Source organism: Rhipicephalus sanguineus, chromosome 6, assembly GCF_013339695.2.
Source record: "Rhipicephalus sanguineus isolate Rsan-2018 chromosome 6, BIME_Rsan_1.4, whole genome shotgun sequence".
In the NCBI taxonomy this organism is placed as follows: domain Eukaryota; kingdom Metazoa; phylum Arthropoda; class Arachnida; order Ixodida; family Ixodidae; genus Rhipicephalus; species Rhipicephalus sanguineus.
Window position 1 is genome coordinate 164,054,690 of NC_051181.1, and position 143,089 is coordinate 164,197,778.

The 143,089-nt window shown below is 45.1% G+C and overlaps 7 protein-coding genes and 1 long non-coding RNA gene across 13 annotated transcripts in view; 5 read left to right on the forward strand and 3 right to left on the reverse strand.

Annotated features, from left to right (window-relative positions):
- The first annotated feature begins 3,967 nt into the window (after positions 1 to 3,967).
- Positions 3,968 to 6,662, forward strand: LOC119396968 (uncharacterized). 4 transcript variants are annotated; one of them, XR_007416664.1, is made up of 8 exons: positions 3,968 to 4,224; positions 4,756 to 4,895; positions 4,972 to 5,102; positions 5,163 to 5,349; positions 5,586 to 5,678; positions 5,838 to 6,101; positions 6,161 to 6,383; positions 6,462 to 6,662. XR_007416664.1 is itself a non-coding variant. In XM_049417293.1 (5 exons), exons 1-4 carry the CDS (start codon positions 5,594 to 5,596, stop codon positions 6,263 to 6,265), a joined length of 372 nt encoding a protein of 123 aa, XP_049273250.1. In that variant the 5' UTR covers positions 5,356 to 5,593; the 3' UTR covers positions 6,266 to 6,383; positions 6,462 to 6,662. The 4 variants fall into 4 exon arrangements, 1 of the variants encoding a protein (XP_049273250.1); XR_007416663.1 differs by having other exon boundaries at positions 4,972 to 5,088; XR_007416662.1 differs by having other exon boundaries at positions 4,972 to 5,349.
- A 2,876-nt stretch (positions 6,663 to 9,538) lies between these two features.
- LOC119396971 (ubiquitin-like protein 4A) lies at positions 9,539 to 22,209 on the forward strand. Of its 2 annotated transcripts, none has more exons than XM_037664370.2 (4): positions 9,539 to 9,777; positions 10,085 to 10,190; positions 10,608 to 10,774; positions 20,248 to 22,209. In XM_037664370.2, exons 1-4 carry the CDS (start codon positions 9,721 to 9,723, stop codon positions 20,422 to 20,424), a joined length of 507 nt encoding a protein of 168 aa, XP_037520298.1. In that variant the 5' UTR covers positions 9,539 to 9,720; the 3' UTR covers positions 20,425 to 22,209. The 2 variants fall into 2 exon arrangements, with proteins under 2 accessions (XP_037520298.1, XP_037520299.1); XM_037664371.2 differs by having other exon boundaries at positions 9,539 to 9,768.
- A 2,471-nt stretch (positions 22,210 to 24,680) lies between these two features.
- LOC119396972 (zinc finger BED domain-containing protein 4) lies at positions 24,681 to 29,762 on the reverse strand. Its single transcript, XM_037664372.2, has 2 exons — positions 29,531 to 29,762; positions 24,681 to 28,950 (listed from the first exon to the last, which is right to left on the reverse strand). Exon 2 carries the CDS (start codon positions 28,932 to 28,934, stop codon positions 26,256 to 26,258), a length of 2,679 nt encoding a protein of 892 aa, XP_037520300.1. The 5' UTR covers positions 28,935 to 28,950; positions 29,531 to 29,762; the 3' UTR covers positions 24,681 to 26,255.
- A 379-nt stretch (positions 29,763 to 30,141) lies between these two features.
- LOC119396974 (S-adenosylmethionine mitochondrial carrier protein-like) lies at positions 30,142 to 45,020 on the forward strand. The gene is given in 10 exon segments (XM_037664376.2): positions 30,142 to 30,395; positions 30,496 to 30,652; positions 32,277 to 32,350; positions 32,352 to 32,387; positions 34,428 to 34,532; positions 37,881 to 37,973; positions 40,812 to 40,875; positions 41,825 to 41,889; positions 43,925 to 43,998; positions 44,569 to 45,020. Coding segments are annotated over 10 exon segments (915 nt in total). The 5' UTR covers positions 30,142 to 30,353; the 3' UTR covers positions 44,774 to 45,020.
- A 1,676-nt stretch (positions 45,021 to 46,696) lies between these two features.
- On the reverse strand, positions 46,697 to 69,923 carry LOC119396973 (cytochrome P450 2J4). The gene is made up of 9 exons (XM_037664374.2): positions 69,819 to 69,923; positions 64,734 to 65,019; positions 62,217 to 62,344; positions 60,746 to 60,852; positions 58,402 to 58,703; positions 56,470 to 56,576; positions 53,966 to 54,227; positions 51,141 to 51,328; positions 46,697 to 48,108 (listed from the first exon to the last, which is right to left on the reverse strand). The coding sequence occupies exons 2-9, from the start codon at positions 64,946 to 64,948 to the stop codon at positions 47,918 to 47,920; spliced, it is 1,500 nt and encodes a 499-aa protein (XP_037520302.1). The 5' UTR covers positions 64,949 to 65,019; positions 69,819 to 69,923; the 3' UTR covers positions 46,697 to 47,917.
- Positions 69,924 to 74,656: 4,733 nt separating this feature from the next.
- The window catches only part of LOC119396976 (cytochrome P450 2J4), a 68,565-nt gene continuing 132 nt past the window's right edge, over positions 74,657 to 143,089 (reverse strand). Inside the window, exons 2-9 of the mRNA XM_037664377.2 lie at positions 97,064 to 97,310; positions 95,012 to 95,139; positions 86,279 to 86,385; positions 85,094 to 85,395; positions 83,989 to 84,101; positions 82,247 to 82,508; positions 77,184 to 77,371; positions 74,657 to 76,485 (exon numbers count right to left, since the gene is read on the reverse strand). Of these exons, the coding sequence (XP_037520305.1) occupies positions 76,295 to 76,485; positions 77,184 to 77,371; positions 82,247 to 82,508; positions 83,989 to 84,101; positions 85,094 to 85,395; positions 86,279 to 86,385; positions 95,012 to 95,139; positions 97,064 to 97,281 (1,509 nt within the window). The 5' untranslated portion in view covers positions 97,282 to 97,310 and the 3' untranslated portion in view covers positions 74,657 to 76,294. The remainder of the gene's footprint in view (positions 76,486 to 77,183; positions 77,372 to 82,246; positions 82,509 to 83,988; positions 84,102 to 85,093; positions 85,396 to 86,278; positions 86,386 to 95,011; positions 95,140 to 97,063; positions 97,311 to 143,089) is intronic.
- On the forward strand, positions 109,642 to 113,239 carry LOC125758896 (uncharacterized). The gene is made up of 4 exons (XM_049416662.1): positions 109,642 to 109,864; positions 112,318 to 112,428; positions 112,875 to 112,939; positions 113,041 to 113,239. Exons 1-4 carry the CDS (start codon positions 109,736 to 109,738, stop codon positions 113,237 to 113,239), a joined length of 504 nt encoding a protein of 167 aa, XP_049272619.1. The 5' UTR covers positions 109,642 to 109,735.
- Positions 113,231 to 129,461, forward strand: LOC119396977 (uncharacterized). Of its 2 annotated transcripts, XR_005184516.1 has the most exons (5): positions 113,231 to 113,248; positions 117,958 to 118,045; positions 122,725 to 122,884; positions 124,004 to 124,210; positions 127,791 to 129,461. It is a non-coding gene; the product is annotated as an uncharacterized LOC119396977 (long non-coding RNA). The 2 variants fall into 2 exon arrangements; XR_005184515.2 differs by lacking the exon at positions 113,231 to 113,248 and having other exon boundaries at positions 117,392 to 118,045.

A 143,089-nucleotide genomic window follows, 5' to 3' on the forward strand; every position in this document is an offset into this window, starting at 1 on the left:
GAAGCTATGTGACGGCGTGCGCGCTTTGAAAGACGGCGGCCGGCCGGCCGGCCGGCTGTCGAATGAGGGAGTCATGACGTCACGGCTTCCAACTCGCGTTGGCAGAGTGGCTTGGTGCACGCTCACAAAAAAAAAAAAAAATAAAAGAAATATCACCCGCTGAAAACTTCGGTAAGTGACGACTTCTTTTCGATGTATAATCGCACACTGAGAATTCATTTTCAGCATTATTGTAAAATGTTCACATTTTACTTCAGTAATCTCGATAAGCTGTCATGGTTTTGCACGATATCATGGTTTTACACCATGTACGAATGCCATAGCGCCCGCTTTATATTTTACCTTCACAGCGAAATCAATTTTCTCGCAACATACTATGAGCCCCAAAAGTTTAGCAATACCCATTAGCCGCAAGAATTTATTGCGAATTTCGATATAGAGAGCACTGCACGGGCCGTGATTCTCAGCCCGGGCGCGGCCCGGTGACTCAAAGCGAGACCCGGGCCCGGCCCGAACCCGAGAAAACGTTTCACCTATCCTGCCCGACCCGAATAGATTGGGCCCGACAGGGACCCGAGCCAGTAATCTAGGTCCTGTTGCCCGAACATGGAAACGACAGCAAGGTGTTTTAAGTAGCAAATATCTATGTTTTGTTGGCGCATGCTACGTTAGCAAGTATGGTTTATTCTACGGTAATTCCTCGTCCAAAGGAGACTCGCTGTGGTAACAGTTGACCGGACATACTGGGCACAATGAACGATCATTCGGCAGTGGTATACTGTGCCTATTGTTTCCGCGAATACAATGGGAATCATCAAGAGCGTTTGGTAGCAGACATTGTAGCACGAAAAGTCATTCGCAGCATGAGTTCAGTTTCGACAGGGAGCGCAATAAGAACAGAAAAGACAGGGAACAGAACGCTCTCGTCACCAGTTAAGCAATTTAAGCTGGCCGTAAAATGTCGACCCTGCCGCAAAACTATCATCATCATAAACGGGTCTGTGCCGCAGAATTTGGGCAAATCCCACTGCTCACCGCTACGGCGGTGTCTGTGACAGCCCTGATGGGCGAGAGAGCGAGTGCAGAGAGAGAGAGAGAGAAACAAACAGAGAGACGGAAAGGAAGATATAAAGAAAGAGAAAAACATTCTTCGCGAGGCGGGATTCGAACCCGCTTACCTTCGATCCGAAGGCGAGCGTCCTAACCACTCGGCTATCCAGGCATGCTAGAAGGGGAGAGCATATATGGTGGAAACGGGAAGTGCGCGTGAGGAGGAGCGATGTGACGGTGAGGATGGTGAAGCAAGCAAGTCACGTCCACCGACGGAGACATCGCGCGCAACCTCCGCTCTATATATCGCATAGCCTGGCTGCGCCCGATCGCGTCCAAAGAGTCATAGGGCGTCCTGAGAAAGTGCGTACTCCCGAGGAGGAAGCGGACATCTCGAAGCCAGACGTGTCGGTCGACGGGGAGTACGAGCGGCGACGGGCCCGCGCTGTGCCAAGCTTTGCGCGACTTAGTGCAAACATTAAATTTTTTGCGCTCTCTATTGAAATTTAAAGAATGATTTACCAACAAACCCAATCGTGTACCCTTCTGGAAATGCAGCACCTCTCTTCAGCATATATTGCCACAGCAAGAGAAATATGCAGGGGAAAAGCCAAATTAATTACCTTTGTTGTAAATACGCTAACCTAGATAGAAATTGTAACGAACTCCGTGCACCACGTGTACTTTTCGAAATACGTATAAACAGCCGAAAGGAAGAAATTAACTGTTTGTGATAGCATTATTTTCGTATATCACGACACTGCTAGTTGATACAGTCTATAGGTGTTTTGTGACATAGTTTACAGTTCATTTCTTCACATGTTATTGTGCGAAAAGTCAAATTATCAAGACATTTTGGTTCTAAGCACGCCATGCCCCAGGTGAAAATTTGAAGTGGGATTTCAAGTGGTTCCACTTGCTGCCAAGTGGTCTCTAAAGTGGTACCACTTGCAGCCAAGTGGTCCCTTAAGTGGTCCCACTTGCTGCCAAGTGGTCTCTCAAGTGGTACCACTTGCTGCCAAGTGGTCCCTTAAGTGGTCCCACTTGCTGCCAAGTGGTCTCTCAAGTGGTACCACTTGCAGCCAAGTGGTCCCTTAAGTGGTCCCACTTGCTGCCAAGTGGTCTCTCAAGTGGTCCCACTTGCTTTCAAGAGGGACCACTTCAGAGCAAGTGGAACCCATTAATAGGTCCCATTTGCTGCCAAGTGGTCCCACTAAAGGTTCCACTTGCCACAAAGTGGTCCCACTTGCTTTCAAGTGGGACCACTTCAGCGCAAGTGGAACCTATTACAGGTTCCACTTGCCACAAGGTGGTTAAATTTCTGCCCCACTTGTTACGGAACTGTTCCACTTGCAGTTTCTGAAGTGGTCCTACTTGCTTTCAAGTGGATATTAAGACGGTACCGCTTAGACCATAACAGGTTCCATTTGCTGCCAAGCGGTTTGGTATTTTGTGCTTCTGTAATCATGCTTTACAGAACGAGTTAAACATGCTCAAGTTTTGCTATATCAAATGCATGCCACATGCACTTGCAGTAACTATTGACACTTTCCTGTACTTCAAAAAATTTATTTATTCGGCACAAAAAGGCACAGACAGATATTTACACGATTTACACAAGTAACAGCATAAGTAAATGTGAAAAACGGAACTTATAAAGCTTTTAGTTTCATATACACTCACCCAAGCAAAATAATCAACAGTAGAGCTTATGTATATGCGTAATTGAGTACCATTAAAGGTGGATGCATATAGAAAATCTGCAACATATTATGACAAATTTTCCAAACAAGAGGTTTCTCAGAAATTGATACAGTCACTTTAGCTAAGCAAGAGGTAGGGCCACGATAGAATTTGAAAACGTGTAGTCCTTTCCACAGCACATGCCAGACACAATGTTGCGCTCTTAATTAAGCTGCCACCCGTCTTGGCCAGCAGCCGATTACAAAACGGGCAGTAAAAGTAGAACTTCATGTCTTCTGGTGAGGTTGCACAGAACTTTCGGAAAAGGTACTTGCTGTCTGGAAGCACACTTGAGCCTAAAATATTATTACACAATCTCAGGAGATCTTCTACAGCGGTCCATGACAGCTAGACCATGCTTTATGGCGAAGTCCAAAACAAGTACAAGTGCATCCCCAACAGACAAGGAGTTTGTGTTGCCAAGCGGGCGCGCAAACTCCAATCGGAAGAAGTCCGAGTTTGGGAGTCCATCACACGGCTGCGTCGCATTAGACAGATTATCTTCGGCGGGTGCGAACTCATCGTCAGTAGTGTCGCAGTCACTAGCCGACTCATCTCCCACAAATGAACTCACGTAGTTTTGTCGTCCAATATCCTCGGCTGACTCACCAGCTTCATTATCGTCCGAGGATTCAGAAGCGCTTGAGACCGTACGTTCTCCCGAAAAAACGTCCGTAGAAGGCTGTGCAGGAGCATTCTTCCTTACTTTGTGTTGCGTCGATTTTGGCAAGCGGTCATTCCACGCTTCAGGCTCCAGATATCGCTTGCGGGTTTTTTGACTCGTGTTCATCACGCCTACCACAGATTGTCTATTTTTGCTGATGAGCACGCTGCAGCGGTCTAAAGACGTCCAAGTCAACAATGAATAATAAAAAAGTCAACGGTAATCGAACATCAATAGCCATGTACGCACGCGTGCAAAGACGGTGGCAAAGATTACCGACGTTGCTTGACACGGCTTGGCCTTGGCTTGACCGTAGATGCACAGAACACTTATGTAGATACGTGGACTATTTTTTAGTGCTAGACAAATTATTATTAGGCCCCTGCAAGTAGTACTTTATATTATATATTCTGTTCATTTCATTAAATCAATAGCAATTTATATTTTGACGTTATGACTTGTTTTAACAGTAATCTCTAGCCAAGCCAAAGACGAAGCGCCATGTTTTGGCTTTGTCGACGGTCGGACACTTTTGTCTCGTGGTGCACGGCGTGTGAGCAGTGTGAGCGTCAGGATGTTCGCGTTAGTGCGATTCTTGAACAGTTTTGATAAGAAAGAGTATATAATACCTGCCAATAACATTAAGGACTTTTACCCAGAAAGCAAGGAGGACTTCATTAAAAGTAAAGTCTACAGGACAGAGTGGGTTGATCATGAAGACCCGGAAAACACAGGATCGTACACGTGTAGAATTCTGCTGCTGGCAGGTAAGTAAATGAAGCTAGATATTTATTGCGATTCGACACATGCTATATATATAGGTAGCGTCATTGCATGCCAAACGCATCACCCATCATATCGGGCTCTGGCCACAACCTGTGCCCGCGCTGACGCGATAGCGCGTGGGCGATCGAGAGGCTGGCATATGATTCCACGTGCGTACAGTCATGTGATCTACAACTAACGCTATTCGTTATTCGTATATGCTTGCAGGATTAATATAGGAGTCATCATCTAAATTATGTTGCTTGCTGAACAGTGCCGGCCGCGTTGAATTAACCAGCATTACTCTTGTTGGGAAAAATTCGGACATTTTTATTGTATCGCAGGGTATGTCCTTTCAGTAATGTCGATATATTATGGCTTGTTGCCTTTTTTATCTTAAATTTAATACCTATGCTGAATTGCGTTGCGCTTTTCACTGGCGCAAAACTGCTAAACACACACAGTGTTTATACGTATAGCAGCTTTTCCAGACTAATATTGGCGCATTTTGACTTCATACGTGTGCCTAACAGACTCGGAACAAGAGCTACATAAACAAAGGGGCAGCAAGCGCCTTCCACGGCCTCTGATACACCAGTCAGATATTGACCAAGAGGAAGAGCTCATTGACCTGCAGCTGTCAGCAGTAAACACCAAGCAGACTGCAAAACAGGTACTACCCTAATTGCGCTAAACTTTTGCCACGTTTCTGTCGAAAATTGCTTATTGGTCTTCATTTCTTTTTGCAGGCACACAAAAAAATGAAACAGGATCAGGCTGCATCAAGAAGTGCTGTTTATGAGGAAATTTTGAGCAAGCATGCCTCTCGTGCCCTTGAAAAAAATAAAGCCGCCCGAGCTTTGCAAGTAGGCATTAAAATGTACACTTCTCAGTTTTATTCAGCACTTTTCAACTCCTTACTCTCTTTTCTTGTGCACAGACACCCTCAAACAGGCGTGTGGAGTTCAATGAAGACACCACGAACAAAGAACGCAAGCACAAGCAAATGAGGAAAGAGACTTGACAGGAACCTTATGAGAGTGTGCTGAAAGAGCGCAATGAATTTCGACAAGCGGTTGCCAAAATCAACGAAAGAATTGATCGAATAGACGTGAAGCTTTCAGTGAGTAAGTATACTGCCATTTCTTATATTGCTATATCTTTGTTGTCAAAGGCTGCTTTGGTAGAACCTCTAAAAAAGTGTCAATGGTCTGGACAGCGTGCACTATACCATTTCTAATGCTTGCGGCTGTTCGTGCTTTATTTGACACCGATAGCATAACATCTTATTCTATGTGCTCTTTAGATTTATTTATAGTGTTACCGGCATATATTTCTTAAGTGTTCTTTTCTATACCTGCAGTTGTAGAAATGCTACTGGCGAGAAGTGCCCCTCAGCCTCAAAAGGCACAAAAAAGTGCCCCGCTTCTCGAGCAAGCACAACAGTCCCCTACAGGTAAAGTCTGCAAAACTGCATGAACATTAATGTTTCTAAACTTTTTTTGCTGGTCAAAAAGCTGAACCCTAAGCTTTTTGACTAGATATTGAGAATTAGAGTTGTATCTTGATAACAGCCACTGTAAATTGTTTGTACACTTCTCTACTGTGGGTGCAGATCTGTGGGAGGATGGCCAAGACCTTAATGGTTTGGATTACGAAGTTGAACCGTCACACACAGCCCCCACACCACCACCAGCAGCACACATGGACACTACATCCAAGCCTGCTGCAGACGCACTCCCCACACGTAGAAGCCCAAACGCTTTAAATGCCATTATGTTGCTATTATTTTGCTGTAAACATCAACTTCACTCCTTATTTCTCATCAGCTGCAGACCCAAAAGCCCACACTCCTTTTACTGACATTGGTGATGGCAAGGTAAGTGCACGACTGTGTTCCCTTCATTTCTTTTTTAAAGATTTTGTTCTCATTTACAGTATCACGTGAAAGACGGCCTCATGATTGGAAGCAAGCAGGCGGAAAAAATCCTGGGCCATAAAAAACCTCCACTCGTTGTAAAGGATATGGCCCAAGCCATATGAGGTCGCGAAGGATTGGCGGAGCGAAGTTATGGAGGCAAATTAGCCCCCAAGGACTACAAGAACCCCAACGCAGTCGTGCGGAAGCAACTGAGTCTACACAAGGTTGCTTTGATTATTGGTAAGATTGTGGTCAATTTAATTGTGCTGTACATAATTATGTATCCCACGGCTGTTTTAATTTCTGCCTCCTTTGCAGACACCGTGACACATTGGGGGTCGAGGAGCGGAGTCCCAGTTAAGGAAACGCTGGACAATTTGTCTACCATTTTTTAAAAAAAATTCAAGACGTCAAGAGGACAAAGAGAAAGGAAGATTGAATGCTTCCAAAATCTTTTCTTTTGACTTCACATTATTTCCTTTTTTTAAGTGCCATTCACTTATCAATAAATTATTGTAAAAACAAGTATTTGTTTCTGATATTTATTGAAGTGCACCAGTGGTTCCTAAGACCACTTGGCAAGAGGATACGTTAGGCAGGCGGTCCCACTTGCGAAGTGAGACCACTTGGCAAGTGGAACCACTTGAAGTGGATTATTGAACCTGGATTTGAAGTGGAACCACTTGGCAAGTGGTTCCACTTTGCAAGTGGGACCACTTGCCAAGTGGGACCACTTCAAATCCAGGTTCAATAATCCACTTCAAGTGGTTCCACTTGGAGAAAATTTTCGCCTGGGGCGCTGTTGCATCAGATATCCTGCAGCACTAAAGCCCCTTGAACTGCCTGCGCAAGCCGCAGGGGCGCACAAAATCTGCCTTGTGAATTGTGAAGACGTCAGCAGTTGTTCTCAGACTTCCACCACTGGAGCAAATTTCGGACATCTCTGCAGACCTCTGCAGAATAAACATATCTGTCCGGCTCATCCCTTCATTTTTCTTCTTCCCGAACGTCGTGCCACTCTTCAATATGATCATTAAAACTCCTCTTTCAGAGCTTCCCCTCGCAGGTTTAAGCAGTGCATGTTATGCACAGTTTGTACTGTGCTCTTTTTTTTTTTTTTCATATTATAATGGTGTATGCCTTGCTAACGATGTTGTACGGTAGAAGATGGCGATTGGACTACGCGGAGGACTGGCAGGAGGTGGACAATTTGGATCTATTTTGGGGGTTCGTTCCAGTTTGATAATAAAGGTGCGAATAAGCTTCCCGATGATTACTCATTAGGTGTATATGGTTCGAGGTAAGGGGACATCTCCCGCCACGGAATTGGCAACTGTTTTTTTTTTTTTTTCAAGCCCATCGACCTCATCATTAAGGAATGCCGCCGCGTAGTCTTTTAATGGACCTATGCTATTCCTGCACATTCTAACGTTGTTGCGGCAGTATCATATAGCTCTCGCGCCATATAGTGGAACAAAACGAAAGCTCAGACGTTAACAATGTGGCCACATAAAGCAGGCTGTTGTACATGTGCACGTCGCGTCGCATGACCACTGGGAGCCGTGAGGAGCCACGGAAAAATAATGTGCCGTTATAGTGATTCTGTGTAACGAGACTCCACGCAGGCCATTCGTTTTAGTGGACTGCTGGAACTTTCAAGAACGTTGCCGCGCTTTGTAGCTCTGTGATCGCTCTTCTGATAATAAGTTATACATATGAATTTATTATATAGTACATTTACTACTGCGATAACAAAATAACATTTGGAATATAATATAATAGCGAATGCAATTAATTAAGCACAAAACAGTGAGATGTTAACTATATAAGCGTCTGGTCTGTTCACTTATAGTCCGCCTGTTTCAGATAAATCAAGTAAGCAAAAGTTCAGTACTTGTCCCTCATAAAACTTCTCCAAATAGCGTGCCCAACATAAATAAAGCGTTTTTTCGAGATAAAATATGTGTGTGTATATATTACAGTAAAACCTCGGTGATACGAATCTCGTGGAGTCACCAAAAATATACGTATCATCCGAAATTCGTATCACCAGAAAACATGGAAAATTATTATGCGACAAAAGAAAGCTGGCGCATGTTTTCATTTATGATTTCTCAGGGACGCAGCAACGTCATAAACCATTCTGAATGATTGCTTTTAGATGTGAACGATCATACTTGTACTCGAAAATATGCGGCGCGTGCTCGTGTGTAATTAATTAACCAGGTGTGCTGTGACCCGTGACAGCTAGTAGCCCCTTCCAAATCTTGGCACGCTTTTTTCGCATGACATCAGAGTGCTGCGGCTAAAATGACTTATGGAGCGCTTTGCACACGACTGAATGTAATTGAATGCCACAAAAATTTAGGACCGCTGTCCTTTGCTGTTATTACTTTCTTATCGCGGCAGTGTTTTGGATGTTTTTCGGGAGATTTACTGCCCTGCCCGCACAATCAGGAGGTTCGCTCAAAATTCTGGAATCTCCTGTGGAAATCGGAGACACGTTAAAAGAGAGAGAGAGAGAGAGCTACGTTAGCGTTATCTGTAATCTAAACACGAAGGTGGATGAAGACGCATTGAGACCTCCAAGATTCGCGCGCACAGTCTTCGATGTCTCGGAGGTTACGACGCGCCGCTGATGGCCTGTTCTGACAAACTGGCGGCGCGGCGCGCATGACCGCGCGTGATTGACTGGTCTTCCGCGACAGCACGGGCAGCACCTGTTCGTACCTGCGTGGTAGCATACGTTTGTATCAAATGTCACCGGATGAAAATCGGTTCGTAACAACCGTATTCCATTACATTGCACGCTAATGGGCCTTGGCCGGGACCACAGATAAATTCGTATCACTCCGAAATTCGTACGAGCCGTGATCGTATCACCGAGGTTATGCACAACGTATGTGGAACAATCTTAAGAACTGGGCAAAGTCTAAGCCAGGCCCGACCCTAAGCCCGGAGCTTCAGGACCGAACCCGTGCAGCATAGAGTTACCGTGCAGTGCTCCAATGCAATCATGCTTGAAGCATGGCTTGAAGCCACACAAACTGTTTCGGTTTTGGTTCCGTGAGAAATTGTAATCATGTAAATTGTTACAGATAATCTATTATAAAATAAGCCCTTTTAAGGAAACTGAGCGAGAAGTTAAGGTTGCGGCAAATCGCACAATTCTATAAATGTTTTCGCTAGAGGGCCACACAGCTGGTAGAGCCTTAGCACGTCTAAAACAGTGTAACGTGAAAGAAAATAGTTCAAATACTGCAACCATACGCGAGATTTAAAAGAAACGTTGAGTTTAAAAGAAAATAATAACACCCTAATTCAATACTTACTCTTAGTGTTCTGGTTATACGTATAAAATTGTTAAATAAAAAGTTTTGCCGCATCTCTTGTATCCCTCCGCGTTCACTTGAGTTAGGCCTATGCTTCGTTTGCTCTGTGTTTGTGGACCGGAGGGGTTCGAGTCGAACTTTACCCCAAAATTTTCACCTGTGACTCTCGGACTAGTGACGCGGTCATGATAGAGCAGTAGGACACACTTATCACGTCACAAGAACGCACAAGTAGTAGAGGCAATATGTTTATATCTGTGAAAATCCTTCAGGGTGAAGAATGCACAATAGAGGTAAGTGGGGTACGTAATAACCTTGATTCGTTTTACCATTCTAGCTGCGTCCACTCCCGGCGCTCTTATAACGCGCATCGTTGTGTTTTATTACCTCCGGTTAGACTGGTAAATTCGATGTGCAACCACGCAGCTGCGCCAGCGACAGCCGTACTGCGGCTGGGTTCCTGGTAGCGTCATCAGCTGCTGCTTTGCACTTGATTTGTTCTTTCTACTCCCTTGAAACTATTATTGCTGCCTCACGAGCAAGTGCTAGGGCGGCACCATTTATCGACGCGTAGAGTTCGCCTTCCCTAAAAAGAGCACTTTTTCGCAGGTATCTGCGAGTTCTTCCATCAGCGCAGTCAAACATCTCGTTGCCCAACAACTGCAAATTCCTGTAGACCAGCAGCGCCTAGTGTTCAGAGGCAAGACACTCTCAGGTATGTGTGATGTGTATCTCTGAGTATGCATAGATTTGTTTAATTATTCAGTTTTTCATTTCTCAGTGGCCTAAGCTAAGACGCTCGCCGGGCTTCGAAAGATTGAAGTGTTTCGATAAAAAAAATATAACCAAGGAATCGTTAGTGTTGATCCGTGCGGCCGGCGGGTCTGCGATACTTTCTCGTTCGTTTTCGTGATGTGCCTTTGCCAGTTTTGCTTTTGTCATGTCCGGATCATTGCATTTTGTAGTGGCTTTTTCTTTAGTAACAAGCGATTCAGTGGAGCTGATACACTAGCATGTCCCTATATGCCTCAGGAATGCCAGATTGAGTAATCATTTTCTCGATGCTTACATTGGTAAAGCTATACTGAAATTTATGAATCTGATACGGCATGTTGTTATTGACTTTCTGCAGATAGCCTATCTCTGGGGGACTACAACATTGTAGAAGGGAACAGGCTGCACCTATTTGTTCTTAAGGCAGCTGACAATGCTACAGTCGTGTGGGACCAAATGCGCAAATTCCTGCTGTCCCAATTCTCCCATGAGGATGCTGAGAAAGTGTTAGAAGAATATAAAAAGGTATGTTCGTCTTTTACCGTCACTTGCCTTGCATGTGTTAAGTGTGCAGCTGCATTAACCATTTTCTGAATGCTTCATTTATTTATAACAAGTTGTTTAAAGTTATTGGATGTGTAATAGAAACACAGAGAAAAAAAATGTAGGTTATGCAGCACGTTGCATTCATCATAGTCGGTTACAACCTAAGAAAAAATGCCGGCTCCACCCACAGCCATATCGCTGACCCTCCCACACAGAATTTGCATAAATGCTCCATCCAATAGCACTTGTGCCGCCCAAGTGCTTCTGTAGTGTTTCAGATAGTTTACTTTCCCATGCAGACACATGCTTGTGTTGCTGGTTTTAGGTTGGAAACTTGAACGTCCTGGCAAATCTTGTCAGGGTTTCTGACATCGCTGTTCAGCCAAACATAATGTTTTAAATACTTATGACAAACCTTTAACTCCTAATATGCATGCTGTTTACATTAGCCAAGATAAAAGTACTTACGGTTCAAGCAGAAACCAGCTAGCACGACTCTTTCATAGGTGAAGGGAAGTTGCACCGTGATTCTGTGGGCAGACTTGCCATTTTTTCTTAGGTTGTCACCGAGTGTACACTCTCTTTCATCGTGGGCTTCATACAGGTAGTGATGCTAAGCTTATGTGCCTGTGTTGTTTCACTAAGGTTGGTCCTCACTAATGAGCGACCAAAAAATTCTGAGCTGCTCATGGGCAAAGTGCCCATTTCAGGATGAAAAATGCTGGGCGCAGTGCACTGCAGCTGAAAGTGGCTATGCACGTCAAGCGAGAACCACCGCCTAAGCTTCCATATAAATGGCATCACTGTGTCCACCACAGAATCTGCAACAACGAGGTGGCAGATTGTATTGTCCTTGGTTGACCTACCTCACTGGAGCACACCTAAATATATTTCGTTTTCTGGTGCCCTTGGTGCTCTTGCTATTTAATCGACATCACTGCTGCCTGTGCCAGGGCCACCAGTGACAATTGCTAGCACATCTATCGCAGAGATCTCTGTGTAATCGGCAGTCCACTGTACCGTGTTGGCAGCTCATATGCTGAATACACGTTTTGGTAAATTGACGATTACAAGTTCGTTTGCATTGGGCAACTTTCCAGTTGCAGCAGTGCGATTACTGAAACCTGAATAAGCAGATCATTCATATTTTCAACTATTATAATGTGAAGCATTTCATCAGAATCTCCAAAACTCACAGGGTTCCTTATGCATTCATCTAAGACGACCCTATAGCTAGACGGCGATAGCTATTTGGTGTGTCTATTTTATCATCATCATATGAGTTCAAGGTCGTGGGAGTAGTTGCACACTTTCTTGACGCTGTGACTGATGGTGATGATGAATTATAGCTTGGCCCTTTGTGATGTGTTGGCAGCTCTCAACCAGCCACTTGTTACGCACTTCAAATGATGTGATGCCTGGTGCAATTCAATGCTTCTGCCACACGTTATTGTATCTCCTTGCCTGAAATGGCGACATTACAGGGCCTTTTTCCTAAGTAGATTCAAGCACTGGCGTGGCTATCAGTGGTAGAATACCTCGGTTCAATTCTCGCTTGAACCCTGATCTTTATCTGTTTTTTATTGAGGTCATGTGGGGTTTTGTATTGTATGGCGTGTTTTTTTATCTGATGAGAAGGCACTTAAGGCTTTCACCTTAACTCTTTCCGTACCACGCCCATAGGGCATCAATAGCCCGCTATCAATGATTTGAATTGCTGTTTTTGAACCATTCTGCGCCAATCACGGACACGCTGCGCCATCCGTCATAAAGGCAAAGAACTGCAGTTTTCTTCTTTATGTAGTATGTTTTTCTTCCTACGTGGCCTTGATTTTTTAACGCACCCCAAAGTTGCACGATGGTCTAAGTGGAAAGCGAGAATGGCCGTTGCCGGATGCGGCATGCTCATGCGCTTTGAAAGACCGCAGATATCAGCATCCTGGAGTGTTTGTGGCTAATTGTATTGATTTAACAAGCAGCAGCGAGTCTGAGGATGCTGCTTTTTGGTCGGACTTTGAGTTTGAGAGCAATGATGATGCAAACCTGCCCGGAACATTGGTCAGCTTCGCTTTCTGCTTTGGACCGTCTTAGTTTGCGTTTCAGCACCAGCCTGCCAGTATGGAAACTTATAGCAACTGTAAAAAATTTAAGTGCGACTAGAAAACCAAGCAGAAAACAAGAGTTTACTGCAAGACATGTCACGTTAACACTATGCTTTACATCCAACTGCTTTGCAACATGACACGCCCAATTGTAGTGCTTACAGTAAGGTTTTTGTCAGGAGAGTCCTGCTTAATGAAAAAGTTTTAATTTTGGGGGGATGGTGCCTATTAGGTGACATTACGTTTTGTATATCTCATAATTCCTGTTATGTGTTTCTTTTAGAAGATGGAAGCATGTCTACAAACTCTGTTCAATGTTGTCCTATAATCTTGAATTTGGCAGTTTATATCGCTCGCATAACATAAATCTTGGTAATGAATCTTGTATGAGTGATAAGTTCATTCATTGCACTTTTCGTTGATGTATTACATAAAATGTTAGGTGCAGTAGTTCCTTCTGCAAAAAAGATCTAGTGTAACCTACAAAAACCCATCTATTTTCTCGGCAGTATGGAAAGACTTAAAGGGCCCCTAAAGCACCTTCAATGTTCTTTTAACATTTCAAGCAAACATGCGTATTGAGTTCAGAATGCGATTATGACCAACATTGCTAAATGTGGCAGCGCTTCATGCCACGAGCATGCCACAAAAGCAAAACACCATCCCGTGCTCCTCTCTCGGCCTTTCAGTTTCCCCAGCATTGGTTGTGATATCAGCACCTGCATCTGGTCATGTCAGCAGCACCTAAAACCTGTTCTTCTGCACAATATATACGCCCGCTCCCTGCTCTTCCTCCTCGCCCGCCGAGGAGGCGAGATGAGCCGACTAACGGAGCCTAGCGAGTGAAAGAGGGAAACGAGCGAGGGCCTCATTTCGATCATCAAACGCCTGTAACTAACCACTAGACCACCACGGCAAACCGTGGGCGTGGCCATATTGAAAGCAAGCGGCCATTTTGAAAGTTTTAGCACCTGACGTCATCACAACTAGGCAAACCGCTGCGTGAAGTTACCAGAATTAGTACTGTAGCCTGACGTCAAGCTAGTGTCGATGTCGGTAGGTGCGCCATGGTGAAATTGACTTTAATGTCAAAATGAAATATCTTTTCAGCGTTTGCTGAGCTTCAAACCCGTCTCTGTATACAGGAGATCTTTATGGCAGAGTGAACTTACCTTCGAAAAATGGTGTCAGGACCCCTTTAAAAATAATATTGTGCATTGATATAGCCTTGCACAAGTGTCATATGCATGGCATGTTAATGTCATATAATGGCAACAAGCAGCAAGCTTGATGATAGTATGCACTGGCTGATGTGAACATTGTCTGCTACAATGTTTGGTTGCATACCTTACCAGAATTTTCCGTGCAGGCCTATTTGGAAGAAAAAGTGTGTGCTAATAGGTGTGGGTTAACCCTTTGAGGGTCAAAGACATACACGTACAGTCGCCGACCGTTTATTCGGACTTGGCGGGAACAGCCAAAAAGTCCAAATAATCGAGAGTCTAAAAAAAAAAGGATTCACCAGGAAAAAAAAAAGCACCTTTACTGGCCAAGTGGCCGGAAAAACTTTGCAATTCACGTCTGCACACAAGCATGCTTACAGACAGGCAAGTCTGCTTTTATTTCAGCCAGTGTTTGGCCATCACTGTAGGTTGTCAAAAGCGCTGTTATGGCCTGCGCTAAATCCGCATTTTAAAACGTGTCACATGCACATCGTCAGAGTCACCGTCCACCTGCGCTGGTTCGAGGACCTGACAGACGATCTCATCATCGTCCAACTTGGTGAAAACTCCCGAGCAACGTCGGATTTAGGTTAGCTGCCTTCGACCTGGCGAATAATCACGGCTTTTTTTGCCATTGTCAGTGTCTTGTAGTAGCCGCGTTTTTTTCATTAGTATCGACGGCGCAGATGGAACGGGTAGTGTCAGAGCCATTTCAGCAGATCAGGCCTTGCATGTCAAGCATCAAACAAGAGAGCGAGACACAAAGCGCGAGACGCGGATCAGCCTTAGCCGCATAAACAGCTGACAACGCAAACCCTAAAACGCCAAAACGGAACGACGCCGGGCTAGTTTGGGCTGCAGTGCTCGTGGTGTACTTCTCTCTTTGTCCGTGTCGTAAGTGTGGTCGTTCTCACATGCCGCACCGAGCTACTACGAGCGTGGCTTGGCTTGGCTTGCGGTTTGGCCATGGTAGCCATTATATGGATACTCGGCTGGCTAAAGCCGGAAGGTGACCAGTACATGTAGCAAAGAAACATAGCCTTAGAGATTGGCAATTGTACTTTCGGCATGAATTTTTACAATGGCACGATCTCCAGCCATAGCCAGTGCAACCTTTCAGTGCTGGCAACCTAGCAAAAATGTTGTAAACATTGCGGACAGCTTGTCATGACGTTCATCGTCGCACTTAATCAGCCAGCCGGAGTCCGAAAAATCGAATGGCGCATTGTGGGGCATCTGAATTTTCGGTCGTGAATTTACATTACTTCAATGGGGACAAGTGGCGGTGCCACAAAGTTGTTTGAATAAACGAGCATGTCCGAATTTTCAGCGTCCAAATAAATGGTCGGCAACTGTACGTCATTCGCAACAGCCACAAGACTCAAAAGATGTACGTGTATGTCATTGCCTGTATGTTTAAAACGCGCACCCTTTTCAATCATTGCTCTTGCTTGGCATGTGCTGCCTCACTGCGGGAATATGCGGAAATTTTTTCCTTGCGCCGATGTCTCTCCGTTTTTTTTAATGCTTTACTACAGCGGTGCGCCGGCTAGTTTCAGTTCTGTTCTTCGGCCAGTTCCCGCTTGTTGTGCTTGCAAAACTGATGGCTTTCCAGTTGAGAATCTTTCAAAAGGTGACCGAATTGTTATTCTCTCGTTTATTGCTCCCCAACACGCGATTACGCCTGTTTTTGTGCAGGCACTGACTGACACAAACGACATCGCTGTGGTTGCGTTTCCTCTTTCGGGGACTCACAAAAACCGCTTCAGTCTCGTTGGCGATAAGATGAAGGATTATTATAGGTTTCGGACTTGTTTTCACTTTCTGGATGCGCTCACAACTATGCAGTTTTCATCAGTGCGCTCATCCATGCAGTTTGCTTTCACTATGGAAGTGCGTGCCGATTTTTCTGCCGCAAGTGAGTCTAGTGGCGATTCCTCCGAATCTCCGCTCGACTGCTGAATCAAAATCCAATCCAGTAAATGTCAGCCCATCATACAAGAAGTTACTTACGAGTTGAGACTCATGTTGATGAGTGAGCTACATCTCAAAAGCGTGCGCAGCTAGACGATGCTGGTTGGATCAAAAGTGGCTTTTCTCCCCCCTTGTTTCCACTTAACGCCTCTTTATGCACTTATTTTTGTACATCTGAACTACACAGATGTTTCTTTCAATGCATAATTTTTTAATATTCGTATAGGTTTCTTTTTTAGAATTCATCTTGCTGTGACTTGCGAATAAACCATGTGTATGTAACCACACAAATTACATTTTTTTGTCACTTAATGGTCACCCAAAAAATTTTAGATTATTTTCTTAAATAAATTGATCTGAAGAATTTAATTTAGCAATAAAAAATACACATTTCTGGGATGCATTCCGCAAAAAATATCGACCCTCAAAGGGTTAAAGGACCCTCGACACCAAAATTTCAAACGCTAAATGTAAGTGTTCTGCTCTGCATACATAAGGTACCTCTGACTGCATATTATTGACACACCTAGCCTTGAACATATTTTAAAGAGACACCTAAAGTGAGACATTGAATCAGTTTTAACGTGATAGCGTTAAAAAGCTAGTTTTGCAGAAATTTTGGTGTTTGTGTCGTCGGTGTCTTTAGTTGTGAATGAAAGATGAGCGTTGTCCGTGAGTAATAATTCAAGGTAGATGCAAATAAAGAAATAATAAAAAATCTTTGGTTCGAGTGGGAGCGAGGATTCGAACCTGCGACCCTTCGCTTCGTGGCGCGATGCATTTAGCTGCTCGGCCACCACGCATACATCCTCTAGCATACTAACGGCAAGCTATTTATTTATATACATCATTTAGCGTTGGGAGTACGTACATCTCGGATGTTCTTCAGCGGCTTGACAGAAATCCTGCGAGGTGGCGCAAAGGACCTACAGACACGCTTTCCTTGTTTTGTTGCACCACGTGCATAGATCCAGGAGCCGGCATACGTCCATGCTTTGGCTTTTCTTGCAGCACGGTTTAGGTGTCAACCGAGATGCGAAGCCAGGCTAGCGATTTGGAAGGCAGTACGAACATGGTCCAATTACGCTGTTGTGTTCTACTTTTGAAGGCAAAGCTCAAGCGTCCTCCATGTTTTACAGCGAAAGCTGTTATGAGATCACAACAAGGGCCGTTTTTGGTGCCGTACTTGTCTGCTGCCACCGCCGGTGTCCGTAACCACTGTCACGCGAAATAAAAAAATTTCCAGAATGGAACGAGGTTCGAACCTGGGCCCTCTGAGTGGGAGCCCAGTGTTCTACCTCAGAGCCATACCGGTGCTTGAAACTGCTTTGCAAAAAGACCCTATAGAGGCTTCATGTTGGGAAGGAACCACATTAACATATATAATATAGCGTGGTAGAAGAGTAAAATAAAAACGCCAGGCCTGCGCGGAAAGCGCAGCACAGTCACAGCGAAAGCTGGAAGAGCGGCTTTTCTAGAGCCCGTTATAAACTCTCCTGTGGCTACTAATACAGGTATATAAATAATAACCAGGCATCACACAATGCCACTTGCGCAATGAGTGGGTTGTTGAATGCTTCCAACCCATTACAAAGGGCTCAGCCATATTTCGTCATCAGCTGTCGCATCAACAAAGTGCACATAATGCCTCACAGATGCTACTTCGCTTTTCTGCAGAATGACGAATGATGTCGTGATGGGTGCTTCCCAACTTCACAAAAACTATGATTTGTGCCGTAGTGGGTACGTTGCTAGTGTACTTTTATTAGTAGCCACAAGAGAGTTTATGATGGGCTCTAGAAATGTCGCTCTTCCAGCTTTCGCTGTGTCTGTGCTGCGCTTTCCGTGCAGGTCTGGTGTTTTTTGACTGATAAATTATACTCTGAAAACTCCACTGTTTTTTTCACCACCAATTGTGTTGTCTGTGTGCCATGTATTGGCACAGCAAACCATCAGTGAAGCAACAAAATCTGCTGGAGACACTTAGCTGCGTGTCAGCCTGATTATTATTCTCTTTTTTGCTGATGACAGCGTTGTGCTTGTCTTGTGGCTGAGGAATTTCATTATAGCAAAGTTCAGCTGTAGTATTTGGTTACCAAAGGTCACCATCTATGGTGGCTTTGTGCATCTCAGCACAGTGTCACACGTTCACATCCTTGCTCTAATGGCTGCATTTCGGAGTGGGTGTAATTAAGAATGCTTGCATACTTCAGTTTAGGTACACGATCAGCTATGGCCATAACTGATCCGGAGTCCTCCGCTACAGTGTGCCTCTTAATGTATACACAGAGGATAAAAAAACCAGCGGAAAACACAGGACACAGCAAAAAGAAGTCGACGGGACAAGCTGTGCTTCTGAAGGCACGAGGCACACAGGTGGCCTCTTTTCGCTGTGTCCGGTGTTTTCCGCTGGTTTTTTATCCTTTGTGACTATGTGCCAACTAGCCAAGTCCAATGCCTTAATGTATAGTTTTGGCAGTTGAAATATTGGAAATAAAATTTTTAAATTTTATACCAAGCATTGTACATTAGGACACACTTGTTTATGCTTTCACTCGATTTAAGGTACAGCGCTTTGCAGAACTTTTGCCGTCTTTATAGTCATTGTTACTGTTGTATTTTCTGTTTGTGTATGTAGGAAGATGTGCAAATTACCTATCCTGGTGGGGAAGCCTGCCTGAGTACGCTCACCTAGTCTGCATGTATTGAAAGCGGCATGATGGGCCACTGTTTCAAGTTCTTAAGGCAAATGCTGAAAATTCCTTGCGAGAAGGGTCACTTGGCGGAAAGCTGGCATGTTGTACAAGAAGTCACATGACCATCTGCGCACCTCGTGGCTCCGGGTGTGCGAGCTGCACATTCAGTTCATCTTTACAGCGTTTGTGTTAAAGGGACCGACAACTGATCTTTTTTGACCCATTTTTTTAAGGCGCGACAGAAGCTGACCCTTCGCAGTGTTTGTAGCTGCAGTAGTTAATCCCAAAAGCACGTAGTTATTTTACAAGCAGTACGTATTTTTCGATCTGAAAGGCTCTAAACACGCGCGCACCTTTCCTCCAGCAACGCTGAGAATTGATAGCGATGTCACCAGCCCTTCTCGCGATTTGTGAAAGCTATCGCTCTGCTTTTGCAGGAGTTCCTGTAACTATGCTTAACCACCTCTATTTATAGCTTTTCAACTATTTTTGAAAATAACAAGCTGTTACAATGAAATGATGTGCCATTATACACCTTCCCTGTATCTGTATCACGTTGTGTGCGCATGCGTCCAAGGTTGCCTGCGCCTGTGTCATGGGTGGCTTGTCTCGGCGTCGTTACTCTCTCGATGCACGAGCCAAGCCAAGTCATCGAAAACATCACTACGCGTATGAGAGGCCGTGCCGAGTAGCAGCGTGCGTCATTTCAGAGACAAGGTAGCAAAACTATGTCGCTCCAAAATCTTAGCAACCTGGAAACTGCGTGCACGGTCTTTGAGCACACTGAAAAGTTGCTCAAGGCGCGCTGATGATCATGGGATCGTTATGTCACGCGAAGGCAGTGCCACTTTAATACATACTACTAACGCAGGCCTATATGTACATTTTTATGGAGTAATACTTTTTAATATAAAGAAACGAACAATATTTCAATACTAACAAAAAAAATCGTCGACTGCGTACAGCAATCAAAGGTCACGTGGCCGGGTTCATCGGATCGTTCATGTTTTTGCCGCCAGAGGTGGCACAGGTCATTTTTCGCGACTTTCACTTCAATAAAAATATAAATCCATCTCTCGCGAAACAAGCAGGGTTGGTTTGAGTCACTGAGACGGACAACCTTTCCATCAGTGGAGTCATCTCATTTCATGTTCTGGGCAGTTGTCGGTCCCTTTAAAACAGTGTTTGCGTGACTCAGCCTAAAGTCACATGACCACCTGTGTGCCTCGTGCCTTCAGAAGCACAAGTTGTGTATTGTTGCAGTGGTGTTTGCTTGAGTAAAAACCAGGAAGCAGCATTCGCATGACATAAAATGCACGGTAAAATAGTCATACCGGGTGGCTTACAACTACGAGTCATCCTAGGCAAATGCATAGGAGTCCCTGTGAGTTTTTTGTAAGTGATTGCGATTGGTCATCGAGTGTGTCTTGAACCTGGAACACCGATCATCTCTGCAGGACTTCTCCCAATCCGTTGCCAGCCTGAGCCTCGATGACATTGAAAGATTGGCTAGCAGCAGTCTGGGAACAACCTCCACAACTACTTCCACCTCGGGCGACGCAGCGTCCAGACCTCCGCCAGGTCGAGGCAGTGGTAGCTCGCTGTTGGTTCTCAGCAACGATGAAGCCTCCTAACAATGCTACAAGACCTCCTCTCTCGCCCCCTTTCTGCCCCTTCTCTCTCTTCCTTTTGTGTGGCACTCGCGGGCTCATTTCATCTGTGTAAACCCGAGAGACACACGTTGCAGATGGTCCAGCCACATCAAATGATGAGCTCCTCCTGTTATCTGGCACTTCAATGGCCAGGAGCACAAACAACATGAAGGAAGCACATTGCTGCAATTTTGTGTGTCCAGTGTGGGTGATGCCATTTGCCATCTCTTCGTTTTGATGCCTCAGGTGGTCTGCCACTGGCAGCAGCTGCAACAAATCGGTATTTGAAATAAAAAGTGCCACAAGCACTTGTGGTGATATGCTTTGGTTTCACAACGTGCAACAGCACTGATGGACATTTTTCTTCTGTGTTAGCGCCAGTTTGCTTCCCAGCGCTGTTTTGCCTTTTTTTGTATTTTCCCCCAATACATTTGTCTGTCACATTGTGTTTTCTGGCATCAGAGAGGAATGTACAATCAAGGTTGTTGCTGCATTGGCCCACCACCTCTTTGCTTATGTATGTGTTGGATGCTGCTAGCACTCTTAGTATGGAATGCAGTGAGACTGAACCGAGGGCCTACTGGCTCGTTTGTCGTTATTCCACATACTCTTTGCCATCACAACATGCGCATGTGTGAGAATTGATGAGACCCTGTGTTTTGTCCATTTACTACTCTTCATTATGCTGTATGTGTACCTCGGCTTGTGGAGAAAAGACAGTGTGTGGAGTGGCCATTGGAAGCTACGTAGAGAATTGGTGAAGAATGCAGTGTTTGTGTGTGTAAATGTGGAAAGACGAGGTGGTTTGTTTTTTGAGGTGGGACATGGCAATGTGGCTTTGGACACTGAAAGCTGTGCTTGGGGCCCCGAGGAGAGCAGGGAGTGAAACAAGTGCTTGTTTCTGCGCTACCAAGGAGACAATTTGCCGGAGCACACAGGAGTGTCTATGTGTGTGGTACCAAGATTCGTGCGAGGTAGTGGTCTGTGTCTTGCAGTGAGAGCCGAGTGAAGTCCACAATTTGCCGGTGGCACACTACTCTGTATTTAAGAACCACTTATCTTTCTTTTGTTACACCCTTGTCCAAGATGAGCAACACACTTCTCTTTTGTACATACAGTTGTCTTGAAATGAACACGTCTGACCCAATGCCCACTTGTATTTTGTAATGGTCTAACGTGCAGGTATGATTTGTTGGGTGGCTTTTTAAGAATGGTTGCTCTCACACATGTAGTTGTCTCCAAACAGTCGTGACACTTTCATCATTGTTTCTTCATTAAGTTAAGCTGCCTACGTATCTACTTTTAAAATAGACGCAACAGGAGGGTTTTCCTTGTTGCATATTCTCAAGGGAGCTGGGAAAGGTCCTTCTGTTTATTTTTCAATAGCCTGTGAAATTCAGTGCCACTATTCTGGCGCTCATTACTGCAAACTTTTGTCAGTCCTGTTGACAAAAGCCGTTTATTATTTACGAAGACTGGTTCAGCCTCACCAGATCACGGGGAAACATACTTGCGAAATGTTCTACCTGGCAGAATATAAGCTCAAGTCAGCTGGGCAGTAGTATGCTGACAGGACATTGTGTTGACCATTGTTTTTAGCACCTCCTGTCTTTATTGCGCAATTGCATCAGTCATTTTTTTTATATGGTACATTTTCTGTTCATGCAGCAATTCCCATTATGCAAAAGAATTCTGCCCTGCTGCCTTGACTTCCACACAAGTACTCTTGTAATGAGGTTCCCACATAGCCAATAAAGTTCACTTTTTGTGCTATAATTTGTGTCGCCGAAGGAGCCATTTGACTCCATGAAGCTGGATGACCAGCGAAGCTGTAGCACATCGCACAGGATTAGACGAGGGTACATGTATTTATTAAAAGAGTACTGACATGAATTTTAAATATTTTGGGTTGCTCTAAATGAAAACACGGGTGTCAAGAACCCTAAAAAGAGTGTTGTACTGCTTGGGAATGCATTGAATATATTTTTAATATCGCTGCCTTATAACAGCAATTTCGGTTTCGGTATCGAGGGGGTGGCTTTGCAGTGACGTGTCAACACAAATCTGACATCACGGGAAGACTGCAATTCTCGACATACTAGCAACAGCTGTCGGTTTGCTGTCAGTCGCACGTGGTTCACATAAACAACGACGAGTGAATTGTCTTCCAGAAACTCGGAGCAATTTCTGCGATTTAGGCTGCATGCAGGACGCAGATTTCGCAAACACAGCGCACTGTATTGACCAGTCGTGATAATGTCCATTGCGGTGGGGCTGGCTTGCAGATGCTGGGCAGCGAAAACTAAAATCAAAGTAGAATATTTATATGTGTTTGGCTCCGGTGTGTGAAGAGCGTTGATAGTGTGCATGCTGGAAATGAAAATTGTCCCTTTTGGGGTGCCTCAAAATCTTGTCTGTACTCCTTTAAGCAAAAGCCTTGTATGTTGCATGAGTTGAGAGATTTTGCGAAACCTGCTGAGGCACTGCGAGACTTCGCAAGACCTGGGGCAAAATGTCGCACGACGTCATCAATGATGTTACAAAATGGCGTCATCATGACGTCACAGATCATTGAAATTTGCGACGTCATCACATGGCATCATCGCTTCATCAAAGGTGGGCCGATCTCGGAGGTAGTGCAACAAGGGGTGAGGTTCAGAAAGCTTCAGGATAGCTGGTAGATGTGTGAATGCGATTGGGAACATCCAAGTCAATGAGTGTCTTGTAAGAGCATATGCCTTCGCTGTTCTCTCCTTAGCGTTTGCTATTGGAACTGTCATTTTTTTTCATTTGGTGGTAGTGGTAATGGTAGTCAAGGGTATGTGGTTGTACACAGATGGCAACGCCTTCTATTCTGATGTAAGGCGTTGCCATATATGCAATGGACAAAATCTCAAAGGTAGTGCCTTCGAGATTTTTCAGTGCGCCAGCCTGAAAGGTGTTGCTTCCGGCAAACAGTAATGGATTTTTCTTCAGTTATGGTATCAAACAGTGCTATTTTTGCTAGCTTTTCATGACACTTCCATTTGTAACTCAAGCGCAAGATTTTGCACTGACATGCATCTGTACCTACACAGTCTTGAACTAGGCTTTTTACGCAGTCCCAAGTTTCTTTTGCAGTTGGTCCTTGCCAGTAACTTTTGAAAAAAGTTGCACTGAACAATTAAAATGAGCACTGCAGATAGGTGTCTGCATGACCAACTGGAGACTGATATTTTTCCTCGGACTCGTGGTCTTTAGATGCATCCTCCGCTTTAGCACGGTCCCGCTTTCGCCATCTGTATTCACATTGCTGCTGTTGATATCTGTCGATGGTGAGCACGCTGCGCCATCTCACCTCCTCCGGTTTCTCGTAGCATTTGTCATACTACAGCAACACCACGACACAATGCCAAGGCAAGCACCGCCACCACACACTTTCCCCTTCTTTCCTCCAGCATGAGTGCGCCGCCTTTCCATCTCCATTTTTGTCTACATATGGATGCGAGCCGCCCAGAGTACCAGCCTGGGAACACACAGGCTAGAGGTACACAGCTTTGCTGTAAACTTCTTAAAACTAGTGCTGCACAATAGAGGTTACCGCAGTCCACGGGCACCATACCAACTGTGGTGCACAAGACTGCCAATATTTTGTTTGCCGCAAGGACTGTACAAAAAAGCAATTTCATCTGTATCTCTACACGTGGAACATGGCTTCTGAGCGTTGCCATGAATATTGCATTGAAACTACAGAATGGTGCAGATAGCCTTTTTGGTGGGGAACAGGCTGTGCTACTGCATTCAAGGAGGCATGACACACCTTGCACTCCATGTGGAAAAAAAAAAAGAGAAGCACGATTATTGTGGTGAAAAACATGCCTCGTCATGAGTAAAACTTTGGCGTCAACACAAACAATGCAAAAAGTCGTGATCAGAGATGACATCACAGGGTGATGTCATGACAGTTATAGATGATCGCCAGAATTTGACAGTGTCTTGGTCAGGGGTGTCCAGGGGGAAGTGCAACGCCACATGAGGTGCAGAAAGCTTTGCGGGGGGATCAATACAATCAACTGAGAAGATGGCTTTTGCCTTCGTGTCGTCTTAGGGGAAGGGACAGTGCGACTCTTCATCTGGCGATATATACCGAGGCAAATTAGTTGGTGGTACAACGTTGTGCATAAGGGGCACGGACAAAAGAAAAAACGATGCAACACACAAGGTGCAGGTATGCACGTGCAGTCGTACCGCTCTTTATTTTTATTATTTCTTTTAATTGGTCTTACTCTTTTGTTAGTTTTTTTCATTTGCTTATTTTCTGCTTTGGCATTGCGACTGCACTTACATATGCTTTATTTTTATTCTTTTATTGCTTTTATATTTTGCCTACTTTTTGGTGCTTATATTTTTTTTTTTCTCTTTCGGGGGCGAAGGCTTCAGAGCCAAACTCTGCGAAAGAAGAGCATTGCACGGCTTGAGGCACGTGAGGCAGGCGGATACAGCGAGGGCCAACAAAGGACGATGCTCAATGCAGGAACGGGCACCTAGGAACTGCGCTCTAAGAAAAATTCAGTAAATATAGCACAATATTTTTTTTTTCACGGTCATGGAATGGTTAATAAAGCCAGTGATACAAAGCAAAAGGCAGGATAGAAAAGAGAAGGCAGCAGCTGTGTCCCTAAACTCTATCAACAAAGGGAAATGAAATGAACCTTCACCACTAGGAAGCATCATAGTATACACGAGCACAGTTCTAAGTGGCAGACCTCTTTCAAAGGGGTACTCGCGCCAATTTTCGAAGCTGGATTTGTCATACAAATCTCCTGTATACAGTGCGAAGCTTAGGAAATGCTGATACTTTTGTTTCAACATTAAACTCTATTCTCGCATGGTACACCTACTGACCTCGACACTAGAGTGACGTCGGGCTGCAGTATCAATTTTGGCGACTTCACGCGTTAGTACGGTTAGTTGTAATGACAACAGGTAACAAAACATACAAAACAGCTGCTTGCACGTCGCCAACAGAGCCATGGAGCGGAGTGGCCGTGGAAACGTTAGAATATCCAGCGTAAGCAAGTAATGAGAAGCTCATACCATGTTGTGGCATCGGAGTATAGCAGGAACCAAAACTGGTTTAAATTAAGACGTGTTCAACTTTCTAGGGTGCACTCACGCTCACCAGTTCATTTTCTAGGCTCTTGAGGGCCTGGCTTTTCATTTGATACAAAAAAACAAAATTTTCGTGCATCAGTATCCCTTTAATGCTTGTAGCTTGTGACCCTGTCAATAATGACAGGAATGTATCAAAAGCAGTGCTGCAGGCCAGTAACACTTTATCTTGTGTGCCGCAATCCATGCAAACCTAAAGGGATATATGTACTGCACATTTGAAAGAGAAAAAAAAAAAACGGCTGACATGTATGGCGTGCACACCAAATGCTACAACAAAATACTTCGCTTTACGTTATGTAAGCATCACAACTTTTAACTTCTTGTGCCATGATGGCATTAACATGTGCAGGTGGTGCCCATTCTACAAATTGGGAACGACCACACAACTCTTTCACAAAACTCCTGTCTTATACCTGGGTAATCGGGGGCGATTCAACACGCAGAAGGGCCACATGAGTGGCTAAATGTAAACATCTGAAAATGAATATGGAAGCAGTAAATTTTTTAGTTTCAATCATGTATTTCACAGTAGCTGTTTGAAAGACTCAGCACATATCAGTAAAGAGGATGCAAGCTGGCAAATGGAGAAGGCAACACTGGGCACTGCTATGACTTCTGCCTGAACAGTGGATACCTTTGTAATTCTTTACGTGATAACGTCAGTCTTGAAAAATAACTCTCTTCAGCAGCACTTCGCTATCTGCATCTACAAACTGAGTGTTAGTATATTGATCAGTGTTGCCTTTGTCCATGGCATTGCGTAACGAGTCTATCACATCGGCTGGTGCATCTGAAATGTCCTTTGGCACCCAGTTGTGATTCATTCGTATGAAACAGAATAAGCTCAGAGTATCGGCACAGATACCCTGCCTACCTTCAGAAGCAACAGCACCATATTTTTCAAACATTCTTTCTGAGTACGTGTTGGTCGGGGGGCATGCCAGGTATGTAACTGCTACAGTGTATAAAGATGGCCAAATCATCCGCTTTGTCTGCCAATACAATGCCGGATCACTCATGGGTGCCGAGAAATCGGCAATGCTGTCTTGCATGTAGGCCTCGAGTTCAAACTTGGCAGCTGCTGCTCCCTCTATGTCTGTGCTGTCTGAAGAAACTTCAGCCTTTGACCTGGTGAGCCCCATCTGCTCGGCATTTGTAAGCCACAGCGAAAAGTCCTCGTCGAGTGATGGGGCAGTTTCATCTTGATATGGCAACTTGTCAGTATTAGCTACATATAATGACTTTGTTGTGTGCATGTAAGTTTCGCGTATTTTCACGATAAGGTGCTTCTTTACCTTGTTAAGCTTTTGCTCTGCCGTCACTTCATCACCACCAATGTAACTGCAGAAGGTGTCCCTGAAACGAGGGTCCAAGAAGCTTGCAGTCCAGTATGTGAGGTCTGCTTTTACAGCAGTAACATGGCTACTTGAGCTAAGCTTCGAAAGGAGGTGGGCCGAAAGCCAATGTGCAGGACTGCCTCTTTCTGATCTCTCCAACGTACTCTGTAGCATTTTCTCAGCAAAACAGAGCAGCGGAAGGACCTGTCCCAGCATGGCTGAATCCATGCTCAGGAGGCGAACAACTTCTTCCACAGGCTGCAGCACACTAGCTGCATCTCTGAGCACTAACCATTGCTCTGGGCTGATAGATATTCCGCCTGTCACTTTCAGATACTCATTTACTGCCAGCTTCTGCTCACAGAAGTGCTTTAACATGCGCAGAGTACTTTTCCAGTTAGTAGGAGAATCCGGCACGAGTGGCCGCTGCTTAAGGTTGTGGTGTGACTGAATTACTTTCAATTTGGCTCTAGCTGCCTCACTGCGGCACAACTGGCTGCAAATAGAGCGGGCCACCTCAAAAGAGTCACCTAGCTTACTATGAAACGTGAAGAGCAGATTTTCTACTTCAAAGTTGAGACAGTGGGCCATGCAAGTGACATGCTTCAGCTGCATTTCAGCGAAACACAGTGCTTCACTGGGTAAACGCTCAGTAATTACATGCCCTACCCTAAGCTCTGCAGGCAGTAGCCAATCTTTAATAGCCGTCTCCAAGGCTTGATTGACATTTTCAACAGTACATGACTCTCCAAGGTTGACAACATCCAAGACAGCCTTGCATCTTACAAGATTCTGTTCAGGCTCTTGAGTCTTCACCCAGAATGCTGTAACAGACACTAGGTCAAACATGTGGGGGCCCTGCCACGTTTCAGTGCCTAAGTGCACTGTACCCCCAACACAAGTTTTCAGGTCCTTTCTCACTGCTTCTTTAATCATGGTTGCAAGCGCAGGAACTCCGCAGTCAGCAAAATAACTCTTCTTGGGAACTTTCCACTGTGGCACACAACAGTGCATGAACTCAAGAAAAGCTGGTTCTTCTGCGAATGAGAACGGCTGGATACTGTTAGCTATGTACATTGCCAAGCAGTGGTTTAGAGCCACTGAGTTAAGGTGATGTGGTCCACAGGAATCGCTCTTGGCTTCAGGTGTTTTATGGTGTACAGCAGCAACTGTAGGTGGCACTGGTGACCTCTTGGTCATGTTGCAGGACACTTCCTGGCTTCTCCTGCTGCGACTCTGTTCTCTCGTTCCGAGGGCAGGGTTTTTCTGAAGTAAGAATTTGTGATGAATGGTGACATGCTTGTGCATTGCAGTTGTTCCCACTCTGTTGCAGCCACCATCCTTTCCCAAACGCACTTGCATTCTACAGATTTTGCACACTACCAAGAATCTGTCACTACTATTATAATCGAAGTGCTGCCAAACTGACGATGAAAACTGCCGCTTGCTTTTCCTATCCAAGCTCTTGTTCTTACTGCCACTAGTTCTTGCAATGTCACTTGCACTATCCGCAGCTCGTGATTTTTTGGTGCGCACAACACTTGCTCGTGGCGAAACACCAGGCAAGAGTTGTGCATGGTGGATTTGAAGGTGGCGACGCATAGCTGTGGTGCCTAGTTTGCTGCAACCACCTTCTTTTCCAAGACGCACGCTCTTATTGCAGTGTTTGCACACCTGGCTGCACTTGTCCAACGTGTGGCGTTCAAAGTGTTCCCAAACGAATGAATGCTTTTTCTTCATTTTTACGTGATTTGCAGTTTGCTCTGTCGTGCTGCATTCAGAAAGGCTGCCTGATGCCGAGAGCCATTCTTCCGTGGTCACAGTACCAGAAGGCTCAGGCGAATCGGTCACCACATAAACAGCGTCGTCGCCTGGTATATCGGAGGTGTGCCTAGTCTCTTGTGTCCCGATTTCTGGTTGAAACAGGACATAGTGGGTGACGGGGTCGTTAAGAATGCCTCCTTGATCAGTGCCACACTGAAGAATGGTGCCTCTCTTCATTGCGAGTTCGGAATACCTGAAAAAAAAAAAGTAAAGTTCCACATTTAATTTTTGTTCATGAGTTAGAGCAAGTGTTGGCTTACGCAAGATAGGATAAATAGTTTTCGTCATTAATTACTTCACTGAATATGATGACGCTTGTTGCATTTAAAAAGTTTAAATCACGAGACTCTGAAAAGCAAGCTATAAATGTGAAGCATTTCTTGGCAAATCAAAGTCACTTTGACCACATCTGTCCATCCGTCCATCTGTCTCAGCGCCTTTGTCTTGGTACTCTCATCTATGCCTTGCCAACTTGGTATGCACCAAAATTGGCATAGCATGATATGAATGTATGACAAACATGAATATCATGATTTGCATATTACGCATATCATGTTACACATGACAACATGGAAACTCCTCAGTCTCGTGTTCTCCTACGAGCCAGAAAGGCGCTCGTAACCACAGTTACCATTACTATTGTAAAAAATGCCACAACACGCAGACACTGCCTCGTGCAAAAGCTTCCTTTTAAAAGTATATGAAATGGCTCAGACGAGATGCACGCAACAGGTGTTTGGCGAGGAGACACCGTCTAAGCACATTGCGCTTACCTGTATAGAGTTGTGCATGGAAGCGAATGAGCTTTACGGCTGCAGGGATAGTCACGCCAAAAGAAACGATGGAATCAAACGATCAAAACACTTCTCAAACGACGGCACAACCAGCGCCTGGTAACTGGTACAACAGAACATCCCCAACCCCATGAACAAACTCTGGTGCAGCCCGGCAGAACATCGTACAAGTGGATAATGGTGGATTAATACTGTGACTTGCTGTGACTTAAAACGACTTGAACGTTAATATCGAAACCACCACAAGCAATTTTTTTTAATGAAACCCTATGAATTCACAACCGCCTAACTTCACATGTTTCACCGCGGAGTAACATTGGTTCTCGTGTAATTTTATTTGGCATATTATTATGCTTTTGTTTTACGTATCTGTATCCAATTTTGAATATTATGAACCAACTAGCCCAGCAACGTATTTTGTTAGGGTGCCTCGATGTGCGTTTTGTCCAATGCACACATCGAGGCACACTATATTTTGTTGACATGTAGCGACACAACGGTAATGACGGTAACTATTCCTTGCGCCAGAACCAGCCGCGACTTCCGGAGTTTTTCCCTCTTTCTCCACAGATGGAGAGGAGGCACAGCAGCCCAGCCAGATGTGTATGGGTGTTCTCTGGCCCAGCTGTCTTTGCCATGTGCGATGTACCGGTACCTGCCGTTGCGTTGTTGTGGTTTTGTAAGTTTTGTAGGGAGGCAGGCCGGCCTTGCTGAGATTTGAACGATGAGTGCGGCTCGCGGTGATGTTGATAAATTGTCTCTGGAGTCTCTGTGAACTGAAGCAGAAACTTTAGCGGGCAAAATGGGAAGTGTTGACAATCCGTCCTTTCTCGTCTCGCTTGTGGTAAGTACGTGCCTTGTGTTGTAAATTCTCGAAGAGCACAGCTGCAATGCGGCAGACTACTTAAAGACATCGCTTCCCTTTACCTTTCTCTCATTTATAGGCTGGTGCCATTGCTGGTACTACAGTGGACGTCGTTCTTTTCCCGCTAGACACGCTTAAAACACGCTTGCAAAGCCAGCAGGGTTTTCTGAAAGCAGGAGGCTTTAAGAAGATCTACTCCGGCATCGCGTCTGCTGCGCTTGGATCAGCCCCAACATGTAAGTTTCGTATTTCTTGAATTTGAAATATCAAGCTCGAAATTACTTGCATTTCTTCACGCTGTGGGAAGCAGAGTATCGTCGGATCCAGGGTCACAGCCGCGCCAGCTAGACAATCGCTGCCTGTGTGCATGATGTCTATTGCAGTCCAGAAATAAGCGCCTTTTTCTTCCTCAGAACCACTACCACCACTAACCACTACCAGCCTGTGGCGAACCGATGACTGCTTGTGACCACGCCGCAGCTAGGGTGACCACCTTCCCACGAGCGGGACACGTTGTCCGGCGGTTTGAGGGGCTGACACAGCGCGATGAGAAATTAACCACAATAAGTTAAAAGTGCATAGGCCTGGGCATGTTGGTAATTCACTTCAACGTTTAGAGCGCATCAAAGGAACAGGACACAGTGCAGTGTCCGCGTCTTCCCTGTGTGTCCTGTACTTTTGGTGCGCTATAAACGTTGAAATACAATTAGTTGTTTAACTTGTGGCGAGAAATTTCCTTTTGCAATATTTTGTCATTTCGTAAACAGGGTAAATAGAGTAACTCATACAAATTGAAGTTCATTTGCATATCTGTGTAACCAAAACTATGTTATACATTACTGTGAAATGCTCCAACAAAAAACAGTGTTATTAATATCAATATGGAAATTCGGCGACTCATAAGATAGCCACTCGCAAAACAGCTGTGGCTTAGTTTGCACACGTTACTGATTAGGAGCCTGCGAAGTACTCGACACCACTTGCTTCACCCGAGTTGCATCAGGTGCGTACCCTCATTCGCCCTCACAGAAAAAAAGTTCAGCTTCCTACAAGAGTGCATGCGGGAGGCATAGCCTGGCATGTGTAGCTTTTCACACAATGATGATGCTGCAATCAAATCGCATGTTGTGTTTTTCAGGATCTTATCACTTCATGTCATGTTTCCAAAGTAAAATCTCGGTTGGTTCATCTTTCTTTGTCCCTCTTTTGTTCTCACTGGTGAAATGTAGTTGACTTTTTTTGGAAGCTTGTAGTCTGAGTGCTTGCACATCCTCAGTCATGTTGGCCAGATGCAGCTGAACTCAAGGCACCGCTGAACAATCATAATAAAGTGTGAAATGCGGGACATTTTTGAAGACTTGCATCTTGCTGGACGGACGCGGGACAGTAGCACTCAGTGTGGGACGGGGGGTCACCCTTGCCGCGGCAATGAGGAAAATGTGGTCGTGGAAGCTTTTCCTTTACCCTGACCTGAAAATAAACTTGCCTAAACGTCATGCAAGGCACACTTGTCAGCTTGAGGAAAGCAGTATTCAGTCTTCAAGTAATGATGTTCAAGTTGACCCAAACGAAATTCTCTTTTAGCATGTACCGTGTAAAGGTTATGAGGCCATTGAATTTAACTAAAACATGTTACAACTGCTGGCAACGGTCTGGGCAGAGCGCTGAAGTTTCGGCTATTTTTTACAAACTCGCGTTCCATAGTGATGTGCATTGCACTTGGCAAAACCTCTTGCCATTGGTGAAGTTCTTTTTCAACTCGGTGCAGACTGCACACTGGAATTCTGCACTGTATACGATCACAAAAATTTGTGTGCTGTTTGAGAAGCAAATTGTGTTATTAGTTTTCTTACTTTACAGCTGCACTGTTTTTCTGCACCTATGAAGGAGTGAAGCATGTCATTGGTCCAGTTTTGCCAAGCTTTGATGGCTCCTTTGGTGTACAGTATTGCAGCTGCATGTGGAGAAGTGGTACGCACATTTTTGTAGTGGAAGTATAATATTTATAATGGCCTTAGAAGCATTATGAAAGATCTATGAGCCAACTGTACAAAGCTAGAGATGACGAGGTTGCCTCAAAGTCCTTTTTTTTTTACCCTGTCGACATAGGACGCTTGATAAGGCTGCAGAAAGGCAAAATGTAAGCGCCTGGTGGTGATGCCAGCATCAAAAGGATTCTGGAATGGTTTCGATAGTTTTGTACAACTGGCTGAGATAAATTAGTGCAAAGAACAGAACGACAAGCGACACAGAAAAGGTGGCAAGGCAAGTGTTGCTCAAAACTTGCTTAATAACAGGTATGGGTTAAATATATATGTCCTTTTATCACGCATGTGAATGTAGACAGAAATAAAGACAGGTGTATATCAGAGGTGGTGGCTCAAGGATTCAAACTCGGGGTCAAGTAATGCAATAGATAGTTCACTTATGCAACAATCTATGTTCTTTTTTTATAAGAAAAGCTTCTACAGCAAAACTGAACGTGGCTTACATTGGGCTCATAAGGAAGTGTCCACTTGTGGGCAGATGACCGTACCAGTTGAATCCAAACATTACGCTCAGCCAGCTTGTTTGAACAGCAATGTAGCCTGCATTACATTTGTCTCTGATGCTGTCTTCTCCAAGCTGTCCATTTTTCCATGCATAAAAACTCAAATGAGCTTTGGGGACCCTTCAAGCGAGCAACATCATGGATTTTGATCGCATACACAGCTCAAGCTAATTTTTTACTTTTAATGTTGGCTGAACATTACACTATCTTATTGTAATTCTGGGCTCATATTTAAAAAATGTGAATTTTGACTTTTTTTTCTTTTTTAGTAATACTAGTCTTGTAAACTAATGAAAATATTCGTTTTCCTTTATCGGTCTTAACTGATCTAGGGCTAACATTTATTGCCCTATTAAAGAGGACAGGTCCATCGACCAAAATGCCGTGAAATGCTGTGAGATTGAAGAATAACTATGCGCATGTGCTTTGTTCATCCAAAGTGCTTTGAAAATGGCAATTACTGTGGGTCAAGTGAGCCTTGGACAACCTCAAGCTTGTCCAAAGAAATGTTTACCAGTCACGTGTTGATTATCTAGGCTCGTCCAAAGTGCTTAATGAGTTGATGATATGCAGTCTATATATGAATATGCAGAAAGCCTGAAACTCCATTCATTATATTTTCCGGATCTGCTTACTCAAGTGGCATAGTAATTCGTACGTGGAAAATATTTGTGCAGTCACTTATGGGGTAATTTTTTTTCGACATAAGGCTCTGTGCAGAATAATAGCAGTGCACTTTTAACCCTTTCTGTGCTGCTGACGTGATGAGAACTATTGTTGTTGCCAGAATTCATACTAATGTAGCCATTCATACGTTTTGGCCACCAGGATGTACGGTGGTGTCTTTGGCCAGTGATACCTAATTGATGTATTTGGGACAACACGGTGCAATCCTCATAGTTTTGCGGCCGTTGCTTAATCTAAACATCTTGTGAGCATCGTCCTAGACATTTCTGGAAGGCTATAAAGCAATGGGTGTTGTTTACTTCCAAGTTACTCGTCCTGGGCGAACAAAGCAGAGAATGTTTCATAGATGATCTCCACAAAACAAAATGCATAGCCATTTTGTGTATCTGCATTACAATTTGATCCACCGAACCAGAATTTTGTGCAGAATTAGCATTTGCAATGACGATGTAAAATGTGGAATTAATTCATATTCATATGTGGAAATCTTATTGTATGCTGTCTGTGCAAGCGAAGCCAATGATGAGCTATTGCAGTGATATGGATTTGCTGCGACTGTGTACTCGGTATGGGATGTTTCCGTTTTGCTGTGGCCAGAGCGGGCCTTAATTATTTTTCTGTTTTGTTAAATAAACCTTTATCTTCAGAATTTCCTGTAAAAGGATACTGTTCAGCCTTTCAAGTGTCACGCATAAAAAAGTTCATTTTGATGAAAAATTGAAATCTCTGCATAGATAGGCATTTTACTTATTGCCAACTTACTTTATTTGCAGGCTGCCTGCTCTGTAAGAGTTCCCGTAGAAGTCGTAAAGCAACGTACTCAAGCAAACCACGACACGAGTAGCTGGAGGACATTTAGAAGTGTGTTGAATGTTGAGGTATGTAGTTCTTTTTCAATGGAGGCGAAAATGTTTGAGGCCTGTGTACTTAGATTTAGGTGCACGTTAAAGAACCCCAGGTGGTCGAAATTTCCAGAGCCCTCCACTACGGCGTCTCTCATAATCATATCGTGGTTTTGGGACGTTATACCCCAGATATTATTATTATTATTAGTATTTAGTTCTTAGCTGTGCTGGCCGGTTTCATTGTGTACTTTGATGTGAAAAAAAAAACTCCACACGTAATCTCCTCTGGCAGTTGTCTAAGCAGTGTGTGTAAGCGTTTGCTACTAAGCACATGCTGTTTCGTCGCTGTATGCCACTGTGTTCCGGCGAGTAGCGCGCTCCTTGTTCCCGATAGTGTTCATTATTTTACTTCCTGCACTTGCTCTGCATTGCGGCCTTCCCTGCAACGTGAATAGCGCGGCATCTGTTATCTCCTCATTAACGTTCGGCAGCATCTGTAATGGCCAAACAGAAGGCACATACCACAACCACTGGAACACATTAGCTATGTGACAAATATGCATTCACAATTCTTTTTATGTGTACAACACTGCATGTCAACTTTGCATGTTGTTCTATGGAGGACTCTCATTCCACCACTGCGAAATATTTCAACTAAGCCTTCATAGGAAGTGTTATACAGTAGAACCCCGCTGTTACGTTCCTCAGTGCTGCGTTTTCCCGGCTGTTACGTCGTTTTCCGCCGGTCCCAGCATAGCTCCCGTAGGATACAATGTATTGGGAACCCCGCTGTTACGTCGTAACTGTCGGACCGTTCCCGTATGATACGTCGCGAAGTGCGCTCGGAGCCGACCGAGTGACTACCGAAGAGAGCGGTCATTGGTTCATTTTCACGCAGCTTGGCCTGGTTTGACCGTAACATTAGCCGAGAGGTGCAAACAACAAGATCTTTCGATTGATGCAAGCAAATGCATCGCCTTCGAGATTCGCACTGCAAAGATGGCGTCCATGACGTAATTGCTCGCGAAAGCAAGGCCTTCTAGATTGGCATTTACTATTGACTAAAGCATAGCCTTTGAGATTTGTATTTCACAAACATGGCGTCTATGACGTAATTGCTTGCGAAAGCAAGGCCTTCGAAATTGGCATTCACTTCTGCCATCGCGTTGGCGTAGACTCATCATCATCGTTATTTGTCGGAGGATGGGAGGAGTTCGAGCTGGTTGGAGCTCGCATGGTCGTGCGCGCGGTTCGCGGTCGGACTCGCCGTGCTGGTCGTGATTGCGTGTGCTTCGTTCTTTCATGCCTACAGCTGTTGGTGTTAAAAAAATCACATACGTTGATTACATTTCTGTGGATGAGGCCGACCCCAGCTCCGCGTTTCTATCCGTCGACTAGATCGTTGCTGAGCGCGCCAATTTTCGTGCTGCTCGTAAGCATTGAAATAAAATTCTGTACCACTAAATATTTTGTCGTTTTTCCTGTTTTTCGGCTCTTGCGTTTCCCGTCTCTTACGTTTATTTTCTACGGTCCCTTCAAAAACGTATCAGCGGGGTTTTACTGTATTACATTTGTTTTGTACTGCCGGTACTATGCACTCTTATACATAGTTAAGATATATTCACGTCTTGGAAGGTTGGGCATTTAACCATTGTGTAAGACGCTCTGCTTCTGTGTGTGGGATTGTAGGCTCAAAACCCAGCACCACCAACAAAATTTATTTTGTTTTATAAACCTATTTCGTCGCAGCAATTCGTCTTACGTGGCAGAGGCACTGACGGACATGTATGTTTCTCATTGAGTTGGCATAGAAATGGTTTTATGTTTTAAGCAGTTGCTTGTTTAAATCTGCCCTTTTGATGATGCTATACATCAATCAATCAATCAATTTGTTTCCTTTCAATAGGAGGAATACAGGATTAAAAGCTCGAGAGCTTGACGACGTCCCGACCCCGTTACAAGTTGGCAATGCAGCAGGATGGCGGACAATCATGCATGCAAAATACAGAATAGACTTTACAAGTTTAACATGGTGTCAAATAATACAACAATTATGATACAAAGCACTGAAAATAGAGAGAATAGTTCCTATGTATAGTCATAAAGTGGCATGAACATGAAAATCAACAATCAATAATAAGAATGGCCAAAATTCCAAGAGATATATTATTCCGAAAAATGAATACGATGGGCGAAGCGTTTAATGTGACAGCTTTGATTAGACGAAGGATCAAAATCTTCGTGCTTTAAGAAGTTTAGTAGGGAAGGCAGCCTGTAGGACAATGACTGTTCATCATAAACAGTTCTAGGGGTGGGTACAGTCCACATTTCTTTGTGCCTGGTCAGTCGAACACTTGGGTTTACGTTTAGCTTAGCAAGATTAATTATGGTATTGGTACCACGCTCAATAAACTCCTTATAACACAACATCAGCCGGTAATTATACAAAGAGAACACTGGAAGAATTTCATATTTTGGAAAAAGTGTTCTCAAACATGTTATCAAAGTTGCAGTTTGTGTCAATAAATTCACTATGAATGTACTGCAATGAATTGTGTGGTTACTGATTGGCTTTTTGTTGTAGTCAACCTAAAAGTGATTGAGGGATATTCTTAGATATGTGGACAGACTCTTTGATGACCAAATAAGTTGATTGTTTAGTGTGTTAGATGTCAAAATAAATACGCACATATACATTTATTTTCTCTTCGTGAATTCTCAGTAATGTTTATGGTATCGCATGTATGATTAACTACATTTACAGGCAGTACATGTTCAGTTTTTTATGTAAATCTTAACACGGTTTATAAGACAAATATTGTGAAGGTAATTTGTAGGTATCTAGATCTAGATATTGAGAATGCAAGTTTGTAGCATGGTGCTGCCATCTTCCACATTGCTACCAGTGTCCGGACAAAATGCACACCAGTTTATGCATGTCATCATTGAGCAATGTTGCTGCTATACTACTACATTTTTGTGTAACAATATGATACGCGTTTTACACACTCCTTGTTTAATCTTAGTGTGCCTTGTTGGTGTCAAATCCGCCAGAGCAAAAAATAATAATAATAAAACAGCACTTCACTCGTGTTGCACAAAGTTCTCCAAGTTTATTTTGTTTAGTTTGGTTAATGAATGTGGTGCAGATCCTCCTTTCAGAATCCATTTTATTGGAAGCCTGATGAGGGCATAAAGATTTTGTTTTTAGCATCGTGCTAATCTCAGGTTGGTTACAGTTTTTTTCCCTTTTTTTCCTTCTAGAGCTTGTAGCATCAGGCATGCAGAGCTTGGAATGTAGCCTAAACTTTTTTTGTGTTGGTGTTTTAGTAACATTCTGTCATTGAGTTTCATGACGGGACTATTGAACATCTTGTGCAGGGCATCCGTGGTTTCTACCGTGGCTACTTCACAACGGTAGCAAGGGAGATTCCCTTTTCATTTATACAGTTCCCCCTCTGGGAGTTTCTTAAGGTATGTTCTTCTTTGAGTATCATCTAAATGTCTTTAAATTTATGCTCTTACAACACTTGCCTTAGAGGAGTAGAAGTGCACGTTAGCATTTGATATATATTGTTTTTCTTGTGCTGCTTTGTTTGACACTGGCTGCAGTAGCCTAGTGGCCGTTGTATTCCTAGCTGCCTGCACTACGTTCTTGGGCAGTTGGGGTGCGGAAATGCTTGTAAGCCAATTTTCTTCAGCTTTTAACTATTTGCTGCATAATAAGGCCTTTCTTATGTGATTCTTGCTTACATACTTTTTTTTCTAAAAGCATATAAGTGAAACTTAATAAATATGCCTTTCAGTGCTGTAACTTTGTGCACTCCTTATAAGTAATTAGTAATTTAATATTTATGTCTTCAAATAGAGAGCTTTTCAAGAATTGTTCCAGGCCAGACAGATGTCCGTCATAAGACCAAAAAAAAAAAAAAGAAAGCCAATATTTGATTATCTGTATAAACCATTGGGTAAAACAGTTCTTTGAAGTGGTGAAGCATTGGTATACGTAGCATTTTTAAAATTTTTGCAGCTCTAACTGTTAAGGGCTCACTCCCCTCGTTGTTTTGATGTCTGTCATTGATGTTCTTGATTGAATTTGGGAGCGTGGGATTTTTTCACAAAAGAATAATAATTCTAAAAAAATAGGCCGTGCAAACACGGACACAAGAAAGAAGTCAGGACACCACAAACGCCGACTAACAACTGAAGAGATGCACAACGGCAGAAAAGAAAGAAGGCACGAAACGTTACCTGCGCATGCCCATGCAATAGGCGAACCTATCAATCCAGCACGCGTGGGGATCTACGTGGAAGGTAACTGTTAAGGCATTTGATTTCGTGTTTATGCAAGTTAATCGACGGTTGACTCACGCATGCGCTACCACTATTCTCGATATGCCATGCCTCAATCATCAGGCGCGTTTCATCATTTCTGTGCCTGTACAACACTGCACATTCATCGAATTTTGGCGTGCACTTACAATCTTGACATGTAAAGATAGATTAGAAGGCGAGCCTCCTGTTAGCGATCTCTTATGTTCCAATAATCTCTGGTTAATGCAGTGGCCCGTCTGTCCTACGTAGAAGCGACAGCAGCTGAAGGGACCTTATACACCACACTTGTATGGCAATCAGTGAATTTGTTGGTGTGTTTTACGAAACAAATATCGGTCCGCTTCTTGTCTTTTACTCACTCATTCTTCCTCTGCACAGCGGCACAAATCTTACCTAGCTTATTGGCAGCCGTGAAAGCAACTTTAATGCCATATCTACTTCCTACTTTCTTCAGCCTGTGAGATATGCAATGAATGTATGGTATACCTACGACACGTTTCTTCTTATCTCTTTTTCTATCGCGTTCTGCAACCATGCTCAGACTTAACATAATGGACTTCTTTAAACATTCAGTGACATTGACCACTGCATCACGTGGATACCCTACATCTAAAAGACGCGTAACCTGTGCGTTAAAGCTATCACTCATTTTGTGCTCACATGACTTGGTGAGGGCTGACTTAAGGCAAGACATGGCGATGCCGTTTTTTACAACCTTAGAGTACTTCGACGAAAAATTTAACAGCGGTTCCGAAGATATAGGAGAGTACTGCCAGCACACTTGGTTCTTCTGAAACATTAAGGAAATGTCTAGAAATTGTATTCCATTATTCTGAGGCACCTCTTTAGTAAAGCACAGCCCTCCTCCATTTACTTCAAATTTTTCGCTCACAGAGGTTACCACTGTTTCAGAGTACTCACCACTACAAAAAATCAACCTTCTAATCTATCTTTACATTGTCAAGATTGTAAGTGCACGCCAAAATTTGATGAATGCGCAGTGTTGTACAAGCATAGAAATAATGAAACGCGCCTGATGATTGAAGCATGGCATATTGAGAATAGTGGTAGCGCATGCGTGAGCCAGCCGTCGATTAACTTGCATAAAGATGAAATCAAATGCCTTAACAGTTATCTTCCACGTAGACCCACACGTGTGCCGGATTGATAGGTTCGCCTATTGCATGGGCATGCGCACATAATTTTTCGCGCTTTCTTTCTTTTCTGCCATTGTGCGTCTCTTCAGTTGTTAGTCGGCGTTTGTGGTGTCCTGACTTTTTTCTTGCGTCCGTGTTTGCACGCCCTATCTTTTTAGAATGAATACTTACCAACTAGCTCAGCTCTCTGTTATTCTAAGAATAATAAGACATGAAACTTGTGCTACCTCATAATATTGCGGCCCCTTTCCCTGTGGAGCTTTCTCTCGTGAGCAGGTTCCAAGAAAATTCCGACTTGGAGAAAATTGAATTCCTAACCTGCCTTTCCACTATCGCGGGATGGGCCATTCGTTTGTTGCTCTTCTGCAGACGGACGAATGCTGGAAAGAACATGAGACACCATGCCAATTCATCCCGAAAACAGCGTTCCGGGGACAGCCACTACCGATAATAAAAGTGAACGCTCGCATTAGCATTGCACAGTACAAAAGAAAGAAAAGCAGTGTGTCAGGCATGCCCATGCCAAGCTTTGCTTTCCCCGATTGGGGAAGGGCTCCTTAATTTTTTATTAGGCTCTCAGTGACAGTCACAGAGCTCTTCAGCATATCAGTTCCACTTGGCTCAAGTTTGTAGGTTAGCTATGAAATAAAGTATATGGGGTGTTATTCAGTGAAGTACACTTAATAGCTTACCTATCGGTCAGAGTCCACTTGTGTGTACTCACACCTTTCAACACATGTGAATAGTGCTCTGTTGCACTGCTCCTTTGTTTTCGCAAATGTTCTGCGACTTGTGCGTCTCTTTCCTTATTTATGTTTAGAACATGTTTGCTAAACCGGATTCCTTACTGACCTGGCAAGCAGCAGTTTGTGGAGCTATATCAGGTGCGTTACAACAGTTTCTGTGAAAGCATGCTTAGCTTGAAAAATTTACTGGGCCAGTGTAAAAAAAACATTTAACTTAAGGACTTTCTTGGTCCTGCTGTTTTCCCACTTGCATTGCTCATTTCTGTGCTTTTTTTTTTTTTAATCTGCACAATAAAACAAATTGTTTGGCTTATAATTGGTCCCGATTCATTAAAAATTAGTGATACATGAACCATTGAAGGTGATAAGACTATTATAAAATATGTGTATGTCTGAAAAAAAAACCCTGTATACAATACACTTACAAAATGTAAAAATTTGGGGGTGCAGTTTAACTGCCAAGCCGCTTCCTGGTTATGCCATTGGATAGACGGTGTGGCAGTGTGATGACCATGGCTTCACACCTGCACTTCTTGTTTTGCCTGTTTATTCCAGATAGACTTCCAAACATATGGTTTAAAACCATGCTTAGTGGGAGTCAGTCCAAGTCAAGACGTAATGAGGCAAAAGATGAAAGGGCCAGTGGCACCTAGACATCTATGATAGCCAAAGAAAGCTATTAGCTTTTTATATTAACTTGCAGTCATGTCCTGGACATACTAGGTGCTGAAGGGAAATGGACTGATTTCACCATGGCCGTGGCATTCTCTTACGGAGTATAAGGCCAGAGGTTCACCTGCAAGATACGTGAACGCACTAGTTGGGGGTGGAATGTAAACACACTCGTAAAAAACTGTGGGGGCAGCCTATAGAACTCTATATGGCAAGGCTTATCTGGAAACTTTCATCACGACATTTCTTATAGTAGCTCCATTATTTTCTTCTTTGGGAAAGTAAAGAAGCACTACCTGTTGCTTACAGGGCCAGAGGAAGCATCGATACATTAAACATAATGCAGCCATTAATTTTTATGATGCTATATGATATCATGGCTATGAGGTAGAATAGTCTCAAACTACTCTTACAGGTGGCATTGCAGGAGGACTAACCACTCCTCTTGATGTTGCTAAGACGAGAATCATATTGGCCGAGGTAGGTTGATTATATTCTTTTTATTTGGGCTGCTTGCCGCAGTGCACATATACTAGCAGAAATTCACCATGTATGACGCTCCGTGTGGCGCAGTAGCGATGAGTTCGCACATTTCTCTGTTATCCAATGTGCAAGATCCAACAATCCAACTTAAGCTACATCCCTCTGAGCATTTTGTGCCTGATACCTCAAGTGCCTGGACAACAGTTACAGAAAGGGGACGAAAATTCACTGTACAGGTGCCACACACTTCAGGCATGTTGCAGAGTTGTCACTTGTGCTGCCTTTATTTTTATTATTTATTTAATATTTTTTTAGTATGACCTCCTCACATACCTGCCAAGTCTCCTGGATTACCCGGGAGACTCCCGGATTTTGAACGTTTCTCCCGGTTGTACGGGTCATAGGAAAATCTCCCGGAAATCCAATTTTGCCCCGCGCGTCCAGTGCTTTGTCTGGCCACATGAGCAAAGTTGTCTGGCCACGGAGTAGAAAGGATTCTTCTTCTTTTTTTTTAACGATGGTAGAAAGGTTCAACTCAGTTTCATTGTGCATGAAGTAGCTGTGCACTTTGTGCCGCAGTGCTGCCAACGCAAACGTGTCATAGCGCTACAGCCGCGTCTTGCCTGTGATGCGTACATAAAAATACATAAAAAAGGTGCGGTCTGTTTTCGCTAGGAGAGAGCGCTCGCAAGAATTATGGCGCCAACACAAGTTCGTGATGCAGGTGGCTGTTTGATGTGACGCGAGGTGGGACGTTTCGCGTACAGATGCGCTACACGCAATTTAAAAATTGATGCTAAATGTGTTATAGGTTATATCAGCTGTTAATATTTCGTAGATGATGCGTTTGTGTACACACAAATCTATCCCACAAGTTATCTCGCCTTCGAAATTTTGTGTTAAAGCCCAGCACTTAAAAGGGTAGCCGTTACCGATGTCTGTTGAGATAGCGCGTTCGCCAGCGCTCGCGACCGTCCCCATCTCAACGGCGCCCCTTATGGTCCCTTGCCCGACGAAATAACTGGTAAGCAAGAGACGACAGGCCTTGCACGCGGAGCGATGTTATCGCATGTGCCCTTCGCGCGACGGCGACGGCCGGGTCGTTTCATCTCTGCTTCAACTGCGTTCGTCCCTAGCGCTACCGCGCTTTTACTCGCACGTGAAACAGACGATGCGTAGGCGATGTTAACGGTTTGGACTCTGTACAGGTCAACGGTGACCGCAAAATCCCGCTGACAGTGTCCATATAATTGCTATTGCAGTACCCCCCCCCCCCCCACGTTCTACATATTTTATACCCCCCCCCCCCCCATTGAGTAAATCTCCCGGATTCCGTTTCTCCAAACTTGGCAGGTATGTCCTCATGATGTGGCAACCTTTTAATAGTATTTCCTTCAGCTAGCAGTTAACTGTGTGTTAAAAATTAATTTTAATGCAAAAAAATGAAGCCTGCATGTCCATTGTTTAGGGGACAACAATACAAATGTTTCCATCTCCTTTTGGTACTGGCCCATCACATATTTGTACGGTCCCAGCTAGGCCACACTTATGTATGCTAAAAAATACACCGAAACATTCTTTGTACTTTATCACATACAAAAGGAATTCTGCCTTTAAATATTTTCTTTTGAAAACAGTTGCAGCACATCGCTAGCTGTGTTGCGCAACGGTTTGTAAAGGTTGCATGAGGTGAGACTTTCGGCATAATTCTATAAGAGGCACGCGGGGATTGGGAGCAACCAGTGACATCACTGGGAGAATTTCAAATGCAAATGTTTTCTTTCATCATCTGCTCATGTTGTGAACCTTGAAGACTTCAGTCCCATGTGCCAACTTTTATTATTCTTTTCGCGATCGTCTCAGTATTCGATATCTACACACACTCCAGTGCTACAGAAGACAGAAAAAAAAAAAAATTTCATGGCCCTTTAAGGTAAATGAGTTGCTGTTATGCATTTCGAACTTGTTTTACATTGTCAGAACTGCTTATATATTTGATAAATATTTAGTCATTGCTCATGTCTCTCTCCAGCGAACAAGCCACCTAGCTTCTGGGAGCATGCATTCTGCACTCAAGACTGTGTGGCACGAGAAAGGGCTACCAGGGTAATCAACATTTCCTGCTTCTCTAATGAGGAATTTATTTTTGATGGAGTATTTTCTGAGCTGCCACGGTGGTCTAGTGGTTGCGGTGCTCGGCTGCTGACCCGAAAGACACTGGCTCGACCCTGGCTATGGCTATTGCACTATAATGGAGGTGAAATGCTAGAGGCCAGTGTGCTAAGATTAAGGTGCACGTTAAAGAACTTCAGGTGGTCGAAATTTCCGGAACCCTCCACAGTGGCACCCCTCGTAATCATACAGTGGTTTTGGTGCGTAAAACCCCAGAGATTATTATGAAGTATTTTCTGTGCTTGTTGGCACGGAGCACCAAAATTAAAGGGTGCTTAAACCAATCTCAACTCAGTTTTCACATTGAGCGCTTTGCATAACGTAATTCAAAATTTAAATCCAGACTGGTGCATCTTGATTTGCTAAGGTTATTTTTTGAAGTGGGATTAGTTACCCAATTAAGCCTAACTTTGTGAAAAAAAAAAGAAAGTTTGTATTCTGTGGATAGGCCTTCTATCTCAAATTATGAAGGGATTTTTGTTTGTTTGTTTGTTTCCTTTACAGGCTTTTTAGCGGTGCCACACCCAGAGTGGTCTCCCTTTCAGTGGGGGGCTTCATCTTCCTCGGCGCCTATGAGCAAGCCAAACAGCTCTTCTACTCTTTCTTCCCACCTCCTTCTTTGACGTATACATCTGCTATGATGACAAGCGGAGAGCATAACTCAACAGTCCTGTCAGAACAACCCTCCTTGTCTAAGACAGCAACATAGCTGAGCTTGATGTGTGCCAAGTCGTTTGCTTACTAGTCACCTGTGCCTCGTATATACGAAGTTGAAATCTGTTCTTTAGTTCTGTGTTGATAGTCACTATAAAAAGTGCATTTACAAAAAACTGGTGAATGTGAGTGGCATCCTAAAACATGACCATTTGAAGCATTTATGCATATCACAACAGAGGAAAGCAGTTGTTCCAATCCTTCTTCTTATATAGAAGAAAGCTCAGGCCACTAAACACACTTGCACAGAGTTTCGTGCAGTCCTTTGCGCACATTCAAATCACCACAGTGTTTACTAACATAACCTCCTGCAAATCCTCTTAGGTGGGAAGTTGAGCTTACCTAAACGCTGTGGTGTTGTAGTGGTTAGGGCGCTTGACTGCATAACTGACTGTTGCAGACTCAACTGCTCGGCTTGACTGCTGACCTGCAGGTTGCAGGATAGAATCCCTGCCACGGTAGCTGCATTTCGATGGAGGTGAAGTGCTAGAGGTCCATGTGCCAGATTTAGGTGCACATTGAAAAACCCTAGGTGGTCAAAACTTCCATACCCCTTCCACTATGGTGTCTCTCATAATCAGGTCATGCTTTTGGGACGTAAAACCCCAACATTTATATATATTATTAAGTTGTGCTTACTGGTAGTTCATGACTTCAGCTATAATGCATGGAATATAAGACTGACAGTGCACCTGTCTCTCTTGTTTTCCTCGTGCTGTAATTAGATGTGCTACAAGTATTTCTTTTACCTTTGCAGCTTCAAAACTAAAATGGCGGTAAATTAAGCTAGTTGGTTGTTCATGGCCATAAAATAACAGCGCAAGAAATGACAGACGAAAAAAATTTTTGTCTCGGTGTGTTAGTCGTTTTTTGCGCTGTTATTTTACGTTCAAAATTTAAGCCACCCATCTCTATTGCTTACTTATAGTCAGTGTCAGTGCATTGTTAAGTTTTGTTGAACAGTTTGTGGCTGTTCAGTACTCGCATGCTCAAAAGTGGTCTTTCCATTCCGTTTTTTATGAAAGTTGCTGGAGTCCATGTTTATGTGGTTCTAATGGCTTGTTTTCAAAAGGAACATTTCACTATGGCGGCAGTGTAAATCGCAATGTTAAATCTCGACCGAGACTTTTTCTGTAAATTTATTTTGAGACAAACTGAAAGCAACGTACTCTGGTTTTGTGCACACTGTAGGCGATATTACAGTGTAGGCACACTGTAACACAATATTGTTATGTGAAAGCATCTGACGCATTGTACTCCCTATACCCTTTTCTTATAGTACTAGTGTGAGATTTCACTTTTATTGCCTTTCCGGATATGCACCTGTAGATTGGCTGCTCTATGTATAGCTCCGCACATCACTCGGAAACTCACCACAAATGAACTTCGTGGGCCAAATGTGATAGGTGAGCTGCTTATGCTCTCTACTCTTAAGTTGGGGGTGTGCAAATAGCCGTTTTTGAAACACGATTGAATACTGCCAATATTGAACGTTTTATGAGTAGTATGTGAATAATGTACACCTTTCTCGCCATTATTCTCAACCGATTTTCACATCTTGATGCACCATTCAGTTTTATTGCACTGCACATTACAATGCGCATTTCGTTAAATTGCTAACTACCTAAAGCTCTTTCTTTGCAAATTCCAGCACTTGTAAATAAGCGGTCATGTAATAGTTAAAAAAAACTATTGCTAGCATTGCCCATTTAATATTGCTATATACCTCCTCAACCAAATGAGAAATGTCTGCTGTCTGTGGTTACAGCAAGGGAAAAAAAAAAAAGGCATCTTACTGGAATGGTCACAGAAGGTGGGTGGTGCCACTGATGTATAAAGTTTGTTTCAGCTAGACAATTTTGTATATCGTCCGATCAAAGTAGACGAAGAATTCATGGCAACTGCACTTGAGCACAGGCTATTAATAGATGTTTATTTGAAAAAACACACACACATCTACAATGTTATGAGCAAGGGTAGTGCTGAAAATTCTACTCTTGCTTCACACACACACAAAAAAGACTTTACAGTGGTGAAATAACGCAGCAGCGCAGAAGCCACTTGTGTGGATAAATAGACAAATAATCCATTTAAAAGTGCATCTCATAGCGACAGAGATTATTTCTTAAGCACTGCTAAGGCTTCCTATGAATCCATCATGAAAGTGCAGATTTTTCACTAATGAGCAGATTTCTGTGTTACCATACGGTTGGTGCAGTTGCATGCTTGCTTCCTTTTTCTGTTTCTGCCTATGCTGCTGTGACATAGGTTTTACAATATAGGTGGCTCTATCTGACACTCCGTTTGCATCTGCTCACATAAAGCCAGGCTATGTTGCCCTAGCTGCACACCTTTTTGTTGTTTGTGTATAGTACACTCAAGAGTTCAACTGCAAGAAGTAGGCTTTCATGAAAAGGTTTATTTGGGACAACTGCTTTTCTTTGCAGTCCTTTGATAATAGCTGCTGCTGAGGTGGTATGCCGTTTTTGCTGTGAATGTTCTGTGTCATTACAGATGGGCTTGTTTAGGAACATGAACATCTTGAACTGCATCTTGCAGTAAAAGGTCTCACCAAAGAAACAGGCTTGCAAGCGAACATAGTATGCACATTATATATATAGTATTAAGGGGACACTAAAATGAAACACTAAGTTAATCGTGGAAATGAGTAAAGCATGCAAACACAGACAAGAAAAGAAAAAAGAAAAATAGCACAACAGAACAAGGCAAGAACTAAACTACACAAATGTTTAGGTCTGGCCCCTTTATAAACACAATGTAATTATAGTTTCTGTCATTGAAAAGTTATATAGGCTCATGCAAATACCTTCACAATCTGTCATGGCAAGTCTGTGCAGGAACCTCAAGGCGACGTTGCCACCTGTATTTTCCTTTTACACACTTTCCCACTGCAAGAGTGATATTTTTGGTATTGTAAAAACGGTAGTGCACTAACGCATGAAAAATTTTTCTTCTGAGTGTCCTTTTAAAGCATTGTTAGACCCTGGGTGTGTGCCTTTAAAAACAACGCTGGGTACATTGCTAATATGATGATACGAAGAGCCTTTACACTGCGACCATAGCATCGTGTGTCACAACTGCTTTTGAGCAGGTTTGACTCGTGGTTCGTTCTGTGTGCTCAAATGTTTACTAATCGTGGCCGAAAGACCAGTTCCTGCGGCTTGGGCCGGAGAGAGAGGCCGGGGATTTCATCAAAGACGAGGGGTGGGCTATCGGGTGGTGCCTCGATTGCGAAGTGCTGCAGTATGGTGGTGAAGTAGATGAACTCCTCCATGTTGGCGATCACTTCACCAGGGCATGAGCGCTTGCCTACGAATGGTGAAAGCACTACTGTTGAGGCGTGTAGTTATGCACCATTTCATAACTCGCTTGTGAAACGCATATATACATTAGCGCTAGCTGTTGGGCCAGTTTGTACATTATGAACTTGTAAATGGGGTACCAGCGAAAACACAGAAAATACGTACACAAGAAGAAGGCGTTACACGCGGACGAACGCTGGACTTTCAACTGTGCTTTATTGGAAATTGCATTGCCGCACAAGGCTTCTCATGCATGCGCATTGCCGTCACTTCCCACGACACGTGACACTTCAAACTTATTTTTACGCCAAGTAGGCACGCTCTTTCGACGTCAGAGACAAGGACGTATCGCTGACACAATTATCTTTATGATTCACAATATGAAATGCTTCTAAAATCTCCCGCGAATATCTTGTCATTCCCCTACCCAAAATGGTTGTGCGATCGAACATCGGCTTACTGGATTTGCATTTCATGCAACTGCGGCAATGAACAGCCAGATTGCTTCCCAAGTCCCCGCTCAAGAATAAGCGGTTGCAAGAACATAATACATCCTTGCGTGCTTCAGATAGCAGAGTTTCCCATCCAGACCCACGTTTGTGTCGCTAATCTTCGGTCAAACTTGAACGTCCTGGTAAATTTCATCAGGGATTCTGACATCGCTGCTCAGCCAAAAGTAATTTTTTACGTAGTAACGACGAACCTTTAATAACTCTTTATATGAGTAGTATTTACATTAGCCACGAAAAAAAAAACTGGGGCAGCTACAAACTAGTCGTGCGAGGATTGAGGAAACAGCGGAGCTGGTGGCCTTCTCCTCCTCCTTTCCATGCTTTTCACCTTCACTTCCCTTTCCCGCCCCTTGCTATGGCTATGCTAGGCCTTACCCTATCCCCTCCTCCTAGCGTGCACATCACCTCTCACCCTTACTTCCATTTTCCACCCCCTTGCTATACTATACCATACAAGTCTATGTCACATTCTACCCTCCTTTATTTCCTCCTCACTACCCTGTCCCACCCTCTTAGTATACTATACTATGTCTTGCTATGCCAGGAGCTGCTGGGCACATCTCTTTCCCATCCCTTGTTATGCTATACTGTGCATAGTTATGCTATGGATTACCCTCTCACCTCCTTTTCCTCGGCACCTTATCATCGGTGCTCCTCATCCATACTTCCCTTTCTCATCCCCTTGTTAAACTACACAAGGCTATGCAATGCATTACCCTCTCCCCTCTTCCTTCCTCCTCACTTCCCTTCCACCCCTTTGCTATACTGTACTATTGGTACTATGCACGGTTATGCTATGCTAGGAGCTGCTTGGCACATACCCGCTTTATGTGGCGCATACCCGCCCAGTTTTGTGCGGAAGATCCCGGAATTTTGCCAAGCTTGGACAGCTCCGCTGTTAAAAGTAGATAAATGTAGCTAGCACGAATGTATTTCTCAGGCGGACAGGCGCAGCGCGTTTCTGTGGATGGAGCTGGCATTTTTTCTTAGGTAATTATGATGAATTTTGGCGTCAGTTGAAAACCGCCGCCGTAAATGACAAACTGGCGTCCCACCGCCGTGGAGCGCCATGAGTTACGTGAGCTCGAACTTTGGCGACGTTAAGAGCGCGCTTTCTGAACGGGGGGCCCGCGTGCGGGAAGTAATGAAGCGACGGAGCTGCAGTATCAGCCAGGCTGTGGCAGGCACGTTCTCCCGTCTCTCGGCTACCCAGCACACGCATCGTAATAAGAGTGCCGCCCTCACAAAAATAAAGAAAAGGCAGCTTGCTACCCGAAAGAATCTGCTCGTCTCCACGACGGCAGAAGGAAGAAAAAGGAAAAATAATCCGGGATCTCGGCGACAACGGCTACACAAAGGCGTTCATTCGCAAGGCCCTGCGCAGGAATAAGGGCGGTGGGGGTAGAGAGCCAGCGGCGCCGCCTCAGCGACGCCGTGTGCCGATTCCCTACATCGCGGGAACCAGCGAAACATTAGAGAGTTTTAGCAAGCTACGGAAATACGGTACGCAAATACGCTACCGTAGGACGGTACCGCTCCTCCTTTCCAGGTCGTCGACCTTTTGCCGGGAAGGCACCCCAACACCACAAAAGCTTTTTCAAAATTTACTGTGGGGTTGTCACGGCGTATTGTTGCTCGCCAGCCCACGCATTGTTAACGAGACACCTGTCGTTTGGGGTACGCATTGTCACTGGAACGGGGAGCGGCAAAAGCACAACCAGCGGGAAAGGAGGAACGCTACCGTACTGCCTTACCGTATTTGCGTACCGTATTTCCGTAACTTGCTAATGGGAAGGGCGGGGGTCGGCGTGGCACACAAGCCAACCTCCACCATCGGCCGTTTCTTCCCCCTTCCCAAAGACCGCGCACCTGCGGAGAAAGCGCAGGGCGTCGTGTATAGGATCTCGTGTTCAGACTGCCCCGCCGCGTACGTCGGGGAAACAAAGAACTTCCGCGAAAGGATGCGGCAACATAAGAACGATCTGCGTCAGCTGAACAGCGAAAGGAGTGCAGTAGCGGAACACTGCGAAAAATGTGACCACCGCATTAGTCCTGACGATGCGGTGATCCTGGAACAGGAAAGCTGTTGGCGCCGGCGGCTTCTCCTCGAGTCGTGGCATATACAGAATACAGCGGAAAACATCAACCGCACCACGGGAACCTTGCCCCCCCTATATTGTCAAGGCTTGCGGCAACTGTCGGCAAGAAAGCGCATATAAGCGCCGTGCACCTCGGGCCATCTCACCCCTGAAGAAGAAGCCGGTCAGGCTTCGAAACGTCGGGTTTTTTAAAATAAACCTTCTGGTTGGAGATTTCTCTTTTTGCCTTTAGTCTACTGATAACGGCACTGCCAGAACCACATGGAGCGCAGCCCTACAACAGTGTGAGGGAGGCGAGAGAAGTTTATGTGCGCTCCGCAAACTCGTCTCCGATGTCGAGAATATCGCGGAATGGGCTAAACGTCAGACGGAGACAGGGCAGCCACTAAACACGTATTGATGACGATGCGTGTCTGATGAAATATTACCATAGGAGAAGGGGATGAATTGCTCCGGTTTCAACGGCCTCGTCTCGCCGTCGACAAGGAAGCGCTCAGGTCGGAAGACTTCCGGATCTCCCCAGAAAGACTTGTCGTGGAAGATGGACCATATGGAGGCGATCACAATGCTGCCGCGTGGGATGACGTAGCCTCCCGCTTTGACGTCTGCATCGGCGCTGCGTCATGAAACAGTGAGCCAAGCAATGACTGCAGCTCGCATACCTTTTATGCTATGCATGAAGTATATATATATATATATATATATATATATATATATATATATATATATATATATAAGGTGGGCAATGCAAAGGTGATCAGCTAGATTGCTGTTTTGTTGCCGTTTATACATGGGAAAAAAAAAAAGGGGTGAGCAAATGGACAAAGTAAGAATCACGCACTACCACAAGAGGGTGCCACGAGCGTACGTCCCTGTACATACACCCGCGCTGAGAGAACTGAAATTCACTGGAAATGTTTTCAGTTTTTACAGTGACTGCATTGCACCGAGTGTGTATGTGTACAATCAACGAGATGAGCGATTTCGCCCCTGTCATACAACACAAAGCAAGAGGTCGCAGAAATGACGGCAGGGTTCCCTTTCCTTGAGCCGCGGGAGCGTATGGGACAGGGTTACGTCACGCCACGTCATCCGTTACAGAGAAGCGTCGCAGCTACGTTCGCTCGGAGCCTCGCCGCTGCGGTATCACGTGACTAGAAGGTAAACCAGGGGGATGAAACTTCGCGGTTTTTCTGTCCCGTGACCGCAGCGATCCTAATGTTTGGGGGCTGTACTACATACGAACATAAATGAGCGTTGTTGTTCCATTTTATATTACCAGGTTACTTATTAACTCCGGAGTTTTTAATATGCAAGTGAACCTAAAGGTTGCAGTTCGAGGTTGCGAAAATACGAGCGCCACCCGGAGTGTAAAACGGGAACTGCGCCGTCCTATCTCTCACGGCGAAAAAGGGGCGTTTCTTAACGCGCGCCCATGTGTGCTACGGCCTACGGTGTCCCAAAGGCCGCTTTTACCACCGTAAGGTTTGTTTCGAGGATACTGGTGAAACCCTTGCAAGCCTCAGCGAAACAGACGCATGAATGGATTCGCGCCGTTATCACAAACCGTGCTTTGCTGAGGGTGTCGAAATTCTTCACGACACACCGGCATAAAATTCTTTAAGATCCCGGCGGATGAAAGGTATGATCTGCATGCTGCTCTCTGTTTTTCTACGCTTGGACGCATATCAGGATGCGGTTACAGCAGTAGCGTAAAATATTCAAGTTGTGTTTTTACTGTATGAATGGTATGTTTAGGCAATAAACCATTCAAACAAACTCTGCTCTTTATTCTTGTCTAATTTATGTGTACACGTAAACAAAAACAAAGTCTTACTTAGAATAAGTGGTGCAAAAATAGGTGGATGGGCAAACGTTCATCCATCAGAACACAGCGATTGCCGTTTTGATCATGTGGCGGGTTGCGCAACAGGAAGAAGGTCGCTCGCTCGCCATCTGCATACCTTATCCCAATTAAATTTGGTGCTAAATCGCCCCCCAACTACTCGGATCCTCAGTCCTCATCAAGATGGCGTCCTTCAGTGCGTGTCTGCAATGTGCCGCCAGGTTTCAGTACCGCCCCCAAACACCAGGTGTTCTTCCGGCGCTGCGAGCGAATATCGCGTTCCATGGATGGTATAGGAAGTTTCACCTCCCTGGGTAAACCACCAACAGACGCTCGCGTGCACCTCTTCGTGCCTTTCCGCAGTGGCCTTCGTGACGTTACCTTTACAATTAGGTGACGTCACGAGTTATATACGTTGTCGAGCGAGCGAACAGAAACCGGTTTATGTGCTAGCAGGTGCGCGCGCTCCCTGCTCGTTCTCCTCGCACGGCGAGAAGGAGCACACGAAGAGGTGTTGAGACGAGCCGACGTAGTGAAGGAAAGAGCGAAATGAGAAATCTAAAGTTTGAGGGCAACCCGTGTTGCCGGGGAAATGTATAATGTAAATGCGAAAAGATGCACCAGCCAAAAAGATCAAATTGTTTACTGACGTTTCGGCTTGCTCAAAGTATTGATTGGGATTGTGAACAAGGCTCCCGTATGGGGAGCCGAAACATCAGTAAACAATTTGTTCTTTTTGGTCGGCATATTTTTTCGCGTTTACAGTGCAGAACTTTATTATTGTAAGAAACTATTGTTGTGGCTTTCCCTGAGGCGTTTTTGTCGGGCGGCATCGGTACGGCAACCTTAACCTTTCTATTAAAAAAAAAAAAAGCGTTATAGCGTTCATCAGCGCTTGGAACGGCCCACTTTGGAAGGCGCAGCCCGTGACCACCGAAACGCCTGTTTGACATAAAATTTTCGCAAAGTCGGAATTTTCCTGATATGTACAATCCTCCATGTCGGCTTTACATCTTGTCCTAGAGACGGCTTTTATTCCACCACCAAGGCATTTTTCAACAGAGCCTTCAAATGTGTTCTCACTTCACAATAGTTTCGATACGCCGGTACAATGCATTTGCATGGTTAAAGTATATTCGCAGTCTGCAAGCGTATACGTGTGCAGCCCAGTCGGTAAGACATTCGCCTTCTCAGCTCGGTTCCCTAGTTTCTGGACCCAGAACCACCAAGAAAACTTATCTTCTTTTATACATTTATTTCTTCATAGCGATTCGTCTTACGTGACGGAGCGACAGACGTACCCGCAATTTTGCCGTTGCGTTTACATATAAATGCTTACGCATTTAAAAAACGAAAAAAGTTAAGCAATGTAACTTGAGACGGAGAGAAGTATAGGCAGATACTCACTAGCGCATTATGTTCAGTGGAACGACCGGCTTGTATCGCATCGTCTCCCAAATGAACGCTTGCGTGTACGGCATCCGGTTTCGGTCACTCCACAAGATGTGCGAGCTCTGGTTACGCTGAAGAACTGCGTCGATTTCGGCGTGGATGCGGTGTTGCAACTCTGGCTTGACGGCACACATGAGCAGCAACCACTCGATGGAGGAGCGAACCGTCTCGCTGCCGGCACCGAAGAAGGTCGACACGTTCCCCTTGAGAAGGTTGCCTGCGTAAGGCAAACAGTTCGCGGCCAGTGCAGAGCTGCTCTACCAACACGTCATATGGTGCGAATAGCACGTACTTGTGTATTGGACACTTTCAAGCTCCCTGCGCATTATGAATCTGCACCAGTGGACGACCGTCCCTACCCAGTTTGTGTTTTGCCTCGTTCCCACATCAAACATTGTTCGTACGCGTAGAATAAAGAAGCCAACCAGCGAAGTGGAACACAGATCCGCACCATTATCTTCCAGATGCGCCTTCAGTCATATATCTCAATAACACATCCTAGGGACTGAATTCGCCCCTGCCGTAAATGCCCTGTGGTAGACTAATAATAACTGTTGGGGTTAACGTCCCAAAACAACGAGATGATTATTAAGGACGCCGTAGTAGAGGGTTCTGGAAATTTCGACCATAGGCGTGCGCAGGGTTCCCCATCAGGGGAGGCGAAGGTTCATCGCAGCGCCTCCCCCCCCTATTAAGTCAATGTACGCGGCAGATTTTGCGACCCCCCCCCCCCTCTTAGGTGACTACGGGGCCTCAATGTAAGGGGCAGATTTCGCCCCCCCCCCCCTCTTAGGTGATTAGGGGGGGCGACCACCCTCCCCCCACTGTCCCCCCTGCGCGCACGCCTATGATTTCGACCACCTGGGGTTCTTTAGCGTGCACCTAAATCTAAGTACACGGGCTTCAAGCATTTTCGCCTCCATCGAAAATGCGACCGCCGCAGCCGGGCTAAGTGTGGTAGACTAAACTCGACAGACAGGGCAATTTCACTGCCAACTGAAGCTTGCAGAATCGATCAAGTGTCGCTGAAGATCAACGAACTTTTGGGGGGTTTTGTTAAGAAAGACCCGTCTTTTCCCAACTAAAATGTATAATTCTCGTGCTGATTTATTTCCCAAGGCTTTGGGGCCGTTTTCGATAGTTCTGAGATGTGGCAATCCAGTCATGGTAACATAAAACTCGCTACCGCCCGCGTTTTTTCTTTCAAAATTATTGTGTGTGCACGCGTGTGTGTGTGTGTGTGTGTGTGTGTGTGTGTGTGTGTGTGTGTGTGTGTGTGTGTGTGTGTGTGTGCGCGCGCGCGCGCGCGCGCGCATTAAGGTTTTTTTTTTTTTTTTTTTTACAGCGATCACCGAAGCGTGGTTACACTCCAAACGTGGTAACCGATAAACGGGATTTTGTGCACCTATACACAGAAAATTAGGTGGGTAGATGAGATTAAGAAGTTTGTAGGTATTACGTGGCAGCAGAAAGCACAGGACCGGGTTGATTGGCGGAACATGAGAGAAGCCTTTGCCCTGCCGTGGGCGTAGACAGGCTGATGATGATGATGATGAAAGTAAGGGTTACATTAGCTTTGAGTGCATAAATTCTAAACTTGGTAACCCTTACCATCGGTACACAAAATCACATTTATCGGTTACCACGTTTAGAGTGTAGAACGCAAGGTTAAGCAGCGCGCGGGTATACCGGAGGCTTAATTCCGAGAGTGAGCACGACTTAGCGTGGCGGCGATGCCCCGCGCGTCATCCGGTACGGCAACGTTTCCTTGAGAGCCAGTAGAGCTACAGGCTAGGCTAGCTGGTGTACGTTCATCGTTAAAGTTGCGCTAAGCAGACACTACACAGACTAAGAAATATGTTTGCAATGTGTCGTGTCTTGTGTTTCTTTGCGTGATGTCTACTTAGCGCCACCTTACTAGTGAGCAAGGGGTAGCCAGGAACTTTTTTGAAGGAGCAAGAAGTTGACCCCCCCCCTCCCCTGCTACACTAATGTCGGTGAGCGTTTTGTTTCCCCGCTTTGCTCTGTCGAGGCGCGCACGTGATGTGATGTCACATCCAACGGGAATTCGCTGGGACAGACGCCTGCTTTATTGCTCAATGAGCCAGTTCACGTTTCTGCGTCACAAAGCTAGATATTGTCATGCTGAAATGGCGAAAGCGAAATTCAGAGGAAGACAAGAACTCATACTTTAGGTAGTTCCAAAGCGTAGACATTTTAGCGACCGCTCCGTAATAATGTTGGTCCCGGGTGTTCAAGTAATTTTTGTGGAGCTATGAAGCTTGCTTTCTGAGCAAGGGGTTCCTCTGTGGCTTTATATGCTACGTTCCTTTGGATGGCAACCTTTCTTTTACTGACTTGGAGCGCGCGCCAAGGTAGGTTATGGCAGTTGAAATCGAGGTCAATCCTGGCCGGGATCGAATGAAAAGAAACAGCACCCTTATCGAAGACGCACTCACGAGTGAAGCATTCGTTATGCTGCTCCTTCATCTCGCTGAGGAATCCGTCTATGTAGTCTCGGACCAGGCCTTCCTTGTATGTGTCCTCATGCTCGTTAATCTTGGAGCTGCACGTAAAACGGTTTCACGTTAGTAGTCTTAATGAAGTATGAGGCACTCGATATTACGCAGTTGGTCGTTCGAACTTTGTTATTCGTCCCCGACTGGGCAGTGCTAAGGGAAATTGTTTGATGTGGAAGACGCACCACTGAGTTCTATGCCTGTCACAGTTGAACGTCACATACGAGAAATTAAAAACCACTCATTTTTTTTTGCAAATCAGATATCTTTATTTAATATACCATCATCTTGTATATTAGTGCTTCCATGCATTCTTCGGCCATATTTATGTGGTTATTTATTTATTTGCTTGAATATACTGCTAGCCTCACCTTTGGGGCTGTTGTAGGAAAGGGGGCAGCGTACATATTCAAAACAACACAGTTCAAGTAGGCGCGCACATGAGTTGAACAAGGCAGTACATATATGCACTTTACATTCATCACACAGGCGCTAAAAAAGATGAGAAAAACTGTAGTAAACGACATGTTAGTAGTATAGCGCGCGAAATAAGCACAAGAACGGAAAATTTAGATAAATTGGGTATTCATTACACAAGAGATAAGACACGGCAAGTATTGACGAAATCATGAGGCGTAATATAAAGGCAGAAAAGCAAGAAACTGAGAAGTGAATCAGAATGTCATTGAACAAAGCTGCGCGGCTGCGTCTCTATCATAACTACAAAGCATATTTTGATATCTTGGCGATAAAAGCTTCGAGTGATGGGCAGTTGACGTCACTGTCAGGCAAACTGCCCCATTCTCGGATTTCTTGTGTAAAAAAGGAGTACCTGCAGATGTCGTTATGAAACCTGTGTTCAGTAAAAAAAACGGCAGGAAGTGGAAGATGGAAAATTGCGATGAAAAAATCCGTGAACAGGGGGTGGTTGCTCGAGCCGACGTTTCGACAATTAAGTGGACTTGTTTTCTTCAAGGCTGGAACCCAGGTGTTCAGTCAAGTGATACGTGTGTCTAGTTCGGGAACCACTTGTATATGAGTGTCGTAAGTAATTACTCGCGTTGACTTTCATGCTGCCATTAAGAACAAGGAAAATAAACTCGAGACAAAGTCTCAATTTTGTATAATGGGTAAGTCGACTGGCTTTACATAGTTTTGTAGGAGGGTCATGACAGCGATACTTATTAAAGATAAATCTATGCGCTTTCCTTTGCAAGCTCTCCAATTTCGCTATGTACTATCTACGGTAGGGAAACCAATGTACTGTTAACGCATAATCCGGTACAGTGCGAACGAGTGACATGTTTGCGAGGCGTTTATCTACTGATGCGGATCTAAGCGAGCGCTCTAATGAATACAAAACTGCCGTTGCTTTATTAACATGTTACCTGCTTGTCCCATTTGAGATCTGATGAAGCTGTGACGCCTAAACATTTATAAACACTTCCACTTTCCTTAACATCTGTCCTAGAAAGTTCATGGGTGCTCTTTTATTTTTCACTGTCGTACAAACGGTTTTTTTTCTGCGTTAATCGCCATCTTCCACGTTTGACACAATTGTGTTATATTTTCAAGTGCACTGTTTAAGATTATCTGGTCTTCACGGTAGGTTACTTCCTTGTAGATAATGCAGTCATCTGGAAACGCTCTTACTGTTGCTTTAGTGTTGATGTGCAAATCATCTATAAAATGAAGAAAAAAGGATAGCAGCTAAAACGGCATCTTGTGGGATGTCAGACAGCACATCACCGCAATCCGAAGAGTGGTCTTTGTGGTATACATATTGATGTCGTCCTGCAAGATAGCCTTTTATCAGTTTGGTGATATATATCGCATCATTCCGCACATATTAAACAAACACCTGTCGCTCACTCAGCAAAATCTTCTCGGCGGGCCAGTGCGTCCCTCAGCCTCTCGCATGCGCCCACGCGGAAGAAGACGAACAGCTTGCGAAGCCAGGGAAAGAAGTTGATGGCCGCCGCCTGTGCAGCCAGGGCCGGAATGACCTCGATCAATTGGTCAAGGTAACTGCGCTCGGGGTCGTCGTATTCAAACCGCCGGCCGAACACCAGTGCTGAGATGATGTTGGATGTGCTGGGCGTCAGCAAGGTTGTGGGTACCACGGGCTTTCTTTCCAGGGATTGAAGCTCCCGGATTAGGTACGACAGTTCCTCCTGAAATTGAAGTAAATTGAGTCATAATTGTTCTTCTTCTTCTTCTTCTTCTTCTTCTTATTATTATTATTATTATTATTATTATTATTATTATTATTATTATTATTATTATTATTATTATTATTATTATTATTATTATTTATTTACTTATGTATTTATTTTGCTCTAGGCTTCAAAATTACAGATGCCTTGAAACTTCGGAGTCTTCTGTAGCTCCCGAACCTGTTCATTCAGCGTTGGTATTATTGCTGCATTTAGGAGACAAAATTTCTGTCAACCAATACTGGTTACCGACAAATACCACTGGTAATTCTCGCAAGCTTTCGTATGTAACGTGTGCTGTTAAACATTCCCAGTGGTGCTGCCTGCCATAACGTGTCCATGGTCTGTCATATATTTATGCATCATTAGTGGGAGGGTGATATTGACAACGCTAAAATTAACTCGGAAAAACCTACATACCAGTTTGGGCGTGTCAAAGCAGCGCGCGGACTGTGAGACTTCGTGAGGAAATGCCAGCAGCACCAAAGAAAGCAGAAGAAACAGCCAAGAAAAAAAGAGACAGGGACAGGTAGGATGCTGGACTAACAACTGACTTTAATTCGATGAAGACGCGAACAAGAAACCGATATGAGCATGCGCAGCAACAACCATGAATCACTGAAAGGCAACCTATCACCTATCACTGTCAAGAAACCGGACCTCCTTGTCATTCAAAAACACAGATGGCGCACTCACACACTTATCAGGACCAAGTTTGTGAATCTGAAACGCTTCAATAATTTCACGTTCTTTCTGTGTTTTAGCCCTCCCAGTCACCGAAACGTTGCTGAAAAGAGGGGCGCAACCGCACACTTTGCAGTGAATCGGTAGATTTCCACCCGTGCCCGTAGGAAGTAAATTAGCGTGCTCGCGCAATCTATCGTTCACACACCTACCCGATTGCCCAATATATTCTTTGCCACAGGTCAGGGGAATACTGTAGACAATGCATGTATCGCACCTGCTGAATCTGTTGACATGCGCCGTATTACACCTGGACTACTATCCCCATACCGCGCAACGCGCTTACATATGCTAGCCAAAATGCAGGGCGCAGAAAACACGAGCTTGACGGCGTTTCTCACTGCCACCTTCTTAAGATTGTGCGATACGCCATGTAAGTATGGCATAACAACTACTTGCTTCTTCTCTTCACATTCCTTACGCTGTCTGGAAGGCTGTTTCTTTTTCATGTGCAGAGATTCCGCTACCGCCTCAATCATAACCTGAGAGTATCCTGCATTCACCAGCCTCTCAACCTGCTGATGAAAACCGGTTTGCATTTGATGCGTACAACTTTTTTTCAATGCATTGGAAATGCAAAGGTTGGCAATTGCTCGCTTTACGAGCTTCGAATGGGAAGACTCATACGGAAGGAGCATCTTTTTAGTCCTCGGACTGTACATCCAGCAGATATGATGATGGGACAAAAAAAATTAGTGACAAATCTAAAAACCTAATAGAATTATCAAGTGGTTCTTCATGAGTGAAACATAGATTAGTGGAGCAGGACTGAAACACCTGCAAGATGTCACGGATGGCACTAGTGAGGCAGTCACTTGGTCCAATTTTTAAAAGAATAAGGAAGTCATCTACGTATCTGAATATATGGGAGACTCGTCCATCATTTAAAATTGTACACACAGAGTTGTCAAATTTTGCAAGGTATATGTTGCATAAAATAGGCGCCACGCAGGAACCAATGCACACTCCATTTTTCTGCAAAAATAGCTTGCCTTCGAAATCCACAAAAGTAGCGCGAAGATAAAACATTAAAAGTTCCATGAAGTTGTTCGTCGACAGGCCGCAACTACTTTGAAAGGCCGTCTCCCCATTACATTCAATAAGTTCCTGTGAGACAGCGGGAGGTACTGAGATTTTGACATCCAAGTATTCTTGGGCATAAATGTATAAACGAGTCCTTTTGCAATCCGCCTCCATCAAAATGTCATTGCCATGGCTTAGAAACATAAATGTTCTAACGAACCATAAGGACTTACACGTATGTGTGTCTCCATGGCGGGTGTGGTAACGCCCAAATTCTTGAAGACTTTCAGCGAAAAGCGACGCTGCAGTCTCCACAGGGGCCCATTTATTAAAATAAGACCTGCGCTTAGAGAGAGCCGACGGGAGATAGTCAATCGCACCGCGCTGGTCACTGAGGCACCTCGAACATCGCAGACGCCTCTGTGAGTGTGCCAAACTATCCGTCACCACAATTCACACATTACAGGAAGAAAAACAGCAACCGAATGCAATGACAATTACTTCAGTCAGAAATGGGATAATACTAGTTACCATTACTGCCTCACGAAAGAAACAAATGATCAACTAAGAATGCTGTCGATTACTTTTACTAGAGTGTACTATATAGATAGGTGCACTGTACCACTATATAGTACACTCTACGTTTACGTTACTTCCCTTCTAGTATTTAGAGACACACTTGTGTGCCTACTCATACCAGAAAAGTCGTTTATGGTATCAGTTCGCCTCAAGTGAAACGACATCCCTTTAACAATGCTGCGTAACGGTCCAGGGACGTCGCGCCCAAAAGCCGACACTCTTATTTATTAGCCTACTTGGGTAGGTATTTAATTTCAGCCATATGCATGAAGAGATGAAAAATCCTTGATCAGGGGATGCACGTTGCTATAGGGCCAACGTTTCGGCAAGTGGTCTTGTCCTCTTCAAGGCAGCAACTGATTTCCATAAGCTGTGTGTATCAGTAGGCTTTGCTCACTCGACTGCCATCGGAAAAGAGGTTTGCCTGTCGTAACATGCGCATGCATGACGCTGCCGTATGGCACGGCTGCGGGCATACAAATGCTAACCGCAGCATCGCCTGTTACAGCTTGTTTTGCTAATAAAGTAATTCTTACATGTACATTACTTTGTTTCTGTGAGCGATTGCAGAAACGAAGTAATTTTATTATACGGACCCTTACTGAGTAAGAAAAGTAGTAGATCAGTTGTGAAAATGCTGGAAAATGTAATTACTTAAAAGTAATTAATTACATTTAATCTATTACGTACAGATGCTACTAATTAACCGCGACTCTAGTCGTGTGCCACAAGTTCACTAAATTTCGATGAGTGTGACGAGTCTAAACTATGTACATAGTGCAAATTATTCACTTTTGGAAACAAATAATAAGAAGCTGTGGGCACCAAGCCAAGGTGAAAACACGCAGAGACGTTTCGGGAGCCTTACCGATTTCTCGATCACCCTATAGCGTAAGAGCCGTAAGTGATTTAATGTGATGAAGGAAGCCGTACTGGTCCCGTTACGTATATGCGTGTTTTCAGCTGGACTTGGTGACCGCAGCTACTTCTTCATCAAATGACTATACTGTTAAAGCGTGTGTTTCCATTAGGCGGTGCGCCCTATATAGCAATGTGCTTGATTGGGCTGGTTGGTTCTGCATGGTAGACGTTTCTATTCGTCGTCTGCCCTATATAGCGTTATACCTTGTGACTGCTCGTGGACCTTAAAGGGAAATTCTTCTGGCCTGTTGAGAAGAGCGTCCTGCAAAAAAGCTTCTTTCACGGAGCCGAAGTCGCACAGAAAAACCACGTATCGGCTGCCCAGGTGAAGCCTGCACACAGAGATTGTCAGTTGCGAAAATTACGCTTCAGTAAACGGACTCAAGAGAGAGGGAACAGTAGACTGTTGGGCGAGTTGGCAATTCATGATGAATGAGAATAGCGCGAAAAAACGTAGCACGAGACGAAGAGCAAAAGCGCATGAGAGGGAACGACTCATTTTTGGCGCGCAGATGTAAGCATGCCAGGAAACACAGGGCAACAACGTAAGCTACTTTACGTGCCACAATAAGGTCGATAGCAAATTTTAGGATTAACTGATTCAACAGGTTTGACGTCGCAAAGCAGCACGCGGGTGGCGCCGAATAATTTTCCTGCAATGGGCGTAGCCAGAAACGTTTCGCCGGGGGGGGGGGGGGGGGGAGGGAGGGGGGGTAGAACTTACCCTTCCCCCCCTCATGGCTACGCGACTGCCCTGCAACGGGAGTTTTAGCACATGCGCACCAAAATTCATTTGGACAACAGTCTGCGTTCTTTCGCCATCGGAATGCAGCTGCTACGGCAACTTTTTAACGATATCAGCGCAAACGACAAGAGTGGACAGAAGAGAGGACGCAGAGCACTGAAGATATCATGGTTAGCATTGCTGACTTGTAGCAAGAGCAGATAGAAATAATCTCATCTCATATGCTATGAACGCTGTGCAAATCAATGTCAAAATGCAGGGCAGGCCAGGACAGGCAGGCATCACTATAAACTTTAAATCATTTCTGTCACTTAAGAAAAGACAAAAATAATAATGACACTAGTGCTGTCAAAACAGTTCTGGTTGACGACGGCTGGGAACAGGGTTTAGGAATTCTGTTAGGGGACGGTTGTCACACCTGTCGAGTCTCGCGTTAAGAACATTAAGCTGAAGGTACGGGAATGGCAAAAGAGCGTGCGAAATGTACTCTTTACAGTTACACCCACACTTCACAATATCGGCTTCTGGTCGTTCCGATGACGTCGGGGTTGGCTTAGTAAACGCCCTTGACGACAAATGAGAATTTCCTCCCTCCATGGTAAATTGTGCGGAAGGCAGAGATTTAACCAGGGAAAGAAGGCATTGGTCTATGAAGTCCGCCAAGTACCATTGGGCGAACGTGTCAGCTCATGTGCAATGGTTAGAAGCTTTAGCGCTGCATTTGACCTGGACACAGAATAACCGAGAGCTGAGCTAGTTGGTAGGTATCCATGTTAAATGACGGCGTGCAAACACGGAAACAAGAGAGAAATCGAAGCGTTTGTGTTGCCTTGACTTCTTTCTTGCGTCCTTGTTTGCACGCCCAGTCCTTTTAACACAAATACCTTGACGCAGGTGCACCTAAATACGTAGCAGTAAAGCAAAACAAACAAAGGATCTGGAAGTGTTGCAGTTGTCTTCATTAGTATTGTGTTTATAGTTCTTTATACGATTATTCCACCAGTTTGCTAGCGATATATTATATAGGCTCTAAACGTGACCTGTATATCTGTTTGCCTTTCGCTTATTTGTTGCTAAAGAATTTGTGACAACCAAAAATGGCTACAAGCAAAGTGCTCCACGGTCATTCTGTTTTATATGTTGCATTAAAGAAAAAGTATTAAGGTTTGGTCCATGCATCTTTATCACGAAATGAGTTTTTTTACTGCGCTAGAAACACGGACAAACGAAGACGAGAAAGCAGGACGTGCGCAGATCCACTTATTTCTTTATTTATTTTTCATATTTTATCAAGTGTCAAAATTTCCTATCAAATTTATAATTTTTCTATTCTGTAACCTCCCCTCTAAAGAATTATAACATTTATAAAACCACTCAAGTCTTGGCCAATCCCCCACAGTGGGTGTGAGCCAAAGTTGCAGGTGAACAAGAACAAGAACAAGATCCACAACAGAATTTCATTAAATGAAAGATGACATTTACACAGTGAACAAAAGTGACATCAGCTCATTGGCCATCCAAAGTCATAGGAGCGCTGTCGTCACAACCTTGCGTTTAGATATTGCACCTCACAATCTGGAAGTACAACCGACGGGTCGCTAACACATCCACGTGTCTTCTTTATCGCACAAGTCTCGAACAGCTCCCGTGTGTTGCGGCCCTTATGTTGTCCGTGTATCTAGCACAGTAAAAAAAAACTTTTTCAAGATTAACGTCCACCAACTCGCCCAACTTGGTGCTCTAGCACACATCTTTGTTGCCGTGGAAGCACTTTACCTGGGAGACTCATGGAAACTCATGAACAGATGGCGCAGAGCCAAGCTCGTAAGTGCTGCCACATTATAGACAGAAAAGAAGAAAAAAAGAACTAAATGAACGACAGCTTGCATAGCGTGCATTTGCACTGTACTTTCGTTACGAGCCCGCGTTTAAACTCCGCGTAGAGTCCCTTGAGCAGCGAGTGCCTACATACGCACCCGAATACGTTGCCGTATTTCTGTCTGAAAACCTCTACGCCGCGATGGTCCTTGGGCATGAAGAGCAGGCAGCCGAGCAGAGGCAAGCCGAAGGGTCCTGGCGGCAGGTCCTTCCGCAACCATCTCTTGAGCACAGCCCACAGGTACTGCAGGAGGAGTGCACCGAAACCCGCTACCAGGCCTGTGGAGAGGCACTTCCATAGGACTCCCTGCATGGCTTTACCACGATGTGGGCGGCTGCAGTAACTCAGTGTTTTCTACGTTGACCCATCCACAGTGGCTGACGCTGAAAGATGGATTGCGTACGCACAGTCATCGAACCCGCGACCTTCGGGTCAGCAGCCGAGCACCGTATAACCACTGTACCACCGAGACTGACTCGCGCGTTAGCTGAACGCGCGAAATTATCGAACCGCAATTCATACATTAGCTGGGTGACGTGTGTAAGCGCACCTTCTATGGCGCTCTCGAAAAATGAATTTGATTACCTTGCCGGGCCTTAGGGCAAATGTGATTGCATATTTCATGCGTGTTTCAAGATTTGCTAATCATGTTGCCACAATTTATTTTTCTGTTTCGCTCTCTTTCCCTCGACGTTTTTGTATACAACCTTAACAGCCAAGCTGTTTAGTGAATTGTTCCTTGTGAGTCGATCCAGAAAACTATCATCATCATAAACGGGTATGTGCCACAGATTAATCAAAACTCCCAAAAGAGGGGACCGACCCAGAGATCGGTTACGCTGCTTAGAGGAGGTCAGCGGGAATCCCTTGGGACGCCGCGGCCTCCAATGCGCGTGAGATTGCCCGGCGTTGCTCTGCCGAGTCGGTGGTACGCAGAAGGGGCTCCCACGTATCTACTGTGTGTGAAGCGTCAGCGTACTGTGGGCACGTCCACGCCGTGTGTATGAGGGTGGCTGACTGTGAGCAGTATCTGCAGTGTGGTGTCACGAGGTGTACTTTGCTATAAAGCCAGGGGTTGGGAAAGACACCCGTCTGAAGCTTGCGCCACAGGACGTCGGGGGAAGTCTTTATGAGCTGGAGGATAGTGGAGACGGCCTAGTCTGTAGAATGTCTGTGTAAGTAACCAAAGGAGTTAGTTTTTCGCAGGCCTGGGAGGGCGAAGAATGGGAAGTGTGAGGCGTAAGGAACGCCGCCCGCCAGTTGAGATCTCGGGCGAGAGTGCGTGCCTGCAAATTTCCACTAAGAGATTAATGGGCCCAGATAAGAAGGCGACTCTCGGCACCCACATCGATGAACAATGGTGGCTGTCGCCCTGGCCCCACACCGCGGTTGGAGCACGGCATGCAGTGTAATTCACTCCGCCGATAAAACAGTTGCTGAAGAGGTTGCCATTGCTTTGGCAATGACCGACCCAACAATCAATGTGATCGTAAGTGATTCCCAACTCGCCATCCGAAATTTCGACGCAGGCCGTATCTCTGCACAGGCATACTCAGACATAAAGGATCACACCCCGCCTACCTCAACTCGCCTTCTTGTGCCACAAAAATTCGGTAAATCCCACTACTCACCACTGGTTCACTAAAAATGAAGAAGGCAACAGTTAGCCCAACAAATGGCTGCGAAGCCACGGCGGCGAGCCGAAGACCCCGAGTACGTATAACGAGAGAATACTAGGGAGCGGGAAAGGCAACAACGGCTGCGAGAAGATCCCAAAGCGATGGAATGCCTACGCCAACGACGACGGGCCCGTAGATCTATGAGAGGTGCGAACGCTTGGTTTCAGCGCGAGTTTCTGTCTCTGGGTTTGGACAACCGTGTCGTGTCTGTCTGTGGTATATGTCGAACCTCTCTGCGCTCAGAATAAACGTAGAAACAACCTAGCATCACCTAGCTAAAGCTTGGCAACAACCTAGAAGCGACCTAGAACCTGCACCACCTAGCTAAGGCCTAGAAACAACCTAGAAGCAACCAGATTCGTTTTCAGAATCGTCCAGTTTCGCTGTTTCAAGCCTTGCGCGGCTTAGTGCAAGCTTCGCGCAATTTTTTTCAGTTAAATAAAACTAGTCGGAAGTGAGCGCTCTATCCCCCACTTGTCCTCTCCCGTCATTGTTTAATATGCAGAGGTATGGCCATGCAGGTTTTTGACAGTAATGACGGCCGAACACCCCTGATGTTACGTTCGAAGCAATGGCTTACTTCCCGCCTTTACTCGCGCAAAGCTGCGAAACAAAGGCAGGCCGTTGTGAGCAGCACGTCATTGCGTCATTTTCATTATTGCATCCATTGTTGCAAAGCCTGTTGGACTCGTCCAATGAGTGGGGGGGGGGGGGGGGAGGCGGCGGTGACACTTGACACCTCCTAATGAATATGCGATTCTGATGCAGTCGCACTAAAGCGAGGGTCGAAAACCGGTTTTGCGAGCTCGTTAACCTACAGTCCACGTCTCATATTGAAACCGGTAAGCCCACCAAGACAAGGAAAACGAGCACACAGAGCTCTGCAGAGTAGCGCTTTGTGTGTTCGTTTTCCTTGTTCCCATAGTTGTCTTGGTGCGCTTACCGGTTTCAGTACGTCACTTTACAAAGAAAATCGGACCCAGACTCTAGTTCACTACTCCATGTGGGCTACGGAGCCTTCAGCTACTTCTTGCCTCATAATCTCATGATTATTTTTGCACTTGAATCCCTGGAGTGAACAAAGCAACGTTGTCTTTTTACTCTCTGGTACGGTATAGTCATGAACACGCGGATCGCGGACGTCTGTCCGGCCTGCACATGACTGTCTTCGTCCCATATATTTTTGTTTCTCCGAATAAACAAGTCAGCTCTCCAGTCGAGGATGACACATGAACATCTGCGATCGAGCTTCGCCTCCGCACAAGAAGTTCATGTGGACGTTTCGTCTCCCGTCGCATCTAATCGTTGCCAGGTGTCAAAGCCAACGTGTTTGCAACTTGAGCGGTTCTTTTGTGCTTCACAAGGTGTTTCGTGAATTTGCTAAATGGTACTCGCATAATTTTGTTGCGATTATTAACGCTTCGTTTCGGAAAGCTACACAGACGTGACTGGTCTCTAGCATTATTTTCGTGAAGCACGTCCCATGCATTCACTATGTGTTGAAACATAACCGTGGAGTAAGAGCTATTTTTCTTAATCGGCGTCCAGATTATAGCAATTTTGGAGATAGGTATCGGCCTGACGCCAAGTCTCTTTAAAAAATGACCCACCCATATATGAGATATAAGAAAGGCCTTTTTTAAATGGAAACGCGAGCTGACATTTGCCCCCCCCCCCCCCCCCCCCCACTGCAACTTTCTTCATTGTCCCGGTCCTTGCGGGGTTAAATGTCATGACTGCAGCCAGCTAGCTGAAGTGACTTTGAGACCCCTGATATAAGAATGCGCATCGGGGTGAATATACATTGAGGGAAGGATAAATAGGTGATTGGCGCGTGGCGTTGCGAAAGAGCGGTCGAAACAGGGGGCGTGTGTTAACCACAAATGTATGCTGAAGCTATTGATGATAACGGTGAAAACTTGCGTTTCGAAGGCATGGGCCACGCATGAAATCCGTTGAGTTTATACCCTTGTCTGCACATGTGTCTACAGCGCTGAACCTGTTCGCTTAGCTGCAAGGAAACTAACATATGTGCGTTGCTTCTTGGTTGCCAACTGACGAAGCATTCAGTCCCGCAGTGCGTCGAACGTAAAAAGGAGTTGCCTTGCTAGCGTTGTTTCTTCACTCGTGCAGCCCTCGCCTGAGTGCCCTAGACAGTATAGCGTGGACGAATAAGTTAAGGCTACGTGAAAACTGAACATAAAGGCATCGTAAGTGAAGTGGTTCGTCGACCATCTGCAATAGCTGTTATTTCGACCGAACGTACAGGAAGGTCGGCGGTGGTGCGAAAACTGCGGGGCAGTGGTTGCTGAACTTGGTGGCAAATTCATTCGAAGGACCTGCATCTGCGACTCTCAAGGTGTATTGACGATGCGTTCACATGATCCCAGGTAAGGTTATCGTTCTGCTACGTAAATGTGCTACTGCAGTAAATAATTCCTTTTCTGAAAAAAAGAAAGAAACGCCTTAAATCAAGGCTTCGTGAGCATTAAAACAAAAAAAAAAACAAAGAAATTAACTGCAGCTGTATTCATGCATGGTTCACAATCTTCAAACAAGATTGCGATAAGTCGTGAAGAAGCTTATTATAAGCATCCATTCCGTTCGTTTTCAAACCGTCTGTCTTTATTGCTGCTGTATTGCGCTGCAGCTGAAGAATGCATTCTTTAAAACCGTGTAGGCCTACTGCGGCGACGCGACAACGGTCATTGATCCTTCGTAATGCACACTTTGCACCAACAGCAGCGTTCACATTAGTTTAGGGCCGAGTGAAGTGGTTTCCTAAGTACGACGTCGTAGGGGCACAGGAGTTACGAAGCATTGTGACAGCAAGGCTAATGCGTAAACGACGATCAAGGACAATAATACATGTCCTGCAGGAGGTACTTCGTCGATATGGCTGTTTTCCTCTCGAGAGGCGATTTGAAAGTGTAGTCGCGGACAGGAGTGGGTCTTCTCTGCAATTTACATTTGCGTGGTGAGCGTATAGGCCGAGCAGGCCGCTAGGAATTTGAACCACCAAGTGTTCCGCGGTGTTACAGGCAGTTATTAACACGCGTGAATGTTTCCACCGTGAATTGCTTCCAGAGATCAGGCTCCTCGTATGCAAGATTCTTTTGCAAAACAGGCACGACATCACTTGAAGCGACGAAATGGTTGCGATTACGCTCAGATTGGGGAATCTATTAAATAATCTATGCCTTTTTCAAAATTTATACCGCGCGCCAACGAGTCTGGAAGCCGCCCATTCACATTACGAGAATAACAACAACAACAAAAAAAAACCACTGCTGCTCGCTGAATGTTTTTGCATTTTGCGTTTGCTGAACTGCTGTGATTCGCTGACTGATGCTACGTCAAATTTCTCGCAAGCAGCGATACTAATATCGCGATCGCCTCTTCCTCGTTACTTTTGATGCCGTGAAAGCAAATTTCGCAAACACTGGTAATACAAGCCGACAACTGCGCGTGAACATCACGACGCATCGTTGTCTTTTGCTCACCGTAGACGTCACAATAACACGCAGGGGCGTGAACTTGTATTCGTATAGCAGCTCCGCTTCTGTCTGTGCAACCGTTGAACAACGCTGTTGCGAATGCCCGCTGTTCCGATAGCAACTCCTCTATAAAGAAGAAGAAAAAAAGGACACCGACTCTCACGACAGCGACGCTCAGATAACCTATCTAGCGCAGAATTGAGGTTACCGTTAGTGGCCCTATAGGCGCATGTGCGTGCGAAGCCGCGCTGGCCGTAAACACGTATACACGCGCAATCTCAGTTAAATGCGACTATGGACCTGTTCACGAGTTCCCTGATGTAGAGGATTCAACAAGGAGAGGTTAGACAGATCCTTTGTTGTTTCGAGACAACATTGCAGGATTTGTGATGCTTTTCTTCGACAGTGGTCGGACCGCAGAAACAACCGGAGCACGCGGTTCCACGCTCTTTCGTCCACATGTACCATGGCCGTGTAACTGACACGACTAGACGGATGCCAGCGGGCTGGGCGCCGGCTTTCTTGTCGGTCATCACTTGGGCTCTTCGCGTCTATCCTTCTGGTTTCCCCACTTTCTTGCTTGTGCACTGCTGTTGAGGTGCCCGCCATGAGAGAGACGGCGGTGAGCTTTTTCTTCCTTTTTTTCAAAGCCGATGATGGTGATCGTTTTTGGCAACACGTTCGATATGGGGTTGTCAAACCACCTAGGCTGTTTGTTATAAGCAGGCATTACTTAACCTATTACAGTCTAGCATCCTGGTTATCTCTTTTTCAACAGCGAAGCTGTTATAGCTAGCCGTAGTTTGTCTGGCGTTGCAATAAACTATCATCATCATGCGGGCGCGCGCTCTCCCGCTGCGGCGATTTCTCCTGCGTGCGGTGCAATAACTCGGATAACCGAGAGAACACTGTGCGGAGAGAGAGAGAGGGACGGAAATAAAGGGATCGAAAGAAAGAGAAAGACAGACATAAAGAGATAAAAAGACAGGAGAGGTAGAAAGAAAGAGGAAACGAGAAATAGAGAAAGAGGGAAAAGAAAGGGGAGAGAAACGTTACGTAATATCACGTACCACTAATCACTTGACGTGTCCCCGCCAAAATCACGTACCACTAGTCGCGTGACGTGCTCCCGCCAAACCCATGTGGTTTAAGCGAGAAAGGGACACGGACTTGGGAGGGCAGCTTCTTCCTCGGTAGTCCGAGCCCTCGCTCCGCTGTTGCTTCCAGCCTTGCACCACTAGTGCAAGCTAGCTTTGCTGCTACATCAGTCTTCGCACCACTAGGGCGGAGCTGCCCCAAATTTCTTTCTTTCTTCATACAACCTTCTATTTTTATAGTGCACTGTTATCTACGCCAGTAACGACTCCCGTTCTGCCAATCGCTTCCCTGATTTTTATCACCAGTATTCAATGGTGTAGCCAGGTGGGAGGTTGGCGGGGTTGAACCCCTTCCCAGAAAAACATTTCTCGCTACGCCATTACCAGTATTGTAAAGTTCTCTCGCGTATATTAACCTCTGACCAGGTATTACTTCCAACCACTCTGAGACCCACGGCCTCTGAAAGATGCGTAACTTTCACGGTCCTTGTTGTGTGAATTTTGAGGCATTCTATTACAATATGCACAATAAATACTGGACGTGCGCTTTTGCAACAGGCGCATGCCTCCACTTTTCGGTTACCGTGCACGGTAACACAAGGGGCAGTGCTTTGCTATTTGAAGCCCTGTCTGGCACAAGAACACACCATGGTATGTTCTTGTGCTCAGACAGGGCTTCAAATAGCAAAGTACTGCCCCTTGTGTTATCGTACAGTTTCTCCCTTCTGATTTTGCGATCTTTGTAAATCTCTGTGGTCTTAGGTTTCCATCCTTTGCATGCAATTTGCGGCCACTTACAACCGTCCAGCTCCATGCATGGCGAGGTGCGTTATACCTTCGAGTCCCGGAGCGGAAGCTAGGAATGCGAAACGGACGGATGCTTTGTGTGATGCGTGCGGGCAGACGACGTTATTCCGATGTAATAAGTTACAGATGAATATTAAAACACGACTAGATTTACTCCCTACAAGACAACAGTGGCTGATTTCCAATACTCGCCGTAGACGGCAAGGTAAGCAGCTAAGCGAACAGCGGCTGTGTTAAGTCTCATTCCGGTTCTCACGTATCCGGCAACATAAACAGCCTGGCGAAGACAGCATCAGAAAAAAATACGATGCAGTGCAAGTAAGATGGCGGCAGAGCGCAATGCTCAGATCTTACCGGTGTGATCGTCTGCCCATAATCAGCTGTTTTCTTAAACGCTTAACACAACTACATTCAGTTTTTTCATAGATTATAATGCGAAAAATGTCAAGGAAATCACAATTCCGTTCGTTTCCTTAGCTCTCCCTTGTCGACGTGATGGGGCGTCACGTCGCGCAGATGTCTTCCAGACTCGTTCCATTGCTCGGAAGAATGGGGCTCGATACTGTCTTCTAAGCTCTCAGCTTCGACTATCAATGATGCTGGCCAGAATAGGAACACACCCAGTACCGTTAACAAGGCCTTTGATTAGCGATAAGCAAAAGCAGTGCAACTCGATCGAGGCAACTGTTAAAGATGGTGGTCAATCCTGAATACAGATACGTATTTCGCGCGGAAAAAGTCGAAGACGCGTGAACTCTTCGTCGCTGTAGGGCGAGGAATGAGGAAAAAGTGAAAGGAGGGCGCATCTGATGACGCAAATACAATGAACTTGAAATACGCTGTACGCGCTGCTTTGCGCTCTGCATGCGCCTTTTATAGGCGCAGTTACCTGTGCAAACCAATGGGTTAGGAGTGTAGTATCCTTCAGATTATAACCACCTAGAAAGCTGAGTTAGCAATTGATATTTGTTTGGAAGTCCTACGTCCTCCAGTTTAGACAAAATGTTCCGTTCGTTGTTCCTTTTTATTGCGTTAACATTTATATGGGCGCACGAGGCGCATTTTTGCCGTCGCCGCCATGTTTCGCATAAAGTGAAAATCGGATAACATCGCCCCGTGCGTCGTATGTATATGTGCGAGTGAAAGCGCGCGAGCGCTGCAGGTGAATGCGGCTCAAGCAAAGATGAAACGCGCTGGCCGGCTCCGTCGGGCAAAGGAGCATGAAAGGGTGCCGGTGGGGGGGGGGGGGGGGGGGAGCTGCGTCGCTCGGGCAGCAGGCGCGAACTATGATCAAACGGGCGCGGTCGCGTGCGCCATCGCGACAGAGATCAGTCGACGGCTCATACCTTTGTACGTGCTGTGCTCTCACCGCTCACTTCGCATTGAAACGACAAACAGCACGAAAAATGACTTCGCTCTGGAGCGGCCGTATTCACTTAGGCCGGCGTTTTGAAGAGTTACGCCAGATCAGATCGTAAGGGAATTAGCTGCTAGCCTTACTTCGTATAACATTCCAATTTGTTGCCATCTGCCTTCATTCCGCGACCTTGCAGGTGAAACTGCGACTTTGTTTTCTTGTTATTTGTTGGCCAGTGACGTATGTTACTTTGCGAGTCTACCAAATTAACGAGTGCAATGGCAGTTTTACGGAATCACTTTCGGAACTCCTGCGATCAGAACTTCGCGTTTAACGCATACCCGCGGCGGAGAACATCTCTGTCTGATATAAAATATTCCGTTTTCTTGGCAGAATCATGTGACGGCTGTTTACCGTAATATGTCCTGGACGTTTCCTGACAATTGATGAAGGGACGACGCGAGTTATAAGCAGCTTTCGTCAGCGACAAGCCTACTGCAACTGTGAAGAACAAACAACAAAATCGACAAGAAGAACGGACCAGTGTTTTGACACTGCAAGACTAATTGAGCGGTAGCGTTATTGCTGCTTGTAGCTCTCCTTTCTTGAACGCAAAGCTGGCTAAAAAAATTATTATTATCCACCTTTGTAAATTGGAAGCGAGCGCTCTGCATTCTATCCCAAGTGCGAAAATCACCAAACCTCAGATCACGGTTTACTCACTCGAGAACTTGCCTCAAATCATTAGCACCTCAACATGCAACTGCTTTTGGTGCGACTAAATGCTTGTAGTAGTATACAAAGTCGCATTCTTTTTTCGTTTACATGCAGCACAGTTATATTGCTATAGTAGATGCCGTCATGAACTGTCGCTCAAGGACGCCTGAGTGAAGGAAAGCTTATGCACTGTGCTACCCACTGTAGTTCAGCGGCGTTATGAAGTAAAATGATCAACTTCACGTTTTACATGTGCGCATGCGCGGTCACTTCAGGAGGTCGGTGCCTTACGAGGCCCACCGCTTTGTCGACAAGCGGTGTATTTGGCACGTTGGCATCAAGACTCTGCAACGTTGTAAGAAACAATAATAAAAACGGCTTTTAGTACGCAGTCTCAAATGCACTGAATCGTGGGTTAGTTCGCGGTCACAGCGACAGCTTGGGGCAGAATTGAAATTCATGGGTCTGGGCTCTGGGCAACCGCGCTTTAGAGAGAGACAGCGGGAGAAACAAAAGAAAGGAAAGGGGGGTGGTTAACCGGAGCACCTATGTTACGTTTGCTGCCCTTTGTGGGGTGCTACTGCAGAGTTAACAAGGAAAGTGAGAGAGAGGGAAACATGGCACACACTTGCTGCTATTCACATTAAACAATAACGTTAAACAACCCCCAACGCAGTCGTAATATGAAGCACCCCATCAACGGCGCTTTTAATAGTCGGCGCGCGCTTCATAATAAATCAGTGCATCCGTTAAGTCTCTTTTAATTGGGTGTGTTGCCTAACCTTGCATAGTATCGTCCGCGGGTGTTGTGATCACGAGGTTACCAATGAAACAAGTGACGCATATAATTTGAATCCAACGCATGCATGGTGCATAATACACGTATATTTATTGCCATTGACCGTGAATAATGAGAGGTGAGTCTCAAAGGACGGACGAAGAGAACATTCTAATTATGACAATGGATACACAGCAAGAGAAAGCAATGACATGGATGTCGTTCCAGATAATGAAGCGACACATTGTTGCAGTAACTGCGGGGCTCATGACATGCTTCGGGTGTCGCTTGCTTTTCAAGAAAATGGTAAACGTCTTCAGTTCATCTAAACAAAAGAACACCAGAGTCAAACGTTTGACGAACAATCGTTTCGTGAGGAAACATGCTGGGGCAAAAAACACAAGTTCGCCAGTGCGGAGTGGTCTACGAGATACTGTGCAGGGGGTGGGGCGTATCGCACATCGACGAGAGCATAAATTTTAAACGGCGTTTGGAGCACCGCAAGAATGGAGTCGCCGAGGGCTACACAGTCGCGAGCGCCTTGGCGGAACAGCCCAGGCTAATCGTACAGAGCATTCACTGGTACTTGGCAGCCACCATCGTAACAGCAAAACATTCAACCGCACTTTGCTTTTAGAATCGTACTACATTCAATCAACTGGATGCGCCATAAGCAGGTCGAGGCGTGATCTTCTCGAGATGCACTGTGCCACCTCACTCGAGATATACACTTGCACATCGTGGGCCCATGCTTACCTCTCCATTGTGGTCAAGACCCGTACGGTGCCCGAAACGCCATGTTACTGATTTCCTTGGCGAATGTGCGTTTTTTGCACCACGAAAGAGCAGGACCGTTCTTCAGTTCTTGCAAACAAAGAAAAGCACGAACTTTTTTTGCTAGCGTGTCCAGTTGCTCTTGTTGGTAATACATTGTACAAGGAAACAGAGCAGAAAACTTAAGACGAAGAGAGAGCGCGGTGTGCGGCGTCCTCTCATCGTCAGTTTTGTGCGCTCTTTACGTGCTTACTACGCCGCCTTGAACAAGGTGTCAACTAACATCTCATCTACTTCCCATATCTCTGAAGGGCATTTGGCGTCAGAATTCGACAAGAGAAACATATCGTTACCGATTTCCAATATCACTAAAATCTGTACGACGATTCTGGATATACAGTTTTTGTTCCGCGGTTATGTTTCAGCACATGGTGACCGCATGGTGTGCCTCACCAAAGAAATGCTTGAGACTTGTCTGGGTAGCTCATGAACATGCTCATTAATAAAATAAAATGAAATCATGGGACGAAGACAATTCATGTGCGGGCCGCGTGTTTGAGACCCCTGGTGCATACGGTAACCAAATTATTTATAGGATTACCGGCTATATGTAACACGATAATAATGCTGCCGACGTAATATATAATGGTTTATATTACGAACAATGATAAAGGAAAAGCAAATAACTTTTATAAAAAATAACGTGTTAAGCTTGACAAGGGTTGAAAAGTCGTCTCTCATGGCTGTCCACCAGTCACTTTTGTACACAAGCGCTGTCACTAAATACTATGTGGGGAGAACTAATGTATTTCGTGTGGCTAGTGGCAACAACAGGATGAAGAAACCAAAGACTGGAAGTCCTTAAGTTTTGAGAAAGTGGCGAAGCACTCTTGAAAAAGTAGAACTCAACTGAAGTGTTTTTTTTTTTTTGGCTGGTGTAAAAAACGTCCACTCAAAGGGGCACTTCTCGTGGTCGGAAAAGGAGTTCCTGGGGCGTTGGTCGAAGGGAGATGCCGAGTACTTCATCGAGCACGAGGTTCGGACCATCGGGCGGTGCCTCTACGGTGAAATGCTGCAGTATGCTGGTGAAGTAGATGAAAGTCTCCATGTTGGCGATCACTTCTCCCGGACACGCGCGCTTGCCTGCGACGAGATGCAGGTCGCAACGAAACACATTTAAAAAGAGCAAAGTGATGAAAATGTGAGAGCACCGTTTGAGAGAATTGCCTATGGTTTCAAAAGCGTGTGTAGGCAATGCTCTCTTGTGTGACAGGTCTGTGAGGACAAGGGAATGTTATCTTTTATTCACGCATTAAAAAGAAATCGGTAGCATATGTCACACTCTCTGTAACACTTGAAATAAAAACCCTGCTGCACACTACGTAATGAATTAAGTTGCACAATGGACGACCAGAATTTTAGCAAGACACAACGAGCCGCGGTGCGAAAGACACGCATTAAATTACCTTGATGTCCTGAGACGATTGCGTTGTTAATTGAAGTAGGACAAGGCATTAGGTCTAATTAAAAGATCACAAAAAATGTTTCTTTCCGAGCTTTGCGGCGCAAAGGTGGCCCCCCTTTATAACGGGGGCGCTCAGAGCGTCCATCCATCCTCTGTCAGCGGTTCCCGTCAAAGCTGAAGAAGTCTACGGACAAACTAAGGTTCTCTCTTCCACTTGCGCTACGGTTTTTCTTCTTTTTCTCAAGTTGAGTGAAAGCCCCTCTGCTGAGAATGGTCACAAATGTTAGAGAATGAACTTCGCGTTCACAGGCTGAACGCCTTAGACTTTCATTCTCGTACGTGAGACAATCTGTCACCCAAACTGAGAATGAATTACCGTAGGAGAATGGGATGAATCGCTCCGGTTTCTGCGGTCTCGTGCCGTCGTTGGTGAGGAAGCGCTCCGGTCGAAACACTTCAGGATCACCCCAGTAAGCGGGGTCGTAGAAAATGGACCATATCGATCCAATTACGACACTGCCACGAGGGATGACGTACTTGCCCACCTTCACGTCTGTGGCGGCACTGTCCAAAACGAAAAAGAAAGAAAAGAAACGAAGAACAACCGGCAACATGTTACACTCTGTTGAAATGGAAGGAGGAAGCCTGCTGCACATTAAGTAATACATTAAGTTATACAATCGGGGACCAGACTTCTTGCTCGACATAACGAGCTGCAGTGTCAGAGAACACGCATTAGGTTCCCTCGTTGTTCTCATCTAATTCGTCGTTCCTGCGCCATTCCTACTGCCATACGCCATTTTATTTATGTGAATGTACTTATGAAATGAACACATTCAATGAGCTTTAAACGGCATCACCCCAGTGTCAATTACCGAACGCCTTGTGCCTGGCGCAGCATCAGCTTCATTTGCGCCACAAAAAAAAAAAAAAGAAACTGGATTAACTAACTAACTGAAAGGAGTGACACTTTAACACGCGCAAACACTAACACCAGGGCTGGGCAAAGATACTTTGAAATTGTATCGCGATACGATACAAGATACTCAGGCGAGAAGTATTGGAGATACAGATACAAGATACTGCCACAATAATTGTATCCGATACGATACTTGGCAATTGTATCTTAAGATACTTCGATACATTCTCAAATTTGTTATTATAGATCCATATAATGTATCAGCAAACGCCTATACACGAAAATGTCTTGTTGTAAATTTCTTGACTGTGACCTATTTTGTTTCACATGAATGAAATGTCTGTTAGTATCTCAAAACTTTTGCCCTTCTTGCTCGAAGTGCATTAGTTGCCTTCCAAAACAACTTATTGGGGCTTGTTTTAGCTTCTTCTCAGGACAACTCTTTCATACACTTCGCTGTTAGCGGTTCTTGCTTATCATTTTTGCAATTGATGGAAGTCGCTGCTCAACTTGCCGCCCAGCTAGAGGGTTGCCATATAATCACAATAACGTCAATAAGAAGCCTTCGCACGACGGCGCAAATACCGGTGTGGACGTTTACCTTGTTTGCACAATACCGTATATTCGGACAGGTGTACAGCAGCAACAACGCTGGTAGACTTTTTTTTTTTTTGGGGGGGGGGGCGCATGGCGTATACGGGGTTTGAGACCATACGCTAGGGGCCCGGCCGGCACACATGACCGTCTCCGTCCCATTTTTTTATTGCGATAGCAATTATATGGACAGTCTCGGCTGGATTTTGCCGTCGCCGTCGCCGCCGTCATGCACCGAACATGTATAAGTATGTATATATATATAAAAGCCCCAAAGAAAAATAATTAAGAAAAATGCTTCCGAAGCCCGGAATCGAACCAGGGACCTCTTCCCCCGCAGCGAGTGGCGCGAGCCACTACGCCACGAAACGCAGATCCTCCACGTAGGTAACGGCGAGCGTTATATACACACCCTTTACCGCTGGACGGACTCAGAGACGGCTGCGCTTATAAGCGTTTCTTCATTACCAGCGAGATGGCGTTAGGAGCGCGACAGACGCATTTAAAAGTCGTCGGCGAGCTCGCTCGCTTCTTATACTTGCGCAGGGAGAACCTTGCCCTTCCGCTGTCTGCTCGCGCGGTTTTCTTGTGCTGAGGAGAAGAGGGATGTTTCACGCTTTCACCGTGATGTCCGCGCTCATGTTACGGAGCGTGCGAAAGCCACTCGAGCTCAAGGGACGCCGCTAAACGAACAAACAGAAGATGAGCGCGAACTATCAAGTGTCACAGCTCGACACTTGAAGCACGCTTGTTTCCTTCGCTGCTTCGGCCGCCTTTGCAACAGGAGCGCTGTTCAAACTGAGAGTATCCATTGGCGAGCCTCACTTCATATAGCATTAGTTTCTTGCTATCGCATTCATTGCTTCGGCCTTGCGGCGAAACTGTGACTTTTTTATTTTCTAAATAAGTATGTCCGTGAGCTACACATAAGGATTTCTTTAATGAGGAACATGTGTTCACCATGTGCTGAAACATAACCATGAAGCAAAAGCTCTATGTTTCCATCCGCGTCCAGATTTCACTCGTTGTATACATCGGCATCGATGTTTCTCGAATCCCGACTCCAAATCCCCTTCAGAAATGCCCTTTATATGAGATACGGGAGAGGCTTCCTTTCAAATGGCAACGTCATTTTGTTCAAACTCTCTCCGACCCCACCATCTTCACTGTCCCAGCCCTTGGAGATAAATTTCGTGACTGCGGCCCACCGGCTATAGGCTGAGTTTGAGACCCCTGGTGTATACGTAGATGACGTAAAACAGCAATGAATTTTCATGTTCTACTTAGCTGCTAGCGTAAGGGATTCTTTGTTTATACACTCACTCACGTGCAATCTTTTAGCAATTTTTCTTCAACGAGAGAACATGTGCAACACAGAAATGTCTCAGACGTATTGTATAGTTGCACAAAGCGTCGCAGGAAACCGCCGCTATTCGCGCTATTGCCACTTACAGCTCCCATTACGTGGCGATTAGTAATAAGAAAAATATTTATGGCCTAAAACAGGAAAATAAATATAAGTAAAATATAGAGGTGGCTGTGTATCAAACATTCACATTGAATGAGTACAGACGGCGCCCTTAATAGCTATGAGCATGAAGTATTGTCAGCTTACCTGTTGAGACCATAGAAAACTCATTGCCTATGGAACATTGCCTGAAACGGCTCGTTGAGACGCTGATGAGCAAAACGGAGCATTCAATAAAACAACGTTTCTCGAATCCCCTAACATCTTTAAGATGGCTCCTAATGATTTCCATCATTATAATGCAAACTCAATTTCGCTATTTTCTTAAGCGGTAAGCAGAATATTTTGTACTCTAAACTCAAGGCACGCCTACATAATTATATAATTGCTTACAAGATCGCCTCGGCAACGTGTAAATGTGTAAAGAGTAGTAGAAATAAAGCAGACAGAAGAATAAAGCAGAAATCTTATTTTGGGAGCGCGTTACAAAAGACATATACTGCAGTGACCAGACCGGAAAAACAGTGCACAGACCTAGGTAATCTATGTGATGCAAAATGACAGCTAAGGAAGCACTTGTGCTAATAATCAAATTATGATGTCATAAATTTTTGAATAAATGTAGGTGGAAGTGAAAAATATGGTACGCCAAGTTATTTTCTGTTAGGTAAACGCTTGCTCTATTAGATCTAGCATCAGTACCAGTGGTGCTAAAGTTGTTGGAATCTTATTTGCATATATGTTAATTCATTGCATGCAAGTCAAACTTACATGCACGAGACCCTTCTAATCGCTGATATGTAAAATCCATGCGACGCAAAGCAACCCCATTCTGCACGCATCACATTTCATTACGGAGCAAGACTCAAGAGAATCTTCAATAACGACACTGTAACAACGTCAGAATTTGCGCGACAGACGCCGCACGCAGTGGAGTACGTGGCGCAGCACAGTGGCTAAGAGCAAGTGTCGCGGCATTGGCGCAACTAAAAAGAAAATAAATCGAGAAAACGAAAGGTAGGTGGGCTGGGCGTAGACGTCCGCGCGCTTGTCTTCTGATCTTCTACCCTCACTGGATGACTCTGGCGTAAATAAAATAACGTCACTGCCCTTAGACTTATTCAGATGGCTTAGTGGCACCAGTACCAGCTTGAGAAGCGGAGCTCTGCCAGTGATTATTGTGTCGCATGGTTGTGTTGCGATAGAAGTATCTTGTATCTTAAGATACACGATACATTTTCGAATGTATCGAAAATACAGATACAGATACTCGTCTTTCGAGACGTATCGCGATACAGATACAAGATACCCAAAAAGTATCTAAGATAGTATCTAAGATACATGTATCTTCGATACTGCCCAGCACTGACTAACACATACTACACATGCCATTCATCTGTGCATTAGGGTCGTGCTAGCTGGTTTCCGCTCTATCACTAAGTAGTTTATTGCTGCTTATGTAAATACTACGCATACTAAGAATTAAAAGATCGTCGTTCCTTCTTAAAATATTACGTTTGACTGAGCAGTGATGTCGGAATGTTTGCTGAAATTCCGCCGAAGTTCGTTTTCGACCGAATACCAGCGACACGAACATGCTTCCGTATGGGAAAATCGCCGACCTGAAATACGCTTAACAGTGCTTGACGTCACGGAAGTGAGCAAATGCGATTGGCTAAGGTGTCTGCAAATTTTTCACCGGGTGGGACAGCGGTGGGCGGAGTTTATTCTTATGTTATAACCGACTATAGTATTCCGAATATATATTTCCATGCTGGCAAGTGATCTCACTGGCATTAAGGTTTTCATTTCAAGGCTACTAACTGGTCACGGTACAAATATTGTCCAATCAGCAGTGGTTGTTTCCCCGGTGCCTCCACTTTGCAGCCGAACAGCTGTCGTTCCTCTGCATATAAGAGGCAGTCCGGCAAGTTAGCAGCTTCGCGTGGGCTTGGGCTGCTTGAGCGGGCGGTCGCGACCCCCCGTTCAAAGCGTTCAAAGTACGCCATTCCTACCGGAACCCCGCAGCCCCGGTTCCGATACCCCGATGGGCCCTTCGCGCGACGAAAGATGGCCGGCGGGTTTCCTTTCCGCTTGAACAGCGGCTTCCCTCGCGCGCTTTCACTCGCACATATAACGTGGGACGCGCGGGGCCATGTTATCGCCCTTGGACTTTATACAGAACCTCACGGCGACTGCAGAAATGCGCTTGGAGAGTCCATATAACTGCCATCACGTTAAACAATAGGCCTGTCGCGCGCCAGGCGAACACGAAGAGTGGCCGAAGCTCTACGCTGACTTTCGAGATGATCTCTGGATGTTCTCCATGTACCGCGCTTTAGTTATGGACCGCGCGTGTCACGATTAGATAAAACGGGTCGTTGGAAGGATGGGCGAATAGGTAGACACGTCTACAAGAGCGGGTTTGTCCTCGCGTTCTAATGAAACGGGTACTGACTATCTCATGAGGCTGAGGGGGTTGACAGGCTTGCAGCGCATAGTCTCCCACATGAAGGCCTGCGTGTACGGCATCTGGCTGCGGTTGCTCCAGGAGATGTGCGATCTTTCGCCATTCGCGAGCACGGCGTCGATCTCGTCGTGAATGCGACGCTGAAGTTCCGGCTTCATGGCGCTCACGAGCAGCAACCACTCGATGGCGGCGCGCACGGTTTCGCTGCCGGCGCCGAAGAAGGACGCTACGTTGCCCTTGAGCAAATTGCCTGCGAACCGACGGAAAGATACGAAATGTTACCTCTATAGTACACTGTAGTTACCTCTATGTTTAACTCAAGAGGTATGAAACATGAAATTCCTCACAAGATAGCGAGCCAGATCGCGAGTACCTATAGCGAGCGAATTTCTGTAACTCCTTAGTCACGCTTAGACAACAGTGCGCTTAACAACAGATGTATGGGGTTGATCAAGTGTTCCCAGACCGCTGTCCCATGTAATTCTATGGCAGCGCGGCCTGGAAACTTTTGAACACCCTTGTACGTCTAGAGACAGGCTAAAACAGGTGCACGAGCTTTGAACCCAGAGTTCTTTAATCATACGAGTTGCGAAACTCCCATAGGCTTCAGGTATCAAGATCGGGACACACCATCGGCCAAACTTGATCGCGAAGGTTTTGTGTGTTGGGTTGCACAAGCCAGGGGCGTTGTTTGTGCCCCACCCCCCGAAAAAATTTACATTTGTATGTGTATATGGTATAAGCGCACACTACAAACACACGCACGAACATACATAAGAAGTGCCCCCCCCCCTTTTTTTTTCATTGAAAGGTCCCACGGTCCATTATCCATCTGCTCAAGACGACTGGAAGGCGAAAGCCATCTTAATTTTCTTCTCAGTCGATTGTATTAATTCCCGCCCCTCCCCTTCTCCCAGCCGGAAGTCTCTCCACACCCAACGTGGTTTCGCCGTGCCTCAGGGAGCGGGGGCATTGGAAGCTTTCTGCAGGCTCACATGGTTTTGCAGTGCCTCCGGGATCGGCCCACCTTTGACCAAGCGACGATGTCACGTGATGACGTCACAAGTTTTGCCGACCTGTGGCGTCATGATGACGTCTAGGGTGACGTCATCGCATGATAATTTTTTGCACATCTCGTGTTGTCGCCACCGGCGGTCACTTTTCGCGTTTCATGAGTTATCTAAGGCTTTCGCCTTAAGATTTCATAGTTACGCCCCAGATAGAGCGAGCAGTGTGCACTTGTCACTTACATATTGCAGATGATATCGCGGCTACGGAACGCTTGCTTGAAGGCACATCTTTTAATCCTTGCCGCGGCAACAGGTGCAATCACAGCTAAGACTGCAGTGATTGTGGCGTGTTTCGGTCCTGTCGTCGCTCCTATAGGAGCATGTCAGTTTGCTATCCTTAGAAAATGTGTCCGGATTTAGGAACGAAATTGCGCAACGGGCGTGATTGAAGAAGTCTGTTCTGAACGAGCATGGCCCCATGTCGGAAAATTAAACAACGTAACATCTAACGCAGACAAGAAACAGAGAGACAAACACTTATCTCCTTGTCCTTTGTCTTCGTTAGAAGTTGGGCCAGCACGCAGCCCCGCCTATAATTAAGTTGATAGGTTTTCCCTTTACATGGCTGTTAGGAAGGCAGTATGTTGTCGTTTTCTTTGGTAGTGACTTATTATTTGTTTTAGTAAGGAGCAAAGTGCCAATCCGGCTATGTATACGCACGTGTGAAGGTCGTGCATCCTTCATCCTGCTGCTTCATTTCACTGAGGAAGCCGTCGATGTAGTCCCGCACCAAGCCATCCTGGTACGTGTCCTGGTGGAAGTCGATCTTCGAGCTTAAACGAGGAGGAAAGCATCAAGTCCTGAAGCTTCCAAGCTTTGGTAGCTCCGCGACAGGCACAGACGAACGCGTACCACCATGAAAAATAAACCCTACGAAATTTGGTCTCGCGCTCTTCCCGCTAGTTCGTATGCATAAACCGCTGATATTCTCATTGATATAATAATGCACATCACTGCGCTGCATATGACTGCAGGCGATCACTTTGATGCGTCTTTCATAACGTTTCGGAAATAAGGTACGGTGTTACCTATATATAGACCGCTCCTCCCAACCTTAGCGAAGGCACCCCAACACTACAAATGCACTTTTCAAAGATTACTATAATTTACTATGGAGTTGTCACGCCTCATTGTTGCCTCTTAGCCCAAGCGTTGTTACCTGTCGTCCGGGGGATGCACTGCCACTGGGAGCGGCTAAAGCACTACGAGTGAGAAAGAGGTATTTCCGTAACTTGCTGCGTTCAACGACAAAATGTGTTATTTTTCTTTGCTCAAAATGAATACAACCAAAAACAAATTGCGCATACATATTGAGCCTGAGATTGGATTGTTTGTCTGACTACAGAGTAAATAGATCTGCACGCTAATTACGATTACTCTCTGAAACTTTACAAAAGGACATATTACATCGTTTTCTTTCTTGAAATATCACGTTGAGTGCCGAAGGAAAATGTGTAAATTTGACACATTTGCAGAGAGCACATCATAATTCGCGCCAGAAGGAGCTATCCGTGACAAATAAAGGTGCGCTGTTACATGACGTTAATAGCGTCTGATTGCGAGCTACGTACCCATAGCTAAAGACAGCGCAATACAAAACGGACAAGTAAGAACACTGTACTAGCGCTGACCTACTTGTCCTTACTTACCCGTGTTTATATTGCACTGTTTTTTACTTTAGACAACGTATCACTCGCATTCTCCATGGGCATATAAACACTCAACGTCTTTCCCCGATAAGCGTGCGGTCCAGTAAAAAGCTCACTCGGCGAAGTCTTCCCTCCGGACAAGCGCGTCCCTTAGCTGCTCGCAGGCCCCCATGCGGAAGAAGACGAACAGCTTTCGAAGCCAGGGAAAGAAGTTGATGGCCGACACCTGTGCGGCCAGTGCCGGAATCACTTCGATCAGCTTGTCCAAGTATACGCGCTCGGGATCGTCGTACTCGAACCGGCGGCCGAACACCAGCGCCGAGATGATGTTGGATGTGCTGGGCGTCAGCACGGTCGTGGGCACGATGCGGCCTTTTTTCACAGACTCCAGCTCGCGAAGGAGGTACGACAGCTCCTCCTGCAATGCACCGAAAATATTTTACGGTCAGTTTCACGCCTTAACTCGGCACATGGTGAGCTCAGCGAGACTGACACTCCTGCGTGTCCAATTCTTTGTCATTGGTAGGGAGAATTAAGTTCTTCAACGTTTTATCGCACATTCGGCCATATAAAGCATGGCGCTGAGGGATGCTAAGTATGACGGCCGTAGCCAGAAATTTTTTTCTGGGCGGGAGGCTTCAACCATACTTTATGTATTTTCGTGCGTGCGTTTGTATGCGTGCATGGGGGCCCCCTGGCGCCGCCCCTGCGTTCGGGGTGTGGTTTCCGGCCGGGCTGAAGGGGGTGGGTGGGGGGGGGGGGGGGAGAGATTTGCTGGAATCGAATGATTGCGAAGAGTCATTGATGGGGTGCTTTAGCACACTTACGTTGCGATATACTGTTCCGTGTTAAATGTACCACTATACGACAACGCTTTAAGTCAAGTCAAGTTGCTCGATGCGGCCGGGCTGAAGGGGATGGGTGGGGGAGAGTTGCTGGAATCGAATGATTGCGAAGAGTCATTGACGGGGTGCTTTAGCACACTTACGCTACGATATATAAAGCCACGATATACTGTTCCGTGTTAAATGTACCACTGTACGACAACGCTTTAAGTCGTCAAGTAGCTCCATGCGTACATAATGCATCGATTACAGCGGCTAATAAATATCCTGCAGATTGAAATAGACACGTGCCGACCACGACGGTATGGTATTTTCGTATTTACCATACGCTAAAATGCGACTGTTAAAAGACCTTATAATCATTCATCAAACGAGCGCTAAAAGTTACCGCGCTCGTGGATTTTCAGAACCTCTCCGCCTCGGTGTTTGCAATGTATACCTTCAGTCTCGCCTTACGTGTATGTGTTTTTCCATGGCCTGCGTTGCGATGCCAAGGTTCTTGAAGAGCTTCAGCGAGAACCTGCGCTGCTCCTTCCATAGCGGTCCATTCAGCACAATCAGTCCTGCAGTGAGCATACACACATGCTTAAAAGGCGCTTGCCCAGCTGGAACCAAATGGAGGCGGGTGATCTATTCGTAAGTTAGTTATAGCCAGTTGCGTCGCGCGAGGTCTCATTTACCGCGCTCACTAAGAAGCTTCCCCCGAGGAGGAGAGGCCTGGAAGGAGAGGAACACGATGTTTAGATTCCGTGACGTCATCCAGTTCTACCAAACGTCGAGGCGTATATTTCCACCACCTAGCTCCAAATAGACAGATCTCAGGAGGTTGCCTGGAGGCGACTTTAAACCAGTGCACCTAAATCGCATCTAGCCCGAGCTAAACCCAGATGACTAGTGTAAACTATGTAGCATAAAACATGTCACCCTACACATTTTATGGGAATGTGCACATATACAGAATGAAAATGCAGTCTTCTCAGAACAGCTTGGGGCACGATGGAAAGCCGCGCTGATCAGCTCAGATGGGCAAGACCAAATATGGGCCATCCAGCGAGCACGGGAGGCGGCTGGGAGACAGGGCCTCTCCACCGCCCCTGGCGCGGCCGAGGCCCGGAGCTCAATTCGCTGGTTTCAAGTGAAGTTGTTCACTCACTCACTTTGTGTAATTTCGGAAAACTTGCGTGTTTGACTGTCGACCTAGTGTCTTGCATTTCACAAATATATCGAGCTTGAAACGACCTCGCTACCTATCGCTTTAAAATGATTTCAGTTGGGGCATTGAGGCTACTAGTCGGTGCGCATACTCCTATCATCCTAGTTATCCTAGTTAGACGCGAAGGTTCCTACGCTCGTATTTAGGTACTATGAGGAGTGCGAAGGGCTTAAGGACACGTTCTTTCCACCATACCACGTTCCTTTCTCGCGTACCCATTATGGAAAAGAAAAACTTGATTACGTACTCGCAACCACACTAAATGAACTAGAACAAAGAAATGTTGATGTTCTTAACTGTACTAACAAAACCTTACTAGATCTGTTTATATAAATGTTCGTATATTTACAGCAGCCGGTTTTACTAAAGCTGATTGTAAATTAAAACATACATTGGTGTTTTTTTTTTTTCAGTTCAACAACGTAGATTAGGTAACTACTTTTGGTAGTAGCATTTGTATATACTGCGGCTACATAGACTTGCTTAGATGTTTCGTCTTGTCACTGCTGCTGTACGGGTGACCAGAGCTTAGTCAAGCTGCGCAAGCGCAGCTTTTTTCTCTGGTCCCCTATTTTTCGCAGTGACAATGCACTGTATTGTCTGAAGCGAAAATAAAATTTGATTTCATCGATTGATTGATTGATTGATTGATTGATTGATTGATTGATTGATTGAATACATTTCCATCATGTCGGTACGTGCTCCATCGGCCAGTAATGGCGAGCGACGCGCACAGACACGGCACATATCGCTGCCAATCACTGTCGCTCGCATCTTTTTAACGCTATCGCTCTGTATTGGCTTTCTGTTTGCACCACGGTGGAGGAATAAGAGAGGTGTGCTAACTGCACGGCGGCGCCGTGGAGAGGGCGTGGCTAGAGATGCCTCGATGCGCGCGGTCATTAAGGCACCCTAGGCATGGCACAGGGTCGCTGTAGTTGCTGACCCTCGACGACAGATAGGGCTATTTGTTGCGAGCCTGTCTTGCGCACATGGGAAAATGCTAGCACATAGTCATTTTGCGAGCGCTTTTGTGAGAATGCGCCGTGCTGTGTAGCGCGTAATGGAGAGAAGATGCTTTGTGTTCCTCTTTAATACGGGGCGTGCAAGGACCTGCACGTGCACCAACAGACGTCGATCTTCTGTGCAAGTGGAGGCGGGCAATGCCGGGCAATGCCGAGCAATGACCGACTCCTTCAGTCGACCGATTTTGTCTAAGAAAGATATTTCGAGCCCGAACTCGTGTGCAAATAATGGACGGCACACTGCATGAGCATGCCGCGACGGGCAATGTCAAAGGACGAGCCCGTTCCGACAAAGTTCCCTGACTGCCCGGCATACCTGTTAGCGGTTTTAAGACCAGTCGAGAAAATTTTGGCGGAATCTCGCAGGCCGTGCTGTCTGTGGCAATATGCCATGTCAGTATTCATCGATGTTCCTTCGAGAGCCTGAATCAGTGACGAGTGCAGCGCTTGCAACGCGCAAAGTTATTTTGCTCTTTCACCATATGTCAATGAAGTTTTCACGTTTCGCGCATTCTGCAGCTGTTGTGTACGCAGGCTCGATGTATCTGCAAAACCCATGCCTACAATCTCGTCCCTGTTCTGCAAACAGCTGTATCAAGAGTCGGTACCACTGAATATGTCACGCAGTTTAGAGGTTTTATAGGCTTTCTGATGCAATCACATCCGTTGAATTCGAGCGCTTATCATATCAAATGTCGACGGCGTCGTCGAAATTTCAACTGGGCACCACTGCCACCACGTGAGCAGGCCGACAGCCCGGTAACGAAAAGCGTTTATTCATGGAAGCGAGCGATATAAATACATTAGAAAGTCAGTGACGTGAACGTCACGTGTTAGTGGTTGGGGGTATCAGGATGATAGCGTAATCTGGCCAGAACTACAGTTACTGTGAATGCATTGTTTGGCAGGCGAAAATGTGTGTCAGGGCTAAAGTCACTGCTACGCGCGCACATTCCGCTTACAGAAACTGCATGAGTATGTCATATTTGGTAAGTATGACGTGAAACTGCTGGCTAATGAAAATGAAAACACAAGTCGGTTGATGATGTTCAGGCACTCTTCTACAACTCAAGAAGACACGAACCAATGCATCGTAGGCTCGTACAAAAGGGAATGTGGGTATCGCAGCTTGCAGACGTTCAAATACGCCTAGCAATAACGGGATCGACAGACTATAGGATTCTACAATACGGAGATGCAGTTTCTTTGTTCAACACAAAACTGAGGCAGCTTCGCGCTAATGGTGCCAAGCCTGAAGGAAGCTGGGCAGCATTCCTTATTTCTCTTCGGTTTTCTTTTTCTTTCTATTTCTCTTTTCCAGTTTTTTTATCTTTTTTCCCCTCTTTATTTCTATTTTTATTCATATTTCCCCCCTTTCTTTCTCTCTCTTTCTCTTTCTCGCTTGTTTACTCTGTTTTTTTCTATTCTATTTTTATACGTGATTTTGCCTGCGTTACGCCAAGCGGCGACAGCATACGACAGCCCGGGCCCCTAAAGTGCTGCGCACTTAATATCATCATCAACGCGCTCGAAGAGCAAGAGCAAGGATACTTCTCCTTGGCATGAGCGCACGCTCAGTATGCTACAGATGGCTCTGCTGTACATGGTTGTGCCTGCGTTACGCCATGCGATTACAGCATACAACAATATACGACAGCATACAATAGCCCAGGCCCCTAAAGTGCTCCGCACTTAAAAAAAAAATAGATCGGACTCTTAAAGGGACCCTGAAACGGTTTTTTGAAGTTTTGTCAGCGTTTAGGCAAGAGCATCGCTAAATCATTCGCACCAGAAATTAGGCGACGCACCGTGCACCAAGGCCACTACGGACAATTATATATATACCCTCCTCCTCACCCTGCCTTGCACCTTCAACTCACAGACACGCTGGCATCGCGGGCGATCGCAGCGCTGTCATAAGCGCACTCGACGGTTTGAGCTTCGCCCAGTCATGGCCTCCGATATTGCACGCCGACAGGTTGCGCGCAATCTCGGAGGCCCAGTGTGCCCGGCAGCACGCCGCTCGCGGAGTGGTTAATATTGGCTCCGACAGGTGCCGCCACACTACCAGTCGATCTTATTTTTCTCTTCTGTACGGCGACAACTTGCAAAAGCATGCGGACAAGCAAAAAGAGAAAAGAGTTCGAGAACGATCACCGATAAGCGTAAACCCTGGCAATGTGGTTGTGTCTTCAGGGGTGAAGTTACAGCCGCAGACATGTGGATCGTGGCGTTGAACGGATAGCGAGAGCGCGACGCTCATTGCAGCGACGAGCTGAAAGGATTCCGCTCGCCAGATGCCTCACAAACTATGCACGATGTCGCAGCTTCAAGTCACCATTTGCTGGATATGTGGTACACAACACGGCTAGGGCAATTCATTTTGTCCAAGAAAAGAAACCTCGAGATAACCACTGTCGCTCAGCTCACGTCAACACAGAGCACATTGTAACACAGACAGACGACGCTCGTTGCCCGCAGGAGGTTCAGTGACGTGGACTGGACATATCCAATCAGATCAGCCGCCTGTGTGACGTCGCGCTTCCAGTGCAACACGGACTGGAAGTGGGCGGGGATCACAGCTGAGCCGCTGTGATCGGTGGCGATTCGCAGCTTTAAAGCCTTGTAATAAATTACACAGTTTACGCACATATCTTAAATCGGTCTGTAAATGATCCTTACGACTTGCTCTACCGGCCCAATGTGTTCGTACAAAATCGTCAAAACAGTTTCAGGGTCCCTTTAAGCGCTCAAAAGAAACGCCGCCACGCTGAAAGCGCCCTTTGCTTCGTCGTGCAACAGCACAAAGTGCCGATTCACAGGCATTGTCAGGTGACCAGAGGGCTCGCATAGGTGTTTGGCTGCGTCTCATCTCGCAGACTGGAGGCGCCGCTCGGCTACCTGCGCTTTTGTAGAGTATCCGTAGCACACAGCCACGCTGGGGGATTATTGGCCAAGAACGGGGTAGTTTACAAGAAAATTCTTGAATTGTAAGTTAGATTACGTCTATTAAAATGATAAAAGACATGAAAATAAAGAAACAATAAAGATGAATAGGAAAATACGGATATAAGAAATGAAGCGGATAAATTGAACAAAAAAAAAACAATTGGGAAAACCCCGAAATCGGGATTAAAGATTGATTCTATTGCCTGAATAATGTTTAATAAACTCCTGCAGGGCATCGGCGACCTTCCCGTCACTGTATCGAAGGGACAAAGCTCCTAAAGAGAAAGTGCATTTAAGTCTAATCTAAGGAAGACTGCACGTAATGTAATTTTGCGCAAAGTATCTTTTACAGGAGATAATGCTCTGTTGAAAGGACGTAGGAATGGGCTTGTTGGCATGGTGAAACTTGTGGTGCACAACAAAGACACGGACAAAGAAAGTGACGACAGGACGATGCGCTTACTTCCAGCAGAATGTTTATTAAACAGGGGCGGAACATGTATGCATTGACCAGTGCGCGCCGGCGCTGACAGTCCTGGCTGGGCCTACAAAGCAAAATCGAATGCAACGATCATCCTGTCGTCACTTATTTGTCCGTGTCTTTTTTATGCGCCACAAGTTTCACCATGAATGCTCTGTTGTCTCATGGACACCGCAAGGCCATCAATTAGAAGAAGCTGCCGGACCAGCTCTGTGTAAATAAAAATTGAGATATGGTGTGCATGTGTGTTTACTCGTTAAAGGGCGTATATATGTCCATTGTATACTATGCCACATAGCCATATACATGTGGAGTTGCAAGCTGGGCGACAAGCCAAGATAACATCGTGTGATCATTAAAAATTTCGATTAAAAAATGAGCGCCTTTGGGCATTCGTTTTTTCAGTAACTCCATCGTATGCCTATAGCGGTACACAGTATGTGTACGTGTGTATGATGCACCTATGTGTCTAGTGTAGCTACCATTCATCTATTGGCACACCAAGTAACCTAAATCGGGTTTCACACCCTCAGCGCGTTCGCCATCCGCCTTGTGGTGCTTACGTCAACCCGAAGTGCGCCTTTCCGTCCCAGGAATCAGAAACAAGAAAGACCTTTCTACCTTGGCCTTGAAACAAGCAGTCCTAGACTGTTTGCATACTTTTTATGCTGACAGAATTCACGTATTCACGGATGGCTCTACCACCCAGGCCGGCTCCACCGGCATCCCATCACGACACATCAACCTCACTTACAAACTTTGTCACGTGAGCACATCGACTGATTCGGAGCTTGTTGCCCTGCGAGGTGCCGTCGATTATATGAAGCAACAACCGGCTGAGCGATGGGCAGTATTCTGCGACTCAAAGGCGGCTCTACAGTGTCTTTCGTCGGCACTTCGTCGCGGATCGCACGTGTCGGGGAGATACGAGAAATGCTGCACTATGCGATTGAAAGAGGACACAGCGTTGTGTTTCAGTGGATACCAAGTCATTGTGGTACCTCCGGCAACGACCTCGCCGATGAAGCTGCCAGAAAAGCACATGTAGAGACGAACCTTGTTTCTATACCGTTATCTAGGATTGATGCGGCTCGATACCTAAGCAAGCTGGCGCAGAACATGACACTGCAAAAGTGGCAAACATCGCAGTTCACACACCATCGACTGTATTCTGTCGACCCATCTCTACGACTGCGGCTACTACCTGGCCTTTCCCGGGAGGAAGATACAGTGTTGTGTCGTCTGCGTCTGGGTGTAGCATTCACCAACGCCTGCTCATTTAAGACAGAGATGGCCGACAACGCCGAGTGCAACGACTGTGCCGTTGAGGAAACTATTGAGCACCTTCTGTGTTACTGCCCGACATACGCAAACGAGGGGCTTCACCTCAGCGCTGCACTAAATCAAATGGACGGAAGCGCTTTCACTGTCGCGAAAATATTGGGACCAGTGTTGCGGAATGGGCGCCTCCATTCCATTCCAATTCCATTCCGGGGAATCAGAACTTAGCACAATTCCATTCTTTTCAATTCCTCGGAATGAAAAAACGTATCCCATTCCCACTCCGGGAATGGCCGGGCAGCTCAACTCCATTCCTGTAATTCCTCAATGTAGGAAAGGCACCTTGATATTTTTATCGAGTTAAGAGTGAACATAAAGCTGATGTCATCAGATGCATTAAGAACTAGAAAAGTACACAAAACACGTTACCAAGGTCAAGTGATAGTAGCTTGTGACATATTCCGCACAACGGATACCAACGGCACAGAGCCGCGGTTACGCGAAGACAAACTTCGGAGCAACACAGTCTATATAAGGACAGAATTGTGGTTGGCGCGTTGCTTATAAATGTGCTGTGCTTGTAATCAACCAAGTTATTTTGAAAATACTGCTTTATTGTTAAATTCGAGGCTCTGACTTACTAATGTTTGAAGTTTGAAAAAACAGCGCAAAAACGAAAACGTGCTCCATTTTAGGAAAAAGACCTAATTCCATTCCCATTCCATTCCGAGCAAAAGGCGCTTAATTCCATTCCCATTCCATTCCTCCAAGCGTTGTCCCCATTCCATTTCCATTCCATTCCGGGGTCGCGAAAATGTGGAATGATTCCGGAGTCATTTTGATTCCGGAGTGGCAACTCCGCAACACTGATTGGGACCATGGGGCTGCCCATCACAGTTCCGAAAGGCAACGAAAGCGCTCTTGCGTTTTCTTAAGGACACCGGACTGATTCGCCGTTTGTGATGTCAAACGCAGAACTCTTACGCCGGCTGAAAGAGTGACTTTTCTCTCCTCCTCTCTATCTTTCCTTCCCCCTTCCCCAGTGCAGGGTAGCCTACCGGGCTCAGCCCTGGTTAACCTCCCCGCCTTTCTTTTATTCTTATTCTCTCTAAATAAACTGAAAAGAGCACATGTGACACAGACGGTGGGAGCGACAACAAGGTTCTACATACGTCGGGTGGGTAAGGGTATACATTGGGCTAGTTAATGTAGTTGCATTCACATTTATAACCCTCACTAACATTTTACACCAGCTGTGGATGACCTCTCCACCTTTCCTGTAATTAAACTTTTCTCTCTCGCTCGCTGCATCTTCGACACATGCAAATGATGTAACCACCGCAGATGAACTGGGCATTGCGTTAGCTCTCAGTACAAGTTCTTCATCAGTAACCATCGTGACGGATCCACAAGAGGCGTGCCGAAGATTCCTAAAAGGAACAGTTAGCAGATCAGCCCTTCAAGTTCTCCTCAAGTGCGACCTCGTAGACGCAAGTGTCCTCTGGACACCGGGGCATGAATCTATAGCGGGGAACCGAGCGGCACATGCCGCAGCCCGAGAGTATACACACCGGGCTACTCCGCAGCGATATTCGGACTCCGGAAACGCAGAAGAGCGAATGCCGAGGAAATATTCAGAAATACTCGAACACTACAGGAAACAACAACGCCACTATCCACCTGCTCACAAAAGGCTGACTAAAGAGCAAGCACTGACTTGGAGAAGGCTTTAGGCAGGCACCTATCCGCACGCTACACTACTCCACGCAGTGTACCCCGGCAGTGTAGATACTGGCCGGAGACTGCTAACATCATATGGTATGGGGATACCGAAACAACCCAAGTTTCCCGCCCATGGACGAACAGTGTGTACAATAAAATCCGGAAGACCAGTGGGAGGCGTTGCTTCTGCCACTAAACCCTGAGGACCAGCTCCGGCTGGTGGACAGGGCTCGGTCATTGGCTGCAAGCCATGGCTACCTGGAATAAGAAAGTCACCCTACCTCTGGGCGAAGAGAACGCGCGCCTGGTTGGAGAATAAAGTTTAATTCTCTCTCACTCGTCACTGTTCCTCGTGGCTGCAGTAAGAACGAAGCCTGTGCCTCTGTGGTGTAATTTATCATCTCTCGTAAGCTTGCAGCGGTTCATTTGGCAGCTGCACTAGAATATTTGCTGCAGCCTCAAGAACAATGCAGGAAGAATAATTCGGAAGTTATTGCAGCTGCTTTGTACTCGCTTACCTTGCGAGTGCTCGTTGACTTTAAAGGGAAACTCTTCGGGTCGGTTGAGGAGAGAGTCCTGCGATAAGGCCTCCTTCACGGAGTCGAAGTCGCACAGGAACACCACGTACCGGGAGCCTAGGTGAACACTGCGCGAAACATAAAGTCATTTCAATATTTCCGGTTTAAGCAGTAAAGAGTAGACTTAATGGCTTCCGAGAGTAGTGGAGAAAGGTTGTGGATATCTTGTTAACATAGTTTCAGGGAGTTATTCCACTGAAAACTGGTAACAACCTCAGCAACTTCTGTGTGTGCGCGTGCGCGTTTTCTTTCTTTGCATTTTTAAACCCTTTCTGTTTTGCCTTCCTTGCCTTTCTGTCCCCGCTTTTCGCCTTCCCCAGTGCAGGACATCAAACCGGATAATTTTCTTCCGGTTAACCTCCCTGTCTTTATTCTAACATTTCTCTCTCTATCTCACTTTTTATGTCTCAGGCTTTCCGAACTCGAGCAACGTGTGAAGTATATGCAATACACGCTGGCGTTCAAAATTTTTCGTTCCCATTAAGTGAAAATTGCGCACCATGTTTATTTTTTTAACTGTTTCTTCTTTTGTTCTTTAACACCCCTTAGGCAACCTAAAGGGCCCGCAACACTTTTTCAGTGTGGTCAGAAAACGCTGCCGATCGGTGATCGAGGCTCCCGAGAACAACCGAGCCAAACATTATAGCGCAGCACGCGGCCTGGGATTTACAATAAATTCTCAAAGTCGGCAAAAAATCGCTTCCTCTTCTCTCGACAAAATCACTGCGTCACTGGCTCAAGTTCCACGCCATTGGCTGATTTGAACATGGCGCTCTTGGTAATTACTGCGGCCGCCGCGGGAGGCCGTCACTTGCCCGCGATCGCACTGAAAGTACGCCGCGCGTTCGAAGAAAATAAAGAAAACGAAAAAGTGCTCAAGGTCACGTGGCGCGCGTGACGTACCGTCCTCCATGCCACCCCTCCATGCTTAGCTTCCAGTGCTTTCGTGGGGACGGGAGAAGAGATAAAACAATTACAGCGTGCGACAAATCTTTAACTCCGCTCCTACTGGATGGATTCTAAAAATTTTGCGGTGGTCGATTCTTGAAGAAATAAGCTCCTTTAGTGAAGCCATTCCATGGCTACTTGGAAAAGTGTTGCAGGGTCCCTTTAATTAACGTTTTTGGTCTTGTGGTATGCTCTTGCCTAGCATAAAGGCGCCACAAAGTGGGATATTCGATAAAAAGATTAAAGCAATTACGTTTCTCGATATTCGCGGCACCGTGCACGAACGCCAGGTAAATTTCGAGCACAGTTGATCCACATCTAGCCTTTGCAGACACGGCGCTACATAGGCGACGATACGTGAGAGCAGGCACACAAATGACACGTGCTGATTTCTCTTATTTAAAGCAGAAATGCTTGCGTATATTATCAGTCAAGAACAAACGACCGTCATTATTTGTCAAATACATTTAGCATATCATCATCATCACCACCACCATTCTCAGCCTTCCACTGCAGGACGAAAGCCCAATGGTCTCCAACTTGCCCTATCTCGCGCGAGCTGATTCCAATTTATCTATGCGAGCTTCGTCGCTTCATCTAGCTCGCTGCCGTCGCCGGCTTCATTACCCTTCCCTCCATTCACTTCCTGTAACTGACCACCGGTTGTCTGTCACACGCATTGTGTGACAATGCGTGTGACAGACACGCATTGCTCGCTTAATATTAACCAGAATATGAGCTTCCCACGTTTGTTGTCTGACCCATTGCACTGTTCTCGATCTCTTAACGTTATGAGGACCATTTTACGTTCCATTGCGCGCTTCGTGGTCCTTCACTTTTTCTCTTGTTTCTTATGCCCCAAGTTTCAGCCCCATAGAAATGGAAGTAGCATATATAGAAAGAAAGTGAAAAGCAAGTGTGCTTGACGGTAATGCGTTGGCTGAGATGACCTTGCCGCCGACTTTCAGTTTTGCCATTGAAGACCTCGTAACACCAGCACAGCGCATCCGCGAAAGTGGTCCCGTAGCGAAAGTGAGCACTTACCCGAACACGTTGCCATACTTCTGCCTAAGTGCCTCAACGCCACGGTGGCCATCCTTCGGCATGAATGGAAGGTAGCCGAGTAGAGGGACACCGAAGGGGCCCGGCGGCAGATCTTTCCTCAGGCATCTCTTGAGTGTGTCCCACAGGTACTGCAGTACGACAGCCCCGACTCCGGCTACGAGCCCCGTGACAATGCACCGCCAGAAGACGCCAAGCATGATGGTAGCCTACCGTAGCAGGCGTAGCCCTGCAATGGACGGCACTTTCTCCTGTCTACGCTCGCAAAAAAAGCATCAAGGGCACAATGGCTCAGCAATTATTGTCAAAGGAGCGTGTGTAGGTGAGAACACTGGGAGAGGGTATTTCGTGCTTCCACCCGTACAGATCTCGTACAGAACGCAGCCAATGCAAACACTGTGCACGACGCAGCCTTGGGCAGTGCTTGCGCAAAGCAGAAAACACTCTCGACAGCCGCGCTGACAAAACCGGATGGACGTGAAGCGCTGGTCTATCGAAACAATGTAAAAGGCCACCGCTATCGTCGCGGACGCTTTCTGGGTATTGTCGCTCCTTTTCTACCTTAGATTTCCCTTTAATCTTGTTGGCACTGAATTGCGTCGATCGAGGCTCCATTGTATGCCTACAATAGCTGGCACGAACAGAAAGTGAAAGTCATGTGATTTACAGTTTCGTCAGATAGGGAGATAAAAAGACGGCGTACTGAAGAGGTTTTCCGGCCTGAGGTGGGGGGGTGGGGTTGGGCTGGAGGTACGCCTGACACGCTTCTTCGGATGTGTATGATGAACAATGTATCTATACACACAATACGCGATAATTGCAGACCATACACAAAACGCAATGCAGTACAGAACAAATGAATGTATTTCGATGTAACTCCGATCTCTAAGCAACTTCAGAAGTAATTTCGTTGCGTGAGAACACAGGCAGTGTTTGTCCATGGTACGAGAGCGTCTCCTAACTCAAGATATGACCGACCTTGATGAAAATTAGCCACGTGTTTATACGTAGGCTGCACAAACGGCACGTTGGTGAAGTTATTAAATGCGAAGCATTTCTTAGCGAACCTCAGGCACTTTGGGCGTTTCTATCTACGTATCTATCTATCTATCTATCTAGCCGCCTACGTCTGGGCGCTCTCCTGGTCGTCTCCATAACTTATAATGCACCAAAATTGGCATAGCAGGGGATCAGGGTATGACGAACACGATTCACTGGTCATGGCACGAATAACGCAAAATACCTGTCGCGTACGTCATGAAACCCTTTCTCTCAGTCACGTGTAGCACATGCCCGCATACCAGAGCTTATGTTATGCGGGTATGTGCCACAGGTGATACAAAGTCTCAACCAACACATAAACGCGAACACACACAATGACACGCAAGGAAAGTGATACTAATAACAATTGTTGGGGTTTTATGTCCCAAAACCACGATATGGTTATAACAGACGCCGTTGCGAAGGGCTCTGGAATTTTGACCATCTTGTATTCTTTAAAATGCGCCGAGATCGCGCAGTACACGGGCATCTAATCGAAATGCGACCGCCGCGGCCGGGATCGAACCCGTGACCTTCGGGTCAGCAGCCGAGCGCCGTAACCGCTACATCACTGTGGCGGACACAAGGAAAGTGAGGAAGCTGAAGACAGAACACCGCTAGAAGACACTCAACTACCATGCACTCATTCACGTGGTCCACAACGCGGACCACGTGGATTACGCGAAAACCTGTGTCAATGCTTCCTACAATAAATCCGCTGAGAGAACCAGGCCTCTCATCATTACCGGTGACTTCTACATTGACTTATCAAGACCCAACAACGCCTGGTCCTTATACTGCGTGAACGACTGCTTGAATCTAGACACGGCATCAAAAGACCTTTTTGGCGACGTGCAGGGCAGGAAGCGTCATATATCATTTCATCGTAAGAGGCATCCAGGATTTCCACCAGCTGTGCTATACCTCGCACTTCACTACACTTAGACCCCTCGTAGCCGCAATCACGAACGGATCCGATTAACAAGTCCGGCTTAGCTGCTCGTGCTCACTGATCACGGTGATGATGACCTTGTTCAAGAACTCTCAAGGACCCCTTCTACACATACACACGAGTTCGTGAAACGCGCATGCATTCTCCGTCATAACGGACAAGTATAAGCATAACAACTGTGACGCAACTGTCATAACTGCATCTGTGACTGTAACCTACTACATGTACAGGCTGTTTCACACTTAGGGGAAATCTCGGAGCGCGTGGCATCGTGATGCGGCCAGCGCTGCAACCACGCGCCGTCAGCAGCTCGCGCGTGCGCAGATGTACAACTCTACACCCTTGAAGCGTCCGCGCACGCGCGAGCTGCTGCCGGCGCGCGATTGCAGCGCTAGTCGCATCGCGACGCCAGGCGCTCCGAGATTTCCCCTAAGTATGAAACAGCCTGTACGTGCAGTGCGCCTGCGCGACCCACTCGGCTGTGTGTATATCCAGAGGAACTTTCCTGAATGAAGCTTACACTGTAAACACAAATTAGCCCATATGGGCGTTTTTAGCTGTCGACATCTCCTTTTAACTCCCAAGCCCAAAGTAAGAACTCCCATGGTTGGGCGCAAAATGGGCTGAAACCGCTATTTTACCCTTATTGTCGAGATGCTCAAAATAAGGGAGTACTAACGTGGCATCACCTGATTTCATTCCGTAGTGAAATGGGCGTATCAAAAGAAGAGACGGCACGCAAGCCACAAAGGGGGTTAAAAATACGCCCTTGCTCGCCTGTGTCATCAAAGAACCCGTATGTTGTCGTTGTCTGTACACATGTGTTGTGCGTATTAGGGGAACCTACTAGGCGAAAAACCGACATAAGGGCTCAGTATTGGACGCTCGTTGCCTGACGTTGTCGGTTTTGTTTCGAATTTACGGACGCACCTGAGATGCAGTTATAGCAACAACGCCGAGTGAGAGTGCTCAAGGCTTGAAGTCCACGTTCACGTCGTGTAGTGTTTCCTGTGCTGGCGCCGAATGCGGCCGGTGAACTCGAGCTACAGCCAGCGCATCCCTGACCTTGGCCGATCGTCTTTGGTTACGCGCCAAGCACGTGCGTTGGAAACACAGCGGCCGTGCCCAAGTTACGACAGTCGCCTCGTCGCTGCTGCCTCGATCGTTCGCCTCGCAACGTTTTTGTTAAGAATATACAAGTTCGTATTGTAGACGTGCCTGTGTTTCTGTTTCCTCGTGAATATATACGCAAAGTTATCACGCAAACAATGCCCGCGACGTCTACACGGTCAACGACCGTGAACGCGCGGCCGGCGATCGGTGAGAACTCCGCCTTCAACAAATCAACATGACGGTTCGCCTGCGGAAGTTGAAGAACTTTTTTTTAGCATCGTTGAAGTGTTCAAGATGATTAGGCCGCCCACTACGAAAATTTTGATGAAGTAGTCCGTGCAAGTGGATCGACAGAAAAGTGCTGGTTATGATGAAATGACCTGACGGCGGATCGCGCAGTGCAGCAGCCTGCTGAGTGAAGTGCATTTACCGTGGCCCAGCAGTGGCCGTGTCAAGCCGCGTCCAAGGATACTTTGTGTGAGTTAAGTGCTCTTCCGTGACAAGTGAACTATTACTGCGAGAGTCGTGGGAGTAACAAAACAGCCTGAGTGCGCTATCGTGTCGATACTGGCATTAGCTAATGTGGGCGCGTTTAACCGAGATGTTGTCTGTGACGATGGTTAAAAAAAATGACTGGGTGGCATACAATTGAGACCCAGAGACACGTGCGTAACTTTGTTGAACAAATAAACCAACGGCGCGTTGCGAAAATCCGACACAGGCATCTAGGTTATTGCTCTAGTTTGCTTCAGCCAGTGGCGTAGCCAGGGGGGGGGGGGCACACGGGCCCGTGCCCCTCCCCCTGAAACTTTTTTTCCCATGGTATACAGAGCACAAAATGACACCTGACCCCACTTATCCGCCCAGACCCCATGTCGAATCAGGGAGGCGCCCCCCCCCCCCCCCCCCCCCCCCCCTCGAAAAAAATTTCTGCCTACGCCACTGGCTTCATCAGTTGCAATCGTAGTACTACATGTATGTAGAGCAAATGCCTGAGAAATGATGGTTTACTCGGTTATCCTTCGAGACGATATATCTCGCAGCGGCACTTGAGTTTTCGTGCTTGGCCAGTGGTTAAAGCGGTGATCCGCCACGTGATCAGCTGGCCATCAGCGGTGGATGATAATACTCATCGAGCATAGCCCCGAAGCATTGCCACAAAATACTGGCCCAAGTAGGTGCAGACGAGACGCACACACCCCCCACCCTCACCGCTAAATGACAAGCAATGTAGCGTATACATGTCCTCAATTACATGGAGATCAACTTTTAAAAGCAACTGATATGTTATCATAACATGCATATAAACTATTTGTTTGCTTCGCTGAAAGTGGTAAAGGCCCCACATGCTGAAACTAAAAAACAAATATTAGATGATACTTCGAGTGCAAGAAACAAGTACTGAGCATCACTATTCAAGAAATACATTTCCTGCTGTAATTACACATGACCAGAGGTCACAGCTACAAGGGAGGCAAGGGTGTGCTCAAGTAAGCTAATTTAATATAATAATAATTGATGCGGTTTAACGCCTCAAAACCACGATATGATTATGAGAGTAATGGAGGGCTCTGGAAATTTTGTCCGCTCCTTAACGTGCACCAATAAGCTAAGGAAGGTGTAAGGGACAGTAATTGTATGTTTAATTGTAGTGTTGTAATTATTACATAAATGGAAAGGAATTAGTGGTTAAAAAAGATCAACTTGCTGCAAGCAGGGAGGGTCTCATTTCGGAAGACTTTGTGCCTTAGGTAGTATGCTAGGGTTTGTTGGTCAGCTTCTAGCTTGTAATAAGTTGACATGCTATGTCACGCCAGATGGCAGTGCCTCCAGGATTGCACGAACATAGATACCAAGCACAGGTAGGGGTGTGCGAATATTCGAAATTTTCGAATATTCGTCGAATATTACATTCGAAATATTCGTATTCGATTCGAAAATTGTGTATTAGAAAAGTTTCGAATATTCGATATCTTCGAATATTCGAAAAATTCGAATATGCGATTCGATTATCATGCATAAAATAACTCGTCTTCCATATTTCTGCTGCGTTCGTATAGTTGAAAACGTTGCCGAGAAGAGCGATAAACATCGTAAGTACACAGAGGCACGATATCTGCCTGCGACGAGCGCCCCAATACGTATGATTTATTGCTGGTGCACCTCCGATGTGCAGCGCTGTTGGCGATCATGTAACACTTTGTAACCATACATCATGTAACCATACATCATGTAACCATACGTGCCGTACTACCACTCGTTCACTATGCGGGACCACTTCTGAAGAAAGACAGTGACCCATGTGACTGGTGGGGGACTGTAGGCACCTTCAGATACCCCAGTCTGGCAAAGCTTTGCCCCATGTACAGTATCGCTCAATATGACTTGCAACACGGCAGCGCGTGGCCTCAAGAGTTCAAAGATTGCGCATGGCTTCAACCTGTTTTCATTTCAGCAACTAAATGATATTTTCTTCTTTGGAATCATCCCCGAGTGCGAGAACAGCGTTTAGTTATGGAAATAAGGACTAGTGGAAGCCATAGGCAGTCTTTGAACTCGTGAGGCCACGCGCTCCCGCGTTGCAAGTCATATTGAGCGCGACTGTACCTCCCTATACCATCCACTTCTGTTCCAAAAGAGCGTGCCTTTTCAGTGGCAGGGGGGGGGGGGGTGTCTCTGTTACAAGGGAGCGCCTGCTGCCTGATCATGTGGAGCAACTCATATTTCTTCATGGTAACATCTAGTCATTGCTTTCATTGTGCCGTGATATTTACTTGTGTTGTGATGTGCATTGTGCTAGCCTGGACATTGTGTTCTGGAGATAGCAGTGTATGTTGTGTTGCCAGTCAGGCTGTTAATGTTTTTTTTTTAATAGCTACATGTTAAATAAAATATTGTTACTGTAGAGGCATTTTACCTTTGATATTCGTTATTCGATTCGATATTCGAAGGTGGATATTCGTATTCGATTCGTATTCGAAAAATTTGATATTCGCACACCCCTAAGCACAGGGTATGGGAAAGCGACCACAACTGTAGCTCAATTGATAGAGCATTGAATGCGTTATCCAAAGGCTGTAGGTTCAGTCCTTACCTGTGGCAGGTTGATTTTTCATACACTTTAATTTCTTTCCATTTATGTCATAATTACTATGATATATATATGGTTAAAATATACAGGTAATGTCCTCTATACCTTCCTTAGAGTCAATGTTTATTGATTTCACTAGAATGTGAGACAAAGAGAACAATTAAGGCCAGTGGCGGATCCAGAGGGGGGCGGTAGGGGCGATCCCCCCCCCCCCCCCAAGGCCTGTGTAGGCACGCTCCCTGCCCCCTCCTTCACTGCCTGTTGTCGACCTCATCACCAATTACGACAAATGAGCGGGACCACTGTCAGCACAAATTAACAGTATTTATGCTGTGATGGGCTTCTTGTGATGACAGTAACTACTAAAAACAAGAAAGTCAGGACCCCCCCCCCCCTCACCAGTTTTACTTCAAGTGGCCGCCCCCTCTAAAACGATGGGCTAGATCTACCACTGATTAAGGCTTCACATAAAAATAGTTTTGCATTGCTGCAATGCAACATGCACGGGAGCAGTCACGGGCTGCAGGTAATCACATTTTCACTTTTTTTTTTGTAAATGGGACTGTGTGTAGTAAAAAATGGGCAGCCGTCTTATTTACATGTTCCCTCTTTGTCAGCATTCTTTAACGCTATCCTCCCGAACTTGAAGAATTAGCCAACACCATCCAGCCCAAACCGAAGTTTTTGAAAGTAGATGTTCGTCTGTTATAGCACTGCGATTTATTCATAATATAAGTGCCTTGCTGGCGAAAAACATGCCTACTAGTTATGAAAAACTTTAACATAATGAATGGTCTCATTTAAATATTGGAAACATGCCCTGAAGAATTGCAACTGAAATGATGTGCAATTTTTGTGAAATTCTGTGCAGTTTGTCACACAAGTGACCAATCCACCACTATTTTAAAGGTAACCTAAAGACATAAATATGATCAACAGTTAGTTGACATTGTCATGCCCATATGCAATGTATGTGTCTTTACAGATAAAGCAACATGTAGTGTCCTTTCGTTTGCTATGTGTGTGTTCCAGATGTTTGTGCAACAGCTGTCAAACAGTTAAAGTTTAAAAAAAAACAGACCCTGTAATTCCTCATCATTGCCTTTTAAAACCAGCTTTTAAGAGCTGACATTTCGCCCCGGCACACAAAGCTGGGAAGCCTTTTATACATCAGTGCAATTTAATAGAGAAAAACGTCATCATTTACGACACCTAAATCTGTGTCCAAGAACCCACCAACACGTGCGAGCCTGTAAGTGTTTTGCATGCACTTTAGCGAACAATAAATGCTTTGTTATTCAGTTTTTTGTTTACTCCATGAAGATGACTACCAATATGTTGTCATTTTTTATTTGCATGTCTATTGGATTTAACTCTCCAAAGCAACCCTGGACTATATATGAGGGATGCTGCAGATGTTTACTGTTGAATTTTAGTTTGGTGTTGCATAGCGTGCCCTTAAATAAAGCGCATGAATGTTTTGCTTTGTGACTCCATAAAAGAAACCTTTGCGTATGCATCATCTAATGCAGCAAGGACAGCAATAAGTAAGCTTTTGCACTCTTCAGAAGTACTGGAGAGCTCAAGAAACAAAAATGCACTGCGGTTGTGACGGCTGCATTTAAGTGCTGTTTGGCTGGCTATTCTTACAGATGACTCCCACGCACTCTGTGGCTCATTCGTGCTATTAAAAGTTGTAGGCGACTGCTTGTTGCAGAAGTAAAATGTTATTATCCCCCATCACAGTGCTTAAAATATCCCTTGATAGGAGAGAGGGGGGGGACATGCTCTCACAGGCTCATATATACAGTAGTTGTTGCAGGGACAATCGCGGTGTAGTCAAGCCAATTGTCTCTAAAAGGGAAGAAATGCTTATGAATTTTGTACAAAGAAATATATTATTCAGAGTGTATTCTGGGCATTTCCAATCAAGCACTAAAAAATGAAGACATTGGCAACAATTTTTGAAAAATAACTTGGGATGTAAAGGGCTAAAGATATGCAAGCTCGAAAGAAATAACTCTAGCTGCAACGCAGAACATTCATTTACTCACTGCACTGACAACCTCAGGTACGACAATGCTATATTTTATTTTTGCATACACTTTCCTATAAAAGACGTGAGAATTGTGCTCCTTCAGTATTACACCAGACTCGCTTTGCACTACTAAAGAAATGAAAATTTACTGGTAACGTAAGGAGAGACCAAGGTGAGCCTTCATTAATTCACAAGCAGGTAGCCTCACGCTCAGTTGCCTCATAAAACAGTATGCTATGGCATCATAGGCCTGCGCACAGGGGGGGCAGGGGGGGGCGGCCGCCCCCCCTAATCATCTAAGAGGGGGGGGGGGCGCAATATCTGCCCCGTACATTGACCCTTCTAGTCGCCCAAGAGGGGGGGGGGACACAAAATCTGCCCCATACATTGACTTAGTAGGATGGGGGGGCGCTGCGATGAACCTTTGCCCCCCTTGATGGGGAACCCTCCACATGCCTATATATGGCATACAGCTGTTTCAGCACTTCTGCCAAGAAGCTTAGTCGAATAAGGTGGTGACCCATTGTGTGTATCATCTCAAGAAAATGCATGCAGGAGTACAACGAACATGTTTTCCTGTTTTGCTCACACCATACCAACCTAATAATCATAGTTGAATCAATATTCGGAAAACTGATGGTTCAGAATTTCCCTGCACGAGGCTCTACTGCCAAACAAATCAACTCCAACACTTTTCAAATGGGTGCTGTAGTGCTACAGTTGACCTGCCGAGGGCAGGGCGAGACCCCCGTCATAAATGCAGGGGGAGCCGGCCTCCCAAGCCTACCCTGACTTCAACCGCTTCCATCATAGCTGTGCAAACACCTAGCTGACACCTAATGTGGACTTATTGTAATTCAATACAAGACAAATTAGATTATCATTTTAAAAACTCTGGACATAATTATAATGAAACCAGCATGACGTAATAATACAAAAAAGACAGAAGACACACGAGCACAATCACATCTATTGATCATTACATTTCAAGCATCTACAGTTTATCATGAACAATGATATTTAATACAACAGAAGTTCACTTAGCAGCTCCTCTTTAAATGTAGCTGCCACATGCATGACCATAGCTCAGCAAAAAAGTTGGAGCGCACTCAGACTCACTCAGCAAATATATATTCTGTTCTGAGGGCTCACTCGGACTCACACTCACCAAAATTTTCCTCAACCGGACTCATTGGACTCAAACTCATGAGCGTTTTACTCAGCTGGACTCAGACTCAGACTCACGGCTTGACTTTAGCCTGAGTGAGCCTGAGTGAGTCGACTCAGGAGTCCATAAGCGTAAAACTACCTTTTTTTAGATGTTGGTGTCAATGCTATTTAATGCCAATATCTCACATAATCGGTCCTCTACGATACGCCTTTTGATCTTATACCTTCAAATACAAGCTATCATTAATCCAGTAATCCAGTAAGGACATCTTTATGAAATACCCGACTCACATGAGATATTTTTATCAAGAACTTTCAGTGAAGAGTTTGCGGGGGGAGGTAATGGCACCCCTCCCAATTCACGTCTCTGACCAATAAATATTGACGTGGCGCATGAACGTGAGTGCATTGACATATGTGCAAATAGATTTGAGTACAAACGTAAGCCGATATAAGGCTGATAGTAATGCTGAAGATGAGTAGATAGGACCATAGGTCGGCAGTAAAAGGTGGAGCTCACTCAGACTCACTCAAGGAATATACTTTGCGCTGAGGGTTCACTCAGACTCAGACTCACCAATATTTTCCTCAACCTGACTCACTCGGACTCAGAATCACCAAAAATTTCCTCAACGGGACCCACACGGACTCAAACTCACCCAAATATTCCTCACCCATACTCACTCAGACTCAGATCATGGGCCGATCTGAGTCTGAGTGAGTCGACTCATGAGTGAGTTTGCCGACCTATGTGCATGACACCAAATGCAATAACACATACCACAGTCAATGGGCACACCTTGGAAAACTCTAGTCGTACACAGAGATTAAAATATCATTGGGCTAAGCACTACCACCATGACACGATGTTCTTCCTGTATAAGAAGGAAATATAGTAAACTTCTAACTTCAAGTATTTTTTATACTACTTCCTCAAGTGAACTAGTCATATTTGTACCTATATTTTGTGATTTAACACACAATCAAGGCATTTTAGGTCTGAGACCAAGCTAATTGTTACAATAGTGCCATAAGAATATACAGAAGGAAAGGTGGTACAAGCGACTGCTTGTACAGCTTGAACAAGGAACAGTGAACACTCCTGTTTGCCACCTGCTTGTGCTGCCCTTTAGACCATTTATTTTCAAAGTACATGCCTATTTAATTACTCTGTTGTTTTCTTTAGAAGTCACAGCCTGCACTGGTAAAAAAAGCATAGCGAGGGGTGACATAGTTGTTGCCCCTTACTTTGTACAGGCTTAACAGTTCAAAAACAGATGTCCAAAGTCTTCAACTATGACATTGTGAGTTGTGCTTTCCACAACAAAGGCATGCATGTGGTCATCAAAATAGTTTGTCTCACGGTACGAAGTGAAAACAAAATATTTTTGGTCACAAGTCACAATCAACGTCACCTGGTCAAAGTGTGGAAGCTTGTCATAATCTGCTATAAATACAGGTAGCACACAACCGACACTGATTTTTCTTTCGCACACTGTGATAGATGTCGCCCTGTGCATATTTTTCACAGGCATGTCAAGCTCCTGCAGTCTGTCTTTGCAAAGATCCGGCAATGAGTTTACGTCTATTCTTACTGTGCCTATGGCAGCCACAGATTCTAACGGTTGGGTTAATGAGTATACATAATTAAGCTTCATCTGATGTCGGCGGCTCAGGGTTCCACAAATTCTCAAAGTTACGAGTTTTCCTTGCAATGGACTTGAAAAATTTATGCTTTGCCTCAAAGTGCATACAGGAGAGCCTGCACAAAGGACCGTACAAAAGAAGAAGCCTCGGATAATGAATCATGTAGTGCATTTTTGGTATAACGTTTACATTTGGAAAAGTTTCCCTAAAAGCAGTGTAAAAATCATCGAGTACTTGCAATTGTGCAGCTGCACTACTGCACACATGAGGTGCAAGAACAATGTCAACCAAGGCAGACAGCAAGAGGTACACATTGTATGCATCGTTTCTCTTTGCAACAATATCCCCCACAAATAATGAGAAAAAACGAAAAAAACAATTAATGGCTGATGTGCCAAACACTGATTGATGGGAGGTGGCATTCTTGACTTCTTGTCGCATCCTTGCAAGGGAAATGAACTGAGCCTTTCATTTAGCTGATCGAGAGCAAGTACATGGCTTGATATAATGTGCCGTACAATATGTTTCATGGCAAAAGGAATCACTCCTTCAAACAGGTCATGCATAACATCTGGTGGAAGGCCTTTTTTCACATCAAATGACCTTAGACCACGTGCCTTAGACAGCTTTCACCATTGACCCCATAAACACTGCTGAGGTTTGAATCTGTTTTAATTAGGTTGATATGTTGAGCATGCATTTCCCTTGTTCTGATTATGAAGTCCTCTTCATGCCACTTCTCAACAATATGTTCTGTCTTTGCCAAACAAAAACGGCAGATAGGCCCTGATGAAAAGCATTCACGAAAATCACCTATCTGATGGCTAGACAACTTATCTCCATCACCGTTCAAAAAAATCTCCGCACATATAACGAAGGGACCCTTTAACAAACTCCATCTATCTCAAGTCCAGGGGCGTAGCCAAGGGGGGGGGGGTTCAAACCCCCCCCCCCGAAATTTTTCAGTTTTGCTTGTATATATATATATATACACGCACACATACAAACGCACACACGAACATCCATAATGTATGGTTGAACCCCCCCCCCCAAAAAAAAAAAAAAAAAAAATTCTGGCTACGCCCCTGCTCAAGTCTAGCTGCTGAAGGTCCTCAAGCAGTGACTGAATAATCTTGTGCAAGGTGAATTTTGCTACAGTGACAGTTTTCACAAGAAGAACAAGATATTTGCTGTCAACTTTTGAGCGAGATTGGGGTGGGAATTTAGAGCTGTCAGATAACTAGCCAGGACTTTATGCTTTTCACGTTTGCTTCCAATTGGATTGTAGAGTTCAAACTCATCAAAGTAAAGTTACGATCTAATCGACACATTACGCGGCAGTGCGACACCAGTCTTAGAGGCCATGCAAACACTCGCGCGACCGAAATCCAATTTCGATTTCGAAGGCCATGCGTTGTTTTTAATTCCGCATTGGCGCTGTGGTTGTGTGGGGCGCGCATGCGCGTTGTGTGCGTTGTATGGTTTGGCGCCTTTTCGTCATGTTTTCGTTCCCGCTCTGCCAGCTGTGCCGCTCTGCCTGGCTCAGCGCCTATTTCGAACCCATGCTATGGTGGCTACCCATGCGTGCGCGTTTTGGAAGTTATGGCAGGATGCGTTTGCCTCGTCGTGCTGAAGGATGGCCAGCGGAAAAAAGTTTCACTCCCTAACGGTGCCTACGGCGAACTGATGGATGCTCTCGCTTCCTTAACCAACATACATGACAAGACCTTGGTAAGTTTTAATCAAACTTTCGTTTCTTGCTTAGTTCCGATAAGTCGTGAGATGTACTACATGCATACATAACTGTTTTGGCGCGTACTGCCACTGTGGCGTGCAAAGTGATTCAGGCTCTTTGGTAATCCTTTTTGAAGTTTAGAGACTAGCGAAACCGTTATTGTCATTTTATGCTTGGTTCTGTTGAAGTCACTTGCAACGTGAATATAGCTGAAGGCAAAACGAAGAAAAAGCTCGCTGCTTTATGAAAGGAACGTCACGCCATACATTTTATGACCGTGTTCGTTCTTTAAGAGTGCGTAATTGTACTTTTGAATTAGCTATTTGATTAGGCTCCAACATATTTTCGCTATTTTTCATAGTTAGGCCGCGGTTTAGGCTAATTCAGTGGCAAACTTTTGTATTCGGAATTTTTCGTTTCAAAAAGTCAGAGTAGTGTATGTGTGTGTGCAAATGAGAGCGCGCATGTTCTTTGATCTCCCTGTACCCCGCATCTTAGATGCGTGATAGCTAGGGCTCTGTGTTTTCGGTGTTTATATTTCTTGAAAGTCGGCGGGTGTTTATCGGAGTTTATATTTTTGGCGGAAATTCGGCGTTTATCGGAGGTTATTTCTCGTAAATCTCCAATTCTCCGAAATTCGGAGTTTTTCATTATTCTCAAAACTCCAAAATTTTAGATCAATTCATATCTAAATACTAAAATATCAAAACTCACGAAGCACATTTTATTTTTTCTAGAAGGTTTGAATGCACAAAAACATATATGCACAAGCGAAATACTTCAACACAAAACACCTGCATTTGTGTGTATAACAACCTTAGCTTAAAGCTTATTGTAAAACACGCAAGCATACTTTGCGAAGTTGCTGTCAGTGATTGAAGCGCGCTCCTTTCGATTGACGACTCTCAGCTTTGAAAACGCCCTTTCAATGTTAGCGCGAGAAACAGGAAGTGCCAGAAGACGCAGCGCATTGCGAGAAAGCACTGGCCACTGGACATTTGTGAAGTCTCCAAAACGACAGGGATTCAACAATGTTACATATTTCATAGCACTGATAGTTTGCAAAAACACTCAGGAGCTGGCTCATGTCGTCAGTTTCAAGAAGCACTAATTGAAAAATAGGCGCATATGTTTGGAACGCACAGGGCAGCTCATGCTTCACATTTGGATTCACAATTTGAACACAGTACCAAAACGATTCTTTGCTGTACTGGAGTTGATCGCACAGGTTGTTCTCGGATGTCTGTCTCCACTTTTCGGCGACAGCAGCGTAGTATTGCGAATGTTTGCGACAGTCATTAAGCGGTCATTCTCGTCAAGGAGGTTGAACAGACTTGTGACATCTGATGCGAAGACCTCGGTTGGATCACGCCATTGACTGATGAGTGTGTGCAAACGAACCCCCAGTGTGGGATAAACTTGGTGTGCCAGGGTACTCTCAAGTTCCTCTGCCTCCTTCCTCTGCTTCAAGTTCCTTAACGATTGAGAGCACGGCACATGAATTGGTCTTCAGAAACCTCATCTTAACAAGCAAGTCGTGTACAGCTTCAGGCGATGAAATAAGACTCTTGAGCTTCTCACACTTCGTTCCCTTGGCTTTGTCGCTTCCCAATAAAGACAAAATGGCGCGCCAGTAGTCCAAAATATCTTCTAGAGCTTCATAAAAAGAGAACCACCTCTATGGACATACGGTTTTAAGCGACTGAAGGACATGCCCATCCATGGCCAAGCACACAAGACCAAACTTAAGGCGCAGCTCCTGCCACGAGTTCAACAGGGCAGGAAAGGGCACAACAAAATCTTGAACTACGTTAAACGAGCTTGTCCTTATTCCATCCTCCAGGCGCTGCTGAGTACGTGGCACAGATCTTTGAAGTGAAGCGCCTTGAATTCAGGGTTGGAGAGTTGCAAGTCCTTGTGAAGCTTCTGCATGTAGGAAGCTGAGTCGGAGCACAATACAGCTACGTTGCCTAATACAAGTATACGCGCGGTAAACTTTAAATCGGTCGAACCAGAATATGTATCAATGAGCGCTTAGAACTCTCCCTATGGATAAAGAATGGACAGTATAATAAAAAGTTGGGCAAGTTGGTGTTGGTCCAGGTCATATTGGCCCTTGAAATCCGAGTTTATCGGATAAATCTGAATTGTCAAAATTTTACTGGCGAATGTTTATCGCATTTATTCGGATACAACTGAAAACACGGAGCCTTAGTGATAGCTTATACATGTTATCAGTATGATATCACGGCGCGGCCCAGTGACACAAACAACAAACCATGTTTGATCTTCCGCTGTAACATGTATTCAACTTATTGAGTTTTTGAAGCTTCAGCCAGTCATTGCATGCTGATTTACGCGTTTTCCTGTAATCTTGCACTGATTTTGCAACGTGGGCTACTGAAGTGCACTCGAAGAAAGTTGCTACGTTAACATGTTGATTTAACAGATCCAAATGTATGATGAAGAGCTAGACGACTATGTTGATCTTGAGGAAGGAAGTGACGTCCCAAACAAGGCTAAAATAAAATTGGCGCGGAAACAAGGCCTTCATGTTGATGTGAGTACTGTTGCAGGTTGGCAATATCTTATTTGTTTTCTGCAATTCTAAGCAGAGGTTTTATCACGGTGTAATTTACAATGTGGAATGTTACAAAGAATTGGCATACAATATTTAGCGAGAACAGGATCAAACAAGCAAAATAAAATTTAGGAAACTGAGTAAATTGTGGCCGGTGTACTTTTACAATATCCAATGCCAAAAAGCAAATGCCATAAATTTAAGGAAAACCAGACACCAACACAGTGGCTTTTGGCATTCGGTAGAATTGTCTGGCTTCATGTGTGTACATGGACTCACAATGTTAAAGCAATCAACAGCTCCTTTGCTGCAGTAGGCATTCACATCTTAACTCTCTTTTTGTCTTCCCAAATGTCTATTAACCTACTTCGCGTTACCTCATGTTTGCTTTTTGAGGAGTTACAACATAAGTTTCCCTTTTGCAGGGTGCCAGCCCTGCATTGACTTTTGTGCAGAGTGCAGGAGGAGCTGTGGAAATGGCCGAGCAGAGGTATTGTTAGTAGCGAAAGTAAAAATTAAAAAATAAAACTGACAGACATTTAGAGAATCAGTATTTGCTAATTTTAAAGCACTCTGTATGTTATTTTGCAGTGCCGTGACAGAAAACGCACAAAACGTGCAGTCCATCCAGTCGGTGCCACTGGAAAAGGAACGGGATTTTTTAGATTTTGTGCTCCCTTCTTTTGGGCACTACGACGAGGTGCTGAGGAGAAAAATACAAATAAATGGCGCTGTGCGCCGTGCCATAGTGGACAAGCTCTTTGCCGCATACATCAAGATCGCATGCTAAGCACTCCATGTATGCTTCTTTTCTTTAGCTATAATTTGGTAGTTTAACTATTCAATGGCTCAACTGTTCATCATGAATGAGCTGTAGGGAACTAAAATTGTATTATAGAAGTTTTAGTGGTTGCCTTTGTTTCTCCTAGTTTGTAACAGCTGTACACTTGTTGGTTGCAACCCTACTGTTGTCAATTGAGAGCCAAAAAAAAGTCTTGAGCATCGTTTGAGCATAACTTTGAAGTTATGAAATGTTCTTGTCGCTGATCTGGCAGTTAAGCAGCTTTGAGGCTGTATCAAATCTGTGGAAGAACATTCAGAAGTGTGCTTGATTGTAAGCTCGAGCGCGCATGGGACCTTACAAAACTGTGATACATGCTCTGCACACAGCAACAAGTGCATGGGAATGTCACATCGATTGTTTGGGTATTGCAGCTTGTATATGCTCTTCAGTGACCCCACCATTGTAGTTGTCCAGCAAAAATTGAGGCAATGTAATGAGTTGAGACTTCAGACTTTTGATGTTAGTGCTTTGTTACGACTTATTTCAGTGGCCGATGAAACACCGGGCTTCTGTTATCTGGGGCTAACTGAGTTTAATAACTATTGGGGTACAGGAATAGGCGAGGCTACATGGAGGTAGGAATGTAGAGAGAAGTGTTCAGAGGCGGAGAAGTGGCCCGCGAGCAAGAGGGCCAGACGAAATTTAATACATCAGCTTGGAGTTCGTAGAGGAGCCCTCAAAGGGGAACTCCAGTGCATTTTCGACCATATTGAGATGGTGCCGTTTTCAAATAGTAATAGAAGTCCTGTATCAGCTAGGGTGGTTCATTTTGCTGAGAGACTCCTCAATAATTTTAAATAGACAATAAAAGATGAGTCAAAACCGAAACAGGGAGCTGCTCCATGGTGGGTATGCGATGACGTCACGAAATACGCTGCACGCTGCCACGACTAGCCAGGATGTAAACATAGCACACGTGCTTCTCCTATCGCACGAAAAGCAAGCTGGCAATGTCATCCGACGTGGAATCAAGCTGTGCCAGCCTGTCTGAACTTACCAGTGACAAGTTCAATGATGATCACAGCTACTATCTGAGCGTGGAAGCATCGCCTTTTGATTTCGACCCGCCGGCGCATGATGTAGCTGACATCCCCCGCATCGATCTCCTCGTTGCTCAATATTGTGCGTGCTTACTGTAAGACCTGATGTCAGCAACGACTAACATGCTGTGCAGCTGACAAAACCGAACAACTGTGCTCATGTCGTTGTCGCCACGTAGAAGAAAGCACACACTGCATGTGCTGGACGAGGCGGGGCTGGAAAAGAGTAGGCACGTTACGTTGGCATACACAGGGTAGCCCGCGTTTACAAGTGTGATTCCGGAATTGGCTACCATGTTTTAAAATTTGTTTTCTTGAAAACTAAATTACTCACGGTTGTACAATTTGCCACATATCATCAAGGCACCGAAGAGAACATATTTGAAAGTTCTATTGGAACTGGTAAATATCGAAAATTGCCGGATTCCTTTTAAGAGTGACTTCTGAGATATGAAGGTGCTGAAGCACATCACAACCAGCATGTTGGGACCTATGTCATAATGACAACCACCATGTGCATGGATTGCCTACTTAAAGGAGTACTGACACAAAATTTTGAAGGCGAGATAACTTGTGGGATAGATTTGTGTGGACACACATGCATCATCTACAAAATATCAATGGATGATACAGCCTAGAACTATTTAAAATCAATTTCAAAGTATGTGTCATGGCACTGCAAGTGAAACGTGCCTCTGGTTTCCTTGTAAACAACCAACCGCCACCTGCGTCACGAGTTTGTGTTGGCTGCTGTTATCCTTGCGAGCGCTGTCTCTTAGCAGACCTTTTCAATGGAAAGAGGGGGCAGGCTTGCACGGGAGTACAAAGGCTGGTGTCCTTGCCTCGGCAGTGCATTTTTAGAGGGTCACGTATATTTCGTTGAAGCCTTCGTTGAAAAGAGCTGTCAAGGCGGTGCTCACGTGCACGCGGTTTTTTGTCCTCACGTAGCCAACTTATGTTTACACGAAAACCACTCTAGGTCCAATCTCGCTCCGCACTCTCTGAAACGGAAACTGCGACTGGGAGGTATAAAACCCTTCCCAATAATTAACCGCGGTGCGCTCGAGCAAACGAGCTTTGCAGCCGTGATAAGTGGATTATTATCTACTTATTGCAACAGAAAAAAGAAGGTGCAAAATTTTTGTGTTGGTGCTCCTTTAAGAACTGTTTTAGGCAGCTAACAAGAAATATACGGTTATCAGCTTTACAGGCTTACCAAGATGGTTTTAGTGGCAAATAATGCTCACTCATAACAAATTTAAAGAAAATGAGATTTTATTGCAGTTGGCCCCTAGTTGCACAGTGCAAGCAAGCTAGACAATCTGGTTGGATCGTTAGAAGACTGCTGCCTTGAGATTTTGCAATGTTGTGGAGAATTTGAACATAAAAGGTTCACAGTAAAGAGTTTCTTACATTCACTAGCAAGCATTTCATAAGATAAAGTAAATGGTAGCATGACCTAGGTTTGGCCCATGGTAATTAGTTAATTTTATAAATGGGTACCAAGAATATAGCGAGCCACTCGAGAGCATGCACTAAACCAAGGGAACTTTAGGCTCATGTTCACCAAAGTGGAAAAATTTAACAGCATTGGTTGTCAAGTATTTGAGTATATGTATATAAATACAGTTGAAACTCGACTTATTGAAGTGACGAAGGGGCTCGAATTATTTAATTGAATCAGGAAGTTTTTAAAATTGAGGGAGGGATTTTTCAGTCCTTTGAAATCTGAAATTGCAGCGTAGTGTCACCCAAAACCTACTGTGGCATTTTATTTGCCACTAATACACGTTTGCACATGTGAAAAGTCCGCGAGGGCAGTCCGAGCAGAAATTCGTCCGATGTGAGGGCGATACAGCGAGGAAGACGGCCACATGCAGCTACGCAAAGCTGCCGATATTCAAAGACAGGGAGAACGAATGCATTTAATGTGCGAGCAGGCAGAGCAAGAAAGTTTTATAGAGACTATTGGTGCCATCTGCTGCATAAATTATTAAATAACAAACGTAACCACAGTGTTCGTGTGGGTGTATTTCTAGAGACAGCAAACGCTATCTGCCTCGCGCACTTTGATACGTAAAAGCTCTGCTGGCTGCAGCGTGCAGCCTTGTCAAAATAAAACTAGTCTGACTACCACGTTACTGATTTGGTTAATGGTCTAAAGGGGTACTCATACAGTAATTTTCAGTTGTCGTTTTCTTTGTGCCAAATGAAAAGCCAAGCCCTCAAGAGCCTAGAAGCCCATCCCGAAGAAATAATTATAGTATGTTTTTAAAAGCTAGTTTTGGTTCCTACTGTACCCGTGCGTCAAAACATGGTGTGAGCTTCTCCTCATGCTCTCGCACAAGATATCATGATATTTGCATGACCACTTGACCTCATGTGCTAGCACAAGATATCGTGATATTTTCATAACCACTTCACACCGTGGCTTCGTTGGTGGGGCACGAGGGACAATTTCGGGTGTTTCAGTGACACACAAGTGGCCATTTCGGAAATTTCGGTACCCGACATCATCACAACTAGCCAGACTGCTGCGTGTAGTCACCAAAATTAGTACTGTAGCCTGACGCCAAGCTAATGTCGATGCACCATGGGAAACTTGGAAGAATACCTGAAATTGACTGTTTATCCAAACAGTTGTGTCTTCTGAGGGAATATACGATGCTTTCATCATTTTTCCATATTTTTGTTCAATATCTCCCCTTTAAGCCCCAAACTTAATATTGCTGAAGTTTTGCGGAGAAAAGTGGCATTTTGCCAGTGGTTTAGTATAATGCCATGTCTGTGGGCATTATACTAAATGCGAAAGAGGCAGTGGCCTAGCTTAATAATTCAACATGTATTACACATTGAAGTCTTTACACAAGAAGATCAATCATAAATAATAATATCTGGGGTCAGGCCCGTAGCCAGGAAATTTTTTCGAGAGAGGCCCACTTGCTGAAACCCTTGACTATTTGAGAAAAACGGCTATTTTCATGATTTATTTTTGATAAAACACGATGTGTCATCAAAATTTCGGGAGGCCCCCCCCCCCCCCCCCCCCTGGCTACGGGCCTGTCTGGGGTCTTACGTTCCAGAACCACAATATGATTATGAGGGACACTGTAGTGGAGGGCTCCGGAAATTTCGACCACCTGGGGTTCTTTAACGCGCACTGACATCGCTCAGTACACGGGCCTCTACCATTTCGCCTCCACCGAAAAGCGATTGCCGTGGCCGAGATCAAACCAGCGACCTTCGGGAAGATTGATCATTTAAATGCACACTGAAAATAATTTCTATTGCGTAAAGGCCATATAATGCTTTAATAAAGATACGTACAAGCTGCTCTGACAAACTTGTTTTATAGAAGACTTGTATGAAGCCTTCAATGATTGTTTTTAGCAATAAGCAAGGGGCTTCTGCGCTAATTCTGTTCATCTGAATGTGTGTCTAGTGTTTTTGTTCTTTTACTGTTTTGTTGTCCTTAGTTTGCTAGCATCTGTAATGCTCATTTATAGAGTTTTTGTAAGATTTGTTTTTCTTCTAAGGCACATTATCTTGGGATTTTTTATGCACAAGAATATAAAGTTTCACATTTATTCAGTTCTCACTGGGGTTATTTCACTGCGTGTACAGGTACCCGTTCAGGCAGCTCTATCGGGTAGCTGCTGAGAGATTGGTCACCGCTCATCCACACTTTGCAGATAGGGTCGGTTGCAGCCTGGTAAGAGCATCGGACATCGCACATTTTTTTTTTCAATCTTTGCAATGCCACAAAACCTTACCACACTGTGTAGCTGCAGTTACTAGTTGCCATTTTACATTGTGGCTGTAAATTTTTCTGGTCATGTAAGAGCTGAGCATGATGTTGTTCTCCGGTTCTTCTAATGAAGCATGTCTATCCCTAGCTGCTATTTTGGTGCAGGTCAGTTATAAGGGGCAATCAAAGTTTGCATTAAAGGGACTGTCTACGGTCCTTCATCACTTTTCTGTTTTGTACCGCAATAGAAAGTGTACCATCTGAAGTGTTCGACCTTGCAGCGGTTTCTCTGGAAAGTGGGTAGAAATTTTTAAAACAGAATTTTTCGATCTGCGTTCGGTCTTCTTTCATTGGCGTGAAACATGCCCACAACACTGGTTGGTGGACGCGATGACGATTGTAGTGCCGGTAAAAATTAAAACCGAAAGCACATGTGATTTCTGTAGGATTACGTTATTTTCGCTGAACACTATTGTAATTAATGGTAACAGGCGTTTTCAGTGCGCTAGCGGTAAATGAAGCCTTATTATACGATTACAGAACACTTGTTTTGCTGTAATCACAGTCTATGCGTTTATTTTAGCACAGCTGCTGCAATCCAAGCCAAGTCGATCAATAAATGCGCGCCTTCACAGCGCACCACATGTGAGACCAGAGCACTGCACGGGCCGATTTTTTCGGCCCGGGCCCGGCCCGGAAACGCCATGCTCCGGCCCACCCGAGCCCGGCACGGTGTTCTTAAGTGTGGCCCGTACCCGGCCCGGGCCCGAAAGGTTTGGGCCCGGCCCGGCCCGTTTCAGCTAGTTATGCCTTGAGAATAAAGGAGGCACTGTCCAAGCTTCGGTTATTGTGAAGATACCTGCCGCACACAAGATATTTTTTTCTAGAGATTGTTTTAGGAATTTCTTTCAGTGCCACGACTTTCACTGGTTAATTACGCCCGTAACACTCTTAAGCAATAATTGGAGGGCAATATAAAATCTAATTGGAGTCATAGCTGGCTGTTTCATGTACGCATGCAGTGCTAACCGCGCAATATTATTTTTGCATTTCAAAGAACGACTACAAAATATAGTACCTCCATAAAGTGAAAAAAAACAACAACATGGCAAACATTTTTAGTTTGAGTCTACATCATTTGCATGCGAGCTAGGGCTGTTGAGTGAAAGTAGCAAGTCTCCTGCAAACTTCATCTATTGCACAATGCAATGAAAAAAAAAAAAAACGTGCTTGAGCTGCTTCTGGCAGGAATACACCAGGCTGGGCAGCGTTACATAAATTAAAGCTGTCGTGTTGACTCCTCGACAGGCAACTGCACCCAACGTACTCTACGTTTTCGTGTTCAAAACAAGAAGGTTCTTTGTCCCACCCTTCTTCCCCGAGTCACCGCCACCGCAGTGCCATAGATCTGTCAAAGTGAGGCACACTCGTTAGCGAGCGAGTACCGTCCTCGCTGTTCCCTGAAGATGGCTGTCTCGTCGTCTTCGTGTGACCGCCTTCGATCTTTGAAAATGTAACACCTTAAAGCAATACCGGACTAAGGGCTTCCAGAACCACTGTCTATTAGAGCGCCGGAGTGAACCAGCCTGCGGCCTCTTTAGTGCTCCCCGTCGAACGCGACGTGTCGGGTGTCCGCAGCGTGATCCCCCGCAGGGACCAGAATGTTTCCCTAGATACAAACGCGCACATCTTATACACACTAATCTAGGCAGTTTACCGTTGCCTTTCTTGCATGGTACCCAAGAACGTCTTTCACTCACTATAATGATGGAAGCTTATATTAGACGTTTCTTGAAATTACGTGTAGCATACAGATGGAGCAAAATTGTAGGCGTCTTGTACTGTGCAATTTCTGTGCACGCCAATGCACTCCCTGCAGGTGGTTTAAGTTACCCGGAGCCCTCAACGACGACGTCTCATATAGCCTGGGTCGCTTTGCGAAGTTAAACCCCACAAAACTACAAAAACAAAGCCAAACAACGTACACACGCAATTATACAGATGCGTATGAGACCCGGGCCTAATACGGGCGTGGCTCAGGCCCGAGCCCGACCCGAGCCCGAAGATCACGGGCCCGAGCCTGGCCCGGGCCCGATCCAACAACCCCTTACCCGTTCGGTCTGCCCCGCGGGCCGGACCCGGGCTTTCGGGCCGGCCCGGGCCCGTGCAGTGCTCTATGTGAGACATCCTAACAACAATACAGCAGCACAGTACGATCAGCGCAGAGAGCCGCATGGCCTACCGCATGAATTTAAGCAGACGAAATCGAAGATGGCGCCGCAAGCAGCGCCACCAGGCGCCTTTTTGGATGCGTGAGAAAAAAAAAAGCAAGAAATTACTCTCTGACGCAACCGAAGGGTGCCTCAAGTGCGTAAAATACAATTTCAAGTTATACATGTTTGTTTTTAAGCAAAATGAGTCTACCTGCGTGGATTTCTTGTCATACCAGTAGATTGAACCACATCGCCGTTGGGTGACGCTAGTGGTCATTCTTTCATGATTTTCAACATCAAATTAAAAATATAATTCCTCTTTTATGGGGCAAAAGCATCCTCGTGGCTTCCGATGCGACGAATGATATTCTCATTTTCACCACAATCAGAAAATTTTTTCCGAGCGGTAGACAGTCCCTTTAAGAATGAAAAAAAAAAGGCGTGCCTGCTGGGGCAGTTTTGTGGTGAACGTGTACCATTGTTATGAACGAGAATGCAGAACTTGTGTCTCGTCTGTGGTGGGTACATTTCATTAAGGGTTAAAATGCAAAAGCCATGTGCTCAGATTCAACCTTGATAAAGACCAGCAGATAATGAAGCCAAAGAAGGTATAGGGGGTGTTAACTGTACTGCTTTTTTCGATGGAGGCGAAAATGTTTGAGGCCCGTGTACTTAGCTTTAGGTGCACGTTAAAGAACCCCAGGTGGTCGAAATTTCCGGAGCCCTCCACTACGGCGTCTCTCATAATCATATCGTGGTTTTGGGACGTTAAACCCCACATATTATTATTATAACTGTACTGCTTTAAGTGCATTGTGGTAACGCAATATAGTAGATGCGAAGAAAGTAAAGTGGACAAAAGGCAACTTGCCGCTGGCAGGGACCGAACCTGTAGCCTTCGTGTAATGCGCCCCGATGCTCTGCCAATGTAGACAGACGTTAAAAAACACCAGGGGGTCCAAATTAATCTGGACTCCCCACCATTTGGGTGTGCCACATAATAATATTGTGGTTTGGATGCATCAAACTGCAACATTTAGTTTAATTTTCATAAATTTTAGGTGGGAATATGCCCTGCATTATGCCAGCCTGCTTTGCTATTTTTGCAACATCTGTCTGCCAGTCTACAAGCAATGAGGCATCCACTCGTGCATAAAGTTTTGCTACGTCATTAAGTGACAGTTGACCAACTAATTCTTTGTCTCAGCTTTTCAAGTACAATGATATAGCCTTCACCATTTCAGGAGTGTCATAAGCTGGAGTGCCACCACACATTTACCAGTTTGCCACAGACATTCTTGAAACAAGGACCCTTCAAATGGCAGATCAAATTGCTGTTTATGATTTAACCTGTTTTTTTTATAGGTGCTGCCATTTTTTTGTTTTGATGCTTTAGGTGGGATCTACGGTAACATGTAGAGAAAAATTTGTATTTATGTTGATACAGAAGTGACGTGCGCTCTCATTTTGGTGAAAATTGCGTGTGGACATTCCAAATTTATGATACGTTTGCCATGAAAATTTCAGAATGCTCATCATAGCGGTACAGTCATACTCAGTGCAGGAAAATGAAGGACGATAGATGGGCTAGCTAGTTGGTATGTGATGAACCCAATGTAGCTCTTAAAGCAGTGCTTAACAAAAATAGGTAAAAAATGACAAAATACCACTTGAAAGGCACTAGTGTTCAGATAAACAGTTTATTTCACATATGTTAAACAGTTGGGTGTAATTTTGGTGGATTAACAGTGCGTGACAGCTGCACGTCAGAGTGAGAGGGGGCACATCGACGGCTGTGAGATTAAATGCCTCCCTGGCGAATGCAGGGTGCATGTTTTCCTGTTCTGCTACCTCCCTTTTTCCGCCTCTCATCTGCATCGCACTCAACGGCTTTCACAAAGGCACTGAGGTGTGCCACACCCGTTCGGGCCTTTACCCCAACCAAGAGCATTGTTCGCTGTCGGTGCCGATCATACGGGCTCTAGGAACCATAGTGAAAGCAGAGCCAGTTGAGAGATGCAGGCAACGGCTGGCAAAGTTGGCACTCCCATTGCCAGGGGCGTTAAGCATCACCTCCTCTAGTTCACAGCATGGCCGCTGCACAGAGCAGTTTGTGAAAAACTCATTCAATTCATTCTTTTCCATTAGTTTCTGCCTGAAATGAAGGTTGTGGCTACAGAATGCGGCACCCAATCTTTCACTATGGCTGAGAATCTAGGGGGCAAAAATTTTGTTCAGTGTTTCTTTCAGCAACATAAAACCGTGCATACTGGGCCCTACATGGTGTCTGGTTCATTAGTTCTGTTCAAGTTTGGTGCTATAATGGTGCCGTCAGCTATATCATTTGTGTAGTTAGTTCCGTGTGTACACCTGCAACACTGATGAATTTTTCAATGATTGTTATTAATGTATGTGTTTAAAACTTTACAGGAATCATGGGTGATGGCCCTGAGGAACAAGTTCCAACAACACAGGAAAAAAGCTACAAAACTGCTCGGAGGAAATGCTAATTCGAAAGAAATGCTGTCTGCCAAAGCAAATGCAGGCACCATCTGAAGAAGTGGCAAACAACAAATTGTGCCGTCTTTTTGTGAGTTGCTTTGAAAAATATTTCTTACATCTTCTGATGGTATCTTGGTGTAGCAGCTGCCGTACCACTGGTGCTGCGCTATTATTTAGTGCTGTGTGGCAGCAGATTTCTTAAATAACTGAAGTGACAAATGCAGGAAAAATAAATTAGTTACATAGTGCAATAAAAGCTCATCAATTTGGATATCATCAGACCGAAAAAAAATGACCGAATTAACAGAGTGCCATGTTATTGAAAGTATCAAGAAAACAATAAACAAATGCCTGTTACGTTAATACACTTTCATTTTCTGATAAATAAGTACATCCTGTATTTCTTTGCATAAGAGCAGTGTAAAAGCCGCATTAGTCATCCTGTGATTGCATTCACATTGGCACAAGACTCCAGTGTTTAATTAGCCTGAAGTGTGCTCTACACCCCTCCCTTATAACGTACCGCCGCCCCCACCAACATTACCACGTATGTGACGGTACTTTTTTCTCTGATAAAATGTTTGGCAACTGATTGTTTGTTCATCGCGACATAGCAATCAAGTTTTATGCCAGCATGAGGACTGCGGCTGAAAGCTCTTGGCATTCAACAGCTTCTGCGTTCTTTGAGTTTTGTGGCTTTGCGCGCGCAATAAAGTCCAAAGCTGCTGAGTGCCGAATTTGCATGCGGAGAATACACTAAAGAATGTTACGTATCATATTCGCAGTGTCACATCGTAGCGTGCGATGTTGTGAATATCACACGTAGCATTCGTAAGGGTATTGCTCCGGGGTCGAGCAATGCGAAATGTGAGTCGCACCGTGGCGTGCGCTTCGTTTCAATAAAACTGAGGTCCTTGCTCTAACATAAGTGCTGACTTTACCTCAGGCCCATTAAACGTCAATGTAGTCAGCCTGCCCAGTAAGAGCACGATTTGCACACAACTACTTTATTTACGAAAACGTGGCAGTCCACCTCGTAATGCTTCACACAAAGCCAAAAAAATGCAGCATAGACAGCTGCTTGCTGTCTGCTTCGCATGAAACAGATTCCCGTGATGCGTGGGACCTGCTGAATTTTTGGATGAGTGATTGTCTGCATTCTTGTAGTTGCACTGCACCATTTCATTTTATTTTTCTTGCATTTCAGGACTGCAGCCATCTTACTACATATGGAGAAACCGTTGAGTCCTTGCGAATTCATAACGAAAGGCTCCAGAATAATGCAGCCTGCCACGATGAAGCAACAGGAAGGCCAAGGTTGTGGGCAACAGCACTGGACAGGCATAAAGAGCTTCGCAGCCTCACCCTGTCGGATGCTCTTTTACTGTTTCCATTTCTTGGAACTGAGGCATTGGTAAGTTCGAGCAAGACCCTTTGCTTTCTTTTTTGTTTGTCTGTTTTAGTGGCTCCTGTGTATCTCAGGCAGTAATTGCAGTGTCATTTTTATCACAGGATAACATGGGTTTAGGCTGCAGTGATGAAATCTGATATGAAAACTGAATGGTACTTCGGGATGAGTACTGGGTCAAACCTTCTCAACAGTGATAAAGGATGTAGACCAGAGCACAACAATCGACTGATACTGCAATGCATTAGTAAAAAACAGAATCATGGTTTAGGAAATAGAGTACCTAGCGTTCATCCAATCACCAAGACGTGCTTCAGTCAGTGCAGCAATATGGATAAGTCCAAATATTCATACAACTTCATTTGTCTTGTAAATGTGGGATATCTTCAACTCCTTAGAATACTGGCTGATATATTTATTGGCTGTTCATGCAAGGCGAAAACAATGATGCCAAAGAAGCTTTACTGAAATAGCCACCGTGTTCAGGTTCTCCAGTTTACTTTATTGCTATCCTCCTGTCAATAATACCAAGGATGAATCCTCATTTGGCATTAATACTGCCAACTTTGAGGATTGAATATATAATAAGCAAGGAGGAGACCAGGAGCTTGAACGTTTATTTGCAACTGTAAAAATGCAGTCAGTGAATCCAAGCGAATCATGGTTACACGATTATGTATGATAGTTAAATACAATAATTAATAGTGAAATGAAAGTGTATAAAAAATGCTGATGCATGCGCGACCTGAGCCCAGTTCCTATTATTCACCTGCTTGGCGTGTACTACATGTTTGTGTGGTGGATGCAGCTTCCACTTGCAGCATGTTTTCTTTCTGTGCGCTATTTTAAATGCAACGCATTTCTTCGCGAACCACAGGCACTTTGACTGTTTCATCTGCCTATCTATCTACCTACCCCCCTATGTCGTGGTACTCTTGTGATCATGTCTCCTTGGTAGACACTAAAATTGGCATTGGAAGACATGAGTGTATGAAAAGTACGATTCATCGGTAATGACAAGAATAATGTGAGCTCATGGTTCTATGTAACATTGTCACTCATGTTACAACGTAGATGTCACTTTCATTGCAATGAAGTCCACACCGCGTTGTGATGACTGGCATATTTGAGCAATGCTTGACCGTACCTTGCCGAGTCGCAGGAGTACATATGTAATGGTTACGACGCTGTTTAAAAGTGGATCGCAGGCACTGCAACCATAATTAGCATTGCCCTGACATGATGCTTCTGCAGCGTCTTTTTCCAAAAGAGCTTGGAGCACTGGTGTCTCTGGTAGAATACTTAATGCTGTGCAGAATGCCTGGGTTTGATTCTGGCTCAAGCCTTGAATGCCGGCACATGGTTTTCTCTTTAGCACTATCATGTTAACATTTCCAAAGTCTATTCTCACTGTCGCTAGTAAAGACAGTGTATCACCTGTGATACCACAGGCTGTGGTATGCAGGCATGTGCAACATATTGCTGGTGGGAAGAGTTTAATGAGGTACAGTAAAAGCTCGTTAATTCAAACTTGGTTAATTCGAACTTACTGCTAATTTGAACTGACGCCCTGGTCCCGGCACAGCCCTATGTATTTCTATCGGGGAAAACTCCCGATAATTCAAACGCGTTGGTATCTACAACGGTGAATTCAAACTGGGAGCCCTCTGGCTTTCGTTCCTCCTCACAGAAATCGGCCCAGAATGATCACCCAAATTACTCATTACTTTCATCTGTAAAACAAGTGTAGTGATTGATTTGCATGTATGATTTTATGGTTGCAAATGTCGTCTGTCTGCTGCTACTGCTGTATGGGTGGCATGGCCCAGTCAGGCAGTGTTTGCCTTTAGCCGTGTCCCCTTGGACAATTTCAATATTGTTCTATAAGTAAACTAAGAAAGAAAGACCTTAAATTTTGATTGTGTTAACTGTGCCATGTAAAGAATGTGTTTTGGAGCACAAATAGCTTCGTATATTTTGGCATTAAGGCTCACTGCTCACGTGAATGCAAGTCCCTGCTTGTTTCTGGCATATCACTGACTGATCAATAAATTATGTTGGTTGTTTGAGCATGAACTTAACTTACGAAATTACCTGCCACAAATGTGTAATATCGCCTAATTTGCGGGAAGGAGTCCAGAGGTGGCTTCTCTGGGTTCTCTCCACACGGTGTGGCACGATATCTGTTCAATCTAGTGCTCGCACGCTAATTCAAACTCCGCTTAGTTGGAACAGTTTTATAGTCCCCTTTGAGTTTGAATTAACGTGCTTTTACTGTAGTTGACCAGTCATCACATTATTCGGGACATCAGCTGTGACATCAGAACATTTAACTGGCCAAGTTAGTGCACTTCCATCTTGAACGAATAAACAGTGCGAAAGAACAAGGATGAATGAAAGAAACGACAGACAACGGTGCTAACTCACAACTAAAAGCGTTATTCTGAAATGAACGGAATAAATTAGCAACTGGAGAAGGATTATAAACAATCATCATGCATGCACAAGGTAACAAAAGTAACAAAAGATATCCAAGTGGCTGATTATGCATGAACATGAGGCAAACTATTCCTGAGATATGACACATCTGCCTGTGATAAGGCTACCGAAGGTTGGCTGATGCACTTGTGACCTTCCAGTGACATGTAAAAGGCTTCCATGATTTCTCGCATGTGCTGATCCCTGTGGCGATGCAAAATTTCTGTCCTATCTAAACATGGATTACAAGCACTTTTGCGACAATGAAGAGCCAAATGAGAACCTGTGCCATTTTTAGCTTCTTTTGTTTGTCCTTGTTCTTTGGTGCTGTTCATTCGCTCAAGACATCAGCTGAGCTGTGAATCGTGTCTGTCATATACTCACGGTTTCATATGCTAATTTCGGTATGTGCCACGGTAAGGAGATGACCACGAGAGCGCCCTGGCATACGCGGCTTAATAGATAGATAAACAGAAAGAAGCAGGTAAAGTGCATTTGGTTTGCTGAGAAATGCTTTGCATTTAATAGATATTTGCCTGCTTCCTTGGCCCTCACTGGCACAGGATGACATTCCCAGAGTTAATTGAACATATGTCCCAAGGGAACTAAAGGATGGCTGCTGCAGTAAATTGTGTGTGTATCTCACCTGTAGCAAGTCCTTTTTTGTGCACATTCATTTTCCTTTCTCCCGCTGCACTGTTTTTGTTCTTATGGTAGTAACAAATAGACCTCAACCCTTGTTCTGTCTGGCATATCAGCTTCAATAAGTGTCATTAGCTGTGCAATTACTTGGAAATATTTTGGGAACGATCTTTCTTATCTTTTTTTGCCAGCTACTTTCAGAGTTTGGACTCTTTTTCCAAAGAAGTGTGGTCCATGAAATGAAGAGTGGCTTCATGATGCTCAGTTACGTTATTCTCAACTTTGGGGAAGCAGATGAAGTGGCAGAAAACTAGAAAGGATCACCCCTCATGCCTCGCTGACCTTATCAGAACAGGCTGTTCTTCTGCATAGTTCTAAGGAATATTTTTTTTGTTTGGTTCAGCATTATCGACACTAAAAGTTACATTACGCTTAACAGCATTCTTTTTTTTTGCTTCAATCATAGGAACAAGCCCTGCTCACACCTTGCCTTGTGGAGAAAGAAGGACTTACTCTACACATTGACGGGGAGCCCGTTTTGAGTGTGCCATCACTTCTTGCAGGAATGGCGTGCCTGTTTGCATCGTTTTGGGTATTCCATGTGGAATACCCAAAAAAAGGCACACAAAATGCTCGCATTCCTTGAGCACGCGTTCCTACACCTTTCACACATGAAGCAGAGTGTCAAAGCTCTGGAACTTATAAATTTTTTTTTAATGAGTAACATTAATTTAGTTTCACAATTGTAGTTTTGTAGTTTTCTTCAAGTACGTTGTGCAAGCTGGCATTTTGGACTTCTGTGCCTTGAGAAGAGGTGAAAAAAAAGTATGACAGACAAATGTTAATATTGCATTTTTTTGTGCAAGGTTCTTTTTTTTCTTAAACCTTGGCCATGTGTCACATGTGGAATACGGCGTGCACTTGTACAACCAATGTGTACATTTTTTTATTGCAAACAAGTTCTGTGGTATCCCGCAAGGTGGAGGAAAGATTAAGAAAGGGAAAATAGACAACCACCTGTTTGTAGCATGAAGCCACAAGAAAATTCATGCAGCGTTCTTAGGGAAAAAGAGCTTCTTCGTTGCTGAAAAATGCGTCCTAGTTCGGGGTCCCGGACCAGGACGAATTTTTCGGCAACGAGGAAGCTTTTCTTTCGGCTAAATCCATATGGATTGCCTTGTGGCTTCGTGCTATGAACGGGTGGTTATCTGTTTTCTCTTTCTTAACCTTTCCTCCACTTTGCGGGATTCCACAGAACTCATAGCTTTTTAGTTGCTGAAAAATTTTTCCTGGTCCGGGGTCTGGGACCCCAGAAAAGAACGAATTTTTCGGCAACTAAAAAGCTTTTCTTTCTGAGAAATCCATATGGATTTCCTTGTCGCTTCAGGCTACAAATGGGTGGTTGTCTATTTTCCCTTTCTTAAAATTTTTTTTATTATTAAACCATGCCTGGCAGCATTTATAAAAATAATTTTCATTTTGTGATGTCAACAATGTGCCCATGGCCTCGCAGGTTGGCTACTTGCTCTAAAATGTTTTATCCACCATTGCAATTTTTAGATGGGCCACCCAGGTCTTGAGTATTCAGTGAGAAAGCCACTTTTGAATGTTGTGACATCATGAGTGATAAAATGGTGACTACAGGTATCTTATTTGCATTTGTATTATTTGTGTATGGTATATGTGGTAGCCATATATTATAGGTTATATTTAAGGTATCCATGTTTACAAGTTTGTCAGTCTTTTTGTCATGAAACAAATGTGATCAGTTGACCTGTCTCAATATATTTTTAAGGTATCCACGATTTATTTCACTGTGCTAAGTTATGGTGAACAGAATAATTGCAGCCGTGAAAATTGCTGTTAAATTTAGTTGGCAGCACAGATCTCTAGTCATGTGTGAAAGTGCTTTACACATAGTACTGCGCAATTAGCTGTTTCAGTTTATAGAAATGTCATGAATGTGTGATATCGATATCTGATAGGGCCACCTTCTTTTACATTTATATAGGCTTATCATTTACTGGCAGTTAAGGCACTGCTATACAATACCTGCATTTTGTATGTTTCAGTCCGCAGAAGTGCTCACTGCCGGAAATTCAACACTAGACTTGTATTATATATGCTATTGGACATTTACCTACAATAAATATTTTTGTCAATGTTTGGTGCGTGTCTTCTCCAACGGCGCAAGCAGGAACCCTTTCGGAAGTTCTGCATCGCCACTTCTGCTGAAAAGCCCCCCTCCCCCCAAAGCTTTTATTAATGTCTAAATTGTCGAGATACAGTTTTGCAAGAATGCTAGCATGGCTTCAGTTTTCGCGAGACTGTATTTTGGCAATTTAGAAATGGCATAGAAGCTCTAGAGGGAGTTATGCAGCAAAGGTTACTCCCGTTTACTACCGCAAGCACTCCCCAGAGGAGTAAACTAAAGTACCCTAAAAGCACCGAATTCACTCCCAAACTTAAGAAAAAACAAAACAAACGTGCTCGCTTAATAACAAAAACTCCCATTTCCCCCCCTAGAAACAACTGCATTATGCCTTAAATGCTCCCTAATAAGAACGATAAAACCCCCCATTGTGCCTCGCAAAATATTTTATTGGTGCACAAAGGGAGTAATACATATGCCCGACGTAAGCCCTATAAATGCCCATCTAAGGGAGTTATCATCATCATCATCATCAGCCTGTCTACGCCCACTGCAGGGCAAAGGCCTCTCCCATGTTCCGCCAATCAAGGGAGTTATATACCACCATTATTACACCGAAAAACCTCCCTAATGAGACCGACATAACCCCCTTTGTCTCTCGTGGAAATATTCTATTCAGACACAAAGGGAGTAACATTTATGCCCAACGTACACTCTATACACGCCCTCTTATGGGAGTTATATTTTTATGCCCTTTCTGAGGGCATAGAAAGATGTACAGATGGGAGTGTTCTAGAGGACAAGCCAAAAACTCCCATCTGGGCGTTTTTCTGTTTAGAGTGTAGTTGCGAGTAACGCCTGTCCTGTGCATTTGTGTTTATTCTTTGTGCTGTTCGGATTCGCGCTATCGAGTATTGAAGAATTGAAGCACTACATATCAGCTTACCGCGTCTGGTGTTGGTAACACCCATATTGCTGTTGGCATCGTTACGCAACTGTAAACAACTGGTTATATAATACATATGCGACTCTTCAGCATATATGAGCGTGTTTATACTACTTCCACGTTTCTCTAGCGTCATTCCGTAAACTTTCGCTCAACATGAAAAATTATGCCACAGTCACCATCCCGCGCATGCTTCGCATAACATCGAATCCCACGGTACGTGGGATCTGCCGAATTTTTTTTTTACTTTACACAGATAGTATTCGATGTAAGTTATATTTAACCGAATGCGGTGCCAACGTGCTCAATCGCGCATATATTGAGGCCACATGTTATTTCTCCGTGCCAGACGGTATTTCTGGCGTTACGCTCGTTCGTGCTAGAAAACACCGTGAATATATCCTAGGAGCACTGCATACTGGCCAAGCTGCATACTGGCCAAGCTGGTATTCCATAACTTGGCTGGAATGCGGAAAAAGCAATGAACACGGACAAGACAGACAACGCTAGCCCAATCTAACAAATGGAACCTTATTATCAGAGAAGGGCTCAGTATTCATTCGCATTTCTGATAATAGATCCCAAGCTGTTGGTTCACGCCCGTGTTATCTGTTCTCTACTACGTTTCTTGTTTCTTCATCTTTCCAGCCTAATTAAAATTATACCACTTGCGTTTCTGTTCTTTATTTCATTTAAAAAAACCAAAATCGCAGTATTTTGGAGGTTTTAAGAATACTGTTTAGCTGCGGACTCTAATAATCTTTCAGTGGTGCTGAGTAGCACTGGCTTTCGCTCACACGGACGACTTTGAATTATTTGGTAATAATAATAATTGTTCGGGTTTAACGTCCCTAAACCCCGATATGATTATGAGAGACACCGTAGGGGAGAAAAATCCGGAAAATTCGACCACCTGGGGTTCTTTAACGTGCACCTAAATCCAAGCACACGGGCCTCAAGCATTTTCGCCTCCATCGAAAGTGCAGCCGCTGCGGCCGGGATTCGATCCCGCGACCTGCGGATCAGCACAGTGGCGGCTCAATTGTTTGGTATGTATCGCATAAAATTCACTAATTGTTCAATCACTTTGTACTTTGTGATGATAAGTTTACAACCTTGGAGCGTTATGCCAATCTTCCTAGACTACACTTTCTTAATTGGGGAATTGTACAGGCATATGTGCACAAGGTTAAAGACACACAAAGATCTTACGTCGCCTAATAGTTCAAGGCTACATTTCCTGAGAACGTCATTGAAACCCGTTGATGCATTTAGCTGGGCTAGTTGGTACTGACTGAATGCTTCCATAAGGTGTCCTGTGTCTTTCTGTGTAGTCTCTGTGCGTTTGCAAGTATTATGGAAGCGTTCAGTGATTGCAGCCATGGGTTGATGGCGTAAACAGGGGCCCTTATGTGTAGGTTGATCTTGCAGGCTCGTCTTTCGGGCTTCGAGGTCCAACAGGCTCGTGTCTTTCGCTGCACTCAATGCGCCCCCATAGAAACGCCTTTTTATGAGAAATGATCATGCTGACCTCAATCTTGTTTTCATGAAACTCGAAAGTTCTTGCAACGATCTCACCTGTACCAGACTGCTGCTGCAAGGAGCTCGCTGAGCACGTGGCCACAGGAGAAGACAATTATGCGCTAAGTTAGGAGATGGATGCCCATGGGAGTTGATGTTTTGCCTGCTGCAGTGAGGCCAGCCGCGATCACGACAGTTAAGATACCGTGAATATCGGGGGAAAAATGCTGCCAGATACCTACGCATGGTGAAACATGCACAAGCCAATCGGTGAATTTTCGCACAACCGACACAGCTGCAGCGTGAGGCCGAAGCCGCTGTTCTCTAAGCAACGTAAACATGCAGAGTTCGCGCAGCTGTGTTTGGTAACGACCTTTTAACTGCGGAACCGCCCTGTCGTCGTTTCATGCCTCGCGCTGGCGTCACGTAGGTCCCAAGTTTGATACACATAAGCCGAGCTGGCTGCACGTTTGGAACGCCAGCGCTTGCTTGCCCGTGAACGCCAGCGTCGCCCAAGGGCTAAGTCGTCTTCCGATCCATACAGTTTCTTGCAATATTTACTAGAGCGAAATCTTGCGCTAGTGCCTATGGCAGCTGCAACGCATGACGCTTCAGCCAGCATGGGAATAATGGGTAGTACACGGATTTGTCTAAACTTTGTTCTTTCGGCTCCGTTTGGCTCCACGTCGCCTGCATCCGCTTTGGCGCATAACGAAGTTCAGCAAAAGTCAGCGGTTCCACTTCACCACTTTAACCTTTTTAGGCTCACCAATTCAAATCTGGTCACGAAGTTCACAACGGTCTATTCTTTTATCCGAAACGAACGCCGAAACACAGCAATAAACGAAGCCACAAGTGTGTTCGAAGCCGTAAGCACGAAGGTTAGGTAAATCCGTGTACTACCCACCATTCCCATGGTGGCTGAACGATCGCAGCGCCAAAGTTCCCTCTGGAGAATTGTAGGATACTCTATGGTCCGAGTCAGCGAAGCGACAGCAAAACGCCATCTCTGGGAGTTAGACGCACCGCACTCGGTGCGTCTAACCTTTTTTTTTTTTTGTTCTGGGAGCAGTAAGGATACCACCACCACCACCACCGCACTCGAATCAGCAAACAGAAAATACATAATCGCTCAACAAATGAGGTAATCATATATATATATATATATATATATATATATATATATATATATATATATATATATATATATATATATATATATATATATATATATATATATATAGTTATCGCTCCTATAAGATGTGGGCTTCTGGCCATGTTGACACGATCCGAGGAAAGAGAAAAAAACTTGCTGCACAAGATAATCATACTGACGGAGGACATTAATAAGAGGTGCTGTTGAGGTGGAAACTTGTGCGATTAAAATGTGCTATAACAAGGGAAAAAGTGCCTTTGACTAGAACCGGCGTTTGTGTCATAGAGCTTGCCTTTGCCAAGACGCTAGTTTGAGAATGACAAAGGTTTCGCGCTTAAATTTAGCGCCACTAGATAAGAGATATCCGACCACTTTTAGTATTCTGCTTGCGTTACCAGTATTCGCCATGTGCGAGGTAGTGTTAGGTGTCGTGTTCTCCATACGTAAAAAGCTCCACGCATTTCGAAGGCTGCATACGATTGTTCAGCCTGTGCTGTGTCCTCCGCAAGGTTATTCTAGGACACACTGCAGAGATAACGTTCAAGGAGACGAGTGTGACCAATAGCCTTGTGAGTACGCGCCAATCGTCGCGCCTGAGGGAGATAAGAGGCCACACGCTTGGCAACAGCCTGCAAGACGCGACTCGTAGTACAACGTAGTGTGCGGTGCACTTTCGCTTCAAGCAAATACGACGTGCGCCCCTCAAAGATATTTACAGCCGGTTTGCTCTTTGCACTGCGGAAACTGTGACAGCAGAGAAGATACGGACGCGTTTGACTACAAGAACCAACGGCGACGAATCGTCAGTTGATTTCGTGTAGTTGTGATAATAGAGTTTCCAAAATATAAATATTGCAAGATAGAACTACGGTGTTACCATAGTTTCGCTGCCATGGAAACGATGGTTAGTTTATCCGAGAACTGACTTAAAACGTTTTCGGGACGCTGTTTATTACGATTTAAATGCCCAAATTTCCAAATACGCAGGGTTTCATAGTTCTATAAGCACTGAAAGACAGCAGCCAGTAAGCGCTGTCAAGGTGAATTTTTGTTTCTTTGACACCGCAATATATTTATTATTGAAAACTAATTTTTCCCCATTGTTCGCACCGTCATACATACAGCTTTTGTAGGCACTCGCGATAGTAACCTTGATAGAAAATTATATGACCGTGAGGGTCCCCGATACGCAAGGGTGAGAATCAACTTCCTGTGTAGCAATTGCTTTACCGACTATACTATCTGCACCTACAATATTTAAAAATGACAGACTAGGAAGGAAGGAAAACGGGAGAGAGGAAAGAGAGGGATGTTAACCAGTTTGGCATAACCGGTATGCTACCCTGCACAGGGGGAAGGGATGGGGGACAGACTAGAAAGTAGAGATGCTATGGGGGCTAGTTGGTGGCCAGATGGTAGAATTGCCAGGAGCGAAAGAAAAAGACACACAAAGGGTGATGCGCGTACTAAGGGTTTATTTCTGTGCCAGACACGAAAAAAAAGGAGAAAGGAAAAACGAAAACAACGGCAAAAAACCAAAAAGCACATGTTGACATCATGCAGTCAACCACGTCACCATCCACGATAAACATTTGCAAAACCATCATGTCTAAGTTATCATGGCTGCCTTTAAAAACTCAATCACCCCTCATAGTGGTCATCCCTTATGTTCATTGTTTCTCCCACAGGATCAAGAAAATTGCTGCTAAACATGATGTAGATATTGTTCTTGCGGCACTTCTGAAGTTGAAGGGACTTCGTCAAAAGGTTAACGTATCTGAAAGTGCAGCGAAGGGGAACGATTGCCATGTCAAGCGTAGAAATAGTCTTGTGGATTGCACAGATGGCGTTGTGTGCTGATTTCCACTATCTTGCAGCAAGAAGTACATCGGCCAGACCGGCCGGTGTCTTAATGCATGCCTAAAGAACACGTGCATGTTCATTGTTAACTCACCCTGGTAACTTGGCCAGGCACTGCGCTGCGTGAAAATGCAAGGCATCTTTTTCGGGCACAAAAGTATTGAAGCGCGCATCTATACTCGGGGACAACTTTCTGTGGCAATGAAGGGAAAGCTACGGGGGCGAAGCGTCTGCACATGTACTGCTACGCGAAGTAGTCCGGTTTGGCGCGCGTCGCGTAACGCCGTGGAAAGTGATGGCTAGCGTTGCATCCATCAAGGTACGCGTAAAAGGCGCGACTTTTTCACGCACGCAAAAACGCAAACTGACAACGTATAAAGTAAAAGAAATACAAATATCTCGCTTGTGTGCGCTGCGTTCCGTCTGAAAAAGCTACATGTAGAAAATGAAGGAGTATTTTATATATCTCACGCAGAAAATACGGACGCAATTGTGGGACTACATTCATTAGCGGTAGGATACGTGCATTGTGGCTCTGTAGCTTTCCCTTCATTGCCACAGAAAGTTGTCCCCGTGTATAGTCAAACAGAAAGCGAAGTTATCCAGGCTTTTCTTATTCATACCAGCGAAGGTTGCGTTAGCTCACCGTGGATCATCCTATCTCAAAAAGAAATTGAGTTTTTAAAGGCAGCCATGATAACTTATGCAATAGGACTCCGTGTTTTCGGATAAATCCGAAAAAATCCGATATTCGCATTTATCCGATAAGCTCCGATTTTAAAATGGCATTTTCAACGTTCAAAGGGCATTTTCAAAGCTGACAATCATCAATCGAAAGGAGCGCACCTCCATCAGCGGCAGCAACCTCGTAAAGTATGCTTGCGTCTATTACAACAAGCTTTACGGTCCTAATACGAACAAACGTTGATGTTTTGTATTCAAGTATTTATGCTTGTATCTATATGTGTTTCCGCATTCAAACCTTCCAGACATCTAAAATACACATAGTGTGTTCACATGTTCTCGTGTTCAGTTATCACTTCCTCTAATATCTCAATAATAATGATGTCTGGGGTTTAACGTCCCAAAACCACGATATAATTATGAGGGACGTCGTAGTGGAGGGCTCCGGTAATTTTGACCACCTTGGGTTCTTTAACGGGCACCTAAATCTAAGTAGACGGCCCTCATTTTTACCTCCACCGAAAATGCAACCACCGCGGCCGGGATTCGATCCCGCGACCTTCGGTTCAGCAGTCGAGCTGCATAACCACTAGACCACCGTGGCGGGGCCTTCATATAAGATTTCGGAGTATTGATGATGATGATACTATTACTATTACTACTACTACTATTACTATTACTACTACTACTATTACTATTACTGCTATTACTACTACTACTACAACAACTACTACAACTACTACTACTACAACAACAACAACAACTACACTCTAAGCCAAAAGAGAGCAACGGGGGTATAGGGGTTCCTCCTTTGAGGGAGCAAGTGCTTTGCCACTCCCATTACTCTCCTAAAAGGAGCAACGGCAAGGGGACGAACCGTTGCTCTCCTTGAGGACCAACTGTTACTCCTTTCTGATGCTCCTCAAGGCAGCAACGGATGCTCCTTCCCGTTACTCCTTAGTTTCTTCTCGGGCCGAAAAAAAAAATTCGTTTTTGATTGACTTCTAGGGGACATTGAGGTTTATACACATTATTTGTTTGGATGTATAAATGATACACAGACATCTCGTTCAGAAAGAAATTTCAGAAAATTTGCAACAAACACACAGGATTCGAACTCGCGACCACTTAATCACCATGCGCGCACGCTAACCACTGCGCCACCAAACGCTACGGCGCCGTCTGAAAGGAAACGGGGTTATGTAGGTACCGACGGGTCGTTGCGCGTTCTGACATGTTAGTGAAATGAGTTTAGGCGTGCAGAACCAGTGGTGATGTTCGAAAGAGAATAGAAGGTAACAATGTATACATCTGAAAACGTCAAGGCAATGAGTCTCTCGCGAATACACAGGCTTTGCCGTGCTGCCTTAGCGCTAGCTAAAAGGCCAGTTTTTTCTTTTTTTCTTTTTTGCCCGGAGGTGTGTTTTCTTCTTCTTTATTATCATTGTTATTATTAATATCAATATTAATAATATTATTTTTTGCGGAAGAGTCGCCTCCCCTTTGAAAAGACAACACCGCCCGAGCTGATAACGTCAGTTTGCTCTGAGATTAAGCACAAATTCAAACTACCGGACCCGATTGCGATAACTGTCCTCCCGCCAAAATCAGCCAGTGACAAGGTAGAGATGAGGGGGTAGGAGAGGCAGCGGCGTTAGCTCGCTGTCAGTCTCGTTGTCAGCATAAAACCGCAAATGTAAAGTCTATCAACTGCGTACTTCTCTCAACCGCTTGTTTGTCGCGAAGTATACACGGAGTCTCGCGAGGCTTCGCATTTTATTGCCATACTCTCAGGCTATATATTTATGCCAAATGTTATACGCAAACACGCCATTTGACTTGCGACGGCAACAGCTTCAGGTGCTGGCGTTCTAGTGCAACCATGCCTTTTATTGGGCGATTTTAGCTTGTATTGTGGGCTTTTAGCTTTACGTTACCGTGTTACGAGTTGCCGGAACGAATCTGCGCATACGCGGGCCTTTACGGAACGTGAACTACTCTCCGGATTGGCTTTACGTTTACGGCCCTATCTCGAAAATCCACATTCGTTCGCGGCTACTCGCGATACCCGCTTTCCGAGGCTCCAGCCGCCGAGTAAAAATAAGCCGAAGTGCGAGCGGTAATTGCGATCACTTTGTTTCAGCGGCTAGAGTCACTAGAGTGACCTAGAATTAGAATACCGAAGCGGTAAAAACGTGAGAAGCCTTGACATAAATACCCCGACAGGCTGGATAGGTGACGCCATCTAGCGAGAACAAGATGAAGCAGGCAAGCAAAAAATTGTTATTTCAGAAACATCGTGCGTTCCACTTCTGGTGTAAATGCCTTGCCGCGGCATTATTACGAATGAGTTACCTTTTCAATCATTTTTTTCCCTCTAACACTAGGCGAAAACAAACGTGTCCACGAAGCGTCACAAGATGGCGACACCATCGTCGGATAACCCGGTATTCTACGCTAAAAACCCCTCAAGATATTTCTGCAGCGGTTATACAATCTTATATAAATTAAATATAATTTAAATGTCGTTATCATCAACATTTCATCGTTTATTCAAACGTAAAGGTATCCGTTTACGTACGGGGACGTAAAACCTTTCTAAAACATGCGTTCCGGTAACACGGTAACATTAAAAAGTTTACGTACAAGCCAAATGTCCCTATTAGCGTGCGTATCTCTCTGTTCAGTTTACAAAAACTAGTTTCCTTATGCCAGCCCGCAAGAAAATGTGGCCCATGCATCGACCGATACAGGGTGCGTCCTGCAGGAGAGCAGCGGTTGCGCGCCGAGAGAAACTGTTGCCGTTCGTCCTTCTGTTGCTCCCTTCCAACCTAACCCTAAACGCTTACTCCCCCAACTTGAGCCATGTCAGCCATCTTGTTCCAGTTGGTCTTTTTGGGGAGTAACAGTTGGTCTTTAGGACTAAAACCGGCAGTTACTCTCGTTTTTTCCATTTTTGGCTTAGAGTGTACTACTACTACTACTACTACTACTACTACTACTACTACTACTACTACTACTACTACTACGACTACTACACAAACACACACACAGACACACACGCACGCACGCACGCACACACACACTTTGGCGAGTTTACAGCAGTGCACATCAACAGCCTTATTAACAGGGTAAATGAACAGGAATTGAGAAAAAATGAAAGAATGGAAAAATGGGATTATCACCAACAATGCAACGCATTTTCATTGGAAATAAAGTTAATAAGGAGACATTGTAACAGCTGATAATGCAAAATTAAACACCGAATTTTGGTGAATTGGAGATTTACGAGAACTCTGATAAACGCCGAATTTCCTAAAAAAACTCCGAAAGATACTCTTCGAATTTCAAGAAATCCGAAAACACGGAGCCCTACTTATACAAAAAAAAAACAAAAAAAAGAACACAACAAACAAGGTCAGCTGTTAAGGCATGATCACATGGTAGGAATCCTATCACTTGACTGCATAGAAAAGCTTCGAAATAAATTATCGTTCCGATTACTTCTTTTCATGTAAACTTCTTGAGCAATGACGGGCAACACCTTGTGAAATGTTGATGTGTTTTTATCGACCATTCCGAGAGCGAACACCTCGAAACTTGCTGTTGTCAGGACTCCCTACTAAACTTCAAGAACTAAGCGGTTTCGATTCAGTTTTTCCAAATTGTCCACTGAAGTTCAGGGGTTACTAGGTGAACTACGAGGCCTAAGCGAATAATTTATGTGCGATAATTACCATAATTTTAGTGGCCCAAACTGCGATGAATTTACGAATGAGACGTAATTATTTCGTTACAAATTTTCCTTGTAGTCTATTAGCGCTGAAAGGCAAAGCTCGAGGGGGCGGTTTAGATTCCCGGCCACGGCGGCCGCATTTCGATGGGGGCGAGATGCTAAGAACACCCGCGTACTTAGATCGTGCTGAGATTTAGGTGCACGTTAAAGAACCCCAGGTGGTCTAACTTAATCCGGAGTCCCCCATTACGGCGGGCCTCATAATAGCATCGTGGGTATTGTACGTAAAACCGCGGGGATTATCAAAAGCCTATAGTTTGTTACAAATTAAGAAAAATAAAATCGGGCGAAGTTTACACTAAGCCGCGCAAGGCTTGAAACAGGGAAACTGGACGATTTTGAAGGCCAATCTGGTTGCTTGTAGGTTGTTTCTAGGCCTTAGCTAGGTGATGCAGGTTGTTTCTAGGTTGCATCAAGGTCGTAGCTAGGCTTTAGCTAGGTGGTGCTAGGTTATTGTTTCTACCTTGATACACAGCCCAGAGAGGTTCGAGTTAAACCACAGTCACACACATGACACGGAGGTCCAAACTCCAGAGACAGAACCCCGCGCTGAAACCAAGCGTTCGCACTTCTCATAGATCTACGGGCACGTCGTCGTTGGCGTAGGCCCTCCATCGCTTCGGTGTCTTCTCGCAGCCGCCGTTGTCTTTGCCGTTCCCTATAGTCTCCTTGCACGCACTCGGGGTCTTCGGCTCGCCGCCGTCGCTTCGCAGCCATTTGTTGGTTCTTGTTCACCTTCAACTGTGGCTCACACCCACCGTGGGGGATTGGCCAAGAATTGAGTGGTTTTATAAAATGTTATGGTGCTAACTGTTGCCTTCTTCTTTCTTAGTGGACCAGTGGGGAGTTGTGGGATTCACCCAATTTGACAGTTTTCTGACAGGCCGCACAGTGGCACATACCCGTTTGACGACGATAGTTTTATTCATTTTTAGTGGACCAGTGGCGAGTAGTGTTATTTACCCAATTTCTGTGGCGTATACCCGTTAATGATGATGATAGTTTTTAAGGGCGAAGCACCTTGGGGTCTCGGTGTGTCGGCGTGCATCGTCGTCTCCTGTAGGGACGGTCCATTTGCTTGAACGTAAGAGAGGGCGCCACCGCCTCAGCGCTCGCCGGGCGGTGAGAGAGAGCGAACGGCCGGAGTTAACTATGGAAACGCTCTTTCTGCGATGAACGTTGAACTACCAGCTCGCGAGGAACGAGAACGCGCCCTCGCCCGCGAGAGACAACGCCGACGCAGGCAGCGTCTGCTAGCGAGTTTCTTGATTGAAAAAACCGACTGCTCGCGCTGCACAACCATTCACAGGCCACCCCATATATGTAGGCACTGGATCTTGACCTGCAATGTAGTGCCGGCGGGAGATTTCTCTTGCGCGTAGTTGAACAATAAAGATTCGCAGCGTGCGCGTTAACTAAAAGCGGACTGCGGGTCTCTGTCTAATCTTTCTTCTGTCTCTCATTGCGCATTAGCAGTGATTTTGCTGTGTGAAACACCGGCACACACTGCATGCTTCGCCCCTCCACAGGTTTCACGTTAGTGGAGCTGAAACACCCTTCCCTACATGCTTCACCCCTCCCCAATTTTTCGGTACGGGGTGAACAAGGAATGATTTGCTAAACACCTTCGCTGTAATATGTCAGCTCCGCCCACCGCCGTCGCTGTTCCTCCCACACAGAATTTGCTTAAATTCTCCATCCAAGACCGCGTACTCATTTCCGTGACGTCAAACACTTCCGAGCTTTCCATATACTTGACATTCACATACGGACGCACGTTTGTGTCGCTGGTTTTAGGTCCGTGACCGAAACGTCCTGGTAATTTTCATCTGGGATCCTGACATCGCTGCTCAGCCAAACGTGATGTTTTAGGTAGTAACGACGACCTTTTAACTCTTCATATGCGTAGTATTTACATCAACCGAAAAAAACATTCCTCACGGTTAGAGCGGAAACCAGCTGGCACGACTGTCTTCCACACGGGAAGGGTAGGCACGGCGCGTTTCATTGGCGGATAGTATATTTTTTCTTAGGTTGTTACCGACTTACTGTATGTCACATTTTGTAAGTGGTAACATAACATTTTGTAAATAATTCTACCAATGTTGTCACGAGCACCACGACAGCGACGTCTGTCCTGATGTGCGCTGCATGTTCGAGGTAACCACGCTCGAGAATCCCGGAAATGTCGGTCGATTGTCACGCGACTCGCTCAAGATAAGGAGTCGACAGCTGTCATAAAGGTGAAAGTGGGTGGCCGGTGTGTACGTTTCAGATTAGTATATCGGCCACTCTGACGACAATGGCACCTCTGTATCTGGGCTAAACAGATCCATCAATGCACTGGAGCCTTCTAGTAGATGATGATGAAGCAGGGTGGGTGGAGCTATAGACATCGAAATTATCTCCATCATGTGGCGTTCAATGGGCAACAATATTCCAGTGCAGTGGTGACTCTTGAATTTGAAATTGTGAAGCAACGGCGAGTTGTCCAGGCATTTGACACCGCAGTGATTAGTCTTCGAACAATGCGATGGTTAAATATGGTTTTAAGGAGTTATGTTGGAACTAGCATTGGAACGATGAGGCATCGAAAAAAAAAAAAACTACTTAAGAGGAGCCTCTTGTCCTAAGTTTAGAGTTGCTGGCGATTTTTTTTTTCAGGCTCTGCCATAATGTAACGTCGTTTAAATATTATTTACTCATTTAGGGTAATTGACATATTAATGGTCGAGTGTCGTTCTGCTAAAAAGTTGCACAATATGTTCTTTCTGCTGTATCAATAAACGATACATGCGAAGATTGTCGGTAGCATTTGCGGGACACCTGTCGTGATCAGGGCTACCTGGGTTAATTAAGTAGCCTTCTTTTTATGTGATAACAGAGGCTTATTTAAAAAAAAAAGGCTGGATCATAGCTAGAAATTTAGTATATAACAGATTTATGTAACCATTGTTGACCGTAGGTTAAATTGATTACATTTCTGCGGTTTATTTTAGCATGACTACATTTTACTGCACATATTTTTGTAGTACGAGGTTTATTTACAACGTTCTTCACAGACGACGTAGAAGAGACGCTGTTTCATCACCCGTAGTCTCTAACAAACTGACATCAGATCGGGTCCAGAGAAAAGCTAAAACTGCTTTTTGCATGCCATATAGATAACACCTGGACCGGAGCTAAATTGGTAATAACAGTTTACAAGGAAATCAGTCTCGAATATATCGAAATGTAGCATATGCATTTATGGAGTTCTCATCCTCAACTCGTTCTACGGATTAGGAGGGATCGCCAAGTCAGCGTAGGCTTCCACAGTACCTGAAGACATCATCACAAAGGTTCTAACAGGCGGCAACCACCAGTTTCTCTTCTTGGAATGCCGGAAAATGGCCCATACGTTTCCTTCTCTTGTTCCTTCGTGATAGAGGTCTTCAATATACGACTTAACCTACCCTGGATATGTCTGTAAAGCCACTACCCGCAGTTTCCCGATTCGCTCCTTCCTTATGCGCTTTGCTTCAGTCGCACTGAATACCAGCTGCGATTCTCACGTCATTTAGAACCACCTTATGAAACAACTGCAACAGAAAATTATCCCGATCCTGAAGGTGAAGGAAAAAAAAAAAACACGAAGTCATGGTGCACTC

What these genes read in the sequence shown, in the direction of transcription:
- LOC119396968 (XM_049417293.1), top strand. Translation starts at nt 5,594, where the DNA reads ATGCTACTGGCGAGAAGTGCCCCTCAGCCTCAAAAGGCACAAAAAAGT. An exon ending in TGCAGACGCACTCCCCACAC is followed by an intron (nt 5,970 to 6,051) that starts GTAGAAGCCCAA and finishes ATTTCTCATCAG; the next exon opens with CTGCAGACCCAAAAGCCCAC. An exon ending in CTGACATTGGTGATGGCAAG is followed by an intron (nt 6,102 to 6,160) that starts GTAAGTGCACGA and finishes TCTCATTTACAG; the next exon opens with TATCACGTGAAAGACGGCCT.
- LOC119396971 (XM_037664370.2), top strand. Translation starts at nt 9,721, where the DNA reads ATGTTTATATCTGTGAAAATCCTTCAGGGTGAAGAATGCACAATAGAG. An exon ending in GCACAATAGAGGTAAGTGGG is followed by an intron (nt 9,778 to 10,084) that starts GTACGTAATAAC and finishes ACTTTTTCGCAG; the next exon opens with GTATCTGCGAGTTCTTCCAT. An exon ending in CAGAGGCAAGACACTCTCAG is followed by an intron (nt 10,191 to 10,607) that starts GTATGTGTGATG and finishes GACTTTCTGCAG; the next exon opens with ATAGCCTATCTCTGGGGGAC.
- LOC119396972 (XM_037664372.2), bottom strand. Translation starts at nt 28,934, where the DNA reads ATGAAGAGAGGCACCATTCTTCAGTGTGGCACTGATCAAGGAGGCATT.
- LOC119396973 (XM_037664374.2), bottom strand. Translation starts at nt 64,948, where the DNA reads ATGCAGGGAGTCCTATGGAAGTGCCTCTCCACAGGCCTGGTAGCGGGT. An exon ending in CGCCGAGAAGATTTTGCTGA is followed by an intron (nt 56,577 to 58,401) that starts GTGAGCGACAGG and finishes TTTTACGTGCAG; the next exon opens with CTCCAAGATTAACGAGCATG. An exon ending in ATTCATCCCCTTCTCCTATG is followed by an intron (nt 48,109 to 51,140) that starts GTAATATTTCAT and finishes CACCATTCGTAG; the next exon opens with GCAAGCGCTCATGCCCTGGT.
- LOC125758896 (XM_049416662.1), top strand. Translation starts at nt 109,736, where the DNA reads ATGGCAGGATGCGTTTGCCTCGTCGTGCTGAAGGATGGCCAGCGGAAA. An exon ending in ACATACATGACAAGACCTTG is followed by an intron (nt 109,865 to 112,317) that starts GTAAGTTTTAAT and finishes TTGATTTAACAG; the next exon opens with ATCCAAATGTATGATGAAGA. An exon ending in AACAAGGCCTTCATGTTGAT is followed by an intron (nt 112,429 to 112,874) that starts GTGAGTACTGTT and finishes TCCCTTTTGCAG; the next exon opens with GGTGCCAGCCCTGCATTGAC.